The sequence below is a fragment of the Symphalangus syndactylus genome, chromosome 4, assembly GCF_028878055.3.
Source record: "Symphalangus syndactylus isolate Jambi chromosome 4, NHGRI_mSymSyn1-v2.1_pri, whole genome shotgun sequence".
In the NCBI taxonomy this organism is placed as follows: Eukaryota; Metazoa; Chordata; class Mammalia; order Primates; family Hylobatidae; genus Symphalangus; species Symphalangus syndactylus.
The window spans coordinates 80,736,299-80,880,477 of NC_072426.2; the positions used below are offsets into that span (position 1 = coordinate 80,736,299).

Here is a 144,179-nt window from a genome sequence, read left to right on the forward strand (position 1 = left end):
TATTTTGTAATGAGAAAAGACACATTGTTGAATAAGTTTTTTTTAAAAACTGTATTAAAATTATAAGTTTCATAATTTATAATGAACCTCCACCCATGGACCCATCACCCATTCTCAAAAATTACCAGAACTATGGGCTAATCTTATTCCATCTATGCCACCATCTACTTCTCTCCTGCCCATATTACTATTTTTTAATTAACAGACAATTTTTGAGAGCAGTTTTTGGCTTAAAAAAGTGGAGCAGACACAATGGAGAGTTCCCACATGCTCTCCCCTGATCCCAGTTTCCCTATTACTAACATATTGCATTAATGTGCAACGTTTGTACAGTGGATGAGCCAATACTGATGAATTCTTATTAATTAAAGTCTCTAGGTTACTGTAGGTTTCACTCTTTGTTTTGTATAGTTCCATGAACACAGGTTTTTAGTTTTTTTTATCCCACAACTTATCAAGTGGATTATTCCCAAGACTACAAATGTCTGAACCAACTTAACCATTTGAAGTATCTAAATTGCATTCCAACTACAATCCAGAAACAAGTGAGGTGATGAAGAAGCCCTTTAGAAACATTTGAAAAGCACAAAGTTGAGAACACAGCAGCCACACTGAAATCTCCATCCCTAGTATATGAGTATAAAGCAATGGCAGTGTGGGGTGTGGGGCTGCGCCTGCTGCCTGGGGAAGGTGAGCCTCACTCCTCCGGGAACAGTAACTTTAACTGGAGCACAGTTGTTGAGGCAGTGGGAGTGGGAAGGAGCGTGCAGAATGTTCCCCAAGACTGATTGGAGCCAGAACTTACAAAGGGGATTAAAAAAAATTAAAAAGTAATCCTGGCAGCCTAATGAAACAGAGACTTTCTCAGCAGTGGAATGGGGGAGCAATGCCCAGCCATGATGTCACCACGGCCGGCCAGGCAGCTCTTTCCAGACACCTGCCAGACACTAATTAGTCCAGGCCTCCAGAGCAGGGATCTGGACGGGAGCAGAGGGAGCAGAGGTCATTTTCCCCAGGACATTTGCAACCTGTCAGAGTTTAATGCCCTCTCCCCACAACCAGTCTACAGTAGAGTTTTGGTTTCTATATGCAGAAGGGGACAAAAATTGTCATAGCCAGCTGACTCAGCCCCTAAATTAATCATGCCAGTTGTGGTAGAGACCACATTGACTGTTTGCTCTTCAACAATCTCACTGATAAGCACTTCCTGCATGGGGCCAGGCTTTGGGGAGGCACTGGTGGCAAGACAGGGCAGGCTCTGCAGGGGCACTGACCTCCCACTGCAGGACACCAAGCCCCCAAGGACAGTGGGGACTGCTCTTTATTTGCTTATTTCCAGGGGCCCCACCGGCCTTCACTTTGCCTTGTGTAGTCAAAGGGCCATGTCCATGCACGGACACATGTCATCTGGGTTTCCTGAGAGTGGAGGAGACCAAAACTGAATTCTAAGTTTCCAAGTTTCCAAATATTCAGCCTGTCATGATGGTGTGGGCAAGCCCTCCTGTGTGGATGGAGTTACAGAGAGCCAGACGCTGCTTCCTTCCACCTTCTTTTGGGGCCACAGCTAGACGTCAGTCACTTCTCAGCAGTGGGCTTCACCCCTTCCCAGCCAGGAGCACCAAACTCAACCCAGGACCATTGAGATTCTTAGGCTACTTTAGAGAATCTGTGCAAACCTATATAGAAAAGCAATTAGGAAACTTTAAAAAGAAAACTAGGAGAAGGGACTAGCTCTACACGATTCCAAAATGTGTTTTAGGTTTCCATGGAAAATGGCACCTGGTAAGAATTCCAGATACAACCTCCTCTCCCTTTCCATGAAAAGACCTAGGAAGAAACAGAAACACTTGGATACTAACAGATTCTTACTACAGGTGTATTGCGTACCAGGTATCATGCTGGGTACTTCCAGCAGATCATCAAGGTTGGCAGAGTAACTGACCCCACTTACAGAGGACACCCACCCGCCCAGGCACACACAACCCCACAGACTCAGCCAGCAAGGGGCACAATGGGTGTCATGTCCAGCCCTTCCTGGACCCCAGGGCTGTGCTCCTACTGAGGCCACTCACTTGGTCTTCAGAATCCTGGGGGAGTTTCCACAACATGGGAATCTAAGGGGCTGAACCAAGAATCACGTGCAGAAGCTGGCAGTGTCTGAGCCTGGGACAAATGGGGAGGGACAACGGCTTGGGGCCTGTGGTCATCTCGCCCCTCACAGGCCCAAGTGGTTGGCTCTCAGGCCACTGAGCAGTCTTAGGTCTGAGCTGTGGTTACTTTTTGGAGGTTTCATAGAAAGGCTTTGATAGCTGACCTCAATCATTCTCTCCCAGCCCAAGATGGAGCAAATCCATCAGCCTAGTTCAAAGGCAGTACCTTCCTCTGTCATGGCTCAAAACCCAGGCCACAACCAAGCCCTGCCGTGCCTGGCAAGGGAACGACTCTTGGCATTGACCATAGAACTGCTCCCCGTACTGTTTCCCTGACCTCTTTCCTCCACCCGATTTCCTCATAAATCTTCTCTTTCTAGATCTGTTCAGGGGAGCCAGAGCGTAGCAGAGGAGAGGTAGTAGCGCTATCTCCCAATTCTTCCCTCGCAGTCAGCCCCTGCAATGTCTTCTCTACGTAGTAGCTATGGTGAGACTTTTAAAACATACATTCAGCCCTGCGCCTCCTCTGCTGGTGCTCTCAAATAGCCCCACGGCTTCTAGTGTTGGAAAAGCCTCTCCTCCCTACCCATTCCACTCCTGACTCTGGAGGCCTTGCTCTTCCTGCAAATACCAGGTGAGCTCTGGCCTCAGGGCCTTTGTGTGTGCTGGGCCCCCCTCCTAGGATGCACTTTGGCCAAGTGTGCTCATGCTCTGCTATGTCCACTGTTGGCTTGGACAAGGATGAGTTCTCTTTGTGTTTTACCAAATGAGGACCTCGATTTCTGAAATACTGGTAATGTAAAAAAAGAGTTCTGGCTTGAACTTGAGAAGTTGATTTTGTCTGACCTTATGAAATCTCTTGAGAATACATAAGGGTGATTCAATGAAGGGGAAGTGAACTGATCTTCCCTCTCTTAAGTGATCCACCAAGGAGAGGAAAGGAATCCAGAACTTTCAGGAGCAAAGTCATATGTTGGAAAGGTGTCCATCATATATTCATTCAATAGACACCTACTGAGCACTGAGCTCGTGAGTTAGGAGGTGGGGACCCCACCCCGAATCAGAGAGCAGTCCCTCTGTCAACAAGCTGATGGCTGGCCTGAGGAGACAAATATTAAGTGACTATACAAATAATTATAAAATCTTAAGAATCATCAGTGCAGTGAAGGTGACATGGGCAGTTTTAGGTCTGTCTAGGAGGTCAGGAAGGGCTTCCCGAGAAAATGGACATTCGTTGTAGAATATGAAGGATAAGTTGGAGAGGTGCTGACCAGCACTGCAAGATCCATGGCTTCCACCCTTCAGTGAACACTAGTAACATTTAGTGAGACAGAAAACACCAGGAGACAGGAAGGCCAGGTGTGGGTAGATGGGGAAAAGAGCAAGTTCTGTTTGGGACTTTACCGTGAGGTTCATTTGAGCCAGAGAAGAGCCAATATTAAGTATACAATTGGATATTACTAGATATACCAAGGACAATATGCAGACAAAAGGTTGGAAATGTTAGGAGGGCTCTGGCTCAAGGTACATGTTTGCGAGTCACTACCATGCTGTGCGGTAACCGAAGGCCTGGGTGCACACGAGTTCTTCTGAGGACAGAGTGCAGATGGCACAGAGAAGTGGGCCTGGGGGCCACCTTGAGGAGCTGTAACATTCCAACTGTACATAAAGAAGGATGAGCTTGCCAAGAAAGCAGAGACATTTCCTGATCAGCAGGAGGAAAAGCAGGAGAGTGTGCTTTGAATGAAGTCGAGGGAGGATCCTTTGGACTACTGGTGTGACATTTTTGTAAGTCTAAAATTATTTCAAAACAAACAGTAAAAATCAGTTTATAAGGGCTTATTAGGATGGAGGAGGGCCCAGCTTCTCCATGGTGGATAACTGCTTCCCATCAATAGGGACCTTCCTTGGTAGGGGTCCTCATCTTCTTCCATATCCTCTTCAAAGAGCCACTTTAACTCCTCAAAGCTTCCCCCTCCTTATGCCCCTACACTTATCTCTTCATCTAAACCAGTGTCGTTCTAGGACATAAACTGTGAAAAAGGGATGGATCATTTACTTTCCAACCCTTTATTTTAAAGAAATGCTATTGGCTTTTAAATGTATGCTACATTTTAATATATCCCCACTTATTTATTAAAAAAACATATGCATACATTTAATTGAGGACACTGGAGAAATTACTACCAATTTGTACCAGTCAGGATAGGCCAGGTTTGATGATAACAAAGAAGCCCCAAGTCCTGGGGGCTAAAAGAACAAAGGTTTGCTTCTTGCTCAAGTGCTCCATCTACTGTGGGTTGTGGGAGAGCTTGGCTTGTATTTATCACTCTGAGACCGATCCATCTTGATACTTATTTCCATGATTGCTGCGGTGGGGAAGGCAGGGCTCAGTCAGGCACTGCAGCTGGGTGCTTCAGCCTGGGAGCTACACACGTCATTTCTGCTCACCCTTCATTAGCTGTAGGCAGGCACTGGTTGTGCCTGACTTCAAGGGAATGCGGAAGTATCCTTCCTGTGTACGTGAAATAGAAGAAATCCAGAACCAGTCCATGCAATGTAAGGTTCTACCACAAGCAATAAAAGTCAGTAAAATCACAGCATTGTGGCAGAAATAGCTAATTGCTTAGTCAATGTTCATTCTTCTCTACTTCCTAAGAGCACTCTTGTATGTCAATACCTACTGAAAAGTATCTAACTCTACAGATACCCTAATAGCTAAGTGGGGGACATATGACCCAATTTTGGGTGTTTGGATGGAATCAGAAGTCACTAGGGGTGGGGCTTAAAGCAAAAAAACCTTTTTGGTGATCTGACAATGCTGGCTTGTGCCTTTGGCCTCTGTCCTTCCTCTGCCGTCCATCTTCTTCCTCCCGTCTTGGACCCTGGAAACGGTGGGAGCACAGCAGCCATCCTGTGATCCCAGCACAGGAGCCTCACTCTAAGGATGGAGGGGCAGGACCACTCATGGGGCCTGGTCTTGGTGATGGTGTTGAGCCTCTAGATCAGCCGTGGGCTGCTTCCCCCACATCGCTGCAGACAAATAAGCCAGCACTGTTAGGTTCTCTGTTACTTGAAGACAAACCCAATCTAAATGATGCAAATAAAACATTTTTATTACCATACACCATAAATAATGATGCATTCATACAGTATAATTCTGGGCATTTTAGAAATAGTTACAAAAATTGTCACATTAACATCACCTTTCAGGTAGTTAAATGGCATATAACTTTCTATAACGAATTTAGAACAATTTTTCTACAGGAAAATGGAGGGAAAATAAAATATTATCTACATTTAAGACCCACTTTGGGGAATAAGTTGTATGCTTTGAACTTCTTGTAAAACTAATCAATCTAACCTAGTAATTTAAGACATTAAAGTTAGTTATTCGAACATTGATAGTGATAAATATAGCAGTAGTATCCATTCCTTCTCCAAGTAATCAAGACATTCTGGTTTATTGATGTAAATTATTTTTTAAACATGCAATTCATTTAGCAATACATGTATTGACAGCTGCACCTTCAAAAAAACTTACAAAACCAGGGAACACAACATTAATTCGTTATTAAACTAAAAGAAACTTAGCTGAGATAGTGTTTTGGAAATCATGAGGGACATAGCCTGCTCTTTGAAACGAAAACAAAAGCATTTATTGGGGCATAAAATTAAATTCATTATTTGGCAAATTTCTTGCTCAAATACCATGTCCACATGCATCACTGTCCCAGCAATTCTGTTTTGTCGTGAATTATATAGAACTTATTTTAATGTGTTTGCTTTACTTAAAAAAAAGAATGAATTATAGTAATCTTTTCATCATGCTTTCCTCACCGGAGAGGAGCTCTTAGCAGAGCTGTTCCAGGTATAAGAGCCCCATAGCAATCCTTCCACCTGTCTGAAACGCCCGTGCAGGATCTTGAGGGCCTCTGGCCAGCGCTTTCTTTTCTTTTCTTCTTCTTTTTTTAAATCTCCCCCATTCATTTAAACTTTATTTATATGAATAAAAGAACTTGAGACAATTCAGCTCAATTTTAATGTTTCCCAAGCATTATTTTGACCAGGTACCCAGGTTTAAGTTATGAACATTGACAGTGTCCATTATATAACCACACTTGAAGTTATTAAGGACTTAACCATTTTCTAATATTAACCTATTTTCTACACTGCTTTTCACATATATGCCCACTAAAAATGGAATGTCTGTTACATTTATTGGCTTGTGAGTGTTTCTGGAAAACTGCAGTATGTGTGAAGGCCAATTTCCACGCTGGCATTGCATGCATCCAAATATTAATGCACAGAGGTGCAGAATTAGAGCAACAAGAGGGCATATTCAAACACTAGCACACCCCATTCCCCTTTTTATTGCTTGTTTGCTTAGTACTTCTTAAAACAAAAAGAAAGACTTGAATTCAATGTTCAACTACCAAAGAAGGAGTAACAGCAGGACACATACTCAGAACTCGAATGAAATTGTAAGCACTAGCTGATGCAAAACAGTAGACATTGGTATATATACCTGTATATATACACACACATATATATACCTGTATATATATATATATATATATATATATATAATGTCTCTATATATGTATAGACATTGGTATATATATATCTATATATATGCAACCTTATTATCTAAAACTCTTCTCAACCAGGGCCTTCCCAACAAATTGGTAACAACATGATTTATGTTGAAATATACACAAGAAATAAGAGTGTGTTCTTTGTCTTTGGGAATTTAAGAACTCAGACTATCCAAATTTGAATTCAGGTCTGTAGGAAGTGAGAAGCCTGTACTAAGCAACTGTGCTACATTTCTGCTGCAGTTAGGTTATTTTGGACAATTATACCTAAACAATCCTTGGTTTCATCCAGCAAAATGTATACAGTACAAACAGGAAAGCAGGCCAGCCAGCTAGGGGTTTAATAACGCATGATTTTTATTCTCTTGCTCTGAAAACTTGTATCAAAAAAATTTAAACTACTGAAAATAACTCAAGATTTATGGGCCTCTTATGCTTTAAAAAAGAAAAAAAAGGTACCCACTAATTTGCTCAGATACAGCAGGCTTAATGGTTCTATATTTTGAAAAGTTTTTAAGAACGGTTTCTTTTTTTTTTTTTCTTTTTTTGAGACCGAGTCTCGCTCTGTTGCCCAGGCTGGAGTGCAGTGGCACGATCTCGGCTCACTGTAAGCTCTGCCTCCCGGGTTCACGCCATTCTCCTGCCTCAACCTCTCCGAGTAGCTGGGACTACAGGCGCCCGCCACCACGCTTGGCTAATTTTTTTTATTTTTAGTAGAGACGGGGTTTCACCGTGGTCTCCATCTCCTGACCTCGTGATTCGCCCGCCTCGGCCTCCCAAAGTTAAGAATGGTTTCTAATGTAGCAGAGGGAAAACATCCACTATCCCTTTTCAGAATTTAAATGGAGGGCAGTAAACATTCTTTACACCCAAAACCTATGGCAGCAGTTCAAATTTGACCAAGGTAAATGTAGAATGGGGATGTTCTAAACACAGCTGGGACTCAGCAAGTCTAACACACTAAAATCATGTGATTACATTTTAAAAGAAAATGCACAAAAACCAAATAGAAATTCTGAGATTTTTTTATTTGAAGGTAATCTTAATGCTATTAAATTCACAAATGCTAATTTAAACACCCAATCCTATTTACCTAAAACACACATTGCAAACACACAAATTATCTGTTCTCTCTACATGTCAGCAGCACCCATTCATATCATGGTTTGGAAACGGGGAGAATAGATTCCCCTTAAACTGCAAGTCAGCAGGTGTTTCTTTACAGTTAACTTTAGCAAAATTTATACAAAATAGTAATTAACAATGATCTTCTTTACTTGTAAACTCACAAGGAAACACCTTCAAAACTGCATTTTGTTAAAGTTTCTGTACTAAAATGTAGAAAAACTGAACTACACAAATATTGAAAAGTCAAAAATTCCTTGATTTTTTATTCCTGGTACCACTACCACAATTTACAGGGCAATATACCTGATATAATGAAAAAGAAAAAGACAAAGCTACAACAGATAAAAGACCTGAGGAATGTTCATCTAATTGACACTACATTGCATTAATTGATAGCTGCACTTTTTGCAAACTGTGGCTATGACAGTCCTGAACAAGAAGAGTTTCCTGTTTAAGCTGCAGTAACTTTTCTGATTATGGATCATCATTCCTTCTGTGACAGATTTTTACAGTTCCTCTAATGCATTTGGGACGACTGTCTCAAAGTAACCTGCAGCTTTCCTGACAACTCCTCGCTCTCTCTCCTGCTAAGAACTGTAGCCCTTTTCTGCTGTTTTTAGAACCTTCTGCTGCCATATCCACCACTTCCACCACCAGATCCATAACTACCACCATAGGGACTGCCCAAGGTTCTTCCACCAAAACTGCCCCCTTTCATGGGTCCATAACTTGATTGCTGTTGTCCACTATAATTTCCAAAGTCATTATATTTCCCACCACCACCATAGTTACCACCGTCAACATTTCCTCCTTCATTGTAACCATCATATCCTCCAACACCGCCACCATATCCACCACTTTGGTTTCCATATCCTGGTCCACCACCACCATACCCGCCTCTACTACTATAACAAGGACCACTGCCATAGTTGCCACCATCACCTCCAAATCCATTATATCCACCATCACCTCCTCCATAACTACCTCTGCTGCCACCACCTCCACCACCATAGCCTCCTCTTCCACCAAAGTTTCCACCACGGCCAAAATTACCTCCACCACCTCCAAAGTTTCCTCTGCGACCCATAAAATTGCCAGATCCATCTCCACGACCCCTCTGTGATCCAGCAGACTGCATCACTTGTTTAGCAAAGGCCTTTTTCACTTCACAATTATGCCCATTAATAGTGTGGTATTTCTGAACAACAGTTTTATCAACTGTATCATGATCATCAAAAGTTACAGAAGCAAATCCTCTCTTTTTTCCACTCTGCCTGTCTTCCATAACTTCTATGGTTTCAATCTTGCCATACTTTTCAAAGTAGTGTCTCAAATTATATTCTTCTGTATCTTCTTTAATACCGCCAACAAAAATTTTCTTCACTGTTAGATGGGCACCAGGCTTCACAGAATCCTCTCTAGAAACAGCTCTCTTTGGTTCCACTACACGCCCATCAACCTTGCATGGTCGAGCACACATTGCTGCATCCACCTCTGTAACACAAGAATAAACCACAAAACCAAAGCCCCTGGAACGTTTTGTTTGGGCGTCTCTCATTACCACACAATCTGTGAGTGTGCCCCATTTCTCAAAATGTTCTCTTAAACTATCATCTGTAGTTTCAAAGCTCAGATCACCAATAAACAGTTTTCTCAACTGCTCTGGTTCCTTTGGATCATGGCCCTCCTCCCCCTTGCGGCGATGGCGACGGCCGGAGTCGGGCTGGGGGCCACCAGGCGGCGGTTTTACCTCCATTTTGAGACAGGGCTCACCTCTTCCAACTCGAGATCAATATGGGACCGAGAGGAAGGTGGCCAGCATTTTCATTTAGGCAACTCTGCCTGGATCAGCACACTTTCCCTCTGCAGTTCCAGACTTACTCTGAACTTAATTGATAGCTTGTTGTGACTTCAGGAAAAACCACACTGTCTTGCAGTATCTCAATTGAGCCACTGACATGGACCTGGAAATGGCTTTTTAAATGGTTAGATGAGGCCGGAATGTATTTTTAGATCAAAAGTGAGGTAAGGAGGAGTCAGGAAAGATGAGAGTTGCTGGTAATTTTGATGCTCTAGATGCCCTAGACCTGGGTATGGGGGGATGGTCAGGGATGCTGGTTGGAAAACATTTTTTCCTGAACTGTGGACGACATTTCAATATTTCTCACTCCACATTTCTACCACTTTTGGTTGTTCTTGAACATTTTTTTTGCGTATTTTACTTGCATGCAAATATTCTCCCCAAATCTACTGTTTCAGTGCTAAGCAGCCCAGCTCCAGTCCCGTCTTCTCTGGGAGCTTTCCAAATCTCACCATCTTCCTGTGAGATACCATAGCTTTCTGTCTGTGTTTGACTCTGCCATGTCTTGAGCCTGCCCTCTCACTGGTCTGCCAGCTCTTAGAAGGCTGGCATCATTCTTATTCTTCTCTGACTGTCCCAGGTGTTTGGCACACTGGATGAACCTAGAAGGAGCTTCATGTGTGCTTGAACAGAATGAAACGACAGCTGTGATTTTCTCCTGTGTGGCTGATGCCTTCTCTGTCCCGTCCAGAAGCAGGATTGCATTGAGATCCCTGGAGTTGTCTGTGGCCCTTGTAAAATTAAACACCAAGAGAACCTTGGTTAACAGAAGAAATGGAGAAGGACCAACTTCTAGTTTTCTATGCCAGAGGTCGGGGCATTGCTTCTCTGTGAATTGCTCTGACTTGATGAATTGAAACTTTCTTTACTTTTGGGCAGATAAGAGTAATTTGGGGGCAGATAAGAGTAATTTGGGGGCAGATAAGAGCTTCTGGGAAGTTGTCATTGCAAATGACTTGGCAGTGATGCTGCTACACAATGGTTATACAGGATTCATTTTTTTCCCAGTTTGAGTTACTTAAAAAAAAACCCTAAGAATTATTTGATTTAAAAATAATAGGTCAAGACCTTCTGGCACTACTGAAACTTCTGAGTGGGCCTCAGATGGTAGCTTGAGAATCTATTCAGACAACCCAGCAGTTGGCAGATGTAACACTCATCATGCCTCTGCATTCTTTTGTCATTAGTTGATTACATAACAAATACCAGCGGGCTGGGTGCGGTGGCTCAGGCCTGTAATCCCAGCACTTTGGAAGGCTGAGGTGGGCGGATCACGAGGTCAGGAGATCGAGACCATCCTGGCTAACACGGTGAAACCCCGTCTCTACTAAAAATACAAAAAATTAGCCGGGCGTGGTGGTGGGTGCCTGTAGTCCCAGCTACCCGGGAGGCTGAGGCATGAACCCAGGAGGTGGAGCTTGCAGTGAGCCGAGATCGTGCCACTGCACTCCAGCCTGGGCGACAGAGCGAGACTCCTTCTCAAAAAACAAACAAACAAACAAACAAAAACAAATAGCAAGCATGAAGTTGTGTGCCTGAGTGAAGCCCTAGCAAAGGAATCAAAGAGCAAACTTTTACATGCAGGTCAGCAGTTGTTGGTGTGCTCCACGGGGAATTTACCTTCAGGGCACACTCGGGCCCCCACTGTGCCACCATCACTGCCAACCTCCCTGCCCAGGGGAATCCGCTCCCAGGCGGATTCTCCCTCCTCATGCTGCTTGTCCTTCCTACCTCCCATTTACTTAAGTGCATCAACACAAAGCTGTCCATGGACTCTCTCCTTTGTTCTGGAGATATCATTCTGGGAATAAAAAGGAGAGTGGCTGGGCCATGAACAGTGTGTGGGATGGAAAGTATCAGAAAATTCAGGTGTCTGTGAGGCCAGGGGAAGCCTCCTCTTTGGAGGCGAGGACACTGGCTCAGTCTGGGCTGCGTCCAGCCTCAGGGCCAGCTGGGAGCAGGTGTCATTTGCTCTTCATCCCACTCTGAATGGGCATGTGTGAATGCTGGTACAATAGGCTTTCTCAGGCTATTTTCAATTGTGTGCAGCTGGTGTTTGAAAGAGCATCGCATTTAGGAATAGGGCTACTTTATGCTCGGGGGGTGAGGAAGGACGGAATGAGAAGACTCTGGTCCTGGCCCATCTCAAACCACTGTGCAACACCCTGTCTCTGAGGTTGCCAAGAGTGGAAAGTGCCTGGAGTCCTGCATACCCACTGCTGCTAGTGGCTTATTAGCCATGAACATATTGCTGCCCGATTTCTGAGATAGTACTTGTCACATCCAGAGGAAGAAATAACTATCAGATGTGAGAGATATTGGTGGTGGCAGAGGGTAGAGAGGGGGCTGGGGGAATCCCAAGGGTGAGTGTCGTCTGTGGGGCCCAGGCCCAGGCCCAGGCCTAGGTGAGCAGGCACTGAAATTCTCTAGGATAGAGGATGTAGTGATGCTAAAGGCAGCCATCACTGCATTAATTTTACAATGATTTTACATATGTTTGCACCTGCACTCTGAGGGAGTTTCCAGGCTGGACGTGGTGGGATGTGCCTGTCTTCAAGGACCTGCCCTTCCACCAGGGGAGCCAAGATGTGCACTTACACTAAATTTGTATTTGCCACAGTGAACAGTTCCTATGCTCATGGATGTCACTGACTGTGATTTACCATTGGGGATGTTCCATCCTGAAGAGGGCCTTTCCTCTCCTTTGCAAAAGGATTTAAGAAGCAGAGAGAGACACATGATCCTCCCTAGCCCATGGTCTCCTTGAGCCGCATGGCTGCTGATGCCCGGGCAGCAGGAATAGAGCTCCCAGGAGCTCTCCCACCCAGCGAGATTCAGGCCCCAACCCACAAGGCACGGCCCCGGGAGTGCGCTTACAATTCTAGTCTTTTTCTGAGCATCCTTTCTCTAGATTAGAGAAAATCTGTTTAAAGTAAATTAATGGTCAGATGACCTCTGTGAAACCTCTAAAATGATTTCTCATACCCATTAGGCTCAGCTCCTTATATCAGGCAGACAGGAACTGTATTTTAAATCTCTAATAGCACCTAGTATCATATTCAGCACAATAATTCTGATGAATAAATTTCTTTACCTTTCTTGGTGAAAATTATTCACCCTGAGGGCATCTGTTTGGGTCTTGAAAAAGGCATTAGATATTTTCTTTATATACTGTTTGCTACATGCACACACACACACACACACACGAGTTATGAAATCCAATATAACATGAACATCCATGAACTTACTACTCAAGTTGAGAAGCGATCTCTGTGTTCTTCCAAGATCCCATTCCTCCCTTCCATGAAACCCTGAATTTGGTGTATATTATGGCCATAACTGTCCAGATGTGTATGTATCTCCAATTGTGTTGTTTAGATTCTACAGTTGCTGGCTTTGTTTAGGAGTGTGTACCACAGTGGTTACAAATAGTGGTTTTGGAATCAAACTGATTGTGTTGAAATCTCAGATGAAGCATTTACTAGTTGTGCAACCTTGAATGCATTACTTACCCGCTCTGAACATCAGTTTCTTCACTCCCAAATGGTGGTAATCCTGCCCAGCTCATCCCTCTCCTGGAGTTGCCCAGGGGATTGAATGGAATGAGACCTTGTCCATTTCTTCTTGGCCCATGATCGGCCCTCAGCTAAGGTTGAGGGTAACCCTCTGCCCCAGACATCCCTGGGAACTCCTGTCAAACACATGCACCCTTTACCACTGGCACCTACTCCAAGCCACCAGGCCTTAAAACAGCAGCAAACTAGGAACCCTTGGGATGAGCAAGAGCGCCAGACTTAATTTATAGCCTTTCCTGTGTCCGCACAGAAAGACTAATGTGCCGGGCAGACGACAGCAGATGCCATTACCAGATCATTACTTAGCAAGTTGCTTGGTCTTGGCAGGAAATGGTTCATCATTTTCAGATGAGTAGAGAGCTGCAGAACCTTTTAACTGTCCTCCCTCGTTCTGCACCCCTGTGGCAGATGAAATGGTCCTTGCCAAAGCTTTTTCTCCCATGGTGCTTTATCGAGATAAGTGACTGGGGATGTGGGATGCTGCATGATCCACTGAATGCAAGAGCCCTGAACTCAGAAGGGGGCTGGGGTCAAAGGCTTCCAGGGCTGGAGAGTGAGGCCGGAAACCCCAAAAGATAAATGAGGACTTCTGGAACAAGATGAGAAGATGAATTAAACTGTTTACTTCGAGCATGCACATAATGTTCCAGAAAAATCCACTTTGGTTGCCAAAGTAGCCCTTTTGGAATTTATGAAGACCCTTGCCAGGGCCCTCACACTGGGGCTGAGTGCTCAGGTCTTGCATCTGTCTTTTTTTTTTTTTTTTTGAGACAGAGTTTCGCTCTTATCACCCAGGCTGGAGTGCAATGGCATGATCTCGGCTCATTGCAACCTCTGCCTCCCGGGTTCAAGCAATTCTCTTGCCTCAGCCTCCCGAATAGCTGGGACTACAGGTACCTGCCACCATGCCCTGGTAATTTTTGTATTTTCAGTAGAGACAGGGTCACCATGTTGATCAGACTGGTCTCGAACTCCTGACTTCAGGTGATCCAGCTTCCTCGGCTTCCCAAAATGTTGGGATTACAGGTGTGAGCCACTGCCCCCGGCCGCATGTGCTGTTTTACAGCAATCCAGTGGGGCAAGATCACCAAGCTCACAAAGGAAGAATCTGAGGCTCAGGAAGCAAAAGTTATTTCCCAAATTAAAATACATAGTAAGAAGCTGATTTGATTCCAAACCAACATCTGTTTAACTTCAAAGCTCAGGCTGGCTCTATTTCACCATCCTGTGTCCCTCAGCAGGGTGACAGGTCACCATGAACAGGACAGCCACTGGCCGGCAGTGTCTCAATCACTGATTGTCCACTGTGCTTAAGCACCCACAGGGCCCTTGATGCTGAATAGATGGTGGATTTTTGGCCTTTTTGTCTGTCCCGAATCTTTAGAAGCCTGTTGTCTATGGTAACAGTGATTTCAGGTTGGCTAAGTTTGACAACCAATGAGCAACAATACATCTGTTGTGTGTTTGTTATTCTATGTGCCAGGAAGACAGAGAGAATGTCTCAACCAAATTGTCAAGGCAAGAGTCTTTCAGGAAAAGGATATGGCTAAGAATTCTAAAAGGGGTGGGGGTTGGTTTAACAAGAAGGAGCAGGGAAAGACTCCAATCTCCAATCTAAAAGGTTGGTATAGGCATCAGATGTCAAGAAAATTAGAAGAAAACATTGTGTTGAGCCCTCAAGATTTGCTTGGAGCGGAGGAGACCACACTCCTGCAGCTGGGTGGTCAGGTAACTGGGTTTCTGACCTTACAGGAGCAGCCGTGTGACTGCACACCTGGCTGGGGCTTGAGGCTGGGGGTTGGGGAGACATGGTGACCCAGCGATCTACTACCGTTCAGCTGCTGTTTCCCCAACAGGAACCCTAGGGTTGCAGGGAGGGGCTGTTGGTTTTGTCAGTCTATTGTGCTTGGGGTGAGGAAAATATTTAGGATATATTTTAAGTAATCTTAAATTAAAAATTAAAATTATTGTCACAAAACTGTATGTGATTCTTATTTTTGGATAGAATTAAGAGCTATTCGGCTGGGCGTGGTGGCTCACACCTGTAATCCCAGCACTTTGGAAGGCGGAGGTGGGCGGATTACTTGAGCTCAAGAGTTTGAGACCAGCCTGGCCAACATGGTGAAACTCCATCTCTACTAAAAATACAAAAATTAGCTGGGCATGGTGGCATGCACCTGTAATCCCAGCTACTTGGGAGGCTGAGGCATGAGACGAGAATTGCTTGAACCTGGGAGGCGGAGGTTGCTGTCAGTCGAGATTGCGCCACTGCACTCCAGCCTGGGCGACAGAGTGAGACTCAGTCTCAAAAAAAAAAAAAAAAAAAAAAAAAAAGAACTAATTTATTAGTATCTGTGGAGAGTAGATATAAGCATTTGTCCACAATTTTTTTATTGTTTCACTTATATCTTCCCATCCCTGCTTTAGTTCTCCCTTCCTCCCACTGAATTAGTTAAAAGACAATCCAGATTTTTATACCATTTCAGTCATAAATGTTTAACTATGTGTCTCTAAGTGAAGGAGACTATTTAAAAAAAATAAACATTTTACCATTATCAAACTAGAAATATGAAAAATAATTCCTAAATATCATCTAATATTTGGTCAATACTTAAATTTTCGTGATTCTCTTCAGGTGATTGAAAAAGGAAATAAACAAGTGTACACCTTATATTTGGTGTGTATGTACATATCTATCTATCTCAACCAACAGTTCTCCCTTCTTCTTTTTTCTCCTTGTTATTTATATGTTGAAGAAGCTAAGTCATTTGCCCTGCAGAATTTTCTACACTGTGGATTTGCCTGACTACACCCTGTGGTGCTGTTCCTCTATCTTGTTCTGGGTAAGTTAATAATTAGATCTAGAGGCTTGATCAGATTTGGAAGTTTTTGCAAAACGATTTCCCACTTATTGCTGTGTTCTTCCTCCTGCAGCTCACAGGGGCACTGGGGGGCTGAGGTCTCTCCTTTGGGATGTGTAGATTCATCAGTGGGATCAGGTTTTGTCAGCCTCCTCCATCCTGCAAGAAATTTCTCACCAGCTGTCCCCTAAGGATTTGGCAGCTAATCATGATCATTGCCAGATTCATTATTTTTATTAGGGTTATGAAGTGCTGATATCCTCACACAATAATTATTTCTGCATTTGTTAGCTGAAATAATTCTATGAATAAGAACTTTTGGTCATCAACTAATTAGTTTCCCCTGAAAATAGTTTGTACAAGAAAGTCCAGATAAATGCTCTATTCTTTCCATTTATATATCAGTCTTCAGAATAACAATTTGGTGTTCTAGCAATCTCCAGTGTGACCAATGCTATTATTATGAACTCATGGATTTTAACTTCTTTGATATAGTTTGACTGGTTGCAATCATTGTTCTTTTTGATGCTTAAATTGTGCCATCCTCTGCCAGTGAGAATCCGTTTGGACTGGACTCTCTGTCTTTCTGACATTTCCCTGATAGTCTTAGTTAGCTTTCTTGCATCTCATACAATTTCCAATGAGACCTGGAATCAGACTTTTTTTTCCCCAGTGGATTCCTAGGACAAATATTTATAAACTAAAGCCTGGATACTACTTGGTTTTCATTGCTTCTGGGTATTTTTTTTTTTGGAAATCAAGGAAATAATATTTTTACTGGGCTAGAAAATATGTATTTATTTTTATTTAAAAATAAAAGTACATCATGATTTTTACTTGCATTTCTTTTTTTTTTTTTTTTTTGAGATAGCGTTTCACTTCTATCACTCAGGCTGGAGTGCAGTGGCACTATCTGGGCTCTGCGACCCTCTCTTCCACCTTCCTGCTCAAATGATCCTCCAGCCTCAGCATGCCTCTCCCTCAATAGCTGGGGACTACAGATGTGTGCCACCACTCCTGGCTAATTTTTGTGTTTTTTAGTAGAGGTAGGGTTTCACCATGTTGCGCAGGCTTGTCTTGAACTCCTGAGTTCAAGCAATCCGCCCACCTCGGCCTCCCAAAGTGCTGGAATTACAGGCGTGAGCCACCACATCCAGCCCTTTACTTGTATTTCTAAGTCACATTTAAAATTACAGGGATCTTAACTTCTTTGAGTTAATGTTAATTTTCTTTTCTTTTACACTAAAAGTTCTTGATTCCTAATAACATTGTGGTGACGTGTGTGTGTGTGTTTGCGTGTGTGTAGTTTCAAATAACATTGTCAACAGCACCACTTGTTATTAATAAAAAATAAGGCTACAGAATACTATTTGAAATATCTCTGTATTCTTTTTGTCCTTAAGATATATTCCTGTAGGGATGAACAGTTCCATATCTGTGTCTTAAACTTACTTAAAGTAATTTTTCTCTTTACTTCCCTCTTATCCGGTCCAATGTCATTAAACACCAACCTAATATATAGCTAGGTTCATTTATTTTGTTTTGATTTGTAATCATTTTTTCCCACTTTGGCTGAATTTTATTTTGTAACGATGTAATACATCCACCAGGTTCCAAAGTCAGAACTCTAAAGCAGGTGCCCTCTGAGCAATCGAGCTCTGTTCCTGTTTCCTGCTTCCTATTTTCTCCTTCTCTCACAGGTAACCATTTTTTAAAAATTGAGTTTTGTTTTCTTCATTTCATTTAAAAACAAAACAGGCACTCAAATATTTATACTCACTTCTGTCTTAGACAAAAGATATCACGCTACACTTGCTATTCGGCGCCTTGCCTTTTTTCTTTAATATATGCGGACCTTTCTTGCTTCTTTTCACAGCAGCACAGTGCTCGACTGTGTGGGTGTATCACAGTTTATTCACATTGTCCCCCATGATGGACACTGGGGTTATTTCTGCCTTTTTCTATTACAAATAGTGTTGTAGTAGGCAGCTCTGTGCCTGTATTGTTTGCATTTTTTGGTAACGAGTTGAATGAGCTTAGAAGTCATCTTAGTTATAATCTTCCAGGGGTTAGGTAAGTAGAATTATTCATTTAACATATAGGTATTTATTGATGTTTATTATGTGACAAAACCTGTGCTAGTTTTGGTGAAAGAGGGCTGGACAGAGTGACGAACAATACAGGCATGGCCCTGCCCTTGTGGGGCTTACAACATAGTAGGGAAAGCGTGTGAGTAATGGTAGAAAAAAATGTATAACTAAATGTGTGATGAACGACATGGAAGGAATGAAAAGAGTGAGCTAAGAAGGCTGAGATGGTGGTGAGCGGCCAGAGAAAGCCTCCAGAAGGAATGGCCATTAGGTGGGTGTCTGGAGGAAGAGGAAGAACAGACCAGGCAGAGATGCAAAGCAACGTCTGCCGGGCCAAGCCAGCACAATGGAAAAAGTTCACAGGCAGGAGAAGGCTGATGTTTCAAGCAGGAAAGGGCAGTGGGTCTACATCATGAGCAAGGAGAAGGGTGGCAAGGGATATGGTGTAAGGGCGTGCAGGGCAGGTGGCAAGGATCTAGGGGGACTGGGAATCCATCCTAAGTTACAGGAAGCCACCGGAGACTTTACACTAGTGGTGTGATCCAGTTCATTCTGTAAAATGCCATTCCGACTTCCGTGTCCAGAGGGACTGGGGAGGGATGGGAGCGGAGGCACAAAGACCAGGAGGGGATGGTTGCAGGGGTCCAGGAAACTGATGACGACAGCTTGGCTTAGGGTAGTGGGGTCAGGGTGGAGAAAAGGGAATGGGTTGAGCTCTTTTAGAGGAAGGGTAGATCAGAATTATTGGATGGAACTATTGGACTGAATGAGAGGGAAGGAGGTGTCCACAATAACTCCTTGGTCTTGAGCACATGAACTGGCTTATCGAGCTGGATGACTTTGAAAGAGGACTGGGTTGGGGTGGGGTGGGAGAGGCCATAAATTTGGGACATTTTAATTTGAGATCTGCAAGAAATCCAAATGGAGACACAGGGAAAGTCTCTGAGTACGTCTGTTGGTACCTTTGAAGTTGTCATCTGGAGGTTGCACGCATTCGGGATGGGAGGAGACTGCCCAGAGGAAGGGCAGTGAGTGCGAAAAGAGGGTCCAGGGCTTGATCCAAGAAATTCCAACATTGAGGAGCTTGGAGAAAATGAGGCACTGGTTGAGAAGATTGGATCATTGTTAGCAACAGTGGGAGTGAAAATTATTTTTTTCTTAATGATTTACGTTTACAACATTATAGAACAACAGCGATTCTGGAGATACGTAGTCTGACTCCCCCATTTAATTGAAAAGGAGTTGGAGAATTCTGAAGTTGCTGTCTGTTGCTTGCCAGCTAGCACAGCCTGCCCTGTATAGATAGTTTGACTCCAGGAGGAACAGTGACCCCAGTTAGCTTGCAAATGCAGAAAAAAAAAAAAAAAAGAAAAGTTAAAACCACAAAGTGGCTCCCCTGGAGCGTCATCATACCCTTCTCCTGGGGTATAGCTCTCTGGGTATCCTCGTAGGGGCTCTCTGGCCTGGGACTGGTGGCTGGGCATGGCCATCATTCATGCCGTTTGTTATAGTTTCTTCTTTTCCCTCCCTCTCGGTGCATGGCAGGACTGTACTTCTCAGTCCCCTCGTGGTTGGTTATAGCCTTGTGGCTATTTCTGGAGAGTAAGTTATGGGTCGAAACGACTCTTCACCTCCAGACCAGAGCTTTTAATTGCCAGGGTGGGATTCTCTACAGTGTTTTGCCTTCTGGCACAGTGACTGAAATCTTGTATATATTGACGGCCCCATCAGGCTGGATTCAGTGAGGAACAGAGCCCCTCTGACAGCCTGAAATGAACATGCAGCATGAGCAAGATAGAAATCTTTTTTGTCTTAAGCCACTGACATTTAGAGGTTGTTTGTTGCTACAGCATAACTTAGTCTATGCTGACTGATACCCTGGATGTTCTACTGTCTGCTTTTCAGAGGATAAATGGACAGTCTGTGTATTTAGTTCTTCAAGGACGAATAGATACTCTCATTTTCCCTGATTCCAGACTTTGTATAGTTTGCCAAATTAGGTTTTAACGTTGGAGATGCTGACACCCAAAGTCTTAACCAGAGGAGCTGAGGTTGCTTCTTCCAGACTTTTATTCTCAAATGAATTTCATGCACTAAGGAGGGAGTATTGGGATACATCATGTTGGGCATTTCTCCCAGTAACATGGAGACCAGGAGACAGGCCTTCCTGAAGGAGGTGGTCTGAGGGAGATGGCTCAAAGAGTAAACAAACAAACAAGGAAGCAAACAACACAAGCATTTGCCATCAGGAATAGATGAGGAGAGAGGAAGTGATCAGGCCCCAAGGGGACGTTCCCGAAATGATGGTTAAATTTCCATGAGGTCCAGGTAACTGTTTCTTGTTACTTCATGCCTTTTTCCCCGAAAGGAACTGGAAAAACAACAATTTCCTCCTCATCCAGTAAGAGAAAGAACAGATCTAACAAAAGCAAAAGGAAGCAACTCAACTCAAATTGGAGACACATAAAAAGAGGACTGCAGGGGCTTTCTCATACAGAGAGGTGCCTAGAACTTCACCATCAGGACTGTGAGGAATCAGGAGTTCAGGCAGCCTGCCCATGTCTGGCCTCTGCGATTTCTAAGAGAAAACCCAGAAGTAAATTGTGTAATTTGCCAAAATAGGTTTTAATAGATTTTAATGTTGGAGAGGAATGCTTATACCCGAAGTCTTAACCAGAGGAGCTGAGGTGGCTTGAAGGATGCCCTTCTCCCACAGGCCCCCCTCCCCAGTCCCTTCTTAGCCCTGTCAGGAGCTTTAAGTATGTCTGCCAGCCACTTACTGCCAGCCTGCAAATCCTTTGCTGTTTCTACGGGGAACTCAGCCACTAAGCACACTTAATGGATTCAGTTTTGGAGTGGCCAGGATTTTGCTGTGTGGCCAGATATCTATAAAGAAATGCATCTCCGAAGAGAGTGACAGATGTTCCATCTTTGTTATATATGAGTTTGTGAGAATAAAACCTTAATGAGGGTGATTCTTAACTGCTTGGACTCTGGGAGGCAGCTTAGCTTTTTCACACAAGCTGTTGAAATCTTTCTTAAATGTTGAGATACCACACATCTTTCCTGCCATGGTGGCTGGGTCTTTTTTATGCCAACAGGCAGGGGTCCCAGGCAGGGAGAGCTGGGGGAGGGCTGCCCAAAACTTTGCTACTCTGCTAGAGGTATAACCACAGACAATTGATGGGCAGAGTTCACCATCATCACCTGACCTCTTCCTGTAGTTTCCAGGACACACTTCCTGGTTCCTTCCTCTTAGCCACTGGTGGGGCTTACCTTATAAATGGCCAATAACAGAAAATACATATAACATTTGGGATAAGACAGGAATAGTTCTCAGTTCTCCACTCAATTTTCCCTGTCCTGCATACCCATCAGGTTGTGAGGCCAACAGAGACACTGGAGGTGGGAACACCGTGTACAGTGGGAACCCATGTTCCTTTGTCATTACTGCTGCTGGTGGTGGCTGCAGTTTAGCTAGGAGAGCTAAAAGGCAGAACACCTAAGACAGTGGAAAGAGCCATACCCAAACCTCACAGTTACATAATTACAGTTATATAATAGATGCAGAGGAGACCTGTGCCATTCCCCTGCCTGCTCCCTCTGCCTCCCATAGTCCTACTTTTGTTAATCCTTCCTGAGACACCAACCCCCAGCTCATGACACAGTGGGGCAAAAGGCGGCATGAGGGCTGTGCTGTCTCAGATTTCAGAGCCCCTTCAAAATGGGTTGATGAGTGATAATCAGGATTGAATTCCGTGGTTGTCAGTTACAAGCTGTGTGGCCTCTGCTAAGGGACTAAATCTTTTTGAGCTGTTTTCCCCTCTATCATATAAGATGGGGTTGATAATCATAGCACTTATCTGTATAGAGTGGCCATAATAGTTAAATGGAATAATGCATATAGGGTCCCTAGCCTGCTGCTTTGCATATAGCAATATATGCTTATTATTTTTGTTTTGAAAAAGAGAAAGTGAGAGAAGAAAAGATGGGTGTGTTAGTCCATTCTGGCTGCTATGACAAAATACCACAGACTGTGTGGCTTATAAACAGTAGACATTTATTTCTTACAGTTGTGGAGGCCAAGAAGTCCGATGTGATATTTGGTGAGGGCCCATTCCCTGGGGCATAGGTGGTGCCTTCTGGCTGTGCCCTCACATGGAGCAAGGGGCCGGCAGCTCTCAGGGGTCCCAATCAGGACCCACACTCAGGACCTAGTCACATCCCAAAGGCCCCACTCCTAACACCATCACATTAGCTTCCAGCATGTGAATTTTTGGAGAGCACGAACATTCAGACTACAGTGGTGGGAGTGGCACATGATGTGATGGGTAGATTTTGTTCCTCATGAACCTTCAAAAGGTCCACAGAATGCATCTGACTCTCTAATCTCAGAAACTGGTGGTCCAAGGGGGACGTCACTGTCTTTAGGATCTGTGACCCAGCTCCACCTAAGTAGTGACTGCTTTGAAGGGGAACTTCTGCTAAGAGCTGGATTTATCAGCCCCTCAGACAGTCCTTGGACGGTGCAGGTTTTGGGGGGCTTTTGACCTCCCCGAGGGGAGGAAGTGGGTATTGGTCCAGGACAATCCTCCCTCTGTGTCTGCTGGCAGATGCCAGGCTTGCATATACTTTTTTCCTTTTTCAAATATGAGCAAACATTAAAAAGAAGTTCCCATGAAATAGCTCTGTAGTTCAGAGAAAATAACATGTTATCTGGAGGATGGAGGACTTAGAGAAAGAGCAGATCTCTAAAACGTTTTTCTGCAGGAAACAGAAGAATGTTTTATAAAACATCTGCCTGGTGTCCTCAAAAAGGCAAGAAGACTGGAATTCCATGAAATGAGAGCAAAATGCCACAGAGAAAACATATGGATTCTAGGGAGGGTGGAGCCAAACGTGAACCCCTATGACAGAGTTCAGGGCTCTCCCTGCCGTGCTCACCGTTGCCTTTGTGGGAGAGCTGTCTATAGGAACCACATGTAGGGGCAGGGGTGAGCTGCTCCTACAAGGCCACCTGGTCACAGAGCCGTGACAGGCACTGCCCCAGAAACACAGGACGTAAACCACTCAGCACTGAGCTGGAACCTCCTGTCACCTCTACCTCTAGTTCTAAATTTATCCCCTTTTAAATTTTAATAAATTATCCAAATTTATTAATATAAATATTTATTTATATATATATTTATATATATATAAATAAAAAATAAAAAAAAATCACCCTGCACCTGACACATGTTCCTCGAGGAAGCAGGTTGATTCCAAGAGAAAGGGGAAATCATTTGAAAATTTGGACTTGGATTCTCAATAAAATGTAAGATGTAAGTTTATGAAAGAGAACAATCTTTGACAAGCGGTCCATGGACTTAAAATGAAAAACACAGTTGCCAAAAATAAAAATGGCACAGAAGACACAATCAGCAGATTGGGTGATGCAGAAACATGCCTGAGCAAAAGATTGGCTGGTCATTGCCATGTGGCTGTTAAAGCACAGCATAGAAGTCCTCCCACAGGAAAAGAAGAATTATAGAGGCACATAGAGGATGTACATGAAGATGAGGCGCCAAGGTTCGATCCAAGAAGTGCAGATACTCCCAGTGAAGATCACAGAAAGGGGCACACAGCCGACTGCGGCAATGCACAAAGCTACAGAACCGCAGACGTGGGTCCCGCGCAATGTTTGAGAGTTTCTCAAATGGAACAAAACCAGAAACAAATGGCAAAAGGGTAAGCAGGCACACCTTGAAAACCCCAGAATACTTAAAAAAAAAAAAACAAACTCCTGATATCACAGAGAAAATCAGCACTGCAATTACAGACTATTTAGAGAATAATAACCAAAATTTAAGAGTATGTGGCTGAAACTTAAGGAACATATTTATTTTATTGAAACTTTTCCAGAAACTGTTGCAGAAAGGAATAAAGTTTCCTAATCTCCTTAACAGAGATGGCCTAAACCTGATAAAAACATAATAAAAATAACATTTAAAACATAAAACTATACCACAATCTCCAGGATTAGTGCATTCAGTGTTATAAAGATGTCAGCTCTTTCCACTGATGTGCAAACTTAGTATAACTCTAGTCAATAGCCTAACTTAATTTCTTTTCAGAACTTAGCCAAGGGATTCTAAAGTTTATCGGGAAATGAAACATGCAAGGAAAGCCAAGAAAATTCTGGAAAAGACAACAATTGTCTGGTAATTGCTGTAGCTATTAAAGAGTATCACCATGTTTCAATGATCAGAATAGCCTTGAGCCAACCCCAGGGGAGACTGATCAATGAGGAGAGGCAGAGCAGAAACATGCATCCAGAAACAGATGCATATATGCAGGAAGATTCCTAAAATTAATAAAAATGGTGTTTAAGTCAGCATAACCAGGGTTTATTACTCAGTATGATACATTAGCCCAGCTCATTACTTATTTGGCAAAACACTGGCAACAAAAATTACAACAGTAATAAGTATAAATCTTTATCAGATTGATTATATGTAAAACAAAAAAGCCATAAAAACATTAGAAGGAATTGCAGGATAATAATTTTGTAATTTTAGGCTGGGGTAGGCTTCTCAAACCAAGATTTTAGAGTCAGAAACCTTAAAGGAAAATGTGATAGAATTGACTCAAATTAATGAAAAAAACTCTTCGGAATGGAAAATATTATAATAAAAATTTCAAATAAAGCTGAATTGGGAAAAATAAGACAGAAGATGAATATTATCAACATGCACAGAGCTTTGCAAACCGATATGAAAACTACCAACACTCTAATTGTGGTGGGTGCTGTGGTCCATACCTACAACCCTCCTTCAGGACTGAATTCCTATTCCCCAGCTGCCAAGAGGTTGGCAGCTAAAGGCTCACAGTGAGTCCTTTCCCAGAAATTGACCTCTGCTGAAGAAAGCTGCCTCCTATAGGGTTGAAGGCCCCCCTAAGGAGTAGTCTGCCTCCAGTGTGACCCACCTCTACAAGGCTGTCCCAGCTACAGGGCACCCCTGCTGTGGGCTCTGTGCCTCTGCCTCCACCCTGCCTCCACCCTGCCTCTGCCCTGCTGCCCTCCTTTCCTCCAGGCATTGCTCTGAGAGCCCCAGACAGCCTGCATGCACATCTCTGTTTCAGAATCTCTTTCCTAGACAACCTGACCTGAGAAACCAACTAGATAAAAATGGAAAAGCGACGTAAGCACAGATCACATACACAAAAAGGAAAGAAAAATCCTAAACAAGATGGTCAATTAGCATTGAACATGTGCAACAATGCCCAGGTGGAGTGAAGCAACATGAGAAGCAGGGCTGTTTGGGAAGGCAATGAACACAGCATTTCTGAATGGAAATTGGGCAGTATGTGTGAAAATCTAGAAGGTTTTTCTTGGGAAATCTCTTATGAATTTATCCTAAGGAGATAACTGTACAAACAGATGTATTAGCCAGGATTCTCCAGAAAAACAGAAGTGTGTGTGTGTTTGTGTGTGTGTATGTGTGTATAAAGAGTTTTGTATTTTGAGACAGGGTTCCACTCTGTTGCCCAGGCTGGAGTGCAGTGGCATGATCATAGCTCACTGCAACTTTGAACTCCTGAGCTCAAGCTCTTCCTCCCTTAGCCTCCCAAGCAGCAGGGAGTACAGGCCTGCATGACCATGTCCAGCTAATGAACTTTTTTTTTTTTTTGGTAGAGACGAGATTTTGCTATGTTGCCCAGGCTGGTCTTGAACTCCTGGCCTCAAGCGTTCTTCCCTCTTTAGCCACCCAAAGTGCTGGGATTATAGGTGTTAGCAACCATGCACAGCTTTATATAAAGAGATTTATTATAAGGAATGGGCTTACATCATATGGAGGCTGAAAAGTCCCTAGGTATGCAGTTGGCAAGCTGGAGAGCCAGCAAGAGAGCCCTCGGTGTAGTTCCAGAGTCTGAGTCTGAAGGCAGGAAAAGACCGAGGTCCCAGCTCAAGGTAGTCAGATAAGAGGCGTTTCTTATTCAGCCTTTGTGTTCTATTCAGGATTTCAATGGATTGAATGAGGCCCAGCCATGCCGGAGAGGGCAATCTGCTTTACTCACTTTACCAACTTGGATGTGAATCTCATGGAGAAGCTCCCCCACAGACACACCCAGAATACTATTTGACCAAATGTCTGGATATCCTGTGGCTCAGTCAAGTTGTTACATAAAATTAACCATTCCAACAGGTATGCACAGAAACATTAGTTGGAGCACGGCAGTTTGTGTTCATTCACAGCACCCTGGGTACATAAATAAATCCACAGCCAAACAAAGGAGTGCGCCGAGGCTGCAGCAAAGCAAGCAGGAGGGCGTGGCCCAGGAGATGTGAGCTCTCATACTGCTCGCAGCACTGAGACCCAGCATCCCCCTCAGCAACAGCCCAGAATACGCAGGGCATCGAGAGCCCTGCCCTGCAAAGGGAGGGCAAACCTCCCATTCCTGGTGCTTTAAGTGGACCCAATCCCCGGCTGGAACTTGAAGGCGGGCCACAAAAACAGACTGTTTCCAGCCCTTTACTTCTCGTACTTGTCTCAGCCCACCTGCTCACAGCTTACCCTTCGGGTTCCTAACCCCACTATCTGTACCTATCTGTACCCAGGTCTTATATTAGCATTTTCCCCCTGGCCACTCAATTTGATGCATGCTTAGATTCACTTTTGGGGCTTCATGAAGTTCCGACTTTCTTTGGGCACTGGACACTGCATCGTGGTATTCCTACGTTCTTTGCAAAAACTTCCTTACTCCAACCCACGTCTCAAGGACCTCCCACCCATGACTATGCAGAGTTGGGGATTTGACCTAACCCAGCAGGCTGGCTTCTCCTGCAGATGCGCCAGGCATCCCGTCACATAGTCAGCGTGCCTGCTTCCGGAGAGGGACCACTCGCGGTGTTGGGCTTCCTTCTGAGCTCAGCCCTAAGATGGTCCTAGGAGTTTCTATCCCCACATTCCACCTGGAACTCTCATGGTCCTTGACAGCCACAGGTTTCCAGTGGCAGCCCATGAGGCTCCAGATAGGTGGCAGGGACCGAAATACTTCAGAGCTTTTCCAAGGACAAAGATCAGCAATTTGTTTTTAAAATAAAAGTCAATGTTAAAGTGAAGTTGGCATCAGGTAATTGAGATGCTATCAGGATCCTGAGTGGGGACTGAACACATGCAACCACACTGGGTAGTATTTTTAGGCAATTGCTGCCTCATTTGAGAAAACACAGTGGGTAAAACTGTTTCTCTTGTGACCGTTGGACTTTCTGCATTTTCAGAGGTTTTCTGTATTTTCATAGGAGTTCCATTTCCTTTTAAGAACCAGATCACCAGCGCCCCATTAGTTAGCTTTCCACCCCAACAGGCTGCTCGCCCTTTTGCGTTTCCCTCCCCTTCTCTTTTAAACCAATTAATTTAAAAGCTTTACAAAAACAATACATGCTAATGTGAAAAATTAAAGCAGTACAGAAAACCGCAACACAAAAAGGAAAAGCTCCTCTGCCCTCAGCTCTTACACTCCTCAGAGGTGGCCACCATGAACACTGGCTTATTTCTAGAACTTTCCCTGCATAGACACTCAGAGAAACATAGATTGATAGACTGATTTATGCAAAGATGGCTGAATAATGATGTTTAATGCTCTGTTACTTGCTTTTTCATACTTAATTTATGCTAGACATGATTTCACAGCAGTTGTCAAGGAGGTCTATCACCCTTTTCAACATTTGCATTTTGTCAATTATAAATAAAAAATTAATTAATTAAGAAACACTTGCATTTGGTTCTACTGTAGAAGTGTACCATCATTTGTTTAACCAATATTCCACAGATTGACTTGTAGATGACTTCAGAGGTCTTAATATTAAATGTTCCAGTAAATATCCTTAGGCATGTGTTTTTAAAGAACAGGGCTAGTGTATCAACAGGAGATTGTTTTATAGGTGTTTATAAAATTAAACTGTTTTCACTGATATAAAAATTTAATAATTGTCAAATAAAATGTTGCTCTTTTAAAGTTTCTTCTCATTATCAAATGACACTTTTTTTTTTGTCTCGGTCTTCTATAAACCTGCCCTTAAGCTGTGACAAAATTAATTAAAAAAATCGATGTTGGTCCATGGGATCCATAAATTCTTTTTATAGATCGTTTAACACAATTCTGTGTCGTGGGCGAGGCTCCAGGCTGGTGCGCAGCAGTGCGCTCCTGGGTCTGTGAGTGGGCATTCCTCAGAATCCCCGCAGCCTGACCTGCTGCCCTTTGCTGGTTTCACTTGAAGCTATTATTCCAATTGACTCACTCTTGGCTGACATCTGGATGCGTTTTATAACAGACTGTTTTCATAATTCCACAAAAAGTTTCTCAGGATTAATACTTGTTTATTTTCATTTTCCACTGGACCTTAAATTAGATAGCAGCCAATACTGGCACAACTCCTTACTGGAAGCCATTTTACCTAAGTGGAGGGGATGGCAAATCCATCCAACCTTGGGTTTTCTGTTGCTTTAAAACCTCTTGCCAACCAACTACTCCAGAGTGGCTGTCAAATCAACCAATAGCAAAATATTTGGGGGTATTTGTCGGTTAGCTGGGGTAGAGGCAGCCAGATGTGTGGATAGGTCATGCGGTTACCTTCCCCGTGTAAGTAGGGGCCGGGGTACCCATGGACATGTGCGCATGTACAACATAGGTGCATGTACAGCCAAGCATACAGGTGCCAAGATATTTTATTGGGATATTATGTGTTTTCTTCTCTCTGTTGTAGGTATTTTTTTTCCTCTGAAGATTTTTTCTTTGCTTTTTGAGATTGTACTTTAAAAGACATTCAAGACATCCAGATTTTAAATTCAGGGTGTTAATCCAGGGTTTTGTTTTTGAAGACCTGGGATCATTGAAGGGATTAAGTTAGATTTTCCTAGAGGAAAGAGGCAAGTGACTGCCTTTGAATTTAAGGATTGTGTGTATACGTGTGTGTGTCTGTGTGGTGGGGAAGGGGGTTGTTTGTCCTTTAACATTTGTTCTTTTAAGGTTTCTTCTCATTATCAAGTGACACTCTTTTTTTTTGTTCTATAAACTTACCACTGAGCTGTGATAAAACTGATTATTTAAAAAAATCTGTGTTGATCTGTTATGATCTATAAATTATTTTCTTAAGATTATCATGGGCACAGCTCAAGGCTAGTGGTAGAAGAGCACCCCTTCCCAGCAAATTAAAAAGCCTGTTATTTTTGCAAAAGCATTAGAAGCTTTCAACAATGTTGTCAAGAGCCTTTCTTAACTCTTTGGTGACTGGTCTGAGTCAGTCACAGGTGGAAGGTGTGATGTGATCAGACAGGCCCTGACATTTCTTGTGAACTCATGAAATCCTGCATCTTTTCAAAATGTGCAATTTTGTTTTGCAATTAATTTTTATTATCTTCACACTGTGTTGGATGATAAGAGGATTATAATTATGCCCTGCCCCAGGGGAGAGTATTGCAAAGGTACATAGGGCATGAACGTGGGGATGGCAGGAAGTGTGCCCAAAGCATGCTATAGCACAGTGTGTGTTCCACTCCTCATACAGCAATGAACTGGTGAAGGAGTTAAAATCTTATTGATTTCCAAATGATCAACAGTTTTTAAAAACATAAATATGCAGCATGAGAGCCTACATTTGTACAAGTGTATGGTTGTGTGTGTGTGTGTGTGTGTGTGTATGAACATGCTTGCATGTATGTGCTCACAAATGGGGAGAAAGCACAAGAGACAAAAGGCAATGGTTTGTTTCCTTTTCGAATTTAGGGAGTATGTTCAAGACAAGGAATTTCTTTTTCTGTCTTCATCAGACTACTGGAAAATGGAATAAAAATACAAACCATAAACTTTAGGCACTCAAGTTTCTGAGTTAAACGTAGCATTCAAATGTTATTCCAAACCTCTATGGTCATAAGATTTCTATATTTTAAATTGGGTGGTACAATACTAGCTCTAAGTAGGCGGTAAAAGTTAAGGAAATGTATTGTAATTTCTAGAACAATCACTTCAAATGTAATGCAATGAGGTATTGCTAAAAAGCCAACAGAAATATTAAGGTGGAATTCCAAACACTTCAAATAAACAGCAAGGAAAGCTGAGGATAATTCATTTAAAGTGTCTAGGGGCAGATAACAGGCCTTAAATGAATGGTTAAAGAAAAGTCAGCAGAAGAAAAAAGCAAAACAAAAACAAAAAGAAAGCACTCTGTATTTCCTCTCCTAAACATTTTTTAAAAAGTAGCTTGCAGGATATGGAGAAAATTCTTTTGGAAGAACACTTGCCTAAGTAAGGTACCTAAATATCTTACCTAAATAAGATATTTTCAAACAACAAATACTCATACTTTTAAAGAAATACAACCACAAGTTATGCAACTTAGAGATCAAAAAATGAGAGGCAAGGAGAATTGATACATGGAGAGGAACAAGTATAGCACCTCAGGACTACTGAGTTTATTAGAACTGATGTTGTCAAAAATGGAACTGTCATATGGATGAGATTTTAGAAATTATACAGTATGCAAAGGATGGAGGGGGATTTGAATACTATGTAAGTACAAGCAACAGGCAAATGTGTTCCAGTGCATTACTGATGCACTTCAAATGGAGAAAAGAGCACTTTGGAACAAAAAAATTATAGTTAGAAAGGATTTTAAAAATAGTTTTAAAAAACTTTCCGGAAATGACAAAAGATCTGAATTGTTAGATAAGAGTGCTTATCATGTCTTAGGAAAAAGAAAGTAACCATTCACCAAGACATGTTCCATGGAAGCGACTATACTTCAAAAATGAATATAAATCCTGTCAGCACCAGAAAGAAGAAAATCATTTATAAGGGGAAAAAGATCATTCTTGCTCCAAATTATCCCAACAATATTTGGGGAGGAAAGACAAAAGGGAGTGAGAGAAAAAGATTGTGATCCAAGAATTCTGTATATTTGGGTTGCTAGTCATCTGAAAAAACAATGAAATAATTTTCAAACAAACAAGAAAAAAATTAATCCTTCGTAATATACTCGTGACCTTTCTTGCCATGCTAATATGGAAAGCTTTGGATAAGCGTAGTGTATTAGTCAGGGTTCTCTAGGGGACAGAACTAATGGAATAAATATAAAATTCAGCTTGTTTGGTTTCTCTGAACAATGCTGTAATAAGCATTGGTGCCTCATTTTATGGGCCCTAGAGGATACCTACATGTGATGATTAATACTGAGTGTCAGCTTGATTGGATTGAATGATACAAAGTATTGATCCTGGGTGTGTCTGCCAGGGTGTTGCCAAAGGAAAGGGGAGTTTATTAAGTATTAACTCACACGATCGCAAGGTCCCACAATAGGCCGTCTGCAGGCTGAGGAGCAAGGAGAGCCAGTCCGAGTTCCAAAACTGAAGAAATTGGAATCTGATGTTTGAGGGCAGGAAGCATCCAGCACGAGAGAAAGGTGTAGGCTGGGAGGCTAGGCCAGTCTCTTGTTTTCACATTTTTTTCTGCTTGCTTATATTCTAGCCTCGCTGGCAGGTGATTAGATGGTGCCCACCCAGATTATGGGTGGGTCTGCCTTTCCCAGCCCACTGACTCAAATGTTAATCTCCTTTGGCAACACCCTCACAGACACACCTAAGATCAATACTTTGTATCGTTCAATCCAATCAAATTGACACTTAGTATTAACCATCACATGTAGGTATCCTCTAGGGCCTGTAAAATGAGGCACCATGGATAAGGATCTTTGGACAAAAATGCTTATTACAGCATTTTCAGAGAAACTAAACAAACTGAACAATTTTCACTAAGGGAACTGTTAAATACGTTCTGTTCATCCATAGCATAAACTATAATGCAGTGGATAAAAAGAGGAGAGAGAGAGAGAGAGAAGTAGCAGGATTTCCATCTGATATTGTTGAGTGGGAAAAGTAAAATGAAGAAAGCACATACAACATACCTACCATCCACTCATAAGTCTTACATATTGTGTATATGTACATACACATATACAAAGATGAATGGCCATTTGTAGATGATTTTGAGAGCAGGGGGCAATATGGAAATCAGCACAATTGGTTATTAGCATGGATGGCTGGAGTGTGGGGAGGTGGTATTAGAGGGTGATGTGGGTGCAGGGAGGAAGGATGAAACAAAAGGGAGAGAAAAGGAAATAGGAGAAAAAAAGGACTGCAAAGAGAAATAAACAGTATGTTTTATGTATTCATGTAAAGATATATATGCATGCCTGTAAGAAGACATGAATAAGACATTACATATATTTTTCATTGAAATATATAGAGAGATTTTTCCATTAACTTTTAGCATGTTAATATTTTGCCAATTTGCTTCAGAGTTTTTAAGAACAATAATGTCAAGCTCAAAAGGCCTTACTCCTTCATTCCTGCCTGCTCCTCAGCAGCACTGCTTTTCCTTAAGCTGGTATAATTCATTAACATTATTATTGTATAATTTTACTACATTTGGATATATCCGTATACAAATGGAATCATATTTCACATATATTTTGCTTCTTGATTTTTACATTTGGCCTTGTGTTTTTGATATTTATCCCTGTAGATACATATAGATGTAATTTATGTATTCTGTTGCATGATATTCCATTGTATGAATAAACTACAACTTACACATGCATTCCCTGACTGACAGCTATGTTGTGTACATTTTTTTCTTGTTAGAAACAATGGCACAAATCAATGTCTTTGTACATGTTACTGTATATATATGTGTGTGGGAATTTCTCCAGGGTACAGGCACACATGCATGTTTGCATATGCCCATGTACATTATATGTTATGCTATGCATATGCACATTTGTATGTGCACAGTATAAGCATGTGCAGATGTACATGTATATGCTGCATACACATATGCATTCATATGTGTACATGTATACATGTGTGTTTCACAGGTACACATCATGTAACATGGACTAATTGAAGATGCATATATCTTGTGAAACAGCACTTGCCATCATAGGAATAGAATGTATGTATCACACCCACATGCACACACACCTGCCTAGGAGGGCAATTGCTGCGTGATACGAGACATACATCTTCAACTTTGCTGGTGGCTGTTGCCACGTGACTCTTTTATTGCTTGTACCACTTGCTGCACCCACAAGCAGTGTGTACCCTGCTATACCCTGCATGACACTGGTATTTTTGGACTTAACGAAAAATTTCTAAGCAATCCAATGGATAATAAAACTTGTATAAATATCTGCTGTACATGTTAAAATATATTAAAAATATCTAAAAGTAGTATTCTTGACTCGAAGGCTATGTGCACTTCCAATTTTGACTGAAAAATTGATATTTTGTAGGTCAAAAAGGATGAAATATTGACAATGACATGGAATTCAACCTATTGCCAAGTGGTGCTCCCATTGTGCGGCTGTGGTCATTTTCTTTTTCACAGCTTTGCTGATTCTGAACATTTGGTTTCATGTGCTAAGTTTGCTTATACTTTCTTATATTTTACATTAGTTTGATCATTATCTTTATCTTCTTATTTTCTTAACTACTTGAAAAAAATTCTTTGTGCATTGTGAATACTTATTCATTGTCATGTGTCTTGTTAGTATATTCTCCCAGCTTTTATATTGTTGTTTGATTTTGATGATGTGGTTTTGCAGAACTATGCATATCTTACATAGTAAAATGTGTTCATCACTTCCTTGATGATTAATTAATTCTGGGCATGTGTAGAAAGCCTTTATTTATCCCAATATTATAAAAATACATTATCTACTGGTACTTTTGTGACTTCTTTTATTATGTTTAAATATTTGCCACAACTGCCAAAAAATTTGGTATAAGGACTTAGGTAGGAGACTACATTCCTTCTCCTTCCCCTGCCCTGCCCTCCAATTGAGCCTTTTTTTTTTTTTTTTGGCATTGCTTGCTTATGGCTCTGAAATGTTACATTTATAAAATCCAATACTTCCATTTATCCTTGGTTGTGTTTCTGGATTCTGTCCTGTTCTATTTCTTTGACTATTTCTGCACTGGAATCACTGGATTTTAATCATTCTAGCCTTTAACATCTGACTGAGCCAAACTTGCTACCTTACACCCCTATTTATTTTTCTGATATATAAAAAAATCACTAAGTTTCTAAAAAGGAACATGTTTGGAATGTTTTGTGATTGCATTAAATTATTTATCACTACATGACATATTCTGAGAGTTCCTCTTCCAGACAAAAGTACATCTTTCACTTTACTTCAGTCTTCTTGTTTGTCTCTCAAGAGAGTGGGTGAGTCCTTGCTAAACAAAACAAAACAAGACCCAGAAACTATAAGGGAAAAGACTCATGCATATGAGTACATAAAAATAAAACTAAAATTCACCAATGAAAAATACGGCAGAAGTTAAATTTAAAAAAAGGTCAAACTGGAAAAATACGTGCCAAACACGTCAGAAAAAGAACATGTCACTAATGTAAAGCCAGGGATTACAAATCTGTCACCAAAATGCCACATTCAGTGGAAAAATTGACAACACACATGGCAGTCCATAGAGAAAGAAAAGACTAAATAATAAAGAAACAGCATAGGATTGCTCACCACTGAGCCTGGAGAAAGGTAAACTATCTCATATTAGCCGGTGTGGCAAGGTAGGGGGAGGGCCTCTGATGCTTTGGGAGAGCAACTTTGTGCAATGGCAAGTGTGTGGTATTACCTGTAAAGGCAAAAGACGGAACGCACCTAAATGCCAATCTAGAGGGACTTGGGAAAATGCATGATCATTCTTCCCTAAAAGAAAATACAACCCAGTTTTGAAAGAGAATGGGTGAGTCTGAATGTGCTGAAATGTATTGTCATAGCAAAGAAACTTGGATTCAGAAGAGTAGGCACTGACTGCTCTAATTTGACATGAAAAGGATATGAATGCAATGAACACAAGTGAATACATGGGCTTATATATGTGTAAGATGTCTGGAGGCCCAGAAAAACTATTCATGATGGTTACCTCTAGCAAGGAATCTGGGGGTCTGGTTGTGAGGGAGATTTGCTATCATTTTTAAATATTTAGATTTTTTTTAACACATGCTTGCCTTACTTTCAATAAGGAAATAAAAGAGGATTGGATGACACCTTGAGAATGCATCTGATGTATGAAACATCCATGTTTGTTAAACAAATATGATAGGACATCTCTCTTGGAAATCAATTATGATTTGCAAAGTTGGTCCCCTAAGTTCCTAAGTTTTGTAAAAATTTGAATTCAATCCCATTATACTTTTTTTTTTTTTTTTTATTTCACCAATTAACTTTATTATGGAACACAAACCATCTATGCGTGCATGTGTCAGTCCCAGCATACACATTTGATGCTAGATGATAAATGTTGCAATTTGCAGGGTAAAGTTAGTATTTGCATTACTACGTTGTCTCTTAATTTTAAACAGAATTGGCACCTCTTCCTGGAAGACATCCTGTCCTTTCCTGTGCCATTTCAAGGGTTGTTAACTTTTTCTGACTGCTGTAGTTCTTTTTTTTTTTTTTTTTTTTTTTTTTTAATTATACTTTAGGGTTTTAGGGTACATGTGCACAATGTGCAGGTTTGTTACATATGTATCCATGTGCCATGTTGATTTCCTGCACCCATTAATTCGTCATTTAGCCTTAGGTGTATCTCCTAATGCTGTCCCTCCCCCCTCCCCCCACCCCACAACAGTCCCCGGAGCGTGAAGTTCCCCTTCCTGTGTCCATGAGTTCTCATTGTTCAATTCCCACCTATGAGTGAGAACATGCGGTGTTTGGTTTTTTGTCCTTGCGATAGTTTACTGAGAATGATGTTTTCCAGTTTCATCCATGTCCCTACAAAGGACACGAACTCATCATTTTTTATGGCTGCATAGTATTCCATGGTGTATATGTGCCACATTTTCTTAATCCAGTCTATCGTTGTTGGACATTTGGGTTGGTTCCAACTCTTTGCTATTGTGAATAGTGCCGCAATAAACATACGTGTGCATGTGTCTTTATAGCAGCATGATTTATAGTCCTTTGGGTATATACCCAGTAATGGGATGGCTGGGTCAAATGGTATTTCTAGTTCGAGATCCCTGAGGAATCGCCACACTGACTTCCACAATGGTTGAACTAGTTTACAGTCCCACCAACAGTGTAAAAGTGTTCCTATTTCTCCACATCCTCTCCAGCACCTGTTGTTTCCTGATTTTTTAATGATGGCCATTCTAACTGGTGTGAGATGGTATCTCACTGTGGTTTTGATTTGCATTTCTCTGATGGCCAGTGATGAGGAGCATTTCTTCATGTGTTTTTTGGCTGCATAAATGTCTTCTTTTGAGAAGTGTCTGTTCATGTCCTCTGCCCACTTTTTGATGGGGTTGTTTGTTTTTTTCTTGTAAATTTGTTTGAGTTCATTGTAGATTCTGGATATTAGCCCTTTGTCAGATGAGTAGGTTGCAAAAATTTTCTCCCATTGTGTAGGTTGCCTGTTCACTCTGATGATAGTTTCTTTTGCTGTGCAGAAGCCATTATACTTTTAAATTTGGGAAGCAGGTGGTTAGCAATCCAGATGTGAGAGGAACTGCATGCCAGCAGTCACTTTCAGTTTTAAGGAGAGAGGCTGACTAACCTCGGTGAGAGGGCCCTTAACAGAGAATGGCAGATGTGGCCGGGAAGAGAAAGCCGCAGACACCACTTACAGCTTTTCCTGTCACACAGGGACACTTGCTCAGCCTCTGCTCCTTTTCCTTCGGCCTCTTAGGGATGCACATTTTTGAATGATTCTCTGCTACTCTTCTGCACTGAGAATGACTTTTGTTTCTAACCTCTTTGGTATAAGATTTTTAATTATTTCTTCCACCCTTCGTCTGACCGAGGTTGGAGTCTATTTCTTCTTCCTAGATCTTCCCACAGTTTTGGCTGTGAGGCCGTTGTGGGAGTTCCACAGAAACAGATTGCAGCCTAGTCACTGAGCAATTGCTCATATATCCTTTGTGAGTTCCGAGAGTGCTGAGAGCTTTCCAGAGTAGTCTGGAGATAACACCCTGGACCTGTCCACGCTCACTTTTGAAACAAAGCAGATGTGCCATAATTAGTGGTGGGTTCCATATTTTTTGGAAGACGTAATTTTTTTTTCCTGAAAGAATGCACAGAACAGATGCATTCCACTGCAGCAGGCTGAGTGCTGTAACAGGAACATGCACAGAAGTTTATGGGAATGGAGGTGAAGGAGACTGGGAAGGGTGCAAAGGAGGAGGATGAATTCTCCAAGTGGAAAGTAGTCCCAGAACAGAATTAGAGAAGGCAGAGGTATGAGAGAGTGGAAAACAGCCTCTAATGGAACAGGTCGACTAGGTTAAAAACATACACGTAAGAAGCTCCCAGGGGCCTCTGCACTAACAAGGGATCTTGAGGATATGAGAGTGATGGGGATGTTTTCCACTCCTTCCCTTCTGCTAAGTCACTCCCTTTGGGCACAGAGAGATCTCGCTCTAAAGTACAGTTCCTACACTCACCAGGTGTGTGTCAATATGGAAATCTCTCCCTTTCTAGAGACTCCACTTCCTCATCAGCAAAATGTAAATATTTAGCACGAGTTTCACAAAATCTTGTTCCTGGCACGTAGTAGTTGCTCAATAAATATAAACTATTGCCTCTAGAGGAGGTGAGTATGGTTCTGGGTCCCTGGCTGCTTGGGGCAGGGACCACTGAGGATGAGATCCAGATGTTCCTTGTCACCAATGCTGTAGGAATTAAAGAGTCTTTACAGCCCCTTAGTCCCGACATGTCCATCTCCTTGAGCTGAAAATAATCAAATTGAGGCTGACAGGGGAGTCTCCCCAGGTTGTGCAGTTCCTGTGGGCGAGCCTCCTCCATCTGGGGGAAACCTGCACACCTGCAAAGTGCTCTGACCTGGGGACGGTGACAGTGTTGCAGTGAGAGGGATCTAGACCTGCCCTTCGAGAGCCTGCCTTCTGTCTGAGGGTCAGGTAGATGGCTTGCTGGGGAGGGCCACCATCCTGGGTGCGGACAGGGTGGAGGGTCAGGAGAGGTCTCACAGGGAAGACTTATGCTACAGAGGGGTTATTTTCCTCAGGACTTAATAGGAATAAAACACCTAAGCTAAGTTTTAAAGTAAGGCCGGCTGCAGTGGCTCACGCCTGTAATCCCAGAACTTTGGGAGGCTGAGGTGGGAGGATCACTTGAGCCCAGGAGTTCGAGACCAGCCTGGGCAACACGGCGAGATCCTGAAAGTTAGGAAAGTTAGGCTGAGAGGGTCGAAGCCCAGCCTGCCTGGTGCTCAGGCCACGCCTGAGCCCTGGATGGGGCTGCCCGGGTCCAGGGGGAGGGTCTGGAGTGAGCGGCAGTAGACGAGCTGGGGCCAAGGTGAGCCCAGGCCTTCTTGGGTGCCTCTCTCTGGACCTGGCCCCCCTATGGCAGTGATTTCCGGTGGCTAGAGGGGCAGGGCTGGAAGCACAGAGAGGTGCGGTGGGGGACCGCGTCCCTTGTCGGGCCAGGTGTGGAGTGCAGGAGGCCTTTGCAAAAGGCCCCTCGCAATGCACTGACAATTTCACAGCGTTTATGATTTATAGCCGGAGAAAGTCAGTCGGAGTGGTCACCAAAGAGTAGATTAATGATTCCATTATCACACATCTTAGGTTTTTAGCTTTCTGGAAACGAATGTTCTTTCCTTTAAAACATGACGGCTGGCCTTCTCTGTGAACGGTGGGCCTCCGAGCGTTTCCTCTGGAGCTGGTTTCTGGTGCTGGTGCGCCTGTGAGATGGGCAGAGGGGCTCTGCGGCTGATCTGGAACTTCCAGAAGCAGCCCTGTGTGTTTTTCCATTGGATGTGACATTCCATAACTAAGGGATTAGTGGACCCTTTATTATTCTCAGTCTTCCTAAAATGATGAGAGGAATTCCTCCCAGACTCTAGAAGATGCTTTGGAATGAGCTAGAGAGATTTTAAAAAATAATCTTGATGAGGCTTTACAAAAAGAAAGATCGACGGCCAGGGCTTATGTGCCATGTAAATTGACACTTGAGACAAGCTAGCTGACAGCCATACTCATTCAAAGATGAATAAAGAGAAAAAGAAAATACACTGTGTGTCCTGGGAAGAGCTTCTGGGGCTTAATGGAAATTAGGAATTACCCTGATAACTAGGGGAAGGTTCACTGATAAGATTAGAAGAGAAAATTTCAGAGTAAAAAAAATTAACATCTTTGGAAAAACACAAGAAACCGTGAATAAAATGCATTAAAAAATCCTATAAGTACTGTGGCACTAAAATTTTAGTTAGAAAATTGGCAGAGCAGTGTGCTGGTAAAAAAAAAAATTAATTAGTGATTAATTACATACTTCTAACTTAATCTAAATTTAATTTCTAATTAAAATTAGGAAAAAAATGCCCACAAATATATCAAGCTAATTTTAGCCTCCTGTCTGCCAGAGAGCATGCACAGGGCTTTGAAGTAAACAAATTCTGCTTGCAGCCAACTTATCGTGTAAATTTGAATTCAAGAAAATAATATTTACATGCACGCAGGTGCCTGGGTAGTTTTTTGTCTCCAAGCCCTCCCTGGAACTTTCATAACTATCTGATGAATGCATCAAGGAAATGTCAGAGAAGCCGTGGTGAAGGTTCAGTGATGTAAGTGAATAATCGGAGTGTCCCCGAGCCTCCTCTCAGCCGCCCTCTCCTAAATCTACTAATTTACCTCCTCCAAGGCTCTCATGCCACCTCCACCCCCTCTCCGACCCCAAATCCAAGCTACAACCTGCTAGATTTTTGAGACTTCTGACTAGTCTCCAAGGTCTTTCTTGGACTTCAGTTGGGGAAGAGAAAAGTAACACACAGGCGTGAACACATCACTCCAGCCTGGAATGTCTCTGGGGCTCCCCTTCCAGCCCTGGGGTGGGGGCTCCCCTTCCAGCCCTGGGGTGGGGGCTCCCCTTCCAGCCCTGGGGTGGGGGCTCCCCTCCAGGTCTTGTTTATCCTTGGTGCTTCTGCCATCTCCAGTGCTTTCCCTGACCCCTGTCCCCTCCCTCCACAGTAGCCATTTCCCTGGGGAAACCTCTGCCCATGCGCAGCCCACGCCAGTCTCCACTCTTCCAGCAGCTGGCACTGGGCCAAGTGGTCGTGCATCTAAACCATGGCCATCTTCCTCATTTGTCCCCGGGCATGGGGAGTAGTCTGCTCATCATCCTAGCCTTAATGTAGCCCTTGGCCAGTATGTAGCACCTGTTCAGTGGTGTTTGTTGAAGGAATGAATGAATCCTGCAGTGCTGTGTTGCAGTTGTCCACAGGCTTCCCAGGACTCCACCCCACTGGGCCTGCGTTTTGCTGTTCCTTGAGTTCTCTGCATGGATTGAGTGTGCACCGATGCTGTGGGACACGCCAGCCACACTGAGGTCTGGCGAGCAGTTTGGGGATGAGCAGGTCCCATCTTGACCTCATCCTTCAGTTGGAGGGCCACCAGCCGCATGAAGTTTTCTGTAAAATCCTGGGGTTGGGGTGGGGAAGGTCCGATTTCTTTCCTGCTCCCTTGGAGCTTTGTGCAAAGCCTCAGTATAATACTGCTCACTGAATTGTATATATTTTAATGTTAGTTTGTGCCTCATTTTACTGCCCCCTGCTTTGCACCTCCCTTCACAGACATGTGCAGACACCGAGGGGATGCCGAGAGGGCTGCAGCGGCCTTTCTGGAGAGATGGCAGCTGAGGCTGAGGGCTGGCCGGGGCAGCAGAGTGGGGCTCTAACCTGTCTCTGCAGAGTCACCCCATTTTCAGCCTGCAGGGCAGGGAGGCTGCAGAACATCCTTTTCTAGGATGGAGGCAGGTTTATTGACCTTCAGGTTCCTGGAACTCTGTGATAGATCCCACAGGCTGGAAAGTGTGGTGACTTGCCCTCAGGGGGCTTCCAACTTAGAATGGGAAGGAGGAAAGGATTCCTTGTGCTCTAGAAGGCTGTTAAAATTTCTGTCAAATCCTCTGGTAGAGGCAGTTTCAGAGGTCCAGGAGCACAGAGAGGAGGAATATTTTACCTCTCACTATAAGGGCTGGAGCTGGGGAGGCTTGTTGTGGAAGACATGGCATAAGGCCAAGAAAGAGAGAAGATGAGAACAGATAAAGGCCCCAGCAAAGGTAGAAGAGCCAGGGAGTAGTCCTATGTTGGGAGCACAGTGTCCCACAGAGTGGCAGGAGGTGACTTCGGGTTGTAGCAGATAAGTTGGGGCCTTCAGTGCTGGCCTAAGGAGGCTGAACTTTCTCCTGTGAGTAAAAGAGGAACAGGTGAAGATATTCTACCTGACGGTGGAGTAATGGCTGCATCAAAGAGAGGAGACCTGCGGAGAACCATGATGAGTTCACGTGCGAGGGTGGTTGAGGGCAGGACCCTAGGGCAGGAAAGAGCTTTGGGGAGCAGAGCGAAGGCTCCCCCTCACTCCAGAGTGAATGACTTGGGAGGAGGAGGAGGCTATGCTGAGCAGATGCTGCAGTCTGAGCTCAGCCCCTCCCCGTGCCAAAAGACAAATGAAACTTCTATGACTTCATCTTACTCAGAGACCGAATCTTTCAGGAGTAGTAGACACAAATTTTCCCCTGTCTGTCCCTGTGCCTTTTGTACAGATGCAAAAACATGAATCCAACTCATGCTCGAGAAAGGTTTGTTCAAGGAGCAGACAGAGCCTATAACTTGCAAAATTGAGGAGTTTGGGCTAACATCACTGGGTTGCTGCTCTGAGAGTTCTAGAAATGCTATAAAAAGACAGCTTAGAAAAGTGGTGGAAACATAGGCTCTGGAGCCAGCCTTGACTAAGTTCAATTCCCAGCTCTACCACTTAGCAACTTGTGACCTTGGGCAGTTACTCAGCCTCTGAGTGCTTCAGCTCTTTCGTGTGTACAGAGCAACGTAATAGTATCTGTCTCCTACAGTTGATTCAGTGATTAGAGCTGGGCCTAATCAGCACTGTGTATAGAAGTTGGTTTTTACTTTCGTTTGCTATTGCTGCAGAATTCAAATGGTTCAATGTTGATAAAACCAAGGTAACAAAGGGGAGTTGAAAAGAAAATAATTTAATCATAAATCCAGGCAAAAAGCTTGTATATAAAATTAAACATGAAAAAAAGTCTGGGCTAGTAAAAACAGAGTTTCTGGCAGAAGCATTATTTTCCATTGTAAATACCACTGTTATTAAGTCCTTGTGTGATTTTTTGGCATGTTTTCATTTTTGGAGGATATTTTTAATAGTTTTGTTTCCTTCTGACTACCCTTACATGACTTCACAGTGCTATGTAGGGGAAATTATGGGAGTAGAGAGGCCTTAATATAGAATATTAAATGCATGGACTCAGAGTGTTTTAACAATGTTGTCACTGGAGTACTCAGAATGCTGTTTCTAGTGAGTTTTTGCCACACTTACAAGTTGTGACATTTTCCAAGAAAAATATTACATTTTAGAAAGTCATACGGAAGGAGTCATGATTTGGATTATATTTTACATTATATTATATGTGTCTTTTGTTTTTATAACTTTATTTACTAACTGACTTTTATAAAAAAGAAATTTTAGCACACAGTAAGAATATCTGGCATATTTGGAAGGCTGCATTTGGTAAGCCATTTTGGACTACTTAGAGCAGGGGTCCGCAACCTACGGGCTGATACTGGTCTGTGGCCTGTTAGGAACTGGGATGCACAGCACGAGGTGAGTCATGAGTGAGCATTGCCACACGAGCTCTGCTTCCTGTCAGATCAGTAGTGGCATTAGATTTTCATAGGAGCACGAACCCTATTGTGAACTGCGCATATGAGGGATCTAGGCTGCACGTTCTTTATAAGAATCTAACCAATGCCTGATGATCTGAGGTGGAACTGTTTCATCCTGACCCATACACCCTGCCTGTGGAAAAATTGTCTTTCATGAAACTGGTCCCTGGTGCCAAAAAGGTTGGGGACTGCCGGCTTAGTGTAATTGTGACATAAACAGAGAACATTATTCCTATGATTTTATTTAAAATGTCTGGCTCTCAGATCACTGTGAATATGGTCTATTCAAACTATGAAAGAGTTAAGATTAACAAGAGATTGAAAATTTACTTCATTATAAAATTTGGCTATGTTTACCTGCTTTCTATGAAAAAACTCAAATTAACCAGATATATGATTCCAAATATCTAGGCAATGCCCTTAGGTATGCAAAAGTGGATTTTCGTAATTGCCTTACTCTTGGTTGGAACTGTATAGACACGTCTTTGCCTTGTCTACAGTCCCACCCAGCAGCAATGTTATTTATTTTATTTTATTTTTGAGACAGAGTCTCACTGTCATCCAGGCTGCAGTGCAGTGGCAGGATCTTGGCTCACTGCAACCTCTGCCTCCCAGGTTCAAGCAATTCTCATGCCTCAGCCTCCAAGTAGCTGGGATTACAGGTGAGCGCCACCATGCCCGGCTACTCTTTGTATTTTTGGTAGTGGTGGGTTTTCACTATGTTGCCCAGGCTGGTCTCAAACTCCTGGACTCAAGTGATTTGCCCGCCTCAGCCTCCCAAAGTGCTGGGATTACAGTTGTGAGCCATGGTGCCTGGTCCCACTGTCAGTTTTAAAGGGCTGTAAGTCCTCTCGGGCAAGCACTATGCTGAAAGTTTTGTTCCAAATGCTGTTGTTAATCTATTTTTCACCAAGCTGATCTGCTCCATTAGCTTCAAAAGACACCTTTTCATATGTTTGGGTTTGCCTTTGATGGCCTTCTGCCTGCCACAAGCAATCCTCTAGAATATGGGCCTGTGCTTGGCTTTTCTACACAAACATGAACAACCTTAAATTACTGGGTGACATTCATCGCCTCTTGCCAGCTAGAGACAGAGGCCCGTCCTGGTGAGAGTGGGACCTTGAGCTCCTCTCGGCCTTGCTTGGGCCTTGGTCCAGGAGGTTATGGGAAGAAACTGGTTTAGAAGCTGACCTCATGGGTTCACTATTCTTATGTAACACTTAGGAAGAGCAGAGACCCACGCGGTTCAGTCCCAGAGCAATGCTGTGGTCAAGAGAACACAGTCCAGCTACCAATAGTTATTTCAAAATAATTCAAGCTCTTTGTTTATATTTCTTTAAAAAAAAAAGAAAAAAGTCAAAAAAAGGAAGGGGTGGCCGAGCTGGAAACCTGGCTTTAAGTCCCCTCTGTTTCCCCTCAGGGGGCCCCTCAGGTGGGCACCTGCTTGGAAACCTCTCCACCCTTCCAAACACCCCCCTTTTAAAAAAATTTTATTATTATTGTACTTTAAGTTTTAGGGTACATGTGCACAATGTGCAGGTTTGTTACATATGTATACGTGTGCCATGTTGGTGTGCTGCACCCATTAACTCGTCATTTAGCGTTAGGTATATCTCCTAATGCTATCCCTCCCCCTCCCCCGCCCCACAACAGTCCCCAGAGTGTGATGTTCCCCTTCCTGTGTCCATGAGTTCTCATTGTTTAATTCCCACCTATGAGTGAGAACATGTGATGTTTGGTTTTTTGTCCTTGCGATAGTTTGCTGAGAATGATGGTTTCCAGTTTCATCCCTGTCCCTACAAAGGACATGAACTCATCATTTTTTATGGCTGCATAGTATTCCATGGTGTATATGTGCCACATTTTCTTAATCCAGTCTATCGTTGTTGGACATTTGGGTTGGTTCCAAGTCTTTGCTATTGTGAATACTGCTGCAATAAACATACATGTGCATGTGTCTTTATAGCAGCATGATTTATAGTCCTTTGGGTATATACCCAGTAATGGGATGGCTGGGTCAAATGGTATTTCTAGTTCTAGATCCTTGAGGAATAGCCACACTGACTTCCATAATGGTTGAACTAGTTTACAGTCCCACCAACAGTGTCAAAGTGTTCCTATTTCTCCACATCCTCTCCAGCACCTGTTGTTTCCTGACTTTTTAATGATCGCCATTCTAACTGGTGTGAGATGGTATCTCATTGTGGTTTTGATTTGCATTTCTCTGATGGCCAGTGATGATGAACATTTTTTCATTTGTTTTTTGGCTGCATAAATATCTTCTTTTGAGAAGTGTCTGTTCACGTCCTTTGCCCACTTTTTGATGGGGTTGTTTGTTTTTTTCTTGTAAATTTGTTTGAGTTCATTGTAGATTCTGGGTATTAGCCCTTTGTCAGATGAGTAGGTTGCAAAAATTTTCTCCCATTGTGTAGGTTGCCTGTTCACTCTGATGGTAGTTTCTTTTGCTGTGCAGAAGCTCTTTAGTTTAATTAGATCCCATTTGTCAATTTTGGCTTTTGTTGCCATTGCTTTTGGTGTTTTAGACATGAAGTCCTTGCCCATGCCTATGTCCTGAATGGTATTGCCTAGGTTTTCTTCTAGGGTTTTTATGGTTTTAGGTCTAACATTTCAGTCTTTAATCCATCTTGAATTAATTTTTGTATAAGGTGTAAGGAAGGGATCCAGTTTCAGCTTTCTCCATATGGCTAGCCAGTTTTCCCAGCACCATTTATTAGATAGGGAATCCTTTCCCCATTGCTTGTTTTTGTCAGGTTTGTCAAAGATCAGATAGTTGTAGATATGCGGCATTATTTCTGAGGGCTCTGTTCTGTTCCATTGGTCTATATCTCTGTTTTGGTACCAGTACTATGCTATTTTGGTTACTGTAGCCTTGTAGTGTAGTTTGAAGTCAGGTAGCTGATGTCTCCAGCTTTGTTCTTTTGGCTTAGGATTGACTTGGCAATAAGGTCTCTTTTTTGGTTCTATATGAACTTTAAAGTAGTTTTTTCCAATTCTGTGAAGAAAGTCATTGGTAGCTTGACGGGGATGGCATTGAATCTATAAATTACCTTGGGCAGTATGGCCATTTTCACGATATTGATTCTTCCTACCCATGAGCGTGGAATGTTCTTCCATTTGTTTGTATCCTCTTTTATTTCATTGAGCAGTGGTTTGTAGTTCTCCTTGAAGAGGTCCTTCACATCCCTTGTAAGTTGGATTCCTAGGTATTTTATTCTCTTTGAAGCAATTATGAATGGGAGTTCACTCATGATTTGGCTCTCTGTTTGTCTGTTATTGGTGTGTAAGAATGCTTGTGATTTTTGTACATTGATTTTATATCCTGAGACTTTGCTGAAGTTGCTTATCAGCTTGAGGAGATTTTGGGCTGAGATTATGGAGTTTTCTAGATATACAATCATGTCATCTGCAAACAGGGACAATTTGACTTCCTCTTTTCCTAATTGAATACCCTTTATTTCCTTCTCCTGCTTGATTGCCCTGGCCAGAACTTCCAACACTATGTTGAATAGAAGTGGTGAGAGAGGGCATCCCTGTCTTGTGCCCGTTTTCAAAGGGAATGCTTCCAGTTTTTGCCCATACAGTATGATATTGGCTGTGGGTTTGTCATAGTTAGCTCTTATTGTTTTGAGATACGTCCCATCAATACCTAATTTATTGAGAATTTTTAGCATGAAGGGTAGTTGAATTTTGTCAGAGGCCTTTTCTGCATCTATTGAGATAATCATGTGGTTTTTGTCTTTGGTTCTGTTTATATGCTGGATTACATTTATTGATTTGCATATGTTGAACCAGCCTTGCATCCCATGGATGAAGCCCACTTGATCATGATGAATAAGCTTTTTGATGTGCTGCTGGATTCAGTTTGCCAGTATTTTATTGGGGATTTTTGCATCAATGTTCATCAAGGATATTGGTCTAAAATTCTCTTTTTTGGTTGTGTCTCTGCCTGGCTTTGGTATCAGGATGCTGCTGGCCTCATAAAATGAGTTAGGGAGGATTCCCTCTTTTTCTATTGATTGGAATAGTTTCAGAAGGAATGGTACCAGCTCCTGTTTGTACCTCTGGTAGAATTCGGCTGTGAATCCATCTGGTCCTGGACTTTTTTTGGTTGGTAAGCTATTGATTATTTCCTCAATTTCAGAGCCTGTTATTGGTCTATTCAGAGATTCAACTTCTTCCTGGTTTAGTCTTGGGAGAGTGTATGTGTCCAGGAATTTATCCATTTCTTCTAGGTTTTCTAGTTTATTTGTGTAGAGGTTTTTGTAGTATTCTCTGATGGTAGTTTGCATTTCTGTGGGATCGGTGGTGATATCCCCTTCATCATTTTTTATTGCATCTATTTGATTCTTCCCTCTTTTCTTCTTTATTAGTCTTGCTAGCAGTCTATCAATTTTGTTGATCGTTTCAAAAAACCAGCGCCTGGATTCATTGATTTTTTGAAGGGTTTTTTGTGTCTCTAGTTCCTTCAGTTCTTCTCTGATCTTAGTTATTTCTTGCCTTCTGCTAGCTCTTGAATGTGTTTGCTCTTGCTTTTCTAGTTCTTTTAATTGTGATGTTAGGGTGTCGATTTTAGATCTTTCCTGCTTTCTCTCGTGGGCATTTAGTGCTATAAATTTCCCTCTACACACTGCTTTGAATGTGTCCCAGAGCAGAGCGGGCGCGCGAACCTGCAGTGAGCAGGGAGGGCAGGCTGGGGACGTTGGCCACCTTGAGCGCCTCTGCTCCTGGCAGCCCTGAGACTCCAGGCTCCCCTGTTCTTCCCTCCCAGAGACCCTGCGGGTCTTCCCCATGGGGCACCCTCGCAGCTCGGGGAAAGGGCGGGCTGCGTCCTCAGGACCTTTCTCAGCAGACGCAGCAGCGCATCCCAGCACCTCCTCCAGGAGCCCCGCCACCTCCTGCCACTCGGACTTCCCCACGCTCAGCGTCCCCTTGTCCCCTCAGGGCTGGAACAGTGGTACCCGCAGACAGTGCAAAAGGGAAGTCCCTGTTGCCTTTCCATGCAAGCTGTAGGGCGCTTAGAGCTGCTGGGGGAGGAAAAGAAAGAAGAAGAAGAAATACAGTTAAGTGTGATATGGGTACAAAGAAACCCACATAGAGCTTCCGTGGGCCTAGACAGGAGCCCCGGGACACGTGCACTGGGCCTGCGTCATCGCCTGCCTTCAGCGGTCTCCAGACCCTCCAGAGCCCCCTGTCACCACCCGTGGCCCTCCGGAGGCTCCCCTCACCCCCACCCACTCCCGAGGCCCTCCCGAGGCCCCCGGGCTCGCGTTTCTCTGAGTTGCCTGAGGCTGAGTCCAGGTGCGGCCTGGGACTAGTGTCCGGGGGGTCGTTCCCAACTAAGGGGAAGAAGGCTTTTCGTGAGCATCTAAGGAGTACATCCTCATTTTGTCTTCTCACTCTGTTCACCCAGCGCCTGTGACCTGGACCCAGCCCTCGGCGCACAGACCCCGGCTCTGGGCACCCCTGGTGAGGGCCTTCTGCCCCAGAGCTCCACACGGCACCAGCCTGGGCGCTCCCCCAGCTTCAGGTCATTTGCTGCTGTCCTGACAGGTCAGTCGCCTGAGCATCCATGCTGCCAGGTGACAAACCCAGGCACGCAGAGATGTACATCCTTTACCCAGGGTGACACGATGTGGAGCTGAATCCAAGTTCGGGAGTCTGGTGACCGTGTCTGGGTTCTGACCGCCCAGCCGTCTCACAGTGAAACAAATTGGGAACTGGCCTTGTCCTGAGTGGCCTTAGGACAGTTCAGTGGCCTGCAGCCTCCTGTCCAGTTCCCACCATTGACAAGTGCATCGATGTCCCACAGCTGTGCCACTAGAAGCTGTTTGACTGTGGTAGTTTCACATGTATCTGCTTAGTCCTCTTTTGCCAGACTTTATGCTTTGTGTGCCAGTTCCAATTTAGGTAAAAATTCTGGAAATTCTCGGTTATCCTACGTGGAGGAAGGACTTAGCAAACTCACATCCAACACCCTGACCAGGGCCTGAGAGCAGCAGCCTCTCCGTGGGCAACTCTGTTACTAGGACTCTGGGCATGAGGGGAAGGGGAGGGGGCAGCTCTGTTACTAAGAGTTAGGGACCCTAGCGGAGCTCCACTGTAAGTGAATGTCTAGTTCGACTATATTTTCTTGTAGAATCATTAACTCCAAAAGAATTGAATTGAATGATGTACAATTCACAAACACACGACTTTACCATCTCACCAGAAACACTCTTACCACAAGGACACTAAGTTGATTCTGTAACATGTGGGAAATACGATGCACCTCGCAGCCTTGCAGGCTCCTGTTCTTCTTTCCTTTTCTCTTTTTTAGGATTAGAATGAGTACATGTAAAGTGCTTAGTGTAGGAGCTGGAAGAGAGGGTAGACACTCAATAAATAACAGCAGTCGTAAGTGTACAAAGCGGGTCATGTGCCTGGCATTGCCCCTCACCCCTGCCTTCCATTCTAAGCAGCCTGTTGAGCACTTGGTAATTCCTCACTTGAAAGAGATTATAAAGAGGTTTTTTTCTGGTTTATATTTTAAAAGATTTTTTTTATTGTGGTAAGATGTACATAATGTAAAATTTGTACATTCACATTGTTGTACAACCTCATCACCATCTATCTCCAGAACTTTTCCATCATCTCAGACAGAAACTCTGTCTCTATTAAACACAGACTCCCCATTCTCTCCCATCCCTAGCCCCTGGTAACCACCAATTATACTTTCTGTCTCTCTGGGTTTGAGTACTCTAGGTATAGGCTATAAAGAGTTTTGATCAACATAAACCATAATAAACCTTAAACCTATAGAATTTAAGTAAAGCGTTGGTTTCTCCCTTCACAAAAGTTTCTAAATCAAAGAAAGAAAGTAGGGACTCCTCGTCTTGGGTCTGCAAGACTTTCCCAGCTGTGAGATCGCTCACCAGCCCACCTTGAGACTCTTAGCTTCAGATCTTCCACTGCTCCACTGTCTCCTCCCAGCTCTTGCTGCTCGTCCAGATGCTGCAGGATCAGCCATGTCCCAAACTTGGTCCCACTGGGAAAAGGTGCTCAGTTTTTCCCAGCATTGCTACCATTTGCTTTTTCTGTTATTCCTCCCACAGGACATAAGCATGTACTCTCTGGGTAACAGAATGTTCTTTCACATTGTCCTCAGTTAAACCCTGGTCAACCAGTGCTTCCCTGGAAGTGATCAATTAATTCATCCAAGGACCAACTATCAGAAATAGACTTGCTGGAAATCATCATTTATGATTCAGTTTCCAAGCAAATCAGGAATTGTGGATCAAGAGTGTGTCCAAAGGTCCAAACCCTTTCCTTAAATTCTATAGGTGTTGAATTGTTACATTCAGGTCAGACCTCTCATCCGATGCCTGATGTAATATTATTCCTAGTATTTGCCTGAGAATGGAAGCTTTCCACTTAGTCACAGGAGTCAGACTTCCACCTCCCCCTGTACTTTGTAGCAGAGGCAGAAAGAAAGAAGGAGGAAGAAAGGAAGAAGGAAAAGAAGGAAGGAAGAGAAAAAGATGCCTTATGGCAAAATCCAGTGATGAGATTTCCATTTTTGGCAAGAGCCAGAAAAACCAAACCAGTGTAGAACATCTAACAATGCTAGATAGAATATTTAAAATAAATCTTTAAAAGTGAGTGGCTAGTCATATGTGAAAATAAAGAATGTCCCAAAAGCCTGGAAGTGATAAAGAGGTTCAAAGCTGGAAACAGTAAGTGAAACTGGAAAGATAAGAAATTGTCATCCAGTTTTTGTCCTGGGAGTAGGGTGGAGGACAGGCAATTAATATCCTCTTTAGAGGGAGGGATCTGGAGCTGGGCTTTTTACAGGTTCTAGAATCTAGAGCTGGGATGTGCAAACTACAGCCTGTAAGCCAAATGCAGCCTACTACCTGATTTTGTAAAGTTTCATTGAAACACAGCCATGCCTTTCCTTATCATATTATCTGTAGTTGTTTTTGCAAAACAAGGGCAGAGTTGAATAGTTGCAGCCATATGGACCACAGAAGAGAAAAAATTTATTATCTGGCCCTCTATAGAAAAAGTTGACTGTGATTCTTGAGTAACAGAGTAGGGAAAGACACTTGCCTGATGTGGTTTTGTATTTAAGTGGAGGGAGGGAATAAAGGGAAAAAACAATCAATCCTTAGAATCAAAGAATTTAATAAAACTGAGGGAAGACATTACAAACAAACCAAACCAATGCCAAAAATGAAAGAGGGCACAATTACAAATAGAATTGAGATTCAAAAGGTAATAAAATAGAATATATTGAACAACTTTATGACAATCAATCTGGAATCAGGTGAAGTAGAAATATTTACAGGAAATATAAATTACCAAAACTGACTCCAGAAGAAATAGTAAGCCTGAATCATCCTATGTTTATGAAAAACATGAATCCTTAGTTAAAAAAATCTGTCCTTAAGGAAAACACCAGGCTCAGTTAGTTTTATATGCCAGTTTGGATACTCAGAGCTGAAAATTCCAATCTTACATAAAGTCTTTGAGAGTTTCACAGTAAGACTAGAGAACCAATTCATATAACAAAATCAACTCAAAATGGATGAAAAATCTAAATGTAAGACCTGAAAGAGTAACACTTCTATTTAAATTTAACTTTAAATGGTCACAAATTTAAATAGTTAGTGGCTACCATACTGGAAAATCCCACTCCGAAATCTAGAGGAAATGGGAAAAGGTTCTTGCCATTGGTATTTTGTTGCCATTGCTTCTTGTTATGACCTCAAAAGCACAGGCAACAAAAGCAAAAATAAACAATGGGATTATCAAGCTAAAAAGCTTCTGCACACAAAAGGCAACAATCAACAGAGTGAGGAAACAACCTGCAGAATGGGGGAAAATATCTGTGAACCATACATCTGATAAGGAGTTAATATAAAAATATATAAGGAACTGAAAAAACTCAATAGCAAGAAAACAAGTAATCCAATTTTAAAAATTGGGTGAAGGACCTGAAAAGACATTTCTCAAAAGATGGCATACAAATGGTCAATGGGTCTATTAAAAAAATGCTCAACATCATTGATCATCAGGGAATGCAAATTAAAGCCAGGATGAGACATTACCTCACATCTGTTTGGATGGCTATTATAAAAAATATAAGAGATTAAAAAGTGTTTTTGAGGATGTGTGGAAAAGAAAACCATTGTAAACTGTTGGTGGGAATTTAAATTCATACTGTCATTTTGGGAAACAGTATGGAGGTTTCTCAAAAAGTTAAAAACAGATCCGGGTGTGGTGGCTCATGCCTGTAATCCCAGCACTTTGGGAGGCCGAGGCGGGTGGATCACAAGGTGAGGAGTTCGAGACTAGCCTGGCCAATATGGTGAAACCCGATCTCTACTAAAAATACAAAAATTAGCTGGGCATGGTAGTTCTAGCTGCTCGGGAGGCTGAGGCAGGAGAATCGCTTGAACCCGGGAGGCAGAGGGTGCAGTGAGCCGAGACTGCCCCACACTCCAGCCTGGGTGACAGAGCAAGACTCCATCTCAAAAGAAAAGAAAAATTAAAAACAGAACTACCATATGGTCGAGCCATTATGATCGTAGATATATAGCCAAAGGAAATGAAATACTTATGTTGAAGAGGTATCTGCACTCCCATGTTCACTGCAGCATTATTATCCATAGCTAAGATATGAAAACAGTCTAACTGTCCATCAACAAATAAATGAATAAGAAAAATATAGTATATATACACAACAAAATACTATTCAGCCTTTAAAAAGAAAGAAATCCTGTCATTTGCAACAAGGATAAACCTGGATAACATTATGCTAAGTGAAACAAACCAGGCATAGAAAGACAAATACTACAAGGTCTCACTTATATGTGGAATCTAAAAGAGTTGAACTCACAGAAGCAGAGAGGTGGTTACCAGGGGCTGGAGAGTAGGAAACAGGGAAGATATTGGTTAAAGAATGTAGAATTTCAGTTAGGATGAATAAGTGGGAATTCTATTGTGCAACATGGTGATTATAGGAAACAACAATGTATTATATGCTTGAAAATTGCTCAGAGAGTAGATTTTAAATTTTCTCACCATCAAAAAAGATGTATGAGGTTAATTAGCTTGATTTAGTCATTTCACAATATATACATATATTAAAACATCATGTTATACACCTTAAATAAATATACAATTTTGTCAATTATAAAAAGTAAAAAAGAGAAATGATTGGAGTGAAATAATTAGAAATATAATTACTCATAGATACATTATTGTCTGTATGCTAAATGCCACAGAATGTACAATGGAATCATTAAATTGATAAAATATGTGTCTGTTGTTTCCTGACTTTTTAATGATCGCCATTCCAACTGGCATGAGATGGTATCTCACTGTGGTTTTGATTTGCATTTCTCTAATGACCAGTGATGATGAGCTTTTTTTCATATGTTTGTTGGTCACATAAATGTCTTATTTTGAGAAGTGTCTGTTCATATCCTTTGCCCATTTTTTGATGGCGTTGTTTTTTTCTTGTAAATTTTTTTAAGTTCTTTGTAGATTCTGGATATTAACCATTTGTCAGATGGATAGATTATAAAAATTTTCTCCCATTCTGTAGGTTGCCTGTTCACTCTGATGATAGTTTCTTTTGCTGTGCAGAAGCTCTTTAGTTTAATTAGATCCGATTTGTCAATTTTGGCTTTTGTTGCCATTGCTTTTGGTAGTTTAGTCATGAAGTCTTTGCCTATTCCTATGTCCTGAATGGTATTGCCTAGGTTTTCTTCTAGGGTTTTTATGGTTTTAGGCCTTATGTTTAAGTCTTTAACCCATCTTGAGTTAATTTTTGTACAAGATGTAAGGAAGGGGTCCAGTTTCAGTTTTCTGCATATGGCTAGCTAGTTTTCCCAGCACCACTTATGAAATAGGGAATCCTGTCCCCATTGCTTGTTTTTGTCAGGTTTGTCAAAGATCAGATGGTTGTAGATGTGTGGCATTTTTTCTGAGGCCTCTGTTCTGTTCCATTGGTTTATATATCTGTTTTGGTACCAGTACCATGCTGTTTTGGTTACTGTAGCCTTGTAGTATAGTTTGAAGTCAGGTATGTGGTGCCTCCAGCTTTGTTCTTTTTGCTTAGGATTGTCTTGGCTATGCGGACTCTTTTTTGGTTCCATATGAAATTTAAAGTAGTTTTTTCTAATTCTGTGAAGAAAATCCATGGTAGCTTGATGGGGATAGCATTGAATCTACAAATTACTTTGGCAGTATGGCCATTTTCACAATATTGATTCTTCCTATCCATGAGCGTGGAATGTTTTTCCATTTGTTTGTGTACTCTCTTATTTATTTGACCAGTGGTTTGTAGTTCTCCTTGAAGAGGTCCTTCACATCCATTGTAAGTTGTATTCCTAGGTATTTTATTCTCTTTGTAGCAATTGTGAATGGAAGTTCACTCATGATTTGGCTCTGTGTTTGTGTATATTATTATTAATGTACTATTACATTATTAGTGTATAGGAATGTTTGTGATTTTTGCACGTTGATTTTGTATCCTGAGACTTTGCTGAGGTTGCTTATCAGCTTAAGGAGATTTTGGGCTGAGATGATGGGATTTTCTAAATAAACAATCATGTAATCTGCAAACAGAGACAATTTGACTTCCTCTCTTCCTATTTGAATACCTTTATTTCTTTCTCTTGACTGATTGCCCTGGCCAGAAGTTCCAATACTATGTTGCGTAAGAGTGGTGAGAAAGGGCATCCTTGTCTTGTGCCAGTTTTCAAAGGGAATGCTTCCAGCTTTTGTCCATTCAGTGTGATACTGGCTGTGGGTTTGTCATAAATAGCTCTTACTATTTTGAGATACATTCCATCAATACCTAGTTTATTGAGAGTTTTTAGCATGAAGGGGAGTTGAATTTTATTGAAGGACTTTTCTGCATTTATTGAGATAATCATGTGGTTTTTGTCATTGGCTCTGTTTATGTGATGGATTACGTTTATTGATTACATTATGTGGAACCAGCCTTGCATCCCAGGGATGAAGCTGACTTGATCGTGGTGGATAAGCTTTTTCATGTGCTGCTGGATTCAGTTTGCCAGTATTGTATTGAGGATTTTCACACTGATGTTCATCAGGGATATTGGCCTGAAATTTTCTTTTTTTGTTGTGTCTCTGCCAGGTTTTGGTATCAGGATGATGCTGGTCTCATAAAATGAGTTAGGGAGGAGTTCCTCTTTTTCTCTTGTTTGGAATAGTTTCAGAAGGAATGGTACCAGCTCCTCTTTTTACTGCTGGTAGAATTCGTCTATGAATCTGTCTGATCCTGAGCTTTTTTGGGTTGGTAGGCTATTAATTACTGCCTCAATTTCAGAACTTGTTATTGGTTTATTCAGGGATTCAACTTCTTCCTGGTTTAGTCTTGGGAGAGTGTAGGTGTCCAGGAGTTTATCCATTTCTTCTAGATTTTCTAGTTTATTTGTGTAGAGGTGTTTATAGTGTTCTCTGATGGTAGTTTGTATTTCTGTGGGATCAGTGGTGATCTCTCCTTTATCATTTTTTATTGTGTCTATTTGATTCTTCTCTGTTTTCTTCTGTATTAGCCTGGCTAGCAGTCTATCTATTTTGTTAATCTTTTCAAAAAACCAGCTCCTGGATTTACTGATTTTTTTGAAGGGTTTTTTGTGTCTCTATCTCCTTCAGTTCTGCTTTCATCTTAGTTAATTCTTGCCTTCTGTTAGCTTTTGAATTTGTTTGCTCTTACTTCTCCAGTTCTTTTAATTGTGATGTTAGGGTGTCGATTTTAGATCTTTCCTGCTTTCTTCTGTGGGTATTTAGTGCTATAAATGTCCCTGTAAACATTGCTTTAGCTATGTCCCAGAGATTCTGGTACGTTGTGTGTTTATTCTCATTGTTTCAAATAACTTACTTGTTTCTGCCTTAATTTCGTTATTTACCCGGTAGTCATTCAGGAGCAGGTTGTTCAGTTTCCGTGTAAATGTGTGGTTTTGAGTGAGTTTCTTAATCCTGAGTTCTAATTTGATTGCACTGTGGTCTGAGACACTGTTTGTTATGATTTCCTTTCTTTTGCATTTGCTGAGGAGGGTTTTACTTCCAATTATACGGTCAATTTTAGAATAAGTGCTATGTGGTGCTGAGAAGAATGTATATTCTGTTGATTTTGGGGTGGAGAGTTCTGTAGATGTCTATTAGGTCCACTTGGTCAAGAGCTGAGTTCAAGTCCTGAATAGCCTTGTTAATTTTCTGTCTCATTGCTCTGTCTAATATTGACAGTGGGGTGTTAAAGTCTCCCACTATTATTTTGTGGGAGTCTAAGTCTCTTTGTAGCCCTCTAAGAACTTGCTTTATGAATCTGGGTGCTCCTGTATTGGGTGCATATATATTTAGGATAGTTAGCTCTTCTTGTTGCATTGATCCCTTTACCATTATGTAATGCCCTTCTTTGTCTTTTTTGATCTTTGTTGGTTTAAAGTCTGTTTTATCAGAGACTAGGATTGCAACCCATGCTTTTTTTTTTATTTTTGCTTTCCATTTGCTTGGTAAATATTCATCCATCCCTTTATTTTGAGCCTATGTGTATATTTGTATGTGAGATGGGTCTTCTGAATACAGCACACCAATGAGTCTTGACACTTTATCCACTTTGCCAGTCTGTGTCTTTTAATTGCAGCATTTAGCCCATTTACATTTAAGGTTAATATTGTTATGTGTGAATTGAATCCTGTCATTATGATGCTAGCTGGTTATTTTGCCTGTTAGTTGATGCAGTTTCTTTATAGTGTCAGTGGTCTTTACAATTTGTTTTTGCAGTGGTTGGTACCAGTTGTTCCTTTACATGTTTAGTGCTTCCTTCAGGAGCTCTTGTAAGGCAGGCCTGGTGGTTGCAAAATCTCTCAACATTTGTTTGTCTGTAAAGGATTTTATTTCTCCTTCACTTTTGAAGCTTAGTTTGGCTGGATATAAAATTCTGGGTTGAAAATTCTTTTCTTTAAGAATGTTGAATGTTGGCCCCTGCTCTCTTCTGGCTTGTGGAGTTTCTGACGAAAGATCTGCTGTTAGTCTGATTGGTTTCCCTTTGTGAGTAACTCCACCTTTCTCTCTGGCTGCCCATAACATATTTTCCTTCATTTCAACCTTGGTTAATCTGACAATTATGTGTCTTGGGGTTGCCCTTCACGAGTAGTATCTTTGTGGCGTTCTCTGTATTTCCTGATTTGAATGTTGGCCTGCCTTGCTAGGTTGGGGAAGTTCTCCTGGATAATATCCTGAAGAGTGTTTTCCAACTTGATTCCATTCTTCCTGTCACTTTCAGGTACACCAATCAAACCTAGGTTTGGTCTTTTCACATAGTCCCATATTTCTTGGAGGCTTTGTTCATTCCTTCCCTTTCTTTTATTTCTAATCTTGTCTTCAAGCTTTATTTCATTAAGTTGGTCTTCAATCTCTGATATCCTTTCTTCCACTTAATCCATTCTACTATTGATACTTGTGTATGCTTCACGAAGTTCTCGTGCTATGTTTTTCAGCTCCATCAGGTCATTTATGTTCTTCTCTAAACTGATTTTTCTAGTTAGCAATTTCTCTAATCTTTTTTTCAAGTTTCTTAGCTTCCTTGCATTGGTTTAGAACATATTCCTTTAGCTCAGAGGAAGCCTACTTCTGTCAATTTGTCAAACTCATTCTCTATCCAGTTTTGTTCTCGTGCTGGTGAAGAGTTATGATAGGAGTTCTGGTTTTTGGAATTTTCAGACCTTTTGTGCTGGTTTTTCCTCATCTTTGTGTATTTATCTACCTTTGTTCTTTGACGTTGGTGACCTTTGGATGGGGTTTTTGTGTGGATGTCCTTTTTGTTGATGTTGATGCTATTCCTTTCTGTTTGTTAGTTTTCCTTTGTTAGAAGGAAAAATGTCAGGCCCCTCTGCTTTAGGTGTGCTGGAGTTTGCTGGAGGTCCACTCCAGACTCTGCATGGGTATCACCAGCAGAGGCTACAGAAAAGCAAATATTGCTTCCTGTTCCTTCTTCTGGAAGATTTATCCCAGAGGGGCACCCACTAGATGCCAGCTGGAGCTCTCCTGTATGAGGTATCTATTGACCCCTGCTGGGAGGTGTCTCTCAGTCAGGAAGCACGGGTTAGGTACTCACTTGAGGAGGCAGTCTGTCCCTTAGCAGAGCTCAAGTGCTGTGCTGGGAGATTCGCTGCTCTCTTCAGAGCTGGCAGGCAGGAACGTTTAAGTCTGCTGAAGCTGTGCTCACAGCTGTCCCTTCCTCCAGGTGCTCTGTTCCAGGGAGATGGAATTTTATTGATAAGCCCCTGACTGGGACTGCTGCCTTCCTCTCAGAGATGCCCTGCCCAGAGAGGAGGAATCTGGAGAGGCAATCTGGTTGCAGTGGCTTTGCAGAGCTGTTGTGAGCTCTGCGCAATTTGAACTTCCCTGTGGCTTTGTGAGAGGAAAACTGCCTACTCAAGCCTCAGTAATGGTGAACGCCCCTTCCCCCACCAAGCTCAAGCATCCCAGGTAACTTCAGACTGCTGTGCTGGCAGCGAGAATTTCAAGCCAGTGGATCTTAGCTTGCTGGGCTCTGTGGGGGTGGGATTTGCTGAGCTAGACCACTTGGCTCCCTGGCTTCAGTCCCCTTTCCAGGATAGTGAGCAGTTCTGTCTCACTGGCATTCCAGGTGCCACTGGAGTATGAGAAAAAACTCCTGCAGCTAGCTCAGTGTCTGCCCAAATGGCCACCAGGTTTTGTGCTTGAAACCCAGGGCCCCTGAGGGAATCTCCTGGTCTGCAGGTTGCGAAGACTGGGAAAAGCATAGTGCACCATTCCTCACAGCACAATCCCTCGTGGCTTCCCATGGCTATGGGAGGGAGCACCCCTTGTGCTTCCTGGATGTGGCAATGCCCCACCCTGCTTTGGCTTTCTCTCCGTGGGCTGCACCCAGTGTCTAACCAGTCCCAATGAGATGAGCCAGATTCCTCAGTTGGAAATGCAGAAATCACCCGCCTTCTCTGTTGATCTCTCTGGGAGCTGCAGACCAGAACTGTTACTATTTGGCCATCTTGCCAGCCACCTCCATAATCATATTTTTCTAATTAATAATATAAAATATGCAATTATATATATATTTGGCTGGCCATATATATGTGTGTGTGTGTGTGTGTGTGTATATATGTGTGTGTGTGTATATGTGTGTGTGTGTATATATATATATATATACACACACACACAGAGAGATGGATCTATTTCTCTATGGCCAGTCAAATACGAATACTTTTTTTTAGCCTATATTTCAGTTAATACTGGTAATTTATCTTTTCCCAGGAAACAATTTTGATTTTATTCAAGTTTTTCTTATTACCAGATGGTCAAACATAATAGTCCCTTACAATTGCTTTAGTGCCCTTTGTGTTTGGAATGAATTTTCCTTTCTGATTTCTAATTTGGGGATTGTTTTCCCATTTTGTTATTTATTCATTGACTCATTCCATAAATAAGTATTGAATGCTTAACATATAGTTATTATTGTAGGTCTTTGGAATTGTGTGGGATTTATTGTTTAGTTGAGGAGAGATAGACAATGACCAAGTGCCTTAGTCCATTTTGCATTGCTGTAAAAAAATACTTGAGACTGGGCAATTTATAATGAACATAAATCTATTGGCTCACAGTTCTGGAGGCTAAGTCCAATATCAAGGCACTGGCATCTGTTGAGGGCCTTCTTGCTGTATCATCCCATGGTGGAAGGTGAATGGGAGAGAGAAAGAGAGAGAGAGAGAAAGTGGACAAAGTCACCCTTTTATAAGGAATTCACTCCATAAATAAGGGCATTAATCTGTTCATGAAGGCAGAACCCTCATGGCTTAATCTTTGAAGTTAAACATCTTAATACCATTGCAATTAAAATTTCATCATGAGTTTTGGAGGGGACATATGTTTAAACCATAGAATTCTGTTCCTGGTCTCCCAAAATTCATGTTGTTCTCACATGCAAAAGACATTCATTCTATCTCAGTAGCCCCCAAAGTCTTAACTCATTCCTGTATCAACTCAAAATTCTAAATCCAGAGTCTCATCAAAATTAGACATGAGCAAGACTCAAGGCATGATTCATCCTGAGGCAAATTCCTCTCCATCTGTAAGCCTATGAAATTAAACAAGTACATGCTTCCAAAATACAATGGTGGAACAGGTATAGGATAGACATTCCCATTCCAAAAGGGAGTAACAGGAAAGAAGAAAGGGGTAACTGGTCTCAAAGAAGTTCAAAACCCAACAGAGTGAACAGCATTAAATCTAAGATTTCAGAATAATCTTTGACTTCATATGCCATCTTTTGGACACACTGTGATGGGGATTGGGCACCCAAGGCTTTGAGGAGCTCCAGCCCTATGACTTTACTGGACTCAGCCCCAAAAGCAGCTCTCTCGGGTTGTAATCTTTTACCTGCAGTTCGCCTAGGCTGGTGTTGCATGCTGGTGGCTCTACATTTCTGGGGTTTTGGAGGTGACCTTGCCTCCATGGCTCCATTAGGCCTAGTGGGGACTCTGCAGCAGCTCTGTCCTCACACTTCTCCTAGGCATGGACCGAGTGGAGGCTGTCTGCAATGACTTCACTCCTGTGTTAAGTCTCTGCCTGTGACATCCTTTGAAATCTATGTGGAGGCACCCATGCCTTCTCAGCTCTTGCATCATGTGCACTTGCAGAATCAGCATCACATGGATGCTGCTAGGGTTTATAGCATGTACCTTCTGAAGCAGCGGGCCAAGCTGTACCTGGTCTATTTGAGCCATGGCTGGGGCAGCTGAGGAGCACTATACTGGAATTGGGAAGCAGAGACTTGAGGCAGCCCTGGGCAGTGCAGCCCAAAGTCTGGAGGGTGCCCTAGGCCTCTCTTTTGACATATGTCCGTCCCCAGGAAGGATCTGGCACTCTGGACCTGTGATGGGAGGGATGTCACCAATAATGTCTGAAGTGCCTTGGGGGTCATTGACGAACAGCCTCTGGCTTCCTTCTATCCACATGAATCTCCTTATCAAATGGTGTGTTGGCTGCACCATTGGTTTCCTCTCCTGAAAATGCTCTTTCATCCTCTATCACATGGCCAGGCTGAGAATCCTTCAAATCCCTAAACTGTGTTTTTCTTTTAATTATACAATTTTGTCTTTAAATAATTTTTCTCTTCTCAAAATTTAGTATACGTAGTTACGAGAAGCTCCACAGCATCCTGAATACTTTGTTGCTTAGATATTTCTTTGACCAGGTATTCTAGTTCATTTCTCTTATATTCTGCCTTTCACAAAGCACTTGGGGGGGACACAATTTAGCTAAGATCTTTGTCACTTTGTAACAAGGTGGGCTTTACTTTAGTGTTGGGTACCTTTTCTCTCATTTCAACTTGAGACCTCATCAGAATTGCCTTGACTGTCCTTATTTCTACCAACATTCTGATCATGACCACTTAGGAATCTCTAGGAAGATTCAGACTTTCCCTACAGCCCCTTTCTTCCTCTGACTCCTCCCCAGAATTGCTCTTAATGCTCCTTTCATGCCAATACAAGCTATTTCCAGTCAGCTTCTCCAAACTCTTCCAGCCTCTACCCATTGCCCAGTTTCAAAGCTGTTTCTATGTTTTCAGGTGTTTGTTATGGCACAACCTCCACTTCTTGTTAGCAATTTTCTGTCTAAGTCCATTTGTGCTACTATAACAAAATACTTGAGACTGAGTGATTTATAATGAACAGAGATTCACTGGCTCACAGTTATGGAGGCTGAGAAGTCCAATATCAGGTGTCAGCATCTTTCAAGGGCCAGTCTTCTTGCTGTATTATTCCAAGGCAGAAGGGAGATGGTAAGAAGGTGAGAGAGGGTGAGAGAAAGAGCGAGAAGAGAGGGTAAACACACTCCTTTCTTTTTTTTGAAACTTTTGTTTTTGGTTCAGGGGAACATGTGAAGATTTGTTACATAGGTATACTCACATCACAGTCTCTTTTTAATTCTCTGTGGTGAAACATTAGCACAATCATGAAATTCTTTTTAGGGGCTCTGGTGTGTGAGGGAGGGGCTGCAGAGCCTCCTGCTCAGAGCACACTTTCTGGAGGCATTTATCTTATTTACATACGTTTTTATGGCAGACGTACTTGTTCTTACTTTCATCCTCTTATGCTCCATTTTATATTTCTTCCAGTGGTTATTTGTATTTTCCACATTTTGCTAAATGGTCTATAGTTTCTTTGCATTTTCTTTTTTGTCCTAGTAATATGGTAGGCACACAGTCTCTCTCTCTCTCTCTTTTTTGAGCCAGAGTCTCGCTCTGTTGCCCAGGCTGGAGCACTGTGGCACAATCTCAGCTCACTGCCACCTCTGCCTCCAAAGCTCAAGTAACTCCCCTGCCTCAGCCTCTCGAGTAGCTGGGATTACAGGAATGTGCCACCACGCCTGGCTAATTTTTGTATTTTTAGTAGAGACAGTTTCACCACATTGACTAGGCTGGTCTTGAACTCCTGACCTCAAGAGATCCACGTGCCTCAGCCTCCCAAAGTGCTGGGAATTACAGGCGTGAACCACTGCGCCTGGCCACACTGTCTCTTTTTAGTTCTATGTGAGGCAATGTTACGACAATTATGAAATCCCTTTTGGGGGCTCTGGCATGTGAGGGAGGGGCTGCAGAGCCTCCTGTTCAGAGCACACTTTCTGGAGGCTGTGCACTTCACAGGCTGGTCAGAGAGGTGGACAACAGGCTGCTCAATGACCTGTAACAGGACTGTTGACAGGTCAGACAGAGACCCCAAGCCTGGGAACATACCACTTTAGTGTCCAGCAGTGAGCTCCCAGCCCATCCAGCTTCAGCTTGATTGAGCTGCACAGGGGTGAAGGTGTTTCTCTCTAATCCCCCACTGAAGCATCCAGAACATGCGAATCTCTTAATGGAGGCTGCCGTGGCTGAGCCCCCCCTGGTGAGGGATGCTTTGGACTAAGAAGACAGCTATACCCATGGGTACCACCTGAAACCTTTGAACCACCACTGCTGGTGAGCTCACAATGCCAGACCTTGGACTCCAGGTAGTGAGGACTGTTCCACGTGTTTTCCAGTGTCCCAGTGTGCCCCCACCCTGCCTAATGTGGGACTGTAACAGCTTTGCATGTGCAGCGCAGTCAGGGAGGATCTTGGGAAACAGGCACTGCCTTGCCACTGCTGTCTTCAGTGCAAACCAGGATATTCCCAGGAGCACAGACTGCATGTGACTATGCCCCTTTTACCGAGCACACTGGCCCATGGCAGGAGGACTTGCTGCCAAATAATGGCTTGGAGTCCAGGGGGCTATGATCTAGGCCACAGTGGGAGGTGAAGAGGGTGTGAGCTGAGGTGCCAGGTAGGAGGGAGATGGTGCACTGGGGGGCTCCCTGGGGGGTCAGGGGATGGGCAGTGGGGCTGGAGGAGTAGGAGGGGCTGGATCTGACCTGAGAAATGCACTTTTGAGAACCCAGATTGGAGAGACAGCATCTGTCATGAGGGGACCATTGTAATACAAGAGGAAAAATGTTGGAATAAATGAAGGCTGTGGAAATGGGGAAGAAGGGGCATGTTTTAGAACTCTGAAAGCAAGGAACATGAAAGGATCAGGAAATGGATTGATGGCCAGGCTGTGGGTGGAAATGCCAGGGAACCTGGGAGCTGGTGGTGCCGTTTGCTGCAGAAGGAAGCACGGGGGTTGGGCAGTGCATCTAGAGGGAGGAGTCTGGAGCCAGAGCGGCCTCATGCGAAGGATCAGGATAGGGCATGTGGGAGCCACAGACCTTGCCACCACTGGGTTCTGGGGCTGCCCCGTGAGTGGTTCCCCGCATATAGTGTGAGAACCGGGGAGGGCGAGAGCCCCAGAGCTGCCAGGGCCTGTCCTCATGGAAAGCGGCTGTGCCAGTGGCTGCCAAGGCCAGAACTGCTTCCAGGAGACACAGCTGAGGAAGACGAACAGAAAGAATGAATTAGTGAAAGAAAAAAAGGAAGAGCAGCAGGAATGAATGGAGGAAAGAAGGAAGGAGGAAGAGGAAGGGACTTGGACTGCTTCCTATGGGCTGGGGGAGCTGTTTGTATTATATGTCCCTCACATTATCTTATTTACTCCTTGGGGTTTTGCCTTCATTTTAAAGATGAGGAAACAGAAGCCTCATGGGGGTAAGCAATGGCTGGGCCAGAATCAAATCCTGGCAATGGGACTTGTGTCTCTTAGCTCCACTGCCTCTAAATGGAGGAATGAATGAAACATGGGGGATAGATGGACAGCATGCTCCCTTACCGACTGCACGTATCATAACCAGGTGATTGTGTTCTCAGTGGTCCTTCCTGGATTGATCTGTGCTGTTAGAAGTCAGGACAGGGGCTACTCCTGGAAGATGTGGGGGCCAGGCACACAGAAGGCTTCTGTGGCGTGAGTCACACGTGTCTCAAGCTGGGTGCTGGGGGCCGGGCCTGTGGTAGGGGAAGTTTCTATAATGTAAATCTGGAGTCTTACTGTCACGGCATCTTTGGGTAATTGAGACAAGGGCTGATGCAATCAGTAGAATAATAGAATGTGTCACTGAGTTAATGGACACAGTGTGCCTGGAATGCACATCGCCCTAAACCGGGGGATAGATCCACTGCCATGGGAGTGGAATCTGTTAGAATCCTCCAAGTTCCATGGGGCTCGAGACTCCAGTGCCACAGTGGGATGGGTTTGTGGCTTCAGCTCTCTGAGACACAGCTGCCAGCCTCCCCTTGTCCAGCTGGCTTCTTGAAGGTTGGGATCAGAGGCTCATCCATGCACAAGAGCTTCTGGACAGAGATTCTTTGGCTCCAGTCTTTGGTTCAAACAAAAGGCGTTTTCATAAGCCTCTGTCTTCTTGCCCAGCTTTGAGTAAGTTCAGTTCAAATTCTGAGTTGCTTTTGGCTCTGGTCAAATTCTGCTGTTCTTGGAGGTTTGCTTTGTTTCTGTTTGATGCTCTACAAGTCAACAATTGCAACATACACCAAGGAGAGAACATGTGGTGAAGACAATGAAAAACAGATCCGGGCCTGCCAAAGAAAGAGGTGGATAGACAGAACCTGTCAGTTCCATACGTCCTGCAGCTCCGGGTGCTCCACTCCAGAGCAAATGTGCTGGCCTGTGGGTGGAATTCTTCCAGAGTGAGCCCTGCTTTTTAGATCTGGGTTCAATAAAGATAATTCTCTTCATCCAGTGTAATCTTCAAGTGTTCCATGACTTTTTTCCCTCAAGATCTTTCACCTACTTCTTATAAAAGCAACTGAATGTTGATTTAGGGTTGGGCTGGCAATAATGATGAAAAGTTGGTGACTTGGGGCTCTATGTTCAAAAACCATCTGCATCTCACCATTGCGAGGTAGACTTGTGAATTCCTTTTTTAGTCACAAAAAACTCACAGAATTCCACGAAGGGAAGGAGCCAAGGGGCCCACCTCTCACAGAGGCTGCTGTACCAGGCGGGTAGATGATGACATTCTCAAGGGTTTGTGAGTGCTGCCAGTCTGTGAGGCTGAAGGGTGTCCACAGGAGGAGGGGGCCCTGTGTCTGCAGGCTTGTAGTCTCCAGTGAAGCAACTCAGGGAGATCCTGCTCCACATCAGAACAAAGGCTAGAAACAGGAATTTCTGACTTCTCAAAATCCGGATTATAATTATAGTGGAGCGATTGAGAATACCAAGAAGTGATTGATTCTCAGGAGGTGGAGGATACACTTTCACAGTTAATACAGCATGACAAAACAAAGCAAAACAAAAACTAACAACCTTGCTCTGTGGGGTGGAAACAACAGAATTTTCCTTCCTAACATCCTTAATTTTAAATTATATCTCCACATGTATACATATTAGCCCTTTTTTTTTTTCTCCAGAAGATTGTTGGTTCTGTGAGGGTGAGGCTTCTTTTTCTTTTCCCCCCACTTCTGTTTTCCAGCCATTAGTACAGTTCCTGGAAGATTGTATCTTGACAATTTATGCAGTCATTTATTTATCTGAGTACTATTTATTGAAGGCCTTCTATCCAGTGAACACTGTTCGGAAGAATATCACGGTGAACAGAAGGGACAAGAATTCCTTCCTCCCAAGGCTTACATTTGAAAGGCATGGGAAAAACAAAACAAAAAAAACCCTAACCAACCAATCAACCAAACAAACCCAAACCAAAAACCACCAGGATTATTCTAGTGTATGTATTTTCAGTGGAGCAGGTAATGGTGGTAGTGGCAGAATTTAGAAGTTAGAAGGGGTGGTCTAGAAGAGAACGGCCTCATTGAGAAGGTGCCACTTGTGTAAGGGTCAAGGGGGTGTGGATTTTCTGGGGAAAAACATTCCAGCCCCAGGAACCTGCAAGTGGGCAAGGCTTGAGATAGAAGCATCCCCCACTCCAAAGACCAGCGCAGAGGCCCAAGTGCCAGAGCACAAAGAGAAGGGGGTGGTAAGAGATGAGGGAAGAGAGGACGTGGGAGCGGATCACGTGGGGTCCTGGGGCCATTTGATATCATTGTCAAGTTGCCATTTATTAAATTGTCCCTCTTTCCCCCACTGATTTATACTACCATCTTTATTGTAGTTTCAATTCCCATAAATGTGTGGGCCTCTTTCCAGTTTCCCTATTTTGTTTGTCTCAACTATTTTGTGCCTTTACTCTTTTTTATTTATATTATTTATTTTTATTTATTTATTATTTTGAGACAGAGTCTTGCTCTGTCACCAGGCTGGAGTGCAGTGGCACATTCTCGGCTCACTTGCAACCTCTGCCTCCCGGGTTCAAGCGATTCTCCTGACTCAGCCTCCTGAGTAGCTGGGACTAGAGGCATGCGCCACCAAGCCTGGCTAATTTTGTATTTTTAGTAGAGATGTGGTTTCACCACATTGGCCAGGATGGTCTCGATCTCTTGACCTCGTGATTCACCCGCCTCAGCCTCCCAAAGTGCTGGGATTACAGGCGTGAGCCACTGTGTGCGGCTGCCTTTACTCTTTCAAATAACCTTTAGGATGACCCCAACAAGCTCCATGGAAATGCTGCTTGGAATTTTGATGGGAATTTCACTGCACTTGTGAATTATTTGGAGGAAAAGTCACATCTATATAATAAGTCTTTACAACCATGGTGTCCAATACAGTTTTTCAGATCTTTCTTTCTCTCTTTCTTTTTCTTTCTTTCTCCTTTCTTCCTTTCTTTCTTTCTTTCTTTCTTTCTTTCTTTCTTTCTTTCTTTCTTTCTTTCTTTCTTTCTTTCTTCTTTCTTTCTCTTTCTTTCTTTCTTTCTTTCTTTCTTTCTTTCTTTCTTTCTCTTTCTTTCTTTCTTTCTTCTTTCTTTCCTTCCTTCTTTCCTTTCCTTTCCTTTCCTTTCCTTTCCTTTCCTTTCCTTTCCTTTCCTTTCCTTTCCTTTCCTTCTTTCTTTCTTTCTTTCTTTCTTTCTTTCTTTCTTTCTTTCTTTCTTTCTTTCTCTCTTTCTTCTTTCTTTCTTTCTTGAGATGGAGTCTTGCTCTGTTGCCCAGGCTGGAATGCAACGGCCTGATCTCAGCTCACTGCAGCCTCTGCCTCCCAGGTTGAAGTGATTCTCCTGCCTCAGCCTCCCAAGTAGCTGGGATTACAGGTGTGTGCCACCACACCTGGCTAATTTTGTATTTTTAGCAGAGACAGAGTTTCACTATGTTGGCCAGGCTGGTCTTGAACTCCTGACCTCTTATATGTCTTTCAAAAAAAGTCAAAAAATTTCTCCAAAATGGTTCCGTGCTGCTTCCATAGGATTTTTCATCAGATATATAGACTCTTGTTATAGTAAATGCAATCTCTTTCTTAAATTACATTTTCTAATCAGCTGTTCATTGTGAATTTTTTTTTTATGTTGGTCTTATGTCTAACAACTTTTCTCTATTATTGGTCCTAATAATTTGCCAAAAGCACTCTTGCATTTGGGAGAATTGCCCTTGCATCTTGACATGATCTCTTCATCCCTAGGCCCTTTGCATTTGTTGTTTCTTTTGTTTATAAATCTCTTCTCACCTTACCTCCCTCCCCCAGCGCATGTCCCCTTGCCTTGCCTTGGCTCTTGAAGCTCAACATTTGTTTTGATGAGAAACATTTCCTGACCTTCAGGGTACAGCCACTTTCATTAGCACTGGAAAGATTATCACTCAGGCTTGAAGAAAATGTGTTAGTATAAACGAGATGGATAGACCAGTCCCAACCCAAACCAAAAACAACCATGACAAAACACAACACTTAATAATATGATGTCTTTAAACAACAGAGCAATGGCAATCATCTCAGGAAATATTTTAGAATGGATTTTTTAGAAATGATAGTTTGTAAACCACAACAAAATAAAGCTGTAATCACCAGTTGCTTTGGGGGTCCCATGAGACTCTAAGACTGGGTTATTTTAAATGAATTGGTTTATTTGATGGGAATATTAGTCTGGGAGAGTTGGATTTTGTTTGGATGTTAGTGGTTCAAGATGTCAGAAAGGACTCTTCCTGTTTCTGTTCACTGCTACCTGTCCCATTCACCTTCATGATAACCAATATCTAGCACACATTTTACACTAATTGCCTCAGGTTGAATGATAAGCTAGAAGAAAGGTTTGTGTGCATTTGGGCAAGTGAACGTAACCAAGGATTTATGTCAAGTGGAAGGGACATTTTCCAGACGTGTTTTAGGAGACAGTTGTTGGCTGCTGGCCTTAATGTGGGGTTGATACAAAATTGACAGAAATGGAGACTGTGTTGGATCACAGTTCAGGACTGTAAAAGAATGTTTGTGGCTGTGTGATGTGGAAAAGATGTACCATATCTTGTCCAAATGGAGGCCAAGATGTATTAATAGAAGGAAGACCTGATTATTAGAACTGACATAACGCAGGTATGTTGCTTTGTAAAGTAGTGCATCCACAGTGGGTATTCAAGACATTGAATAGCATTGAAAAGCATTGTTTTGTAGGTAAGATGACATTTAATGTCTTTTAAGCCATCCAGTTCCCTTTATAAAGAAATTATTCCAAAGAAACCCACATGGAATAAGCCTTGCCCATCTCCAGCTCTGTTTTCACCCACACAGAAATTGCTTGTGATTCTCTTGCCCACTGTGTAACAGATACCCTCCTAGTGAAAGTTATAAATTCACTCTATAGTAAGCAAATTTGTTCATAAAATGGAAAAATAATGAAATTAAAAGCAACAAAACCTGGCCGCCAATTCTGTTACCCTGGGTGAGTTAATCCTTAGTTTCCATGTGTGTAAGAAATGAACAATAAAAACAACCACCCTTTGCATGATGAAGAGAATATAATGAATAACATGCCAGATCTACAGTGATAACAGTTACAACGGCAGGGAGATGCCAGAAGTGTTCTCATTGGCTTTTTTATTTGATAGTTAATAATGATTCGTTTCACGTTTTCAGAACTCACAACAGCTACACAGATACAAAAATTATCAAAGCTTATAGCTTTACAACAGACAATTTAAAAGACAGGATCGATGTCTCTTAAGTAGTCTGTGTGGCAAGGAGAAGAGATCCAATGTTTCCAGAACTCTACTCCACACAAAAAATTAAAGAGCTATAGAAAGGGAGACGATGACCTATTAGCAGCCCTGCTGAGTCATTAAGGAGTCCCGAAATTCTCAAATCTTTCTGTTGTTCCCTAAGTTTTAGAGTAGCTCCCTCCACAGGGGCAACAGGTGTCCCCCAGTCCTGAGCCCTGCAGCTGTCCAGGTGACCCTGTCTTTATACATGAGCAGACGCTGCTCCAGCCGATGCTTCTGTGTAACTGGAGGCCCTGTGTGTGCTGAGGTGACTGAAAATGGTCATGACAGTCACCAGCTGAGAAGAAGGGCAGAAACATCTGGTCTGTTTGTAGCCCCCTTAACACACACCACAGGCCCTCGAGAAGACAGTTGGAGCATCAGCAGCCACTCTCACAACATGCTCATTTCAGGGCTCTGGAGCCCATCATCTGAGCCACTCTTCTGTTTCCAGAATTGAAATGAGAAACTTCAAGTTTCAATGAAGTCCAACAGGAAAGCATTACATTGTCTATATGCATTCTATATGCTTGTCTATATGCATTGTCTATGTGCTGAACTTGAGATGTAAATACAGGATTTCTACCAACCAGAATCTGGAGGAGAGAGGATTTCTACCCCTCAGAATCTGATGGCATCGTGTGCACGCACACACACACACGTGCACACATGTGTGCACACACATAGTGAGACAGCTCTGGAAGTCAAGGCCAGTGTGGGAGCCGGTGAGGACCCAGGCAAAAGGTGCTGGGGTGGAGGGAGGCAGATATGCATTATAATTATGCCATGTGCATAATCGCACTCAACCATAGTTACAGGGCTACTTGAGGAGAAGTAAAAGAAGGCACGTGAAAGCAGTGAGCCTCTGAGTGGGCCGTGTCGGGGCAAGGAGTGGGGTGTGGTCTTGGACTAGGACTTGGATCATCTCCTTGGTGTTCACAATGGCTGCCAGCCCCTGAAGGCGGCCTCTGAAGATCCAGGAGTCACTCCTGGTGGGCACAGTCTCCACCCGCCATCTACCCTGAGTGCCCCCACCTGTCTGCCAGGTGAGAACAGAGAGGGCTGGGGTGGGGCTGTCAGCTATGGAAACACAGGAATGTGCTGAGAAACGGGCACCGAGGGCAGAGGGCAGATCCACCAGTGCCGGGTGTGACCAGGGAAAAAATGTTGCCCCTCAAATTGTTTTCTACCAGGGAATTTAGTTGTAGAAGAAAAAATGTTCAGAGAACACGGATCCTTCCAGTTGAGAAAGAAAAAGAAATCAGAGAGAATGGGCAGGTGCAGAGGGAGCCACCCAAATCAAGGACACCATGTAGGAAGCCCAGGATGTGGGCCAGGGTGGCTGTGCCTAGAGTCACGGTGGCAGAGAGGTCACATTTGGTCTTCACCCTTTTTTTCTTCATGGCTAGCACAGGGGCTGGCACCTTCTGGGTGGTTGTTGAGGGAGAAACTATAGGAGTGCAGTCTAGCAGTCAGCCCTCTCTGAGTCTCAGCTCTTGGGGGTGGGAGTTGGTGTGGAGAGGGTCAATGCCCAACTCTAATCCTCACACTTCTCCAAGGTCAGCATCTATTCCTCTGTCCTCCAAATCCAACTGGGAACATCCATGTCTCCTTGACTTGGCTTCCACTCAATTGGTGGAACCACTCCATTGGTTCTGCTCAATCTGTTGGCCTCCTTGCTGAGATCCTGAATGCCCAGGGGCTTCTCACCTAGTCTGCCTGGCCTCTTCCCAAGGTTCTCAGCAGTGGCTGAGTCAATATTAAAACTCACCTCTGCTAACCCAGACATCTCTGCTTTTTCCTTTGGGCCCCATCATCTTCCTGGAGCAGGAAAAAAGGTGCATTTGAGCCACGGTCATACTAACTGCAGCAGAAAATGTGGTTGCACACACCCAGACCATTGATCCACCTTCTTGTCTCCTTGGAGCCCAAGACCAAGACCACCTCTGAATATATCGGCTAAATCCCAGTGAGGTGGAGGCCATGGGTTGCCCTGGAGAGTCCCCGAGTGTTTTATCCTGCCACAGCTCCAGGATGGGCTCAGCATTCCCACTGCTGATTACTTCATCTCACCACCTCTCCTGGTGAGATGGCTGGAACGCTGGCAGGTGGGAGCTGATTTATAACATGTTCTTACCCCACCTCAGTGTTCTGTACACCACCTCCTTGAAATAGTAAAGCTGTGTGTGTTTAGTGGTTTATAGTCTTTGTTTTAAGTTTATGTAGTTTCTGCTGTTCACCTTCAAAGGAGAATTGGCAAGCTGGACCTTATGGAGGATCCACAGCCCAGGAGATATTCTTGTTTTTTTTTTTTTTTTTTTAAATTTTGGAAGCAGAGGCTTCAGTTGGGGCAGGTCAGTGTAAGTGGCCCTGGGCCCTTGGCAGGCCACGGTGGGCAGAGCCTTCCCCCAGCTCTGTGCACGTGGGTGCTCCAGGATGGAATAGAGCCTACCCTACACTTCACCAGTGCCTGGGTCACCCCCTGACTCATCACTAAGTTACCTTGAATTAACCTGCTGACCAGGCACTGGGGCCAGGGTTTAGTTTGCCTCCTCAGGGTCAGCCCAACCAAAGAAATATTCCTTGCCCAACCATGGGCTCCTGTGTGGGGAGGGGCTGGGTTGAGATCCAGTGGGTTCACTGTGTGGGCCAGGTGCAGAGGAGGGTGAGGCTGTGTCGAGGGTGCTGCTCTCTGCTCTGTGGCCAGCTGACTCAGCAGCAGGGGACTCTGGCTGGACTGAGCACAGGGAGGATGGACTGCTCCTGCAGTGCCACATAGGAAACTGTTTTGGACTCTGGAATAGTTGATCAGCATCTGGGCGTGGGTTCTGGAACTCTTTACCTTGCTTACCACCCCCATAAGACCATGTGACTCTTTCCCCATGCACCCAGAGGGCACCTTGGAGGGGGCTGGGAATAAAAGAGGTGGGTCAGTCACCCTCAGCAGGCTGGGCGTGCCCTGTAGGGAGGCTGGCACTGTGGGGTGGAAGACACAGGCACATTCAGACTGCAGAAGCAGAGTTTCACTTCCAGGCCCTCTACACTTCATATTGTACTCACGTATTTTATGTTTGTCTTCTCTAACATTTTGAGAGAACAGGAAAGGACAAACTCAATGCCAGTTATTGGAAACTTTCTAGAAGCCTCTTTTGGCTGATCCCCATTGGTGTCCTGTCTTCCCCATGCTTCCCAGCGGAGGAGGAGATAGTCCACACTCTGGGCAGGTGGTCAGCATCGTGAAGTGTCTCACCTGATCACTTTCTCTGCTGTGTCTGGCTGGAGTCTGGCATTCCTGGGGCTGGGCAAGGGTAAGTGGGAGGGAGGGATGGGGGTAAGCTGAGGAGGCCCCTTGGAGCTGGGATTGGACCTTCTTACCCAGCACCGATGCAGGTCCTGCAAAGGGGATGGGTAACAAAAAGTGCAGCTGCCCTGAAGTACTGTTACTTTCCCTGTCTGAAGTACTGTTACTTTCCGTATCTGAAGTACTGTTACTTGCCCCATCTGAAGTACTGTTACCTTCCCCATCTGAAGTACTGTTACCTTCCCTATTTGAAGTACTGTTACTTTCACTGTCTGAAGTACTGTTATTTTCCCCATCATCTGAAGTTCTGTTACTTTCCCCATCTGAAGTACTGTTACTTTCCCCATTATCTAAAGCACTGCTACTTTCCCTGTCTGAAGTACAGTTACTTTCTCCATCTGAAGTACTGTTACTTTCCCCATCTGAATTACTATTACCTTTCCCATCTGAAGTACTGTTACTTTCCTCATCTGAAGTACTGTTATTTTCCCCATCTGAAGTACTGTTACTTTCCTCATCTGAAGTAGTGTTACTTTCCCCATCTGAAGTACTCTTACTTTCCCTATCTGACTTGTCCTTTGGGTGTGTTCCTCTCTCACAGCAGCCTCACAGGATGGTGGCTGTGATTTGGGCAGGGTCTGCGTGTTCCTGGCTGTCATCCAATGGGACCCTAAATTGCACCTCCACTTCTAAAGTGAGATCTGCCATCCTCTTCCCACCTGCTGGCATGTGCAGCAGCTTCTTCTGGCTGCACAGAACTCAGCGCTTGGACCCTGGAGCTGGGGCTCTCTCTCCTGGCCTGTGACCTGGGGCAGGCCACTGATTCAGTTTCCCTCATCTTAACTGTTAGCTATTATTATTATTTTGGTGATAGGGACAAGTAACAGGTGAAGAAACCAAATAACTAGAAAGGATTGTGGTGTAAAACCTAAATCATAACCAAGGGAGGGGCATGCAGGTTATGTTTTAGTTGGCATGGTGGTTACTTAGTTTCTGAGGTCATTAAGTGGCTTGTGGTCTGAGACAGGTGCGATGTGAGAAATCCAGAGAATCATGAGGGAGTGGGGCAGGCTTAGAAAAGGGAGAATCTGCTGCCAGAGAGGCCAGATGCCATGAGCCCGAAGGAATCATCCCCCTCCCAGCATACAAGCCTGGAGCCAGCCTGCTCCTCTGGCCAAAGCATTCCACCCCCTGGACCTCTTCTCCAGGTACTTCCTGTCCAGACGGGCAGTGGCCCCAGAGCCTGGGAAACCTGCCCCACAGGTGAGGGCAAGGGATGTGTTTGAAGTGGGTGAGAGGCTGGTATGAGCCTTGGTTGCTGCTCTGGAAACAGGAAGAAGACATGTGGAAGAAGAGATGTGGGTATGGTGGATTCTGACCCTTGGCTCCCCAAAGTTCCACAGGTATGTGCAGTTTATCTGTCTCATTGATTATTAAGTTCTGTGGGGGAATGGCTCTGTCAACATAGTCCCAGAGACATCTGTTGATGCCTTAGTGTTCCCTGCAGTCAAGGTGCCTGCAGTCAAGCGGAGGAGACTAATGCAGAAAATCAGAACTGCATTATCTTAGTGCCCAAAACAGAAGTGGGCATTTTGACATTGCAGTGGCAAAAGGAGGACATGGTCAACTACAGGTGGCTAGCTTAGTTTATTAATAGCAAAATATTAAAAAATATTTGAAAAATTATATTTGCCTCCCAGTGGAGGGTCTTGGGTAGTTGGGCAGCCCAGTGCTAAAGATAGGACTGGGACTTTCATCATAAACCTTTTATACATTTGTGTTGTTTTGACATTTAAAAATCAGAATATTTTCAACTTAAAAAAAAAAACTATAATAAGCTTCCATAGTTCTTAGAACTGGGACTGTCCACATCAGGAATACGTGATTTGCAATGCCAAGAAAGATGTGCTGAATTTATTCGGCAAAGTAAAGAGAAAATAAAATTTCTTTGAGTATTTAAAAAAACCCAGGAATGAGTGCTATGCATGCCACACACTAGCATGCCAGATAAAACAGATGTGGAGTCAGAAACTGAATGATATGCCTCTTGACCTTTGATTTGACCTCTTGTGCCTTTGATTTTGTCATGTGTATATATTACTTATTTAAGAATTATTCATGTAATTGTAGAAGTGGATGAGGAAATGATGTAAAAACAGCTACTCCTTGTGGAAGGTTGGCCTTTGTGCTAAGTGCTGTGTGTTCCACCTCATTCCTAGAGCGGGGAGCATTTGCAGAGGCTTGGGAGGGAGTGGACGCGTCCCTGATGCTAAGGGCAGAGGAGGAGCAGGGCCCTCGGGCAGCTGGAAGGGCATCCTGAAGAGACGCCTGCCTGCCGCCGTTCTCCTGGCAGCAGGGCACGCTGGGAAGCACCTGGCAGGAAGTGAAGAATTTCCGATTGTCAGCGGAGGGATGGGGCGTCACCAAGTCTGAGGCAAGCACACCAAGAACCAGCTAAGTCCAAGGCTCACCTGCATGGCAAATGGTGAAGGCAAAGTCCAGCTGCCAGCCAAAAGTAGAGCCCTTTTACAGCAAGCTGTTCTCAAATCATCTCCAAAATCCAAAGTTGGTGTAGCTGCAGTCAGGGAAGTTCAACAGGACATGGGCCAGGGGTAAGACAGAAGCATGTCTTTACCTGGTTCTCCAGCTGGGAGATGAGCATCCCGAGGGAGAAGGACCAGACATCTCAGTAAGGACTGGTGCTCAGTGTGTCGGGGCGTGGGGGGCGTGGGGGCTGGGTGGGTGGTGGTGAGGAAGCAGGAGGGGCCAGATGGAGAAATTTGAATTGTTCCTTTTGCTGCAGACAATAGGAGCACGATAAATTTTTCAGCAGGGGAGCCATGTGATCACATTTCTGCTTTAGAAACAAAGGGAAGAGCTCAAAATCCTGGAATGATGATATCTGAGCCGGAAGCCCTCATTGAGTTCTGACCCTCTCCTTGTGAAGCAAGCAACTTGCCAACATCATCAAACCCTTCATTTAAACTCAGAAGAAAAACAAAACAAAGCAAAACAATGCAATCCCCAAACCCTTCCTGTCATTGACCCTGGGTCACTGTCCTATTTCTAACATGCACATTTTAATTACTGGCAACTCATTTTCTTGATTGGGTCTCTACAGCAGGCTGGAGTCTTTACTCTCGAAGATGCCCTCCAGGTCTGTACTCTGGTATCCCACTTTTTTCTTTGTTTCTTAAACTGGACCAACCCAAGGCAAAATTGTGATGTTGGTAGCACTTATTTTTTACTTCCTTACTCATACTACAAGAACATCTGAATTAAATCTGAATTAAATTATATACGTTATTTACTTTATTTAGTTATACAATAAAGTTTGGTAAAAACAAATTATAAAAATGCATACACAGGATGAAAGACTTAGGGTTACATATGACTGGCCTCATCTCTTAAATTAAAATACTCTCTCCCAAAAGACCTAGAGAGATTACATGATCCTAAACAACTAGCTGGTAGCAGAGTTAAGGCTAGAACACCTAGCTCCCAGTGTTCCTTCTGTTCTACTGTGTATACTGGCCTATTTTTCATTACATCTTTATTTTGGTATTTATTAGAGAGTATTTCTTCAGCTATTGCTGCCTAGAAAACTATGTAGAAACTTAGTGGTTTAATAAGAATTTATTATCTCCCATTGTTCTGTGGTTGGCTAGGTGGTCACAGTCATATGTTGGCTGGGGCTGTATTCATCTGAAGGCTCAGCTGGCCTAGGCACCCTGGATGGCTTGCTCGCCTGGCTGCAGGTTGATGCTGGAACTCAAGCATAGACTTAGACGTAGACTCTTCATGTGGCACGGGTTCCTCACACCATGGCAACTGGATTCCAATAATGAGACTGCCAAGAGACCCATGCAGAAGCTGCAAGGCTCCTTATGACATGGCTTCAGAAGTCCAGTAGTTCCCTTCTGCCACATTCTATTGGCCACACAAATCCCCAGGACCAGCCCAGATTCAAGGGGAAGGAAATCAGAGCCCACTTCTCAATGGGAGACAGGACAAAGGAGACCATCTTTAATTTGCTACAAGGAAAGTGGAGAGAGTAGGAAAAGCAGAGGCTGCACTGAACAGGTAAATTTGAGAATCATTGCAGTAACAGTTTAGGGCAACATAGAATGAATTAAATTAAGTCAGCAGAAAGCTGGATGGCATACTTTTAGGCACTAGGTAGACAGGAATCAGTAGGACACCCTCTGTCTTTCAGCATTCATGTTCTATTAAGACACAGATATTAAGCAGACAGTCATTCAGATTTTAAGTTTTAAAACAGAAGTGCCTATTAGTTCATGAATCCATCCATCCATCCATCCATCCATCCATCCATCCACCCACCCACCCATCCATCCATTCACCAGCCTATTCATCTATCCACCCATCCATTCATTCATCTATCCATACATTATTTATATATTTATTGAGGTCCTGGGGCTAAGATCTTAGATCATTGAGCTTACATTCTAATGGGGGGACAGATAGACCCATTGCAGGCAGTGATATGAAGAAAATAAGATGAGGAGGAGCAGTAAAGTATGGGGTGGGAAGGAGCTGCATTCCAGTTAGGGTGATGGGGGAAGTTTTCTCAGAGGACAAGAGAGATAGGATGACACTTGTGGGATGAACAGGATCCTGCCAGGTACAGATTTGGCGCAGATACTCTCAGGAAAATGCAAAGGTTCCTGGGGCCCAATGAGCTTGGGGTGTTCAAGGACCAAAGGAGGGCAGTGTGGCTGGAGCTCTGTGCCTGGGGAGCACAGAGGTGTGAGAGGTCAGGGAGGCCTGAAGCAGTGTTGGGAGTGCAGAGAGTCCAGGGCTTGCCCTTCCTGGGGCCACTGCTCTGTACAGAGCAGGTGATATGAGAGGTAGGTCCTCAGGGATAAAGGCTGCACTTGGCTTGAGTGAGTTTATAATGAGGGAGGGGTCATAGGAGGCTCAGGTTGGAGACAGAGGAGGATACTAATAAAGATAACGAATATTTAGTTATCCCTAGTCGTGTTCTTCTCACAGTCCCATTTAAGCTTTATAATCCCTATGCAAAGTGGGTGCTCTTATTATCCTAAATGGAGGGTCAGTGATCAGCAGTCACTTTCCGGGCTTGCTGACTTTGAGGTCCCCTTAGGAGGCATCTAGGTGGACATGTGTAAATAAACCATTGAGATTACACCTTGCTCATATTTGGCACTCAGTAAATAAGTGTTGCATGTAATAGGGAATGAGATATAAAATTCAAAGTAGCTCCTCCATGGTGCTGAACTTGAGCGGCCAGAGGAGTGTCTATGTTACAGCTTGGTGGCACTGAAATAGGTTGCTGAAATGTGAATTCAAATCCACTCTAATTTCCAATAAGGGCTTTTTGTGTTCATGTAGTGGTCACGTGTTTCTTTTTTGGGTGATGAGTCTCTGAACTCCATTCCTGTGTTTAGGCAGGGCCTTTCCCACCTTTATTTTGCAGAGCCCAGCACCCACTGAAGGCATAGGACCCAGATCCTGAGAACCAGATGCACCAGCCTGAGCTTTCATCAGAAGCAAGGACACACAGAACCTGTCTTAGAGGCATCATTAGAGGACTGGACATGGTGGCCAGAGGCCGCAGGGACAGAAGCCCCAAGTCCATGTCCAGGAACTGGGCTCAGGGGACCTCCTGGTGCCACCAGCATATCTCAGCCCATGGAGTTCCTCTGGTCTATTCAGTTCTCTCATTTTCACTTAATTTTGTTTTTGTTGGCTTTCTTAAAAAATTGCCCAGTTCATTTACGTGATCACATTTATTGTGCAGAGTTGAGTGTGGTTCTCTCATAATTATTTAGTCTCCACTGGGTCTGTGGTTATATATCCTTTCTTATTGCTAATGCTGTTTGTGTTTGATTTTCTTCTTTTTTTCTTGGCCTGACTTAAAGAGGTTTGTCTGTTTTATCTTTATTTTAAAAATAACCAACTGTTTATTTTTACTTCTCCACTGTGATTTCCCCCTTTATTTCTTTAATGTTTGAGTTTATATTTTTTCCTATTTATTTTGGCTTAAATTTTATTATCATTTTGCTATAGCCTTGTGTCAAGTGCTTAATTCAATTATTTCGTTATTTTGACTTCTATAAAATCAGTTAATTCTATAAATTTTCCTCTATGTACTACATTGAGCAAACTCCACAGGTTTCTGTAGGGGGCATACTAATTGTAATTCAATTTCAATTTTGTTTTCCATGTGTAGGTCCAGATTTATGTGAATGTCCAAATACTTAGAGTTGTTGGCTCTTCTTTTGTTATTAAAGTCTGCTTTTATTACATTGTGGTTAGAGAAAATAATATGAAGGATTTTAATTTTAGATAAAGCATTAATATTTTTTATCCTCAAACATGATCAATTTTTGACAGTGTTCCAAAAATATACTATGAAATATATATTATCTGTTGGAATAGAGTAATATATATACACACACTGCCATGTGCATATGTTTATATATCATATTTAGTCAATGGTAGTTATGTTAGCCAAGTCCTGGAGTCATCTCGATTCAAGTTTGTTGAGGCAGAATTGTCCATTTTATCCTCAGCTCAGCTTCAACTACTTAACAGAACCTGATTCATATAGGAATTATGTAAATATTTGTTGAATGAAATTCAGTGTCCCCAACCTTTTTGGCACCAGGGACTGGTTTTGTGGAAGACAGTTTTTCCATGGATGATGGTAGGGGATGGTTTCAGGATGATTCAAGTGTATTACATTTATTGTGCACTCTATTTCTATTATTATTACACTGTGATTAATGAAATGATGGTAAAACTCACAATAATGTAGAAATCAGTGGGAGCTCTGAGCTTGTTTTCCTATAACCAGATGGTCCTGTCTGGGGGTGATGGGAGACAGTGACAGATCACCAGGCATTACATTCTCATAAGGAGTGTGCAACCTAATATAGATTCCTCGCATGCACAGACCACAATACAGTTCGTGCTTCTAGGAGACTCTAATGCCACCACTGATCTGACAGGGGGTGGAGCTCAGGTGGTAATGTGAGCCAGGAGGAGTGGCTGTAAATACAAATGACACTTTGCTCACTCACTTGCCACTCACCTCCTTCTGTGTGGCCTGGTTCCTAACGGGCCACGGACTGGTACTGGTTCATGTAGTTTCGCTAAATTTTTCTGCATTTAAAATATATTTTATTAAGATATTTCTGGAACTTTTGGGTGCCTAGATTTGTGATGTTATACAGTGGTGATCATTTTAGGAATACTTATTAAACGCTTTTGGTGTGATGGGCACTGTGCTAAGCACTAGAAATACAATGGCAGATAAAAGAATCTAGCGGCCTCCTGCACTTTATGATTCATACATTATAGCTACAAAACAAACAATAAACAAGCAGATAAATAAGTATTAATTTAAAAGAATCCCGGTTGGTGCTATGATGGAAAAAAGTGAGCAGCCTTTTCAAGGTATGGAGGGGATGGACTGTTTGTGGGACGGTCAGGAAGGTCTCCCTGGGGAGGGCACACTGAAGTCAAGGCCAGAGGACAGGTGGCCAGCCCCATGAAAAGCTGGGACCGGCTTCCAGGCAAAGAGACCATGCCTTTTGTTAATGTGGCATCCCCTTCTCTCATTTAATGTGTTAACTTGAGTTCTGTGTTGGAAATACTGCTTCTGTGTTCTTTTTGTTAGTGCTTACATGATCCATATTTATCTACACAATTATACAATCCATACAATTAGGTATTATGACGGTTAATTTTATGTGTCAATGTGGTGTGCCTAAGGATGCCCAGATGGCTGTGTTATATCTGATATGTCCGTATGGGTGTTTTCGAAGAGGCTGGCATTTGAATCGTGGACTGAATAAGAAGACCCATCCTCACCAGCGCAGGCAGGCATTGTCCAATCCATTGAGGGCCTGAATAGAACAAAAAGGTGGAGGAAAAGTGGATCTACCCTCTCCTGCTTGAGTGGAGACATCCATCCTCTCCTGCCCTTGAGCATTGGTACTCCTGGTTCTCAGGTTTCCCTACCCAAACCGGGACTTAGGCCCTCAGCCACTGCCTTCCCCATTTCTCAAGCCTTAGGACTCAGGCTGCATGTCACCACCGGCTTCCCTGCTTCCCAGCTGACAGATGGCAGATTGCAGGAAATCTCAGCCTCCACAACCATGTGAGCCACTTCCCTGAATAAGTCTCCTCTTCATACAGTCCTCCCTTGGTGTGGGTGGGGATTGGTTCCAGGACCCCTGAGTATATCAAACTCCATGCATACTCAAGTCCCACTGTCAGCCCTGCAGAGTTCGTGTGTAAGGAAAGGCAGGCCTCTGCATAAGCAGCCTTCACTTGCTGGGAATACTGTGTTTTCCAACAGAGTTTGGTTGGAAAATCTGAGTATAAGTGGATCCATGCATTCAAACCTGTGTTGTTCAAGGGACAAGCATGGAGGATAGGCACAGGCTACTGGAGACAAATATGGGAATGTGGCTATGGGCAAGACAGTGCTGCTGGGGCAGGCACCACTCCAACAAGTGGACAACAGCAGGGATCAGTGAGTTGCCAGGGGTCTGAGTATGAGTGCTGAACAAGTTGAAAGCCTTCCTTGGAGCCAGCCTCAGGCTGGGAGAGGATCGTGGGGCCTGAGCAGCTCCAGCCTGGATGGGTCCAGTCAGGAACCCTGCAAGAGGAGCTCACCTGTGCACACGGGGATGCACACTGGGAGAGAGGAGAAGCCAGGGTCAGAGGCTCTGGCCCTCTTGCACTTCAAGGGGGGAGCTGCAACTCAGGGAGGCTGCTGGGCAATGGTCAGTGCCAACAGAGTGGGTGCATCACAGCCATGAAGCTGTGGCCATGCAGAGCACAGCACGACAGCCTCTGGCTGAGTTGTCTGACTGGGGTTGTGGATGGAGTTGATGGGCACATGGAAGAGAGGAGGAGGGGCTTGCTTAGCGGAAAAGATACCGAGTTGAGTTGGGGGCATGTGGAATTTGAGGTGCCTGTGGGAGCCCCATTTGAGATGTCCAATAGACAAGTGGGGGCACCCGGTTGAGCACTGGAAATGGGGATCTGGACCCTTGAAGAGAAGCCAGCAGTTGGGTCATTGCATGAGAGGTGGTTGTGGTGATGATGGGAACTGGTAAGATTGCTCAGGTTAAAACAAAGAAAACAAGCCAAGGAAAAACCATGGTCAAGGCAAGCACAGTAAGGATCGACGGCATCCTTGAAGTCCTTCTTTGTCTACCAAGAGCATTCATTCTATTTCATGGGCAATGAGAATTCTAGCATTTTAGCACTGTTTAAAATTAATGACTCAGAGGGAATTCCGGCCCCACACAAGCGCCTGCTAGATGGGTAAGCCTCGCTGCCTGCCTTTCTGAATTGCTTGTCGCACAATTGGGCCATTCACTGTGTTCCGGGCCCTCTGTGTGTTTCCTCTTTTCCAGCTTAGACCTGTTTGTTAGGGAAAACAATTTGTTAGGGAAAACCTTCTCAGGTTTTCAGCTTTATGTACTGTTGAACTATTACTTTATTTCTCTAATCTCTTTCCCACAGTCAACAGTTTTTACTACCTGGAACTGAAAACAGCCTACAGGATACCAAGGCATGAGTTTATTTAGAACAAAGAAGACCCTCTGATTCCAGTGAGGTCAGGGAGGAGGCCAAACAGTCAACCCACTTGCTTAGGACATGTGGCTTAAACAGTAATTTGACTTTGCATTCACTTTTCAACTAGTCGCGTTGGACTTATGGTTTTTATTAAACTGTAAATCTCTTTACCACATTGAAAATTGTGGAACGCATTTCTTCTTCTCGAGTCTGTGCATCTGAAGGCCATAGGTGGACAAGTGCACAGCGCCAGTGGAAAATGGCTTTTCTGGAATATCAGGTTCGGTCCTCAGAGACTAAGAGCACTCCATGTGGTGGGCAATAAATCTGAACTCTGCTGCGTTTAATTAAGGTAATTTTCCTACTTAGCTCCACATGTGGAGATGAGATTCAATTTTATTGTGCCTAAAAGAACATGTCCTTTCAAACGTGTCACCAGAATGGAATGCGACCACAGATTGGCATGTGACGAGCCTCTGTTGCCTCAAGGGAGAAGAACTGTGGCAGGAATGCAATCTGTCCCCTTCTCCCACTCCTGTGGGCTTTTCCATTGCATGGATATGGGTTGTGAGGGAATGGAGTCCCTCTACAGAGATATCAGATGCAGGTGGAGGGCAGAGCAGGGTGAGAAGTTGAGCCAGAGGAGGAGACAGATTGTTGGATAATGTTTTCTTGCTAGGTACAGTGTCAGTGAATAAAGATTTTGATCATCAGAAAGACCAAGGATCCATATTCCTGACTCTTTTGCAGAATAATTAATAAACATTATGGGAATCACCTAGTATCTCCATATCATCCATACGGTGAGGGTTGATTTTATGTGTTGACTTGATCAGGTTAAGGATGCAGACAGCTGGTCAGACATTATTTCTTGGTGTGCCCGTTGAGTGTGCTTCCAGAAGAGATGAGTGTTTGAATCAGTGGACTGAGTAAGGTCTGCCCTCACCCATGTGATTAGGCACCATGCAATCTGTTGAGGGCCCAAAAAGAACTGAAAGGCAGAAGGGAAAATTCTCTTTTTCTCTCCTTGGGCTGGGTTGCCGCTTTTCTCCTGCCTGCAGACACCAGCACTCCTGCAGACTCAGACTTGAACCTACACTGTTGGCTTTCTTGATTCTCAGGCCTTCAGGTTTGGGCTGAATCACACCACTGGCTTTCCTGGGCTCCAGGGTGTCGATGGCAGATCGTGGGGTCTCTTAGCCTCCACAGTCCCATGAGCCAATTCCCATAATCAATCTATTTTTATCTATATCTATATATAGATCTCTCTCTCTCTCTATCTTATTATTCTGTTTCTCTGGAGAATGCTAATACAGAGTTCTTGAAAAGACTCTGAAAACAGCCACATCACCACCAAGGGAACATGGAGACTCCTGGGTCACGACAGGCCTGAGAGGCATGGGGGACGTGCCTGAGTTTCCTCCACAGGGTTCTTGTTAAGAGGTGGCCCAATCCATGCTTGGCCACGTTGAGAAAAAGGAAATGCATCCTCCCAAAGGAAGGCCTATTCCACTGCTGGAGAATTCAGGCTACTGAAAGCTTCTTGCTTATATGATTTTGCCCAATTCCGTTTCTGAGTCTATCCCTTTTGTTCTAGTCCCTTCTTTTAGAGGAACATGGAGCAATAACAATGACTCTTACCAAGGCCAATTCTCTGTCAGGCTCCAGGCAGCCAAAGTGACAAAGGATGTGCATCTTCGTCCTTCAGAAGGTGATAGCTGAGAGGAGCGTGGGAGAAAACTACAAGCCCCCCAAAGTTAGGGTCACATCTATTCATCTGTATTTTGGTGACTAGTAGAGCACCTGGCAAAAAGTAGACTCTTCAGATCGCTTTGAGAGGCCCGGGAAACACAAGAACTACATTACCCTTCTCTAGTTACTCAAACTTGTCCTCACCAGTGAAAACCCACCTCACCTTGGTGGCAACTCCAGCTAAGCTCCTGCTTCCTGCCCTCGCAGCTGGCTTACAGCATCAAGCCCCATGAGATGAGTGCTCCATCCCGACTGCCATGTCTACACTGTGTCTGCGCAGTGTCTGTGAGGCCCCATCTGTCATGACCCGATGCCGGCCAGCCTGGCCTGGGCAGAGCTCTGAGGAGCATGTGAGTACTTGAACACATGTACAACGCAACCCCCACCACGGAGTCCGCGCTTCTTGGATGCTCACTCCACGAGGTGAGGGGCATGGGGAAGCGGTCTCTGCTCTGTGTGAACTCAGTCTGGCCTGGCAGATAACACAGACATGCAAGGAACTGCAAGGCTACTGTGGTAAGTGACAGAGAAGCTGCCAGTTGGCCCTGGAGTTGAGAGAAAGAGTAATGTGCAGTGTCAGCGTGCTGTCCAAGGAGTTCTTGGCATGGCTGGAGGCACTTCACACCTGAAGATGGCTGGTCGGACCACTGGAACATCCCTCATTAGGCACCATGTGTCAGAAGCTTTGTTAGTGTATCAAGGAATGCTCAGGCTTCCTGGAGGATTCATCCATTCACAGTTGCTAATAGGAAGCCTACCATGTGCTAGATGGGGCTGCCCCAGTGCCCTGGGCCAGATCCCTGCTGTTTAATTGGGTGGGATGAAATATATAAACATGAAATAAATGAAAATTTAGGGTGTTCAAGACAGGGCTGGCAGGGAAGGGCTCATGTAGCAGGGACATCTGAGCGAGACTGTCTGGCGGCAAGGGGATGGCCACAGTTTTAGGTCAGGTGAGCAGGAGTGACAGGTGGACTCCATGTGGGAAGGGAAAGGGCACTAGGAGAAGTGGGGGAGCAGCAGGGACCAGGCCCTCCACCTTTGTGACCTTGTCCTGCTGTTTAAGGAGTCCAGTGTATTCTGCATTGGCGATCACCTAGTTAGGGTGACCAGAGTGAGCAAATAAAATACAAGATGCCCAGTTAAATTTGAGTTTTAGATAAACAGTAAATTTTTCAGTTGTACTACACAAAGGAACATATTAAAATTCTCTGCTGTGGAGGCAAATATAAAACTAGGTAGAAGAGGCAAGGTGTGGTGGCTCATGCTTGTAATCCCAACATTTGGGAGGTCGAGGTGGGAGGATTGTTTGAGTCCAGGAGTTTGAGAGCAGCCTTGGCAACATAGACCCCATATCTCCAAAAAAAATTAGCTGGAGTGGTGGCATGCCCCTGTAGTCCCAGCTACTCAAGAGGCTGAGTCAGGAGGATTGTTTGAGCCCAGGAGGTGGAGGCTGCAGTGCGCTGTGATCATGCCACTGCACTCTAGCCTATGTGGCAAAGCAAGACCATGTCTCAAAAAAAAAAAAAAAAAAAAAAAAATGAAAAAGAATAAGAAAATAGGATGTAAGAAAGAAGAGAGAGAGAAGTCACAGTTACCACTACTAGTGGGAGGTGACAAGGTAGAAAACTCCAGGTTGGCTAACCTCCTCTCAGCTTTGCCAAGAGACCAGTCTATGCCATGGCCAGTGATGGACCCAGCCCAAGGTGCAGACAGGTGATTGGGTTGCGGAGAGTGTGGAAGACCAAGTCTGGTTCTCCTTTCCTTCAGAACCCACTACAGAAATGAACAGTGGGGGACTCCAGTTCTCAGCCTGGAGCCAAGATGGCAAGGTGACAGCATGTCATAACAGCTGTTCAGAGCTAGGACCCAGGGATCAAGCTGAGCTGCACACCAACTGGGGTGCTGTGGGCAAGCAATCCCTTATTATATCTAAGGCAGATAAGAGAAGGAGTTAACCCTTAAGGATGTTGTAAGGATTAAATTAGTTAATGTAGGGAAAGGTGTTAGTTAAATTCCTGGTCCGTAGTATCTATTTTATTTTAATTCCTAAGAAAATATAGTATCTGGGTGTCTGCTTCGTTGACCAGACTGTACTGCAGATGGCTTAAGACCAGGCAGCAAATTTGAGGTGGAGCCATGGTTATCAGAATGGCTGCCTAGACCACAAAGCTGATTTATCTCAATCATAACAGCAGCAAATTCCTGTTATTGTAATGAATCACAGCATGTAAGCGCACAGATGCAGGCGCCGGGGTTCAGAGGGCTGGGTTGTGTGGGGAGGGTAACGAAAAACAGACATTTGCAGGGCCCTAACAATGTGTGTAGCAACTGAACCTGCAGCCTGCTTACACAAAACAGGCCTTAATGAAATCCAGTTTCAAAATGGAATAGTTTTCCTAAATGATAAGGTATTGCATATGGTTCTTTTCTCATTGTGTAGTAATTCCTTCTAAAGCAAACATTTTAAAGATTTTAACTGAGGTTGGAAAACTAAAACTTGCCTCAGTATAAAAACGTTGAAGCCATCTGCTAGAAAATCACAGCTCTGTGATATAAAACACCCAGAACTGTGTTGCTCAAACTAATTTAATCACAAAATACCATTTCCTTGATCCGAAGGGAAACATTTCTACTTGGCCACTAGAGCTTTCTGGAGAAAGGCACTTATATTTGCAGTATGGTATATTAGTAACTTTGAATTTCAAAGAGAAAACAGAGCAGGGATTTTGGAAAACAAATGTTGAAAGGGTAATTTCAATTCTTTGCAGATGAGAAAAGTTTTTGTTAAAACAACTGACAGACACTGAGAAACATGGCCATCAGTTTGAAGGAAAGTAATTGAGTTGTGCAGTTTGCATTTTATTTCGCACACATTTAATGATTAAAAGCTTTTCTGTACTATGAGAACAAAACCCCCCAAACACCAATGCAACGGCAGAAAGTTGGGAGTCAAATCAGGCAGCACACACACGAACACTGCGTTCACGTGATGAGGACCACATTTTTGAGACATTTTCTGAAAAGAACCTGTATATGTGTGTGTATGTATGTATATATTTTTTCCTGCCAGAATCTTTTGTTGAATGATCATCAAGTTAGTTCTGGAAAATAGGTTCCAATATTGCTCCATTCATTGGCATAGGTTGACTTTATCTTATTCCAATATTAATTGGCAGCTGTTTTCTTAGATAGTTTTGCATAAAATGGTGCTCGGCGAACAAGTAGAGTTTTAAACATGACACAGTCCTGTATTTGAGAATGTTTATGTTATATATGTGCTTGTTAATTTAGTAGTTATGAGTTTAATAATAACTTTGAGTTCTTTAGACATGGATCCTCATATATATTAACAAAATCAGCTGTGTGCCTTAACCAACAGTGAGCATATTTTTTAAAATGGGCCTCTGAATTGAAATTAAAAAAACTCTTCAGCATCCTATTAGGATTGATTAACCCATAGGAGGGTAATCCTGGTAAGCAAATGTAACCAAGATTCTCCTTCCCCAGTGATTCCAAGTGCAGCCTGGCTCTCCTGGTCAGCAGCTTCCTTTACTCAAATATTTCCTGATCTGTTCCTAGATCCTAATACCACCCTCTGCGTCAACCTGTGAATGCATCCTCAGTACCAGGGCTCAGGACTTGGAGCCAGGATTTTGCTGACATGGTCTTTTCTCTGGTTGTCACCTTCCATTTCTTCTTTGGTTTGCCTTTCATTTTAATGCCAGATTTTCTAAGTGTAAGAAAGGAGGGTGGAGAGTGGGCAGAAGTCATTGTTCCCATCATGAAAGTCAACATCAGTATTTCCTGTCCTGCGGACAAACCAGTGCCTCATGTTTCTGGAAACGCTGCAGCATTTAACTTCAATTTTAATCTGGATAACGCCAAAGCTTTTCTTCAAATTCGCCCCTGGAGTCAGCTCATAGACGCTCTGATTTTGTCTACCATTGCTCCTCCTTAATATCTCTCACACAGATGCCATTGACCTTTAGACGGGCTGTACAGTTGGGGTTCGGTGCCATGGATCTGCTTCTCCAGGGACCAGGATCTTGAGATCTTCAGGCTGGGTTTCCATGGAGGCATGGAACTGCTTTTCCTCCTTCATAACTGCACTCAAAACAGCCCTGTTGCTCTAGAATGGAGACTTGGGCAACTCCTTCTGGCACAGATTTGTTCACCTCAGGGGAAATTCAAATAGAAGCAAGCTGCAGGCAGTTTCACCTCTAAGTCCATGGGTTCTCAACTGGTAATGTCCTCTTATGGATGTTAGCCCACGAGGTCAATCCTATAGCAATCTAAGGCTTGAGAAAAATTAATCTTCTGGAAAATTCCAAGAATACATCTTAGGGAAACTGGCTCTACCTTTATGACTTGGATCACACAAGGATATGCTTTTCATTTTGGACTAGAACTCAGCGTATTGGCCAATGGATGTGTTTTCTAAAACTATCCGAGTGTGTTCACTATACAGATGAAGATTCTGAGATTCAAGACTCAAGACTGAAGAAGATCATTATTTTTATTATTTTAGTCTTATGCACAAAATGTTATCTACTGAATAAGCAGGTTTTTAATAGTTGTCTTATATATGTTAGCAAAAATAAACACTTTGTCTTTTAGATCTATTTCAGTTTTTCAGTAGCTGTAGACTTAAGTGCTAACTTTTAGCCCATAGGATAAGAAGAAACCAAGTCCTAAAAGTAGGCCAGCACCAGGATTCAGGCCTCTGACTTCAAGCCAAGGGCTCATCATCTTGAATTGCGCACGAATTTTTACACAGCGCCAAAGGAAACTGCCTGTACTTACTGTTGTAGGTAAGACAAACCTTTGCTTATTTTTACTTCTCATGAATAAATAGTTGCAAGAAGAACTGCTGAAACAAAGGGCATTAATGAGCTTTTGCTACCTATAAATAGGGAGTGTGAACCAGCAGTGTGGTGGAAGAACAGTTTCCCCTCAGCCATGGCCAGACTATGCGATGTTCTCCAATGAGTTCATCTTGTCAATAATGTGTAGACCTTGATGTGCTTTTTAATTATGTGCTGATTTTATTACAAGTGAACCTGTCCTCTTGTTTGTTCCCTTATACATATTTACTGTCTTTATACCTTTCCTTTCCTTCCACGAACTGTCTGCTCATATCTTTTGCCCTTTCAGAGGGAATAGTCTAATTTTTCTTATAGGCTTATGAGATTTTAAATGTAATGATGTTAAGATTTTTTTGACACGTACTTTATATTTTCCCAGTTCATTATGCATATTTAAATGCTTCACTAATATTTTAAAATGTACATCTTTTCTTAAATTTTCCATGGTTTTATCTCTTAGCTATTATCCTTTTGCTTTCTGTGGTATATTCCTGGGGAGTCTCTTACTGAGACCCTTCAGTTTCTCTAAGTTGGTAACTTTGTCTCCCGTGATGAGAAAGCTTTTCAAAGGGAGAGTGTGACCATTTCCATATAAAGTATAGTGTTGTTTTGGGGTTTAAGATTCTATTCCCGGGTGTCTTCACTTCTTTTTAAATTTAACTTTGTCATGGAAAATCTTAAGCATATGTAGAAGTAGAACAAATAGCCTAATGAAACCTCACTTGTTCATAACCTAGCTTCAATAATGATCAGCGCTTAGCACTTAGCTATTCTTACTTCATCTACCCCTTTACTCTGTGTTTTATTTTTCCTGGAGTATTTTGAAGCAAATTCTAGAAGTGTATATCTATATCTATATCTATATCTATATCTGTATCTATATATATATCTCAATACCAATATGGTATATATATACACACATACTGTATTGGTATTGAGATATATATATATATATATATATATATATATATATATATATACACACCATAAAATATGGATATATTTTACAACATAAAAAATGGTGTGTGTGTATATTATATATATAATGTGTATAATACACACACACACACACACACACACACACACACCCTGGAATACTACTCAGCTATAAAAAAGAATGAAATCATTTCTTTGGCAGAAACATGTCTAGAACTAGAGGCCATTATCTCAAATGAAACAACCCAGAAACAGAAAGTCAAATACTGTGTGTTCTCATTTACAAGTGGGAGCTAAACAATGTGTACACATGGACATAGAGTGTGGAATAACAGACGCTGGAGACTTAGAAAGGGGGGAGGTTGGGAGGGCAATGGGGGATGAGAAATTACCTAACAGGTACATTGTATACTAATCAAGTGATGATTACACCAAAAGCCCAGGCCTCACGACTATGAAATCTATCCATGTAACAAAACTGCACTTGTACACCCTAAATCTATAAAAATAAAAAGCGGAAAAAGGTATAGAATGGAATAGTATACTGCAGTCATAATAAATGAATCTCAGCTAAATATAAAAATCATTGTCCTTTTGCAGGTGCTTTGCTGGATTCAGGATGCAGACAAGGTCCACGCACTGTGGTTGGGTGAGGTGTCTTTTAGGACTCTTTTAATCTGTAATACTTCTCCCTCTCTTTTAAAAATGCATTTATTTGTTGAAAAAACTTGGTCATGGGTCATTTTTCTGTAGAGTGGATTATGCTCTGGATTTAGCTAAATGACCTCTTGTTGAAGATTTATCTTCCATGCTTCCTTCAGGTGGTTATATCCAATGCTTGATTAAACTCACATTTTTTTTTTTTTTTGGCAAAGCCACTTTATATGAATGCTGTGCATTTCCTGTTGTACCTTCATCACATCAGGAAGCAACAATATCTGGCCTTCTTGCTTTTAATGTTGTTAAGACTGGTGAGTTCAGGCGTCATGGACCTAGGAGTCACCAATCCTCTACATCTCTATTGACAATTTTCTCCAGAATTCAGAGTCGGTGGTGAGCATAATGGTTGGGAGTGCTGGGTTGGAGTCAGACACTCTTCAGTTTGAGTAATAGTTCTGAAAGTCACTTGTCATGCCTGAGCTAGCTTGCTCAACCCCTCAGACCTTTCAGGGCTGACTCAGCTTTAGGAGCGGATACTCCATTTTGTGTGTGGGACTGTTGTTTGAGTGGGGTGAGTTGTGTGAGCTGGACTTTGGCCCAGTCTTGGAAGAGTGGTAGTTGTGATTTAGTGGCATTGGTTTCAAGCAGATGGAATTTGTTTAGACCTAAAGGTCTTTCCAAATCTGATGTACTAGGATAATTATCAGATGGCTCCTATAGTTGGGTTACCACATATTAAGGGTAAATCTGGGGGTAGGAGAGCTCATCATTCAGTTGTAACAGTTCAATAGAGATGACAATTCTGCCAGATTTGGATCCTGTGGGCAGAGCTGAGAGGTCTGTAAATTCACATTCACTCTTCATGTCCTGGTTTATAGCAGCCAGCCAAGTGTGTCACTAAGATGAAGATAGATTATAATGACTACATTTTGGTAATTCATTTACTTTACTGAAATCAGTGCTCAGTCATGTTACAGGCACGACTCCATCTGGTTCCCATCAATGACAGAGGGAGCATCATGTTTGGACAGAGGGACTGCATCTGTGTCTGTGCAGGGAAAGCTGCATGGATTATCCAGCAAATCATGGTATAGACCACCAGCTGGGCCAGTCCAGGTCCAAGCCAGCTGGGTGACTCTATCTTGCTGTTCATTCACTTCTACATTCGACAAGTGCTGTGGACACCTGCTGTGTGCCAGGCACTGCTCGAGGTGCTAGGGGGAGATCAGGGAGCAAGAAAAAGGTTCTCTGCCCTCCTAGAGCTGATGCGTATTCCAACTGAGAGGTGGGGGTGTAGCCAACGAACAATGGACATAATCCCCAAATCATACAGCAAGACATGGGTGATACAAATCATAGCAAAGAAAGCATTGTGCAGACTGAGGGGTTTCTTATTTCCTGAGAAGGATGTGGATTGCAATTTAAGGTGGGATGGGGGTTGGTCTGATATGTGAGCCTGGCTAACAAGATCGGGCAGGAAATAATGTCTCCTTCAGACCCCACCTGCCCAGTAGACCACCCGCTTGGCACTGATCTGGGCCTTCATGTAATCGCCGAGCACAAGAGGGCCATTGCTGCTTGGCATCACTGCCCTGGATGCTGGGATCACGGTGCTGCCCATCCCTCTGCTGCCTCCTCTCTGTGTCCCGTCAGTGGTCCTGAGCTCCATTCCCTCCAGGGTCGTCTTTAGGCCATGATTTGCATGTTGGCTCTCTTTGGGGCCTACGGTACTTCATTTATTTCCAAAGTTGCCTTCTCCTCCCTATTCTGATAGAGACTGAAAGGACTCCTGATCCCATTGCTTTGCCACGACAATATTGCTTCCCAGGGAAGACTCTGCTGGCACATTTTAGGCATTTCTGGAAGAACACCATATCATCATCATCACCATCATCAGATCTTCCCCAAGTCCCATCTGGGAGGGTCTCATGGGAGCCACATGTGGACTTGGTTAGGGAGCTCTCCCGAGCCTGGACTGATGGCTGGCCCAGCCCAGGCTTTTGTTTGCCACAGGAAGAGAGCTTTGTGCAAACCGTTGTTTAAACTGGCCTTCCCTCTTTAGAAAGAGAATGTTCACCAGATGAATCATGCCTAACGTGCTCACTGGAGCCAGAGGACTTTGGCTCCCAGGCTGTTTACTGCAGCTCAGACTTTGTCCTGTAAGTGTTCTTAGGAAATGACAATGGACAGAAAATTGTCATTGTTTTTGCTGAAAAAAAAAAAATAGCTTGAATAGTTTCCCTGGCCCAAGCTGGCTGGTGGCAACCCTTGCCCCAGCATGCTCCTCAGCCATCTGCTCTCCCCATCAGGGCCAGTGTGCCCTTGCCTGTCCACACTGCTCTGCGACCAGGTGCCCTGCTGTGCCCTTGCTCAGGGACTGGCTGTGCACAACGTGACGCGTGGTATGTGTTGATGTCTGATGGGCTCACATGGGCAGGGCTGTGCTGTGGCTGTGCTGGGGGCCCTCACCTGGTCTCTCTGCTGACTTCCTCCCACCACTGCCTGCCTTGGGTGGGAGGACACCCGGCCTTCCTGGTCATAGGCAGGGTGGACTTAGAGAGGCAGAGCATGCTGCAGGCAGGGTCTGTGTTTGGGTTTTGGCAGCCTGGATGAAATCCCGGCTCTGCCACCTGCCAGCTGTGTGTGAGTGGCCAGGTCCCTTGACCCATCCTGAGTTACAGTGCCCACTTGGCTCTGTTTCTGGACCTCAGATACGGCTCTTTTGGTCTCTCTTCCCTTTGTGACATTAGAGGCCATCTCTAAGGCATCATGGAGTTGCCATTGAGCTTGCCTTCCCGCCTGCACAAGCAGGTCCTGAGGCAGCTTCCTGCAGCCTTGCACACCCTGCAGCATCTTCAGGGCTTGGAGGCCTCTGTGTCTGACTCTGGCTCAAATGTAATTGCAGCTCTAGAGGAAGCGACCCACACCACAGGGAAGCGAGGAGGCTGGGGGTTGTGTCTGGGTGTGCCCACAGCAGGGGCCAGGAGAGCCACCATGGCAGCAGTGACAGAGCCAGGGAAAAATGCCATCCTATGATATGCAATCCTGTCTTTAACCCAAATGATGTGTCTGCAGAAACTGTTTGCATTTGCTACTTTGACGGATGGACAATGTTTCAGTTCTTAATTAGCATGTTGGGTAATTACTGCCATTAATCTTGTTCTTTTTTCCACGTTCATTGGCCATTTTGACTTCTCTATACCCATCTCCCTTACTGAAAAACACGATAGGAAACTTTTAGTTATTAGCTAAATTATGAAGACCTAATAATGCATGGCATTATATCCTTGAAATTTGCTAATAGAATAGATTACAAGTATTCTTATAAAAATGTGGTGATGGATATGGTGATTAGCTTGTTCCTGGTAATTTCACATTGCATATATCAAAACATGACCTTGTACACTTTAAATACTCAATTTTTATTTGTTAGTTACACTTCAATAAAGCTCGGAAAACACACACACACATATTCACACACATAAAGAGTAGCAGCCGAAACAGATAACTGAAGAATTCCCTTGACAGCCTGCACTGAGCCCTGGAGCTGTTCTTGCTCCCAGCCCTCTTTCCATCCTCACATAGTGTGGTCCTGAGCTGCTTCCCCTCTGCCCTCCTCCTCTGTCTCCATCCCTTTCCATTTGGCTCCTACTCCTACACACGAGTGGAAACTGTGCCCTCCAAACCCAGGGGACTGCAGGAACCTTGCCCTGCATCTCCCCCCAAACCCACGGTGGGAGCAGTCTCTCCACCCTTCTCTGCAGGGGCTCCTTTCCTCGTCCATCCTTTTCTCCGTCTCTCCTGGTCACTCCTGCTGTCCATGTCATTTCCTCCTGGGCTCTGTGTTTCCACAGCCCCTCTGTGCATTCTGCACATGTCCTCTGAGTGAACTCTGCAGTCCCTGCTGGCGCCACACCCACTTGCCCTGTGTCCTGAGCACAGGTCTGCAGGTAACAGTGACTGACAGGTGTCTCCACATTGTGACATTCTACTGGAACCTGAAACAGCTGCCCTTGACAACAGCTCAGCACAGAATCCCTGGCCATCCAGCTATGACAGGGACATGGATCCTGCTTCTTCTTCCTGCCAGTCTCGTAGTTGTCTGTGCCTTCACCCTGAAGTGGCCCATTCAGCCACTAAGTTCAGCTGCTCTCCTTTCCGTATCTGTGGAGTCACCCCTTAATTCAGTTCCCGCGAGCTCAGTGGCCATGATTTGATCATTCCTGTCAATTCCTGGACTGCTCCAGCCTTATCCTACACTGCCTTATTTCTTACAAGATGGCAGTATAAACACAGAGAATGGAATTCCTAGCTTTGTTTCTCTCCTTTCAAGCCACCATGATCTTCCCTGAGCACAGCTCCAATCCTACTTCTCACATATTAACATTTCCTCACTCACCCCAATTGTTTTCACATGCAACCCAATGTCCCTACAGTCTGTCGCCTATTGACTTTTCAGCATTTTCGGGATGATCTCAGTGCAGCCCTTGGAGTTCTCTTGTTGTCTCTCTTTTCCAGGGTCTCAGCAGCTTTTGTCATTGCTAACAGTTTCTTCCTCCTGACACACAATCTTGGCCTCCAGGCCCCATTGTCTCCTGGTTCCCCTGCGCACTGCACATGGCTATTGTCTATGGGGGGCAATTGTGGCTCGGTCCTAGCTGTCACTCTTTCTCATGCGGAACTCTCCTCTGGCCACCTCATTCAGGAGCTTGGCTTCGTGAGCTCCTGTGTGCAGCTGACATAGAAATCTCCTTCTAGAACTTTCTTCACAACTCCAGAAACACACAGCCAACCACCTTCCTGAAGCTCCCATGGAGATGGCACCTGGGTCTTGACATAATAAAAACAGAACCTGAATCTGGAGCTCTAAGTCACACCTTGTTCCCGTGCTCCTCCTATTAGGATATTGCCTTGGAGACAGCAAACTCTCATCTACCCCAAATGCAATCTGTCCCTGCTGATTCTGCCTGTCAGTGGTCTCAGACACATTCACCTTTATCCACAGCCAGCATCTCAGTTGGAGCTGCAGCAGCTCTCTCGAGACTGCATGGTGGAAATGGTCAGGATGCCTCTCTGTGCTGGTCCTGTAAGTTGCAAGCCTATCCCTGCACTGCATCTGGCTGGCGTGGCCTTTTTCAAAGCTTCACTGTGCCGCTGTCCTGCCTAAAATCCTTCAAGGGCTCTACATGCTTCACTCGCCTTTTTTTTTTTTCATTTTTTTCCGGAACAATGACTAGAACTTTACCTGGTCCACAGCCCTCCCCAGTCTGGCTGCAACCTCTCATGAGGCTGAGCTCACCATGAACCCCTGCTCTAGATGTCTCCATAGTGCTGTTTGTCCCCCTGGCTGTCCACCCCTTCTTTGGCCTGTTGGCGTGTGCTTATCCTCCAGACCTCAGACCAAAGGTGAACTCCTCACAGAAGCTTTGCCGGCGTCCCCAGGGGCTGGGGCCAGGGCAGGGGCAGGGGCAGGGGCAGGGGCGTGTTCTCTCCTTTGAGGCACCTCCCACAGTGTTCATTTGCATGACTTTTGTGATTATTTGGTGGATGAAAGTTTTCGAAGTGCTTGTGGGGGTCATGCCTCTTTCTGCTGAACCACTAGTTGGGAGAATACACTTCCCTTCTTCCAGCACAGCTTTGACATCGCATAGGCACCGTTTGGTTGTCTTCACAAGTCACTGGGCTTTGATAAACACCCTTCACCATGAGGAAAATGAGAGTCGGATGACTTAAGGATCACCCCAAATCAGGCATAAAATCTGGATTCTTCTGGTCACAGGCCAGCAGGTCTTGGTGCCTTCAGATCCTTAGAGTGTCCTAATTTGGCTTCAGTTTTCTGTCTGCAGAAAGGCCCCCAAAGGGAAGGCGCCAGGCTGGAGCGAGAGTGACTCATCCTGGGCTCTCATCGTGCCTGATTCACCCAGAGGAAGCCTTATGTGGACACGGCTTCCCTCTGGAGAGATTTCAGGCCTTTGGGAACAGAGTAGGGTTCCTGCCTTTGTAACGAGCAAGTTCTCGGCTCCCTTATTCCCTGTTTGCCACCTTCCCTCTGTTTCTGTGGCTTCCTTATTTGCCAGTTCCTGTGCTTGGTGGACCCCGCCATGACTTCTTTTTGTGAGTCTGTTCTGTCCTGCATCTCTACCACAGCTGTACCTGGCCCCAGACTCCTTCCTTCTAGCTGGCAGGTGGGAGGGCAGGGTCCCTCCCCTAATCCATCAGGGCCTCATCTCTGGAGGCAATTACTGCCTGGCCCGTGAAAATATATAAGGAGACTTGAAGAGGTATCATGTTACATCCTTCATATTTTGCTAGCAATAAATCCAGCTCTTTCCTCTTGGGTGGACTCTCAACTCTATAAATTAAGAGTCTATTTCTAAGGAGGAAGATTTCGTAGGCCCCGAAGTTCTATATGACCTGCTCACATCTCAAGGGTTGACCTAAAAGCTGGAGGCTTTCAGAATTGCAGGAAGTCATGCCCAGAGATCTGTGGCTTTAGGATCCATGTCCCACTCACAGCCCTCCTGCCTCTCCTGTACTTCCCGCCAGCTCGGACCTCAGGACCTCTCTGGTTTCCAGCCTGTGCTCTGGCCTTGGCTGTCCGACCTCACCCATCCCTGGATTCTGCTTTTCTCTTCATCAAGTCTTCCATAATCTTTCCTGGGAACACACCGCAGGCCTAGCAGGGCTTGCTGAGGGAGCAGCTTCCTCGGCTGCCTTGAAATCTGCATTTTTATCTCTTCCTGGTGAGTCTTATGCCCAGTAAGATTCAAAAACGTTGTTCTACCTGCTAAGTTTTGGGGATCTGAGCTCCATTCCCCAAAGCCCTGGCTTTAGCTTGCTTCTTATTTCAAACTCTATCCTTATGGGTGGTTCCCCATTACCTATCTGCAAAATAGTCCTAAATGCAGCCAGGGAGTGGCCCGCCCTGCCCTTCTGCCACAAGCCCCCTCCCAGGTACCCCTGCTGGCCTGGCCTGGAGAGTCCTGCCTTGCTGGCCACCCCTTGGTGGCTTGGTGTTGCTGGAGAGGAATTTTTTAGGTAGCTCATAAAAAGAGATGTTGTCTGGAGTGTGCCTAAAGTCCTAATGAGAAGACAGAGACAGCATATGGCTGACATGGAGCTGTGGGGGAGGCGTCAGAGGTAGACGTCCAACAGAGGGAAGAGGCAGTGGGCCGAGGTGGGTGGCTCAGAGCAGACAGGGCAGGCTGGCAAGTGTGGTTGGTGTGGAGCATGGTCCTTGTCCCAGAGTCAGGGCCGGACACCTAGGCAAGGCGGCACCTTAGGGCCCTGTCTGGCCAGAGTTGACCTGTCCACACCTGCCCCCGCCCGGCCTCCTCCATGGCTTCAGGCTAGAAGGAAGCAGAGTTACATCTCAGGCGCTGGAGGGGCTGTCTGGCCGGACTGAGACAGGTAGGCTGTAGGGGTGGACGCTCAGCGGCATTCCTCCCTGTTCTGTTCATCGAGTCAGGGGACCTGCAGCTGAGGATGCCCTTAGGTAGGCCAGGCAGAGACTCCAGTCCCTGACCAGCCATTTTTGTGCCTCTCCTTGGACGTTACCCAGCTCAGAGCCCTGGGTCTGAGGGGAGGTCTCCTGGGAGCTTGTTCTCCTGGGAGGAGGTACCATTGTGAGCCTCTCTCCTCATGGACCACAGAGCCTGGGTGGTGGCTCTGGTGGGGAGTACCAATTCAAGGGGCCAGGAAGCAGCATGTGTTGGGGCCTTCCCATTTGAGGACACAGACTCACCCTATTTTGTTTTTTTCATGGATGGAGTGTCCAGAGACCCAGCATTTCAGAGCACAGGGCACAGACCTCTCCTTGAGTCAGGTGGAGCCCAGGACAGCGCTCCTGGGATGACAGGTGGAGAGCGCAGAAGCCCACCCCGGCCCACAGTGGCTGAGGAAACTGGGTTTTGTACAGGCACAGCTCCAGAATGGATCTCTTGTGTGTGTGGGAGGAGGAGTGTGATCACCAAGGGCCTTGTCCTTACAGAGAGTAGAAGGTGGCTGAGCAAGCAAGCAATTGATGGCAGTGCTCCTTGCCTGTGTCACAGTAATACCAGCCAGGAGCCAGCTGAGCCTCCTGCAGAGGTGAGCCAAAGAGGGTGGGGGGCTCACTTTGGCTCACCTCTGCAGGAGGCTCAGCTGGCCCCTGGCTGGTATTACTGTGACACAGGCAAGGAGCCCTGCCATCAATTGCTGTGCTTGCTCAGCCACTTTCTACTCTCTGTAAGGACAAGGCCCTTGGTGATCACACTCGGATGGGCATCAGACTCACCCAGGAGCTCTGAGAAATCCCCAGGCCCAGGTCCCACCCACTTCAAGGAACCTGGGGGTGTGTGGTCCTTATGATCCTCCCAGGTGACTTGGACACATCAAAGTCTAAGAACCACTGGCTGGATGACACAGAGTGTGTGGGGACAGGATGGTTCCCTGTGTGGATAGAATTGCTATCAGGCTCGCTGGAGGAGCCATGGACTCTAGTCGCTGTAAGGCCTGACCCAGAATTTTCCATCCCGGCTGCCTGTTAAAATCAGCTGAGGAGTTCAAAGAATAAAGATGCCCGACCCCTCCCCAGATATTCTGCTTTCATTGGTCTGTGGTGGCGCCAGGCCTCAGTACTGCTGAAGCTCCCTAGGTCTTTTTAATGCGCCGTCCTGGATCATGAAAACTCTCAACCCACATGGACACTCATTTTTATGTTGGTTTTAGACTCTGTCTTTGCTCACAGGGGATGCTTGGAAAGGCTACTCCATAGATTGCTAAGCCCACATTTTGAGACTGAGAACCAGAAATCTTGGGGATGGTAACCATGCTCCACCCACGTGCATTGGAGGAAGGGTCTGTCATGGTTGGAATAGGATGTTTCTTACCTATTGGATTTTACTTTCAGGTCAATGCCATTGTATACACACACACAGACACACACACACACACACACACACACCAGACAGGGAGGCCGATTTGCATAAAGGGACTAACTTCTACAGAACCTTGTCAAATGGCTGAGAACATGCACCTGCCTCAGGGGGAAAGTGGTGGGTGGGGTGGCTTGACTCATTTTGTTTTTGTCGCCCTCTTACTTGAGGGCTGACTGCCTCCCCAGGCCTATGCCTGGGGAAGATGCAGTTGGGAGCCATGGTCACAGAGAGCTGCTGTTGTCAGAAACAATCCTCAGGCCTCTGCAACCTGTTATTGTGCATGTTCATTCCCAAGGGCTCAGCCTCGGAGGAGTTGTAGGAGAACAAAGGCAGCAGTGCTTGCCATGTGAGGCAAACGTGCTTCTAGACCACAGAGGATGGGCGCTCCCCGGGGGATTGCCTGGAGCTGCCAACTGCCCGGCCCCACTGGAGACTCGGAGCTCTGCACATGCGGCTGACCTGCCCTGACCTGCCCCTGGGGCCACGCCCTCAGCATTTCCACTGAAGTGGACTCCCTTCCTTTACTGGCCTCAGAGTTGAAAGGAGAGTGCAAGGCTGACCGGAGAGCAGGAGGACAACATCCCAAGGTCACCTAGTGCCAGGGAGGGCTGTGCCACAGGGCAGGGTGGACACGGAGCCCTACATCGGCTGAGCCGGCAGAGGGGTGCCCATGGGCGAAGTTCTTCTCATATGGCCTTATCTTTTCACACACAGATCCTGTGGGGACATCGCGATTTCCATAAATGACAGCTCAGGAGGATGGGAGAGTAGAGTTTGACTTTGACTTAGCTTAAAATAATTAAATAAACCAAACACACCAAATACACACAAAAAACGTGCACTTGCCCCAAACTGTCCCCATTTCTGAGATGTTGTTGGATGGTGCAGGCTGCCTGGCAGAATATGACACGGTGACAAGGGATGCTCTGGGGAAATCCAAGCCATACCAGCTTTCCACCTGGACCCTGTCTCAGCATTCACCGCCCCCAGGACAGTGGCTGGAGTACAGGGGCAGCGGCCAGGGCACCTGACTTCCCTGGGCTCTGCTGCCTCCACATTTGCAGCCTCAGAGCAGAGAACTGCCTGCCTTCCACCCCACCCTGCCAGGAGGGCTGCAGCTGAGACAGCTGCTGAGCATCACCATGTGCTCCCTTCCCAGGCCACCAATGGGGAGAGCTTTTTTTTTTTAATGATACCATTTATTTTTCTTAAAGCAAGAAACCATGTCATTATAACAATCTGCTACTGAGAATAGTTCTCACAAAGGTATCATCCAGTAAATACTTTCTCCTGAAACAAGAATATGTATTGAATAAATATAGAATGAAGTTTAATTTATGTTAGATTTTTGTAAAGTTTATATCTCTTGAAATCCACATGTGGCCATGATATTACTATAGAATCTCAAATCATTAAGAAAAAATTACAAACCCCATTTATGTAAGCAGATTCTAATGCAGTCCAACTTGTTTTGTTAAAGTCACATTTGATACAGAAGGAAGGCTATTTTCAGGGTTCATCACCCACCTACTCTTTAAAGACAAATGTTACTCAAATATTAATGTTCTCCACCAGGTAGACTTAAGAAGAACACAAATGCAGAGTCTTTAATTTCAATATTCAATATCAATTATCTTATTTTGTGAATTTAAATCAGTAATGGTTTAATTTAAGCATTCTTTTTTTGCTATTTTAGTATAAACATGACCATTGTTGCTTCGGAACATTTCTTGGCCAGAGAATGAATCCCTTTGTTTCTCGACTTCCAGCTCTCCCAAGCTGCTATATTCCAAATTAAAAGGGAAGGATTTTAAAACAGGATTCCAAAGAAACTCTATGCTCTTTTAAAAATTTGAGTAATTGCTAATAAGATTAGAAGAGTCAATGGTTAGACCTGAGACGAAACTGGACTGAGGCTGATTTGAGCTCAATCTGGATATTTTAGGCTCACACACGGCATCCCCAGCCTGGTGAGGGGTGAACTGCCCTTTCCCACAAACGCATCCTCAGAGGTAGAGGCTATAATCAGGTCACTCAGCAAATGCCCAGCACCTCCTTGGTGTCAGGCACACTCTCTGGGTCCTGGGGCTGTGGCCTTGAAGGAGAGTACTGGCTCCCTGGCATCTTGGTGCCTGGAGAACCGCACAGGAGGCAGAGAGTGCAAACACGGAGTGGGTGAGTCATGGTAGGGCAGGTGAGGGTGTAAAGGAAGCAAGCAGTGTGCAGCCACAGAGGAGGAGACAAGCACTTGTTTAGACAGGGCCATCAAAAAGATCTGGTTGAGGATGTGGGCCTGGAACCAGTCATAACTATAAATCCTGAGTATGAAATCCCAGAGCTGAAAGTAGCCTCAGAAGTCATAGGGTATAACTATGCTGTGGTCACAGATGCAGAGATGTTCAGGACCAGAACAGAACTTCCTGTGGGTAGAGGCAGAACCATGGCCAGGACCCAGGAGACTGGGCTCCCAGTGCCATCCTGCCTTTTTCAGGGGGACTCGCATATGGGTTCTACTGTATAAGGTGGATTCTGAGACCTACGGGCCTTTCTAGTTCCTAGATAGTAAAATTCAGAAACCGAGAGGGAGGGGGCACTTGCCACACATGGCTGTTGAGGCAGAAAAGTCAAATTCACCAGGTCACAAATCCTGTTGTAGACTGAGTTTTCTGAATTGACAAATTACATTGACTCCAAGTCAGATGGATATCAAACCATCTTGACTTTCCACTGCATTGACTCAACCAAGAAATTAGCTCACCTCCTGAGAAGTGGGAAGAGGCCTGCCAGAGGTTTATAGAAACCTTCTAAGGAGCCGCTTTGCTAAGGGTGAGCTTGGTACTCCTTGCCTCGCCAGAACCTTCCCTCTGAAGAGCGCATTCCTGGAGAGAAGCCCTTGCTTTTGGTTCTCAGCCTCAAGAGTAGGTGCTTTCCTCTGAGCCTGGAGTCTTATCTTTGCCAATAAGGCCACTCACGGAGGCTTGGAGGTTGTGTGGATGAGGCCGGGAGAGGAAGATCTGGCTGGAGCAGCTGGGGCAGAGAGAGCTCCCACCATCCAGGAGCCCCAGCCCCAGGAATGGTAGAGTGAAGGGTGAGGGGCAGCGAAAGGACCCCAGTCATCTTAGCTGAACTGCGCCGAGGCTTCCTGCAGAACCGGGCTCCTCTTGCTAACCTTGGGCTCCTTTCCATGTGTTCAAGGCTCTCCCTGGAGTCACATTGTCCAATTATGTGGCACTTACAGGGCTGAGCTCAGATCTGGAGTCTGCAGAGTTCAGGAGGCCCTCACATGGGGTAGAGTCTGGACATGGCATGGGGGACAGCTCACACACAAGGCACATTTGACCTGGAGAAGAGACCACCTAGAGAGGAGGAGGCTGGTCCAGTGCTGGGAGGACAGTCCGATGGAGCATCAGGAAATTCAGCAGATGAGTTTTACATCTGTTTTTTCCAACTACAGTTCAGTCCCGGAGCAGACACAGTCCTGTTTGCAGGGAGCCAACATTCTAATTGACAGTGCCTGGTGGGAAACAGTGAACCGAGGGAAAGAGTGCCAATGTCAGAGAGCCACAGTGCAGTGAAGAAGAGAAGGCAAGAGGATGTGATGCAAAATCACAGGACCTGGCTTCCAGACCATTCTGCTTCCATGAGAACATTTCGGTTGAGAATCGGATGGCATGAAAGTAAGCCAGAAGACACCAGGCAGGGACAGACTGGTCCCCAGGTGTGAATGAGGTTGGAGCATTTGGGACTGCAAAGAATGTGGAGCGTGGTGAATGAGATGGCCCATTGTATCAGATGCAGGCATGAGTGGCTGGGGTCATGTGTGTGCTTCAGTAGAGGGTATCACGGGCACACTAAGAAAGCTGGGTTTCTTTCTGAGGGCCTGGGAAGCCACCAGAAAGCACTGAGCAGGGAGTGGTGGATTGATTTATGTGTTTATGAAATCGTGCTGGATGCTGGGTGGTGAATGTTAACCGGGGCAGAGGGCAAGGTTGGAATTGCGGAGACCACAGCTAAGAGCCAGTTGCAGAGCCAGGCTCATTGTGATTTAACCTGGGAGGCACTGGGGATGAAGGAGATGAGGCCAGTGAAGGATGTATTTCTACATATAATATGGATTAGGTAGATGGGTTTATGTGTAATGTAGACTAGACTCAGAAATCAAACTGGAGCCAATGGCGGACACGATGGAAGGTGTACTTCAATTTCTTCCATTCCATAGAAAAGCAATACAGTGGAAAGAGTATGGGATTTGGTGTCTCTCAGACAGGATTCCACTTGCAAGCCATGTGATATGGGGCAGCTTGCCAGATCCTGGACCTCCATAAACCCCTCTGCAACTTGGAGAGAATCAGATTTCCCCACAGAGGCTCCATGAAGGGCCCCAGAGTGCACTCCCCCATTAGCCACTGATGCATTCATGAGGAAGAGAAAGAGTTAAATGCTCCTTTTGAGGAAGTGGTGGTGGCCGAGTGCTGTGGGCACTGTGAGATCAGAGCTGACAGCCCAGACTGAATCGCAGCCCTCACAAGGCCATCGTGTGTTGCAGGGAGCTCTTCCCAAGTGCCCACTTTTCCTAAATTACAAAAAATACCTAACAAGATAGTTTCTTTGTGTTTTAAAAATCAATGACCAATTCTTGTTTTGTTTTGTTTTTAAAATAGTGTTTTCAGAGATAAGAGTATTACATTGAAAACCTGTTGTGACACAGAAAATTAGATGAGCCTGTAGTTGATTAAAACAGTCAAGTTGACCTACGTGTCATCTCAGTGCACAGTAACGAAGCGTCTTCAGCTTAGAAAATTGCTGGCATGAACACAAACAAATCTAGTTCTTTGAAACGAGAATTTTCAGATTTTGGATTTATGGTCAGAAATAGCTGAGTCCCAGGGCCAGGAGCGGTAGCTCATGCCTGTAATCCCAGCACTTTGGGAAGCCAAGGAGGGTGGATCGCCTGAGATCAGGAGTTCGAGACCAGCCTGGCTAACATGGTGAAACCCTGTCTGTACTAAAAATACAAACTTTAGCTGAGCGAGGTGGCAAACACCTGTAATCCCAGCTACTTGGGAGGCTGAGGCAGGAGAATCAACTGAACCCAGGAGATGGAGGTTGCAGTGAGCTGAGATCACACCATTGTACTCCAACCTGGGCAACAAGAGTGAAACTCTGTCTCAAAAAAAAAAAGAAAAGAAAAAAGAAGAAACTGCTGAGTCCTGAAATACTGATAAAATGACCAGCCCTGTTCACGTTCAAAACCTGACACTTTTAGTGTCAGGGTGACCAGGAATTGTGGCTGTAAAGGAAGCCTGAGACTTCTCTGGTTCTGGCATGAAAGAATTTCCCAAAACTATATAGACGCTGGGGCCCTAGAAGTTTGATATTAGTGTAAACAAATGTATTCTCAACAAGAATATAGATGAGTTTGCACTGAATTTCAGAATACTTAACTCCAGGCTTATAAGAGATTAAATAATTCTTTAAAATGGATTCTCAGGCACTTTATTTATGCTACTCATGGGAGCTACATTGGCAAGGGAGGTCACAGTTTCTGACGTGCCTTTTTTCTAAACTTCTGACTTTGTTTGTACACATGCAGAACATGTATTTAACTATTGGGATCCCAATCCTCTATATTGGGGGATTTTTCTTTATATTTTTTACCTTTTGATAAAGTAGATCTTTAGAAATCAGAATTCCTGAGGTTCCAGCACTGTCAAATTTGGGTTCTTGGGAATGCTGAGGTTTAACCTTGACCCTTTCAAATGAATGCTGGTGAACTTGTCTAAACTCCTGTTCCTGTCATTCAGTTTCTCCCTCTGTGAAGCGGAGGCAATGGCACTCCCTTCTTTTAAAATCCTTAAGGTTTGGGAAAGATTTTCAGAGTAGTCAAATAATTTAATACCCTTAGGTAAAATGTGCTCTCAAATTGTATTTCTACTCATGGAAATGAAGATTAGTCTCTTCATTTTTTTTCTTAGAATGGCCACTGAGAGATTCTGCTAAAATAAAAGATTTTTTTTAAATAGTGCTGTTCGGTGTTCGGATTCGATTGCCTTTTTTCTAACTCAAGGGTGAGTTTCAGAGACTCTGGTTCACACAAGATGGGGCAACTTCCGTCGTGTCCTTCTCAGAGGAGGCATCTCACACTCGTCTTGTCTTGTGAATAACTGCACAATTGGTCATGAGGAATGCTATGGTGTGGCCTGTCACGGAAGCCCACCTCGCACACATTTAAGGCCAATACATGTCTGGAGCTTTGACAGGGCTGTGTTTATGTCTGCATTTCACAGAAATTGGTATTCCTCTCATCTTTTATTTCAGCAGTTACACTTAAACTACGCCTTGATGAACTATGCGTGTGTATTCTCCCCAGTTCCCGGCCCACCTCCCTCAGCAACCCTTCCACAAACTTAAATGGAAGCCGGGCTGTGAAACATGAAACGGGTTGTTATAAAACTGTATTTTATAGTTGTAGCATGTTACAGTTGAAGGCGTGTTTATGTAGCTGGGGAGACAGAAACACCAGTCTTCCCACTCCAGAGTTTACCTAACTTCCTTCAGGACTAAGGGTAGAGCTGTAGATCACAGTGTATCCCTTGGGGAGCTAAAGAGGAAGAGAAAGAGTTAAACACTCCTTTAGATGAAGTCCACATGCTAAGAAACAAAATGAATGGCACAAACAAACACTTCTGGATTTTTTTTTTTTGAAATGGGGTCTTGCTCTGTTGCCAGGCTGGAGTGCAGTGGCATGATCTCGTCTCACTGCAACCTGTGCCTCCCAGGTTCAAGCGATTCTCCTACCTCAGCCTCCCGAGTAGCTGGGATTACAGGCACAGGCCACCACACCTGGCTAATTTTTGTACTTTTAGTAGAGATGGGGTTTTACCATGTTAGCCAGGATGTTCTCGATCTCCTAACCTCATGATCTGCCCGCCTTGGCCTCCCAAAGTGCTGAGATTACAGGCATGAGTCACCGCGCCCGGCCCCGCTTCTGGTTGTTAAATGCAGTGAGCAAACATTTCCAAGTCATTGCCATGCTGTGGTTCTTCCATTTTAGGGACTCAGCAGCAAGAAGGCCCCTGTGACTGAGGCCTTGATGGAGGGAGCATGGGACATCCTTGGTGACTTCGCTATCCTCTCTTCTCGACTCCTTTGCTTCAGGCCGCCTCCTGCTGTCACCCCTTCGGTTCCAGCCCTGCCGGGTGCTGAAGTGCCCTGGCTTGGAGATTTGTGGCTGGGTGGGTGAAGCTCTTCTGCTTCGTGTCTGCCTGTTTGCTGGTTTCCCCTTCCTGCCTCTCCCTTTCTCCCCTTCCTCCATTCCCTCCTTCTCCTTCACCATTTCTCTTTCTCCTTCACCAGTTGGTGAGTGCCAGTCATGTGCTAGGCCCCACTTAGATCCTGAGGGTCTTGAGATAACCCCCCTCCTTCCAGGAGAACCTCACATCACGACACTCCTTAGAGTGAGGCTGACTCAGCTTGGACTATGCAGAAGTTACGACACATGGAGAAATCCGGCTGTGGTGGGTTCATCTGTCTGCGTTTTGGTAGGCCCTTCCTTTCAGGTATAAGGCTGGGTGGTGAAGGGGCCCAGTGAAGCCCAGGGCCACGTGTTCCTTCAAGTTGCACATGCACATCTGCAACATTTAGTGGTATTCCTGATAACGCACTGTGTAAGGCTGTTTTGTGCTTGCGGCAGGATTTCTCCTCCGGTTTCCTACGTAAGAATATCATCTTGCCCAGTGCAGGAGCAGGAACGGAGAGACGAGAAGCCAGGGTGGGTCTGAGGCTGTTCTCCAGTCACTTCAGGCTTGGCTTACAGCCCGACTTCCTGCCCCGCAGCCTCCTGCCCCTGTCGCCAGAATGGCTGAGCCTGCTGATGACAAAGCCACAGCTCACAGGCTGACAATTTTGTCTGGACTTCTATCAAGGCCGGGAGTGCAGTCAATAGCACATGCAGGAAATTTTAAAAGATCAAGAGCAGCTAACAACAAAATCCACTCTGGGATGTTTTTAAGCAAACAATCAAGGATTCAGTGCTTTCCGGGGGTGAGGACCAAAATGGAGCAGGACTGGCGGCCAGCATCACCTCTTCCATCTTCCGTCTGTCCTGAACCACGAAGGACGGCCTAAAAATAGTGCCTGGACCTTACACCATGGGTGCTTTTGTTATTTACCCTCTTTGGTCTTTTGAAAAACATCTTTATCTGGGCCGAGAGTCTCCCATCATTTGTGCTTATAGAGTCCTTTCTTCTGAAGTCATGAACGTGCCTATTCTCATGTCTGGGAAGTCAGTGACAGGACTTCTGTGAGGGGAAAGTGGCTTCAGCTGGGTGACGGAGGGAGGTGGTGGAAGAGTGAGGTGAGAGCACCAGGGCTTCTGGGGACAGAACATGTGCTGTCTCAGTGGCTCTCTGATTGTTCCTAAGAAAGAATAGTGCCCTCCTTGCCCTTCTCTACGCAAAGCCCTCCCCAGGCTTCCCTCTGAACCATGCTTTTCCTATGAGGCCCTCTGGGAAGCTGATCCAGACCCACAGTGCCTCTGGCCCCTCCTTCAAGTTACATTCCCAGGTGCCTGCCTCTGGCACATCTCAGGAGGGCAGGGGCCTAGCCTCTGCTCCATTTTGAATGCCCGCAGACCCTGGTTGACAGTGAGTCCTTCATCACAGCTAGCAAACTTGAGTAGAGGGTGCGCCTAGTCTCCAGCACTAAATGGCGATTCAGACCTAAATCCCAAACGAGACGGCCGCCTAGGGCAGCTGACCTGCAGCCCCGGCAGACTGCAGTCTGCTGCTTTCAAGGCTGGCTTTCCCTTTCTCAGCTTCCCCGTAGGCTCTGGCAAGTGTTGTCCTTTTGCCACGCTTCAGTTAATTCATCTGAATTGCCGTAAGATATTGCACAGGGAATTGTGAGTGGTGACAAAGAGACCCAGAGAAGTCATCTCCCAAAACTGGAAGTTCCATGGACGTGGGATAACCGTGCTGTGCCCATCTTCCTTGTAGGAGCAACTGAGTGAAAAGCCACAGCTGAGTGGGGTCACCACTGAGTGGGATTTGCCCACCACTGGTACTGGCTTCAGAACACTGACCACAGCCAGGGGAGGGTGGCCAGCCCGGGAGGGCACACACTGCAGCTTTCCTTCAGGAAAAGCCCGTGGCCCCGTGGGTATAAATCAAATATAATTGGATGGATCACCTGAAGCAGAGGATCCACTCTCACTCCCGCCCCACAGCCAGCGGGGAGTCTTCACTTCCTGGTGCTGGACACCCGCAGAGCCCCAGGCACCCCTAGCAGATGGTGAGTGTGTCCAGCTGTGCAGGCTGCAGCCGGGTGACTTGGGTATCTGTGATCTGGTCTCATGTTCTGAGCTGATCCCCACACTCAGACCTCTGCCCCATGGCTGTGCATTCTGCTCGCTGAGGTCTCTTCCCCAGTGGTCTCAAGGAAAACACGAAAGGCAAGGATGGTGAGCATGACGAACATTTCCTGTGGGAGACACAGTTGCAGGCATTCTCAGAAAAGGAGGGCACTTTGGAACGGGCTGGAGATGAAGGTGCATCACAGTGGGAAGGAAAGCCAGTCTCCACGGAGATGCGGGAGGGAGGTCAGCATGAAAGGGAGAACGGACCAGGCCCGCTCCCAACACCACAGGTTGCCAAGAGCCCAGACACAGAGCAGGATAAGGAAACACTCATGTGGGTGTCCGGGTTTGTCCTCATTTGCTTCATGCTGCTGCTCCCCGGCTTAATTGCTTCATAAATCTTGAACAATTTATGAACCTCCCTGAGCCCCAGTTTTGTCATCCGTAATATGGCTGTTAAATTACATACCTCTCCAGCAATAAGCAGATTTAATGAGAAAAAGCATATAAAGAATAACAACAAATATCATAAAACACCTTGGAGTATTTTTAAGGAAAATCAGTGTGATTGCAATCAAGAAAATTACAAAACTTTATTGGCATATAAAATGTACACAAAAAATAACATACACATTTGAACAGTATCATATTCCTGAATAAGAAAATGACTGTTGTGAAAATATCAATTGTTCCTAGATTAATGCACACATTTAGTGTAGGTCATTCAATATCCTCCTGGCTATTTTAGAAACAGAACAAATTCTGAAGTTACTGTGAAAATAATAATGTGAATGTTCAACATAAATCTTTGAATAAAAAGATTGGTTTTTATAATTATTAATTATAAATAATTATTAATAATTATCAAGATACAATGCTCAAAATAATTTGGTCATTGTTGATGAATAGACAAATCAATGAAACAGAATAAATAATTCAAAGACCTTGGCTCATCACTGAATAAGCTATATGGTTCATAAAGCAATACAAATACTCATAAATAAAAATGTTTTCCACAAATCACATGATAATAACCTGCTTGCAGTTGGGGATAAAGAGTAATTTAGTCCTAAACAAAAAGCAAATTTCAGATTAATTTCAAAGTTAAAATACAGAGCAACCAAAGGCAGATGAAAGAAAAAAATGTCATCAAGTGTTTTGAGGATGGATCTGCCCTTCATTCTGTGGCTCAGAAACTCAATTTTTTTTAGCCATCCCAGGGTTGAGTGAACCCCTGTACACTGATTTGAGCTGTCCAAATTCATAAAACCAATGTATAAAATATAGTGCCTAATTAATTGACAAGGAGACATGGATCTGCCTGGGGGTCCTCTTCCCACGCCCACAGGGTGCTATGGTGAGTGTGGCATCAGAGCGGGGAAAGGCTGCACCTGGGGCTGTGCGGGACCTGCAGGCTGCTGCACCCATCTGTCAAGCCTGAATTGCTGCACACACTCAGATCCAGCCAATGGCACTGCATTCTTTTATTTTCTCAGATGTCACAAAATCTCCTTGAGCACACTGCCCCAGTGTTGGTGGGCAGGCAGAGGTCTTCACTGCAAGGTCAGCTCACCGTTAGGGTGGTTAGGGTGGTGTGCGAAGTCCAGAAAGCATTTGGTGAGCCTCCCTCTCTCCAGGAGGAGGGCTCTGGTCCTTCAGTTCATGCGTGTTATAGCCGCAGGGCAGCGCTGGGCCCCAGCAGGCAAGGAGAGGCTTTGGGGTGACCCTTCCCCTGATGTGGTGGTCAGAGTCCCCCCACCGGCTCCTGGGGTGCAGTGCCATGCTTTTCTCTGCAGCTTCCTTCTCGGTTGTACCTCTGGAGGCCCTGTCCCACTGGAGCACATGTGTCCAGGCAGGCTTGGCACCCAGCCTCCTGGGGCCAGTAACCATCACCTCTCTCTCGGATGTAACTTGTCCTCTTCCAACTCTTTTGTGCAAAATAGGGTGTATCCATCTGGTCCCTCTGGAAGACAGAGGCCTGCCCATTGCCAAGTCATCCATAGGAGAGGACTGTGTCATTTGTTTTCTGAAATAAGACAGTTTTGAGAGTGAGATGGGGAGGGAGTTGTTACTGATGATACTGAGAAAATAGGAGTAAACCTGGGCTACCCAGCCTCCCCCCAATACTCTAACTGATATGAACACTTTTTCTGGGCTCCTCAGGCCAGCCCACCCTCTTCTGATGGTCACATTCTTCAGCTACTTTGGTGCCTTCAACATTGTTTCATTTTTGGCTGCCTCTACCCCTTCAGGGTAACTTCTCAAATTGCTATACTCACTGATTATGGGTTGGCTGTTACAGCAGAACTCCCAAAGGAAATCTGATTTCCAAGTTCCTGACGGCATCTTAGGATGGTTGTCCACTCACTTCCTCTCCCCTGCCCCTTACTCCCCTACCCGTTGGGGAAATTTATCTTAACAAAACAATCTGAAATTGTACTATTATTTAAAATAATGCAGAAATAAAGCCCCAAGAGCAATGCAAATATTCAACAATAAGGAACTGTCCAAGTAAAGCTGACACTGGCGATGATTGGTTCATGTTTAGCAAGGTGATGATTTTGGAGAATTTGGCAACATGGAAATTGTATATGCTGTAATGGTTAATGAAAAATTAGAAAGGAGGCTACACAGTTGTAACACTTTGACCATAATTATATAAAAATAATAACAAATACATTAAGATGTCGGGGTGAAAACAATTGCCAGCATGGTAACAATAACTTTGCTTCAATTATGGGATTAGGGCTGATTTTTTTTCTCTCTCTTTTACTATTCTCCAATTTTTCTGGAATGTGGTTCACATAATGGAAACAATGCTCTTTCCCTCCCCTTCTGCAGGAATTAAATGAGGTAATGATTATAAAGTGCTTTTTCCTTTGTTTCTCTCCTCTCCATAACCCCATTGTGTCCTGACGACCTTGTCCTGAAAAAGAGGGAGAATGGGGCTTGGTTGGATTCTCTTGTTCCCAGGGCAAGGCTTTCTCTAGTTTTCTTCCTTGTCCTCGAGCTGTGTCAACTTTGGGCCACAAATGAAATGCCCTTGACAACCCAGTGGACTTATCTTGGGGATCTCTTGCACCTGCAAAGTGAAGGCCTCTGTATCCCTTCCACAAAAACTTCAACCCTGTCAAAAACAGCTTTGTTATGTGAAGTTTTATTGGGAAAGGAAGTGTCCCAAGAATTTCCTATAGCTGAGCCTGTTACAAAAGTTCACTCCGCCTCTCCAACACTCGCTCAGGTTTCTAGCCGCCTTGGTGGTCCCCACTCTCTCTCTCTGCGTGTTGAGCTGTGATTCCCTGTTCAGGTCTGAAGTGATTCTGGATTTCGCCTCATCTTGACATGTGTTTTCTACTTCTTCAATTTTACTTTCTTTTTTCTAGACCACTTGTGAAGAGGAAAGTTATTCCTCCTAAAGATGAAATATCTTTCCACCCTAACTAATGAAGGCATCCCAGTACGACATTTCCCAGGAGAGTCCTGGAGAAATGAATGGCCCCCGACACGACAGTGCTGGGCACGGGTCTGAGCTGGGGAGGGGCCAGCATTCTGCTCCCGAGGGAATCCTGAACACGACTCTCATATTTTCTTCCACGAGCCAACTCAACCCAGAACATTGCCCTTAAAAACATTTCCTGTGTCTTAGGTAAACCCTGCATTCGGTATTCTAAAGAGACTTGGAAATACATCACCGATATTTATTTCAGCATCACTTGTAATATTGGACTATTGGACATGTTCTGATGTCCATTAAGAGGGATCTGGTTTAATAAAGTATGGTCCATCTAACAAGGCCCAGAGCAGTGTGTGCAGTAAGGTCTCATTTGTATTAAAATATATTTATATATGTAGGTAACTAGACATTAGAATATTTCTGCAAAGATAGAGAAGAAAACAGTAACATTCTCCTCTGGGGAAGACAACGAGAGGGGCTGAAAGGCAGAGTGGAGAAGACCAATTATTTTATTTTATTTTGTATTTCTTTGGTCCCTTTGAGTTTTATATTAATTTAGATATATATGTATATTTATATTTACTAGAAAAAAGTTGAAATGTATAACTAGTGGGCATGCTAAGAGACCTTTCCATTTGGGTGCATTACCTCTTAGGATTACAATTTTCTCATTTTCATCTATCTGCATTAAAAAGGGAAATAATTTCCATGCCTGTATCTTTGGCAAGCCCTCTCACCCTACTTTACAAAATTGCTTCAGGCTGCTGCAAACATATTCAAGGTTTGCTTTCTTTATTTTTCAGCTCCTCACCCTCTTGGGAGCCACTTTAAAAATTTTCTGGCCAAGAACTCACCCCACCCCTCCTGGTCCCACCTCCAAGGGGTGGCAAAAAATCTAAAACATAAATACTGGAAAACTGATTTTTGATAAGATCCTAAGACATAATATTTATATAAACTTTAACTCTTGCAAGAGGTGCCTCGAGTATGCTGGGTGTTAGAATGATAAGGAGGGTGCAGCTTTCAGCAGCCAAGTTAAGGTGATCTAAAATCGCTCACGTGGATGGAGGAATTAAAAAGTGGAGGGTGTAAGTTACGAGTCGCTCCTCCACACTCAGATGCAAGAAGCATCACATTTCTTTATTTTTCCAAATCAAATGACACCTGGCTCTCAGCATCTGCTCCCTAGGGTTAAGAAGAAACATGATGCTGGCTGTTTTCAGGGTTCCTTCCTCTTCAACTAGATCATACAGGGATCCTGGAGCCCAAGAGCCCTGGAAACAGGCAGGAGCTGCTCCTCAGCCTATGACCAGCATCACAGCTACTGCTGTGTCCTTTTGGCTTCATGATTCCTTCATCTTCAGGGCTCTGTGGCTCAGGGGCCACAGAAATGCCACTCATACCACATTGTTCTTGGCCTGAAGGAGGGTTTCCCGCTTGGCTCAGAAGCAGCAGAGGATAATTTCCAGCTTCCATGCAGCTGTGAAGGACTGGCTCCCCACTCTCCAAAGCCCTAGCTACCCCCAGCCCTTGGTTTGGATGGGGACAGGTTCCCAGGGCTCACCTGCTCTTGCTGCCTGCCTGGGGCATCTTCCCAGTCTTGAAAACACCATTCTCCCTCTTCTGCTTGTACACAAACACAGAGACTTCTCTGGATGCCTTAGCTTTCCAGAGCAAAAGCTTGAGTCTTTAGGGCTGTGGTCCACCTCCTGAAATTTGGGAATTGGCTGTTCAGGGTCTCAGGAAAACAGTGCCTGCTTCTCTGAGCAGCACATTGAAGCTTTCCCTGGTGAGCCGAGGGCAGCAGCACTGACTGCATAAATGGCCATGCTGTGTTCTCCCTGACCCACTTCCATACACTCACCTCTCTAAACATAAAGACAGTGACTTCGGTTCTCTGCTCTCACCAGGAGAGGGTAAAATGGGCAGTCTCCAGCCTACATTCTTTCCCTCATCTCCCTCTGCTGGGACTCCAAGCTCAGCCATCCTGAACCTTGTGGTGACCATGGCTCCTGAGCCTCCGCGCTTGCAGCCCAGCCTGCAAACAGCAGGCTTGATGCCTCGCCCTTGGGACAGCAGCTCCCCTTAACCGGGCTGGTTCCTTCTGCCCCAGAGACCATAGATGCAGGAGGACACTTTGGAAGCTTTCATTCAGCACTTTGGAATATATGATTCCACCTGAGGTTCGCAGAGTCTATAGAAAAGTGATTCTCAAACATTGATTGTGTTAAAAAAATCCTCTACCTGGGCTCCTTCAAAACCACACTGTCTGAGAGACTGAGACAGTTGGCTGCCTGAAAGAATTTGACTGGACTCACAGTGGATTCTAACATAGCTGGTCCCCTGAGTTGTCATTGAGAAATAATCCTTCCAAAATGACAAGTCCACCTGAGATTTACCCTGTCACCTGAAATCCACACTCACTTTTCCAATGGTATATTGATTACCAAACAGGAGAAAGCAGGGCCTTGCTGTGCACTAATTAGCTCCAATACCCTAGGCTGTCACCAGGTGGTGGGGCGCCTGTTTGCTGCTGTCTACCTTGCTACCTGTGGGATCACCAGCAACTCCTCAGGAGGTTCTGAGTCCCCAGCTCCTTGCAGAGAGAATGGGCAGAGACACTAAATGCTTGGTTGATGGCTGGGAGTGTGGGCTGAGGGCAGGTGGATGCATAGATAAAGGAATAACTGTAAGTTTAACTGAATATTGGAAAAACAAAAGGACAATAGAGTTCTGAAGTATTCTGAAGAAAACTTTAAAGATCGTTGGCCTAGGTAGTTGTAATTTGCTTTCAAATTTTAAATTTTTTTAGATGACAAAGAGTGATACATATTCAAAGTATTAATTTATGCAATAGAGAAATATATACATAAAAAATCATGTTCACCTCTCCATACTACTCAAAGCAATATACAGATTCAATGCAATCCTATAAAAATTTTAATGACATTTTTCATAGAAATCGAAAAAATTCTTAAAATTTTTATGCAATGATAAAAGACCTTGACTAACCAAAACTATCTTGAGAAAGAAAAACAAAGTTGGAGGCATTACACTTCTGGGTTGCAAATTGTATTACAAAGCAGTAATAATCACACGGTATGGTATTGGTATAAAAACACTCATACTGTATATACCAATGGAACAGAACAAAGAGTCCAGAAATAAGCCCAAGTATACATGGTCATCTAATCTTTGACAAGGCCACCCGGAAGACAAGATGGGGAAAAGATAATATCTTCAATAAATGATGTTGGGAAAATTGGATGTCCACATGCAAAAGAATGAAACTGGATCTTTATCTTACACCCTTCACGAAAATCAACTCAAAATTGATTAAAGACCTAAATGTAAGATGTGAAACGATAAAATTCCTGGAAAAAAACACAGGGGAAAAGCTCCTTGATATTGTCCTTGGCAATTATTTTTTAAAAAAATATAACTCCAAAAAGCACAGGCAACAAAAGCAAAAACAAACAAGTAAAGACTACATCAAACTAAAAGTCTTCTGCACAGCAAAGGAAACAATTAACAAACTGAAAAGGGAACCAACGGAGTGGGAGAAAATATTTGCGAGCCACATGTCAGATAAGGGCTAAAATCCCTATGGAGTTCATACAACTCAACAGCAAAAAACAAAACAAAACAAAACAAACAAACAAACAAACAAAACAAATAACCTAATTTAAAAATGGGCAAATGGCCTGAAAAGATATTCCTCCAAAGAAGACAAAAAAAAAAAAATGGCCAACGGGTATAAGAAAAGGTACTCAACATCACCGATCATTGGGGAAATGCAAATTAAAACCACAATGAAGTATCATCCTACATCTATTAGGATGGCTATTGTAAAAATGACAAGAGATAACCAGGGTTGATGAAGGCAGAGAGAAAAGGGAATCCTTGTACCCTGTTGGTGGGCATGTAGATTTGTGCAGCCATTATGGAAAACAGTATGGAGGTTCCTGAAGAAAATAAAAACAGAACTTCCATACGACCCAGAAATCCCACTTTTGGGTATATACTCAAATGAAATCACCACGTTGTAAAGATATCTGTACTACCATGTTCATTGCACTATTACTCACAATAGTCAAGATATGGAAACAAGCCCTGTCAATCAACGGATAACTGGATAAAGAAAATGTGGTAGATATACACAATGGAATGTTATTCAGCCTTTAAAAAGAAGAAAATCTTGCCATGTATGATAACATGGATGAAACTAGAGGACATTATGCTAAATGAAATAAGCCAGACAGAGAAAGAAAAATATGACACGATCTCACTTAGATATGGAGTCTAAAAAAGAAAAACCATGAATAAATAGAAACAGAGTAGAAAGGTGGTTACCAGAGGTGGAAGCAGGCGTGGGGGAAGTGGGGAGATATGGGTCAAAGGGTATAAACTTGCGGTTATGTGGAATGGTAAGTCTAGAGACCTAATGTACAGCAAGTGGACTAGAGTTAAATCTGTTGTATTGTATATTGAAAATGTGCTGGAGTAGATTTTAGGTGCTCTTGTCACATACATACACACAAAAGAAAATGTAACTATGTGAGATGATTGGTGGATATGTTAACCTACTTGGCTGTGGTAACCATTTCACTATAAATACATAATATCAAAGCATCATGCTGTATTCCTTAAATACATACAGTTTAAAAAATAAGGAAAAAACATAATGCCCACATCCCCAAACCCACAGAACAGAGTTAACCGTTGGTATGTATCCCTCTACATTTTTCTTAGCTGTCATAAAACTTATATGAGCGAATGTAAAGGATGTTTTCTTTCCTTAAAAAAAAAAAAAAAAACACCAAAACAAAATTAAAGACTTATTTCATTTGTTTTGCAGTTTGCCTCTGTCCCCCCAAATAAATCCTGGACATCTCTGTAGGTCAATTCAAATAGATCTAGTATATTCTTTTAAAATTATTTCATAATATTCAATGATATGAGTATTCTGTAACTTAGTCTTCCTGAGCCTCTTTCTTTCCTTCTTTCTCTTTTCCTTCTTCCTCTTCCTCTACTTCTTCCTTTTTTCCCCTTTATTCTCCTTTTCCTTCCTTTCTCTTCTCCTCCTCTTTCTTCTGGTCTATACAATAACCGTGTAACAAAATCCCTGCATTATTTGAGCACCACTGCTAGTCCAAACGGTGACAGTTAGAAAAAGGCATCCCCCAAGACATTTTACTGCCAGAAAACTGTTATAAAATATATACAAATCCATGATGACTAACAGGAAAATGATGCACCTTAGAGTTCATGGTTGCAAAATTTTATGCAGCAGTCCTCACATACTAAGGCCATTATTTATATAAGATCAGATTCCCGGTCAATGCAGATACATACTTTAACTTTTAGTAGCTTCTGCCAAATCATATTCCAAAAAAGTTGCAATACTACAGTGTATGCAATACACTGCCCACACCCTCAATAACATGAATTTCTATCTGAAGATAAAAACTTTCAAAAATAGCTTTATTGTTTATTGTGTAATGAAATAAGCTCATTGCCAAACATCCCCAGAGTCCTAATAGCCTAAGATGGCCATTGTTAACTCTCAGATTAGCATTTTTTCCAGGTATTTCTTTATGCCTCTTGAAATAGATGTCAATACTTTTTCCTGATTGGCATTGGACTAAAACAACTGTTCTTCGACCTACTCTTTAAGCTTAACGCTATTGGGAGCCCCTTTGTGGGCCAACAAATGGAGATGTGCACCATCATTTTCTGGGGAACATGCATTGTTTTCCATTCTCACATTCTGGGTGTAGATACACCATTACATAGCCTCACTTTGGGGGGTTTATGCATTTGGAACCCATCTTCACTTTCTTGGATTCTTGAAATATGTTGTGATGTGTGATCTGCTTCCAGATATTACTAATTTGTGTCTTCTCTTTTTTTTTTCCTAATCAGTCTGAATGGGGGTTTATAAATTTAATTGGTCTTCTGAAAGATCCCACTTTTGACTTTATTAATTTCCTATATTTTTTCTTTTTTCTGTTTTATTGACATCCACTCTGATCTTTATTATTATTCCTTGTCTTCTGCTTATTTGGATTTTCTTTTAAAAATAACAATACTAAAAATATTGTCTTTAATATTTTTTCTAATTTATTTATCTTTTAAACGTTGACAAAAATTGTATATGTTTATTGTATGCAACATGTATTTTGAAATATTTTTACTAGTTTCTTAAAGCGGAAGCTAAGGTTATTGATTTGAGACCTTTCTTTTCTAATACAGGCATTTAGTGCTATAAAATTATACTTTAGCTGTATATCACAAATTTTAATATGTTGCATTTTCATTTATAATTACTTCAAAATACTTTCTAATTTGTTTTAATTCCTTCTTTGATCCCTGAGTTATTTAGAAGTGTGTTACTTATTTTTTCTACATAATTGGGGATTTTTAAAGATACCCTTATTTTACTGATTTCTAAAGTAGTTCCATGTGGTCAGAGAACATGCTTTGTATGACTTGTATGGTTTTACATTCACTGAGACTTTATGGCTAAGAGTATGCCTTGGCAAATGTTCGAGTACGCCTGAAAAGGATGTGCATGCTTGTCAGGTAGAGTGTTCTATCAGTGTCAACTAGGTTAAAGCTGATTGATAGTTTTGTTCAAATCTATATCCTTACTGATTTTCTTTCTACTTGTTCTATTAGTTATTGAGACAGGGATTTGCAAATCTTAGATTCTAATTGTGACTTTCTCTATTTCTCTTTACAGTTCTATTAACAGTTTTTGCTTCATGCGTCTTGAAGCTATGTTATTAGTTGGTGGTTCATCCACATTTGGATGACTTACCTATTTTAGAATGTATTTCTATTGCCGTAGACACATGACAGCTGTGAGTAATAGAGCTCTTGAGTCCTACTTTTCTCAAATCTCAATTGTTTCATTGCATTCCAGTAAGAAGAAAATGCTGAGGAGTGTATGATAGTCGGCTAATAGTTTTCCTTTTAGGATACTGGCTTTTACTTTCTCAAAAGTATTTGTGGTTATTTTTTGGACAAATCTTGGTGTATTTCATCCTATATTCTTTTTATCAGGGTACAGTAAACCTTTGAATTATATTTATTTTTTCTTTCACTGTAGAAAAGATCCTAGTTGAATTTTATGTCTTACAATTTTTTCTAGTCTCTTCTTTAGGTATATAATTATTTTTATGTTAAATTTCCAGTTTTCTGTTTGTCTCTGTTATTTTCACCCTTGTCACTTTTATTTCTTTATTTATGTTCCTTTCTTCTTGTCATTATTTTCTTCTTTGTTTTCCTGGAGTCAGTCTCCTACAGTGTTCACTTCAACTATCTTTTGCATCTTGCATGCTTTTCTGCCCTCCTTTCTATTTCTCTTTCTCCTCTCCTACTCATCCTCTATTTCCTTCTCTTCTCTCTACTCTTCTTCCTTCTTTAGTTCAAATTTCACTTAATATTGAATGATGTGATTTTAAATATATTTTTGACCCTTGAACAAAATAGGTTTGAACTACAGGGGTCCACTTATACGTGGATTTGTTTTTCAACCAAAGGCAGAACTTAAAATACAATATTTGCAGAATGTGAAACTTGATTTCATGGAGGGCTGACTTTTCCTAGAAGCAGGTTCTGCAGGGCTGATGGTGGAGACCTGAGTCTGTGCTGATTTTTGTATATATGGCAGGTCCTGGAACCAATTCTCCCCCACTGTGTACACTGAGGAATGACTGTATTTACCTTTGAATAGGGTCAGTTCTGTTTGAATTTGGTAACCAAAATAATGTGGGTAGAATTTTCTTGATTCTCCACCTTTTTTACTTAACCATCATTTTGAGTGTCTCCTTAGGATATGAGTTAAATGAATGTGTTAGACCTTGTGTTTGGGCATAGAGCATGCTGAGCAAGGGAGGGAACTTAGAGCCTTGATTCTACTTCAGGTGAGAACAAGGGAGGCAACCACAAAGATGCTAGCTGAATGTTTGCTGACTGAGTGGGCAAACCACTGAATGCCTGCCTGACCTGTCTCACAGAGAAGTGCAAGGTTAGGTGAGAAGACTAAAGCCACTTCAAGACATGGAATCAACCCTGGTGCCCATCAAGGGTTGATTGGATGAAGAAAATGTGGTACACATACACCATGGAATACTATAGCCATAAAATAGAAAGAGATCATGTTTTCTGCAGCAACCTGGGTGCAGCCAGAGGCTATTATCCTAAGTGAATTAATGCAGAGGCAGAAAACCAAATACCAACCAAAAACCAAGTGCATTTCTCACTCATAATTGGGAACTAAACATTGGCTACACATGGACATGAAGATGGGAGCAATAAACACTGGGAATTCCAAAAGCAGGGAAGGTTGAAAAACTACCTATCGGGTACTATGTTCACTTGGGTGGCAGGTTCATTAGAAGCCCAAATCTCAGCATCATGCAATATACCCATGTAACAAAACTGCACAGGTACCTCTGAATCCAACATAAAATAAAATTAAAAATCCAAATTAACAACAATAAAAAAGCCGCTTTGAGCATTACCAACTACTACACACACACTGAGCTGAGGTTCTTAGAGTTAGTGAAGGTGATCACTGCAGGACAGTGCTTTCTGGTAAAACATCCCACTTTCTCTGAGATGTCACACTTTTTATCCAAAAGAAATCATGCCATGTGCACTTGGGCTCTGTTGCATGGCTACAGAACAATGACAGTTATTACAAATTAGAAGTCTGTGGTTGTGACCAAATTCCTGGGATGGGTGACTCCATGGCCCAGACAGACAATGTCTGCCCTTCAGAGTGCAGACTGGGGAGGGAAGTCCCCAGGCAGCGCTGCCACTGATGCAATTCATCTGTGCTGGGCACTCAGTAAAAAGCCTTCCTTTCCCAAACATTTTCTACACTGCTGTGTGGGAGTAGATCCCATGAGGTACATTAAACAGTGCTCTGCTGAGAGGCCCATGCCTCCCAGCAGCTTCCAGAGATGGGCAGTGTGTAATTTGGGGAGGTCACCGGGTCTGCTATCACTCTTATTCCCTCTGCACTGTGACATTTCATGGAGAATTCACACTCAGGCATGTCAGAGCTAAATGGCGACAGGCTGATCTGGTGTCACTGAGAATGCTCTGGATTCTTTCCTGCTGCAGACTTTCACATGTGAGAGACAGCTCAGACTCCCAGGCTCCCAGCTTGGTCCTTTTCTGTGCTGGACCGCAGACAGCAACCCCTTCTTTTCAGCCGCTCCTTTTGGAGCAAAGTCTTTGCCTTCATCCTGTTTTCTTGTAACTGTTCTCGGAGCTTGGCTGACCCTCCAGTGTTAATACTCATTTGCTACTTGATCTGGCCCATGATCCTGTGTTTCTGAAGACTAAATACATCAACAGAAAAGGGACCCACACATTATTTGCGTGTAATAGATGTGAAATTTGCATCACTGAAATTGGGCTTGAATTGGCTAAGCAAGCTTCAATAAAAACTTAAGACTTCCGGGATGTGCAGAATACAGAAAGTGGGGCATTATCCAGCTCACAACTCCTGTAGAGTGTGAGTGGTGCTCAGCCACTCCACTCCAGGCCATGGCTGATTGGTTCTAGGGAGAGGAGCCTGAGCCAAGCTCAGCCAATCACATTCTCACTCTCAGGACCATGAAAACCTGAGATTGAAGCACAGTCATCTTAGGGTGGATCCCCAGACCTAAGGCCCCCTGGTCTCTCTACACTTGATGTTCTCAGCCTCTCCTCCAAGGTCCTCTCATTTCTGCTATAGCCCTTCACTCTTGCCCCTTAACATCTAGGCCTCCAGACTCAAGAGCCCAAAGACTGTTGTAACCACGCCCTTGCTGCTGGCCACACTAGTTGGACATGTCCTCACATCTTGTCTATGACACAGCTCAGCCAACATGCCCAGAATCCAGGCCTCTAAACTCATTGTCTCAGGATACTCAGGCTCTATTTTCACCCTTTTTGTAGGCTACAAAACTCAAGTTACGGAAACAAAGTGAAGATGAATATATATGGGATATCTGCATTTTTGAAGTCCAACAAATTTGAGCATAGAAACCTCTGGTCTGGTGGGCTCAAAAATATGTCTAAAGACTTTAGGATTATTATCCAGACCCAAGATGCATGCACTCAGTTGATCAATTTAATAATGATTATAATTTCAAGTTAATGTTTGGTTTTATGATGGGAAGTAAACAAAATACAGAAATTGATTCAGTCTCAAGGAGTTTAAAGTAGACAACACTGATTGACTTATTCATTGATGGAGTAATTCTTTAATTTATTTAACGGCCATCTATTCATTCAACAAAAGTTTATTGAAAATAAGCTCATGGCAGGGCATGTTTTGGGGGAGTTCAGGGATAAGGAGTCAATCCTAAAGACACATGTCAATATATATTGATAAACATGAGAAAAGGCTTGGCATGAGCCTGAAGAAGTACTTAAATTTAATATAGGCATTGCATTAGTTAGGGTTCTCTACGGGGACACAACTAATAGGATAGATGTATATATGAAGGGTAGTTTATTAGGAGAATTGACTCACAGGATCACAAGGTGAAGTCCCACAATGGCCATCTGCAAGCTGTGGAGCAAGGAAGCCAGTCCTCAAAAGTCGGGAAGCTGACAGTGCAGCCTTCAGTCTGTGGCCAAAGGCCCAAGAGCTCCTGGCAAATCACTGATGTAAGTCAAAGAATCCGAAGGCTAAAGAACTTGGAGTCTGATGTTTGAGGGCAGAAAGCATCCAGCACGGGAGAAAGATGGAGGCTGGAAGACTCAGCAAGTCAGTTTCTTCCATCTTCTTCTCCCTGCTATGTTCTAGCCACGTTGGCAGCTGATCAGACGGTGCCCACCCAGATTGAGGGTGGGTCTGCCTCTCCTAGTCCACTGACTCAAATGTTAATCTCCTTTGGCAACACCCTCACAGACACCACCCCCCTACCCAGCTGCTGCAGGGAACAATGCTTTGCATCCCTCAATCCAATCAAATTGATGCCCAATATTAACCATCACAGCCATGTATGAAGGCAAGGAGACTAACTAGAAGTTTCTTGCAGTCAGGCAGGTAGATGATAATGATCTAGATTACAGAAATGGTAGTGAGTATGAACAGAAGATTAGTTTCCAAAGATATTTAAGAAGTAAGTGACTGGAAGGTATGGCGATAGAGGGGGAGGTGAGGGAGAGTCAAAGGTGAGGTCATGTTGCTGACTTGTAGGGCTTGTTAGATGCTGATAGAGATAGAGAAGTAGTTTATGTGGGAAGATCGTTCTGTTTTCTGATATGGGTTTGTTAGATGTGAATGAAAATGTTGAGTGAGTCTGAGTTTTGGAGAGACATCTATGTTGAGCATCTAACTGGAGAATCATTTTCTTCCTTTTTGTTTTCGTTCTCCAGCTTTATTGAAGTACCAGAGAATCATTTTCTTAAGAGATGGTAATAGAATCCATGCAATTGAAATAAATCAACAGAAAAAAAATGATTCAGAAGAGAGGGGACTAGCCTAACGACCACTGTGATATTGTGAAATATATATGGGTCTTCATCCTGTGTCTTGGCATACCTAAAACCCTTGGAATATCTAAAGGCATGGTTTTCATGTGCAAATGATTGACTGATGTCTTCAGGATGGAGCTAATCACCAGAAATATCAAAGCATAATTAGAGTGTTGGGACTTTCAGCCATACCCCACACCCCTGACTTTTGGGGAGGAGAGACGGGCAGCAAGTTAAGTCCATCACCAGTGGCCAGTGATGTAATCAGTCATGCCTATGTAATGAAGCTTCCATAAAAATCCCAAAGGACTGGGTCTGGAGAGCTTCTGGATATCGGAGCACATGAAGGTTCCTGGAGGGTGGTGCCTGGGGCAGGCATGGAAGCATCTCATCCCTTCCCTCATGCCTTGCCCTATGCATCTCTTCATCTGTATCCTTTAAAATATCTTTTGTAATAAACTGCTAAGCATAAGTGTGTTCCTGAGTTCTGCGAGCCATCTTAGCAAATTAACTAAACTGAGGAGGGAATCATGGGAAATCCAATTTATAGCCAGTCCGTCAGAAGCACAGGTAAAATAACCTGGGGCTTGTAATCACCATCAGAAGTGGGGGGCAATCTTGTGGGTCTGAGCCCTCTCCCTGTGGGATCTGATGCTACCACTAGGGAGAGAGTGTCAGAATCGAATTGGAGGACACACAGCTGGTGTCCACTGCTGCAAGACTAGTTACTTGCCTGGTGTGCTGGAAAAATCCCCTACAGAACCTGGTGTCAGAAGTACTCTGCTTTGTAAGAGTATAGGAGAAACTAAGTTTGTTTTTTCCCTCAATATTATTACATTCAAAATATAAAAGAAAGCATAAGCAGAGGGATAAGGGAGATAATTGAAAGGGTGTCAAAGGGGCAGAATAAAAATTAGTGGGGGATGGGGTTAAGGGAGCCAAAGACAGTCTTTGGATTAGAAGAAAGGAATCATCACTGAATGATACTGAAACGTGAAGGAAGACATCTACCAGGTTCTCAGTTGATGACTTCTATTTGCTCTGAGCAGCAGGAGAGAAAGTTTTCTGAGAATGCATTTCAGAGATTGGAGGGCAGGGCTTCTGGGAAGCTTTCCAGCAGGATGCAGGGAACAGAACGAGATAATCATATGTAATGCACTTTGAATAATTTCTGGCGACGATTACACTCTCAATAGATGTGGCGAGCTATTATAATGGCTCCAAATTGTTCAGCTTTGTGGTTTTTCTCTAACAGTGATTAGCACCTGGGATGTAAGCACAAAACAGTTGGCAGATGATATGGTTTGGCTGTGTCCCCACCCAAATCTCAACTTGAATTATATCTCCCAGAATTCTCACATGTTGTGAGAGGGACCCAGGGGGAGGTAATTGAGTCATGGAGGCTGGTCTTTCCTGTGCTATTCTCATGATAGTGAATAAGTCTCATGAGATCTGATGGGTTTACTAGGGGTTTCCACTTTTGCTTCTTCCCCACTTTTTCTTGCCACTGCCATGTAGGAAGTGCCTTTTGCCTCCATTCTGAGGCCTCACCAGCCATGTGGAACTGTAGGTCCAATTAAACCTCTTTTTCTTCCCAGTCTCGAGTATGTCTTTATCAGCAGTGTGAAAATGGACTAAAGTAGCAGTTGTATTAATTCTGAGGGGATTTTGTCAAGAAATGAGATAGGAGAATAAGGGGATTGGGAAATTGGCAAGCGTGACAGAAATATTGTTCTCTGGAATCCTAACTGGGTTAAAAAAGCCAACAAATAAAAGACAAGAGGAGGCCACTAGATAACAAGAAAGGAGATGGTTCCCAAGCCAGAAAGTGTTAGTGATGCTAAGCCATCGGTGCAGAAGGACTGATTGAAAGGACCGAGGGAAGGTTGAGGAAGAGAGAGGGATGTCTACATTTGGACTCATGAATACGGCAGTCACGGGCGATGACAGTGTTCTAGGAAGCACCAGCGGCAAGCTGATAAAGTGGAATTGAGGTGAAGGCACTGGAAATGAGCTGATAGAGGGACTGAGAACTCAAGGTATAGGACTTGAACGTCAAATTCAGTGGTAGTTAGGAACGGGTAACATGACTTGGCCTGATCCAGTAGTCAGGTTCTCCAGAGAAACACAAGCAACTAGGAGATATATGTACACATATAGGTAAAGTTATTATGAGAACTAGCTCACGTGACTGTGGAGGCTGAGAAGTCCGTTGATCTGCCATCTGCATGCGAAAGAGTCAGGAAAGCCGATGGTGCAATTCAGTCTGGGCCCAGAGGGCCAGGAGCCAGGAGCACTGATGTCTGAGGGTGGGAGAGGGTCGGAGTCCTGGCTAGAACAGTAGGTAAATGCCCTTCCTCCTCATTTCTATCCCATTTGGGCCCTCAACAGCGTGGCTGGCTGGTGCCTGACCACGCTGGCAAAGTGGCTCTGCTTACTCAGACCACCAATTCAAACACTAATCTTCTCCAGTCACAGCCTCACAGGCACCCCCAGAAATAACGTGTTACCAGCTACCTGGGCATCCCTTAGTCCAGTCAAGTTGACACCTAAAATTAAATGACTACACCTGGTTTCCCCAGAAAGCACGGCCGGAAACGGAGGCAGGAGTGAAAGTGCTGTCCTGGAGCACGGTGTCCAGGGCACAGGAGCAAGGCGGGGGTGTGAAACAGGGAAAGAAAAAGAGCTGTGCAAAGTCTGTCATTGTGTCAGTCACTGCTGCAGGCAACTGTGTGCTTGATCCCAGGGACAGCGAAGGAGCTACATGACAGGGGTCTCGGGGATTTTTCTATAGAAGAGAAAGACGGAAATGTTTACACACCAGCTCCCATCCCCCACTGGTCAAAGAGCCCCACATAGGGTGTGATCCCCCTAAACTCTGTGTTGTGCACTTATGGGCACTAAGCAGGTTCACAGGGAAACCCTGGGGCAGAACACCAGAGGCACACAGCATGGAGTTGAGGGTGGCAGTCTCCAGGTTGTGTCTGCGTGGAGGTGCTGGTTCCTATAGGGCATAGCTGGAATGAGTGGCAGGTGCAGCTGAGGGCATTTGATGGGGTGCCCCAGAGACGCTCCATGCAGTCCACCCAGGGACAGTCACACCCGCTCATGTTATCTGTTAAGTCCAATCTGCCACAGCATCAGTTTCAAGGCAGTGACTGGCTATAACCTCTGCAAACATTTAACTTAAAAGTATCAGTGAAACAAGCTCCTGTCTCCACTAGTGCAGCTGGCTGTGTGGCAATAACCGGTGTTTGCAGACTTCTCCTCCACCTCCGGGTCTGAATGTCCCCCACCCTAGCCAGTGCTTGGGCTGATCTGGGTACCTTCTGGGTTTGGGACTTTTGACCTTCTTACCCAGAATATCCAAGGCCTTGGTTTTCTTGCCCTTGTCAGGGGGCAGGGGCTGCAGTTGCCTGTTCACCATCCTCACTGGATGTGGAGGCCACAAGGGGTACCCCAGGAAATCACTGCACTCCATATAAGACTCCTCCTTGAATCCATTAGGCAGTGGAAACTCTAGCTCCTCACAACCATTGGGATCCAGGCCCTTCACCAGTTCCCTCTTGCCTGCTGGTTCACTGGCATCTGTGGCCCAAAGGTGACTGGGTGAGAGTCACGAATTTAAGCTGAGTAGACGCCCTGTTGTGCTCACTTAGTGGAAGCTTTTCCCTTGACAGCCACCTCCACCCCCTCTGCCACCCCTAACCCAGGGCCTCTGATCAGCCCAAACCTAAGGTTGCTGTGGCAGGAAGTGCACATTCCCCAGGGGTCATGGGGGTGGCCAGCCCCACCTCTTGGCTCCTCCAGGAGTCTGTGTGGGTACACACCTCAGGTGCCTTCTCCATACAGATTGGTCAACTTCCAGTGTGGCCACAGCTCTGCCAACAGGGAGGAATTTCCTTCACTTTCGTCCTCCAGGGATTCGTGAGTGGCAGGCGTGGACAGTCTACTTTTGCTGGATGGTGCTGACACACAGGGCTGCCCTATGTGGCCCAGGCCCAGCTCCGTCCCAAGGCAGCTAATTGCAGGGAAGCCCTGGAGTTGGCTGATGCCAGCTGAGAGCAAGGTATCAGTGCAGCAGGCAGGGGCGCGGGAGCCTGGGCCATCTGTGCACATCATTTTCTCTTCCCCTGGGTCTGCTCGGGCTGGATCTTGAGCATCACAGTTCCTGTGTGCAAAGGATTGCTGTCGTGCCCACCCAAACTTATGGCACAGGGGGCATCTGACTGCATGCAGCCCTGCCTAGGAGCTCCTGTGGAGCCCAGTGTTGTGCCTGGAGTTGCTCTTCAAATGTGAGTAGTTCCTGCCACAGAAGAGGCAGCCCTGCCCAGATCCCCAGGGGCCCATGCTGCAGCTCTGCTACTGGGGCTTTCCAGAGACTGGAGCAGAGGCGTGCTCCATCGGATGCTGTGTGGCCTAGGGGCAAACTGCACACAGCCGGGGCCTGCATTACAGCCTTTTCTGGCTCTGAGCCCCATGCAGGGTTGGCAGCTGATTAGGTCATGTGATAAATAGATCAGATCAGTACTTCCAGGTGTGATTTATATGGCATCAGAAATCCACGAGGGCTGGCAAAAGCCAGATGCCCTCTTAGTGGTAGGGAGTACAAGGTGCAACAGCATGTCTTTCACCCCAGAAGAAACGTCCCAGCATCACCCAGGCCACCGGACCTATGAACTTTGCAACGGGCAAAACTGCTTTGGGATCTGCTTCCACCTTCTGGGCCACATGTGCTGTGAATACCAGTAGAGTATGTCATGCTTCCAAGTCAGAGGACTTGGGTTGCACTGGGTGCCTCTGAAAGGTCAATTGAGTTGTGATTTCCAGCATTAGGGTTCTCAAGGCACAATGCATTTATTTCTATCTGAAGAATGGGACTATTAATGTCTTCCCTACAATCCTCCTAGTGTTATTATGTGGGTCAAAAGAGGAAATACACAGGAAGCATTTTGTCAACTGTGAAGCATTGCTCAAATATTAAATGATTGATTTTATTATTCTGTTCTAGATGTCTTATTGCTTTTTTTTTTTTTTTTTTGGTGGGATTGGAGGCTTGAAGGAGGGGAAAGGCATGAGTTATAGTTGCCACTAACAGAGCTCAGGGCCAGAAAAATCCTGAAAATGAAGCGAACAGGGCAAACAGGGGCATGCTCCCATCCAGGTGAGCCTGTCCTCAAGCTTCCTCTACATTTCAGCTGGTGCCCTGGGATGGACAATTGAAGGGTGAAATGGAGCATTTCTAAGCCCTAATTATTTGACTGGTAGTTCTCTTAGGTGGAACTATACCTACTCAAGCTGTAACCAAACTCACCCTGAATGGAAAGATGACCAAGCACTTCCTAAGCTCCATGTACTGCATGTGTGGCCTGCTCACTCCACGAAGCGGGCTGCCAGGTCAAGGCCCTTGGAGCAGACTCCTGAGGAGAAGGCAAGATGTCGTCTAGACGCTCAGCAGCAGCGCACTATTTTGGGCTGGGAGCTTGGTCTGGGATGGATCGGATTTTCCTGAGGTCTCATTTTTCCTTGAGTAGAAGGTGTGCCCCAGAGCAAGCAATTTGACTTGGGCACAGATGACCAAGTGCCTGGATTTCTGGGAATGACAACTGGAGCATCACAACAGGTTAATGAGAATGACACAGGAAGAGGCTCCAGGAGCAAACCTTGCGGGGGGCGGGGTTTGGCTTCAGGAGTGAGTTCTGTCTGGCCTCCCCCACCCTGTTGCAGGGCTGCACCAGAGTTGAAGATGGTTGGGGGCCAAGCTGCTCCCCTGTGCACTGGCTTTCTGGGAGCAAAAGTATGCTGGAAATCCAAGCCTTCCTCTTGGCAGTGATTGAAGGAAATCACTAGAAATACAGCAGTATCCCTGGACACCGAACAAGCATGACTTACGGGATGAAATCTCAAAGCAACTTTTATTGTCAGTGTGCTGATTTTTATTTTTTCCTGGTCCTGGACAAAAACTCAGCAGTACTTAAGTTTTATTAAAAAGAAAATTTAGAAATTAGAAATTAGAAAAATATAGAAGCACAATACTAGGATAATGTGAGATTATGAAAGCACACAGGGACACTCATGCAGAAGCTGAATAGTGAGGAAGGACTGAGAGCAAAAGTGGAAACATTCTTCTTTCCAGGGCTGAGCCTCATGGTTTTGTGCAGCTGACATTAGGCCTGGCCTGAGTAAAAAAAGTAAGTCTTCATGGGTGTTTAGGTGTCTGCAACTTTAGTGTGGCATATCTACCTATTTTCCCCAAAATCAATTTGCAGACTTTTGCAAATAATAATGATAAAATGAAAATAGCAAGGAAAAATACACTTGTAAAAGATTAGGAACAAATTTGATGGCATATTACTGCCTTTTAAAATTAATGACAATTCTAAAGCTGGTATAAAATGGACTTTATTTAAATAAACCCGATCACATTGTAAATATCTTAAGAAGAAACAGTTTTCTTTGTATCATACTGTAATGTTAGTTTGCACGAAAAGCTCTGTGGTGCAATGGCAAACAGGGCTAAGGATATTTGCTGATGTCACAATGGAAATATTAGGTATTGCATTGTAAGTAAAACATACACAGTAAAAGGAGAACTTCACATGTCTGTAAACTATCCCGATATTATTCTAAATTTCATGGATTTTCAGTCTGAACTAGAAATCCACAGGAATCCTATCACTTGTAAACCTGGAGCTCGCTCCTGTCTTCACCCTGTCTGGCTGGTGTTTCATCTCAGAGAGTGATGTGGCTTTAAGGCAGAGGGCTCCAAGCAGATGGGCTGGCTGAGATGTCCAGTTTATTTGCTTTTGACCATGGAAAGTTATATCCCCTTTCTAAACTTATATCTTCACCTGTAAAATAAGGATAAAAAATAGAACCTATTTCAAAGAGCAACTGTAAGAGAGAAATGAAATAATACACGTGATGTTCTTATTTGCATTGAGCCTAAAACTGAGGAGAGTTGATAAATGACACCTGTTTCTATTTTTCCTCTTATAAGAGACTTTCATCAGAGGCTGAGTGAGCTGACTCAAACGACATTATAAAGCACCTGCTTTGTGCAAGACATGTGGGGGTTTGGACCATCACAAGGACTTTAAAAAAAAACAAAAAAACAGAGAAATGGTAGAGGAGCAGCCGTTGGCACTTTAGGAGTGTGAAAAGCACAGCACACACATACAACGCATGCATCCGCAGCCCATAAACATCCACACCCCCTCCCACGTGAATGCCAGAGCAGAGCACTTGGCTCATCCACATTCCCTGTGCTCCCCCAATTTTCCAGCCTCCCTCACAGTCAGGTCAGATGTTCCACCCAGTGGCCTGTGGGCGGCTGTGAGAAGGGTCACCTCCAGGCTGAGCAGGTGGGAGCCCATAAGCTTCCTTTGTCTTTGCTGCTTGGACCTGGGAGGCCATGGACCTGGGTCACATAGAGCAAGGTGAAGGAGGCTGCCTGACCCAAATCGAATATTATGTGAGAAATAAACTTTTGTGTATTGCGGCAGTGATACGGGGGTTGGTTTTAAGAGCTAGTTGAGTGTCAGTCATTCTGCGATGTTCATCAATTACCTAAAAGGTCTCAGCTCTTGAATGACCACTGAGTGAGAGAACAATATCCAACAGCTGCAAAAGCAGACAGCTCAGATAGGGTTTCAATAAACGATGCACCCATTAAGAGGCACCGCTGGAAAGACCATCCTGACAGTGAGCTCTTACAGCATCTGCCCAGCCTGTATTTGGAGAAACCATCTTTTCCTTCCCACAGTGGCTTATGCCATGTGGGAGACCCTCGGAAACTGGATTCTTCCCTTATCGCCTCCTGGCCCTCCTGATGATTGAGCCTCATGATCCCCAAATCCAGACGTCCAGAACATCGGATGTGGCTTCTTGGCAGGAGGTAGTGAGGGATGTGCGAAAGATTCAGATGAGTCCCAGCCACAGGTAGAGGCTGTGACAAGGCAGCTGGGGATGGGCAGGACTGTCGCCAGACCATCTACACAAGCCCATTGGAAAATAGCAACTTGTGGGAAATAGGCTGTGAACAGGATCAAAGGGGGTCAAAGTCTCCTAATGGCGACTGGGAACAGGGAAGAGCTAAGAGGCTGGCAATTACAACATGGGCAAAGTGCAGGTCCACTCAAAACAGTAGCCAGCAGGTAGCCATGTCTGCTATGTGCTAAGTATCTTACCTACATGATCTGTTTTGATCATCCTGATAACCTTATGAAGTAGGATTGATTACATGTTAATGATGAAAAAACATTGAGGTTCAAAGATGGTAAGCAATTTGCCCAATAATTACAGAATTATTAAATCTTGGAGCCAAGATTCAAGATGAAAATTCTTCAGACTCAAAAGCACTTACTCTCTTCACTTTAGCTCATTGCATCCCAAGAAGGAAAAGACATGAAACAAAATGGATGGCTTAAGAAGCCGGCACGGCCATTACCTGTGTGACTTGGCAGGACATCATGCTGAGACTTCAGAAGGAGGCCAGGAGGAAGAGGAAGCTGGAAATAGATGTGGCAGAAGCAGCAGGATCCAGGCCAGGGTCGCTTTCGAAGGTGAAATCTATTCCACTAGTCTGGGCAATGGTAGCAGTTTCCAGTACCTGCAGGTGGACTACGAGGCAATGACATTCTTGTTCCGCCTGATCTGTTTATCACCTTGCTGGATGTGTAGGCCAGAGTCTCACCTCCTGAGAAGGGGTCTGAGCAGGACTGCACAGGGCATCATGCCTTCCACCTGGACCTCTGGGCAGGGCTCCAGGCCCTGCGGGTGGACTGGATGCAATTCGGAACATGGAGACAGACATGTTGCATTCCGACTAGGGAGACCTGGCAGAGCTTAGGGGACCCTGACAGTGCAGAGACTGTGAGGGAGTCCAGGCTTGTCTTGGGCTGCGTGGCCCCCCTGAGCAGCAGCAGGAACTGCTCTCCGGATGGCAGGGCTAAGCCTGCAGATTCTGGGGCTGCTGAGTGCCCTAGGGTTGTGGAGAAAGTAGCACCTGACACCGGTTCAGAGGAGACAACCTGCCACTCTCTGAGTTACAGGCTGCATTTCACTTCACTTTAAGGTCCGATTCCAGATGGAATTTAGGGCCATTAGAGGCGAGGAGTGAGGGTCAGTAAGGCTGGAAGGTTGGTTGGAAAGTCAGTGATGTGGCTGTTGACGTGCATGAAGATGAAGATGATGAACCAGGTACCTGACATCTGGCAGTTTATAGACAGCAGATCCCTAAAAGGGTGGGGCAGAAGGCAAGGTAGCTGTCCCTCAATACCTACCAGCTGTGACCAGAGTCCCCAGGACCCTTCCCTCTCTTAGGAACCACAAGCTGATGACTCTTGGGCTCCCACTGGTTTTGCTTGGCTTGCACAGGGTTAAAAGCCGAATTTAAATGTCCTGGGTGGGGCCCGTGTTTTCCAGGCCCACCAGTCCCATCTGATACCCAGACAGCTTTACTCGGGTGCTCCACCTGCCTGGGCTGTGGGTGTCAGGGAACTGTTGCGGGAGCGCCACCAGCCCGGTTTTGTTGTCCCATGCAGAGGCGATGGTCCAGCCTTAGACTCTTAGCTGCAGGACTGACAGTGCAGTGAGAGCAGGCCTTGCCCTTCCCTGCCTCCCCTCTGCAAACTCTTTCCCCAGGACAGGACCCAGAAATGCCCCCCAGCAGCCCCACCACCATCCTGCTCAATCTGGAAAGGGAGAGCAGAGAGGAAAAGAGGAGAGAGTTTGTGGAGAAACAGGGTGAGACAATGATTGGAAGTGTGCAGGGAAGACCAAGGGAAAGATATGGCCTTCTCCTGGGAGTCCAGAAGTGATTCTGTTATGTCTGGGAGCTCCCGTACATGTATTTTCCAGGTCCTAGGATTTTAGTCATAAAGTTCTGCAGGGCCTGTGAGTGAGGTGGGCTGGTAGCACAGGGCTAGGAGTGATGGTTCACACACAATTCTTCAAGGGGCTGGTAGAGGGGCGCCTCTGAGACGGGGAGCTTCAGGGCCAGGGAAATACACAGACCTGAGCAGAGCTGAATGAGTTAGAACAGGGGGAGGTTGTTCTTCTTCACTGCCCAGCCTGCCCCCGTCCCAGCTGCTGGCACACGAGCTACTGAGACCCAGGCGTGTGGCCAATCCACAGGAGGTGGGCTGTGAGTGTGAAATGCATGGCAGACACACACGAGCTCAAAGACCTGGCCTGAAGAGAAGAAAGCAACCGATCCCATTAATAAGTTATGTGAAGGTTACATGCTGAACTGATAATATTTTGGATGTATTAAGTTAAATAAATTATATTAAATGATTTTACTAGTTTCTTTTTACTCTTTTTTTGTGTGTGTGTGGGTCCTAGAACACTTGAAATCATGTATATGCTTTGTATCACACTCTGTTGGACAATACTAATCTAGGCTCTTCTTAAAGCTCCAGGAGCAAAATACATGAACACAGAAGAAAACACACATGTGCAAGTGGACACACACACACACACACACACACACACACACTCTAGAGGGTTTCAGGCAGCTCCAGCAGCTGGAAGATAAGACTGCTCGAGATAAGTCTCTTGAAACTGTGATAAATTAAAAAATAACGCAGACCACCCCCAGCCCTTGGGGAGCTCCTGCTAGTTCTAAGTCCCCATTGCGCCAGCGCCTGACTCCTCTTTTCCTGCCCTCGCCTCCAGCCCAGTTCAGGACGCTTCCCACTTTCTGAACGCCACCACAGACTCAGGGTGTCAGATGTGCTGGGGGAAAACAAGCACTTACATTTTGGAAATAAGAAATCTTTTCCTCAGGCTTCGGGGTTAATGGTATGAGGGTTTCTGCATTCCAGCTGCCACGCTGGATCTCTGGCAGGCCAGCTGTTCTCTCCTCTAATGGAAACCATAACTAAGTAGTCATTTCAGTGTGTAAAAAGTTCAGCAGAATTTTTGGAGCTATCACCATAAATCAGCAATGACTTTCTTTAGGGACTCGATTGCCACTTGATTTAGCATTTCCTGGCAACTTGCCTATCATAGAATGAAGCCGTGATTGCTTCCTATACAGAATGTTATCTGTAAAACATCTCACCAGAAGCCCACAGAATGCTGACCAGCCTGCAAGTTTTGATCATCTATGGCTGGCCTTGGTATTGAGAGTGAATTTGACAATGGGACCCATTGTTAAATTAGACAATATATTTCATGGAACAGCTTCCAAATGAAAATGGGGTTCATACAGCTTTTTACATATCATTTGTTCCAGAAAAAGGAAAAATGGACTCTTTTCAAGGGAGAAAATTCAGCAAAATATTCATACTGTGAAATCTGAGAAATTATCCTAAGCAAACTACATGCTGACATGCTTTGTTACTGTATGAACGGGGAAATGTGAATCGGCTGAGGGAAGGGTAGGGTGACATCCACATGATGGAAATGTCAAGAGTTCCCTTAGCTTAGTTCCTTACATGTAAAGGAGGAACACTGTAGTTGGGAAGGATCACGGGGAAGGTCTAGAAGACTCTCTCCAATGCCCCTTAGCTTTTCCTGGTATGTGCGCTGTCCGGAAGAGAGGCCCAGAGGGGAAGAGGGAGGCTGTAGGATTTGTAGGTAGAAATTCTGCCTTTCACAAAGCCAGGGAGGCACTAACACCAGCTGATACTTGTCATGGGCTGTGAGCCATGAACAGGCCAAGAACAGGAGTGACCCTCGCCGGCGTTCAGCAGAGAACAAGGGCACTTCCAGGAAACTCCTGATGCCTTCCAAACTGAGAAAAGAACCAAGAGCAGAGAGGCTCCGTGCAGGCCGTCTCAGAATGGCTTGCTTCCTGGCTTCTGGGGCTGCTGAATCAGCATAGAGAACTGAGAACTCGGTCTTCTTCCCTGCCCCTTCCCTTGGGTCGGAATAACTCAGATTGGGATCTCAACTAATGGTTCTGGACAAACATTACACTCCCTCTGTAATGTCGAGCACACAGATGAAAATCACCAGGAGAATGAGAAGATAGCACAGTTCAAAAGGAGGAAGCACTCAGGAATCAGGGAAAATATTTTCCTATAAAAGATAGTTTCTGAAAGAGATGGGAAAATTTTGAGAACACTTCTGATTTATGTTTCCAATAAACTCAAATGAGCATTTCTTCTATGAAATTCGAGTAGAGAACCATAAAGAAAAAAAAACCAAACAGGGTAGCGAAGGCTGTGAGAAGATTTAAAAAATGTTCATTTCAGAAATAGAAACGGGGAAGGGGAGAGCAAAACGGACCTTTCAGTAAAAAAGGTTTTATAAGAGAGAAGTCGAATTTGACATCATAGAAGTCAGAGGAAGAGGATAAGAGACTGTTAATTAGAGAAACTATAGGAAAAGCATGGGCTGAGATATATTTAATTTATAGATATTAGGCATTCCAGAGAAAGAACTTCCAAAAGTGGAGCTATCATTAAAGAACTATTTGGTGGAAATTTTCCCGAGCTAAAGAAAGACTTTTCAGAAATCTAGACAAAATAATGAAGGGCTTTTGTTGCCTAGACTTACCCCGATAATTTATTTTAATTTCAAGAATAAAAAAAAATTCAGTGAGGGTCAAGTCAATAACACTTGGTTCCTGTTTCTTTGTAACACGAAGACAATGATCATCAGTTGCAGAAATGTGACCAAGAAAAGTATGGTGACCCACATGGGATTTCCAGATAAAATGCAGGATGCCCAGGCAATATTGGGGGCATTCTTATACCAGAAGCGTTATTTCATGTTTATCTGAAATTTAAATTGAAGTGTCTGTCCTGCATTCTCCCATTCTGGCTCCCCTAGCTGCCATGCGGACATTGAGATCCCAGCGCAGAAGAGCTGCGTCCTCTTGTGAACTTGAGAAATTCAGACCCCACGTGAGGGTCTGGACAGACAACAGCCACAAAAAAATGCAAACGAGAAACATCTTAGTGAGTCATTTTTAAGCCAATTGAGTGAGGAATCAAAATATCAAATCCAAAAATGGAGAATTCATGATATAAAATACTAATAAAAATAAATAAATAACCTCTTCCCCCAAAACAAACATAAACTATAGAACAAAATTAATGTAATTCTCAATAGGACATTAAAACACAACGAGAATGCCAAAAATAATTTCCAAAAGAGGACACATGGTTAAAAATGTTAATTAAGTAATAGTTATCTAGTTCAAATTACCTACTGTATCACTAAAAATTGGGAATTGAATGGCCAGAAAAGATGTAAAAGTGGAGTATATTCCTCATATCACACAGAGAAGGATCAATTTATATTGTCTTTTTTTTTTTTTCCCGGAAGAGGGGTCTTGCTCTGTTGCCCAAACTGAAGTGCAGTGGTGCAATCACAGCTTACTGTAACTTTGAACTCCTGGGCTCAAGTGATCCTCCTGCCTCAGCCTCCCAAAGCACTGGGATTGCAGGTGTGAGCCACTATGCCAGGCCTATTTTTGATAATGAAAATTAGAGAAAGTAGATTCCAGTGCATACTTATTAAATGTCATTACTAACAGAAAGAAAATAGTAAATGTGAGTTCCAAATCACAAGGGAAAAGTCAGGTTAAAAAAGTAACCTCAATATAAAAGATGTATTAAAAACGACCGTAAAACAAAATAGCAGAAATAAAATTAAGCATATAAATCATGTTAATAAAATGATGAGGATGAACTCTTATTCTGAATCACAGACTCACATTTGGTTAAGAGTAAAATCTAAATACTGCATTAGTGTACCCAGTTAATCCAAAAATATTTAAAATAAGGCAATGGGCAATGATATAGTGAATGAATCCAAACAAAAAGAGACAGGAGTGTGAATATGAACAGGAGACAAGGTGGAACTCAAGGCCAAAACAGCTAAAAGAAAAAATCCACAATGAAAGAATGACAATTTTGCACACTTCTATGGTGATTAAAAAAAGCATCAAATGTAATTAACAAAAGTTTTAGCAATAAAAAAGAAAATAAGGGAAGCACCGTTGTTGTAGTAATGTTAACAAACTTGTATTGCAACAAATCATGTGGACAACAACCAATAAGCGAGTAGAGGATTCAAACCATGTCACGTATTTGTATTGCACAAATGGATAATGTATTTTTCCAAATATACTTAGAACATTGATCTACGAATTGATCATAAAAACATCTTAACACATTTCCCAACTACCAGTTAAAATTTGCACTAGTGCCTAGTTTTTGGTTGTGCTGTAAAACACCCAGTGCTGTTGGGGGATCCTCACAAGGATGGCTATTGTTATCATAAAATACTGACTGAGAGCCTGCAATGCACATGTGCCACTGCAGGGTGGCATAGACAGGGAGCCCGGGGAGGCCACTGACATGCATTCAAGAGAAAAGAAAAGAAGCCAGGCTTTGGTCAGTTGTGAATATACCATCTCCTGACTCCCAAGCATTGGTTCATCATCCAGCTGGCAATTGTTGAACCTCAGCCAATGGTGGAACCAAAATCTAGTGTCTCTGGAGTAATTTCCATTTCCAAAAGAAGGAGGGTGACTTTCACTGACTCTTACTCTCCATTTGGATTTCAGGCATAAGTGCTTCATGGTGGAAAGAGAATGGCTCGCCCTGGAAGGGTCATGTTTTAGAAGGAGTGATCTTCATTGTGAAGTCTAAACTGTTCTGGAAATGCAAGCTTTGAAACCCAAGCAGGCAGGTTTCATTTTAAGCAACATTGCAGGATCACAGGATAATTATTGGTTTATAAGGTGATTCTTCACTGTACAAAGGATCTTAAATACTAAACATGCTGGTGTGTTGCAAATTTGATTAGGTTTTCACATGACTTCTCTAGAATGCATTTATGTGTACCTATGAGGAAAAATTATTGACTCTCTTACCAAGGCTGCCAACAGGGTCTAAAATGAGACCACACGGCTCTCCTTGACAGGAGTGGTGTGCTTAAAGACAAAGTCACCTGCAAGGTTAGTAAATTGTTTTTAATAAGTAGATAATGGAGAAAAAGCATGAAAATGTTTCCTTCAATATGTGGCATGGGCTCCATTCTAATCTGATTCGGCAGTGACTTTGTATTTTTAAGGAGCTGAACTCCTTGGCTATCCTCATCCAGGTTTGCAGAATCTGATGAAGAATGGTGTTGAACAGCTCCTCAGCCATAAGGCCTCTGAAGTTGTCAGAGCCCCACTTGTCCTGTCCTGGATCACCCTGCCTGTCAGAGAATGGAGTCCAGTTCACATACTCCCCGTCTATACCTAGTTCCATACATATACAATCTTATCGTGAGCTCCTTTTAATTTAAACACTTACATCAGTTATTTACAGCTGCATGATTTCATTCCACATGGTGGTGATATTTTTTTCTCCAAATATGGACTCATTGGATGATCATAAATAAAGCAATCTGGGCATAGGAAATGGAGTATCCTTCCCCCGGGGTCATTCCAGGGGAGGCAGGGAAGGAAGCAGAGCCTCGCTATTTCGGGAAAGCTGATGGACGCTTCGGCTCCGAGGCTGGCTGGGAGGGCCCGTAGCTAGGCGGCAGCTGCCCTCAATCTCACAGCTTTAAAGAAGGAGGGCTGCCGGATTTACATTGTTTAAACACTTAACGAAATTAGCTATGAAAAGAAGGATGGGAGGAGCCCTGGGTAGTGGGGGAATTTAGGCCTTCTGTCTTCACACACTTTACACACACACACACACACACACACTTTACACACACACACACACACACACACACAGTGATTTTCCCAAGAGGCTGCCAGGAGGAACTGGCAAGAAATTATGTGCCTCTTTACAGCAAGATTAAAAGCAACAACAGTGACAAAAACGCCTGCTTTGGAAAGCTGTGCCTGGCAGGGGCTGGTCAGGACTTTGGCGCTCCAGGCCCATGGGCTGGGCTGATTTGGAGCTGGCTCTGGATCATCAGGACCCGCTGGCCTAGGGCGGTGGATCTGAAACCTAAGGATGAGATCCCAGGGGCTTCAGTGCCGGGAATGGAAACACTGGGATGGAGGTGGGAGCTTGCAGGCCCAGCCTTCTGAGGCTCTTTCAAATTATTCCGGGTCTACTAGATTTTTAGTTTAGCTCTAGTTGGTTAGAACAGAATTATGTCTAAGAATGTTAAACATTGGCTGTTTCTCAAGCTGGGGTGATCTCTAGTGGATGGCCACAGAGCTCTGTCATTGAACCTATTCTCTTCAACATTTTAATCAATGGGTTGAATGGCATCATGGAAGACATACTTACCTAACATTCCAGTAACAAATATAAAAGTGCATATAAAATAGAAAACAAAATCATGAGTGGAAATAAATGTGAAAAAATGGTAAATTGAGCTGAGATCAACAAGGTGAAGCTTGCAGGAGTAAATGGAAGATTCTAAAATTAGATTCCAGAAATCTGTTTCATAAGCACAATATAGGAGAACCCTAGCTGGGTGGATAGGACACAACAGAAAACCCTCTGTGGTTCTAGTTAAGTGAGGAAAAATCATTGACTCTCCTATCAGGGCTGCCAACAGGGTATAAAATGAAGAGACCACATCTCTCCTTGACAGAAGTGGTGTGCTTAAAGACAAAGTCATCTGCAAGGTTAGTAGATTACTTTTAATAAGTAGATAATGGAGAAAAAGCATGAAAATATTTCCCTCAATATGTGACATGGGCTCCACTCTAATCTGACTCCGTGGTGACTTTGCAATTTTAAGGAACTAAGCTCAAGGCAAGCCCCACAGAGCCAGGACTTGCTCCCTTAAAAAGCCCCAGTGGATCTGGATTGCCTTTGAGGGGAGAGACACCCCAGGCCATTGCAACAGCACTGCTAGTGCCGTGGCTTTCTGAAGTAACAGGTGGACACTGTTTAGTCCTCTTTAAGAAACAGGATTGACTCTTTCCCCTAAATGATGTCATGAAGCATCTTTAATGAACAGGATTTATTTCTCACAGTTCTGGGGGCTGAGAAGTCCCAGACCAAGGCACCAGCAGCTTAGTGTCTGGTGAGAGCCTGCTTCCGTGTTCATAGACAGCACCTTCTCACTGTGGCCTCATATGGCAGGAAAAGCATGAGAGAGCTCTCTGGGATCTCTCAGGGCACTCATCTCATCATGGGTTGCCACTGTCATAATCTCATCTAAACCTAATTACTTCCCAAAGATCCCATCTGCAAATACCATCACACTGGGGGTTAGGATTCAACATATGGATTGTGGGGGGACAAACAGTCCATGACACTGTCCTGTAGCCCCTGAGTCAGCACCTTCTGCCCTGGGTGTTTCTCCTCCAAGGTCCACATCACCTGGCACACTTTACCACCATGAGCCTACCCTGTGTTTCCTGAGGATCCGCCACCTCCTTCACTGCCCCTCCCTGTCATTCTCCTCTGCTGGCTGTTTCAGAACTCAGAGGCCCATTATTACCATGGGGCTATAGTTACATCTTCCTGGCTGGTCTCTCCTCTTTCCCAGCATCTCCTGCTTTTCCCTCTGCTGGAATAATGACTTTGGTGGGTATGAATTTAATCACCCCAGTCCCACTTAGCATCTTTGGCTGACTCCCAGCTGCCTAAGGTTGCAGCCCAGGTTCTGACCCTGGCCTTTGCCCACTTTTCCTGCCCTGACCCCATCTCTCTCTCTGTGCTCACCCTCCCAGCCCTCATTGCTTCCCCAGTACTGGTTCCTGCAAGCTGCTTGCTCGATGCTCCAGTTCCTCCTTTTTCTTCCTCTCTGCCTGGGGAACCTCTCGAATCTTTCAAGGTCAGGATGAGAGGCTCTGCCTCAATATGTCGCAGTACTTCTGCCTCCTTGAAAATTAATTGCTTTTTCTTGGGATTCTAAAGATTTCTTGGCCATTTCTCTATAGAAACAAATCCTGAATTTGAGTTCCAATTCTGTCCCATACTTGCTGGTGACTCTGGGCAAGTCCTGACAGGCCCTGGGCAACTTGGCCTGTCAGAATCCCAGTGTCTTTGTGTAGAAAGTCAGAATAGTAGTGGTTACCTCTGTGCTGTGGATGGAATTGTGTTCCCCCAATTCATATGTGAAGTTCTTACCCCTAGTGTGATAGTATTTGGAGATGAGGCCTTTGGGGAGGTGATTAGAGTTAGATGAAGGACTTGAGGGTGGATCCTCATGATGGGGTTAGTGTTCTTATATGAAAAGACACCAGAGAGCTTACTCACTCTGCCATGTGAAGACATAGCACATAGGCAGCTGTCTACAAGCTGAGGAGAGAAGTCTTACTGGGAACCAACCCTGCTGGAACCTTGATTTTAGACTTTCAGTCTACAGAACCATGAGAAAACAAATCACCCTTGTTGAAGCAACCCAGTCTGTGGTATTTTGTTATGGCAGCCTGAGCTGCTAAGACACTTTGCAATTGTCATGAGGTTTAAATATGATTCCATAATATTTAAGTTCAGGCCCTTCCCTGCCGTGTGCCATAAATCAGTGCCCGAAGGGACAGGAAGCAGAGGAGCCCATGAGGGTGGCACAGTGTGCAGGATTGTCACATATGTATACATGTGCCATGTTGGTTTGGTGCACCCATTAACTCATCATTTACGTTAGGTATTTCTCCTAATGCTATCCCTCTCTCATACCCCACCCCATGAGAGGCCCCTGTGTGTGATGTTCTCCGCCCTGTGTCCAAGTGTTCTCATTGTTCAATTGTACTCTGTGGGACGACCCTGGCAATCCATAACCCACACACCAATGGAACTGGCACATACTGGGGGTCTCAAGTTATTACTGCTGTTATTCTCATTATTATTTTAGGTAATTGCACAAATCTATTTTCTCTCCTGTCTTGCTAGCTCTTTGAAGATAGGACCTAGTCTTATCCATTTTTCTATAACCCAGAACTAGTCTAGAGTTTGGCACATAATAGTTGCCTAATGAGTATCTGCTACATGAATAAACTTATATTTTAATATAATCTGCTGTTCATTACAGAAAGGCCATCAACGTAATGAAGTAGCTTACAGGTAATAAAAATAACGAGCAATAATTAATTATGTGCTTTGGGCCACTCTTCATGCAGTACTGAATTCTCACAGGAAGTCTCAGATGAAGACACTGCTAACTCCACTTTCAGAGAGAAACACTGAGGCTCAGAGCTAAACTAACTCACCTCAGAGCCCACATCCTGGACTTAAGCCTCAGGGAGTCACACTCCAAAGCCTGTCCTTTTCACCCCAGCTTCCTGGGCATTGGAGCGGATCCACAGTGTCAGATATGCAGTGGGAATGGCCCCCATTCCAAGCCACTTCCTGACCTGATGGCAGCACCCTGCTAGTCCTCACATGAAGCCCTGGAGAAGCGCGGTTCCTTAACCCAGATTTGAATCAATAGCCTCACACCTGGTATGCACATCCAGGCCAAGTGTGGCAGAATGGGGAGCATCTGTTCTGGAGACGGCCACCCTCATGGGCTCCTCTGCTTCCTGTCCCTTCGGGCACTGATTTATGGCACACAGCAGGGAAGGGCCTGAACTTAAGCCTTGACCATCGTTACCATCACCATCCTCGTTCCAGTTCAGTGAAGAACATTCTGAAGGTAGAGATGAAGGTCTTCTTTCTGAGTGAAGCTCCTTGCATGATTCAAGGATCTTCTCTTGAAGGCACCAATCGTTTTGACTTTAATGCATGCACTCTGACTTACCTGTGGTGATCTCTCCTGGAAATACATTGAAAAATGAAAAATAGGCTAACTGGGAAGATTTCTTAAATGCCAGTTTGTATGGCTGTGTTAACCTGAATGATTAAATATAGAATTGTTTTTTAGGTTACACATTGTGGGTTTGTGTTTTCCTCATTAATATCAATTGGTTCATTTATTTCTGCTTCCTCTGAAGCCACAGAGTTCAACAGAACTGCCTGTGTGTTTGCTGCATCTACTAAACTGCCATGATCTTACTGAATATATTTCTTAATATCTTTTTTTATGTATGTCATTTTTGTTAAGTTCTTGAACCAGAACTGAAAAAAAGATTAAAACGTCATCTATTTACAAAACTTTTTTTGATGTTTTGGTAGCAAAACAATTTTGCACTTAAAGCTCCCACTTCAGATGTTACTCTTTCTATTTTTTTATTTTTTATTATAGTTCTAGGGCACATGTGCACAGTGTGCAGGATTGTTACATATGTATACATGTGCCATGTTGGTTTGGTGCACCCATTAACTCATCATTTACGTTAGGTATTTCTCCTAATGCTATCCTTCTCCCATACCCCACCCCATGAGAGGTCCCTGTGTGTGATGTTCTCCGCCCTGTGTGCAAGTGTTCTCATTGTTCAATTCCCACCTATGAGTGAGAACATACAGTGTTTGGTTTTC

At 44.1% G+C, this 144,179-nt stretch overlaps 1 protein-coding gene and 3 long non-coding RNA genes across 7 annotated transcripts; 2 read left to right on the plus strand and 2 right to left on the minus strand.

The window, feature by feature from the left end:
• Positions 1 to 8,264: 8,264 nt before the first annotated feature.
• LOC129480263 (heterogeneous nuclear ribonucleoprotein A3-like) lies at positions 8,265 to 9,632 on the minus strand. 2 transcript variants are annotated; one of them, XM_055273998.2, is made up of 2 exons: positions 8,813 to 9,632; positions 8,265 to 8,683 (listed from the first exon to the last, which is right to left on the minus strand). In XM_055273998.2, exons 1-2 carry the CDS (start codon positions 9,630 to 9,632, stop codon positions 8,493 to 8,495), a joined length of 1,011 nt encoding a protein of 336 aa, XP_055129973.1. In that variant the 3' UTR covers positions 8,265 to 8,492. The 2 variants fall into 2 exon arrangements, with proteins under 2 accessions (XP_055129973.1, XP_055129972.1); XM_055273997.2 differs by having other exon boundaries at positions 8,265 to 9,632.
• Positions 9,633 to 16,072: 6,440 nt separating this feature from the next.
• Positions 16,073 to 103,148, plus strand: LOC129480264 (uncharacterized). Of its 2 annotated transcripts, XR_010120406.1 has the most exons (4): positions 16,073 to 16,155; positions 88,876 to 89,021; positions 90,612 to 90,660; positions 103,044 to 103,131. It is a non-coding gene; the product is annotated as an uncharacterized lncRNA (long non-coding RNA). The 2 variants fall into 2 exon arrangements; XR_008656961.2 differs by lacking the exon at positions 16,073 to 16,155 and having other exon boundaries at positions 88,735 to 89,021; positions 103,044 to 103,148.
• Positions 73,976 to 79,283, plus strand: LOC129480265 (uncharacterized). Its single transcript, XR_008656962.1, has 3 exons — positions 73,976 to 74,078; positions 74,204 to 74,273; positions 78,332 to 79,283. It is a non-coding gene; the product is annotated as an uncharacterized lncRNA (long non-coding RNA).
• A 27,128-nt stretch (positions 103,149 to 130,276) lies between the features above and the next one.
• On the minus strand, positions 130,277 to 141,588 carry LOC129480854 (uncharacterized). 2 transcript variants are annotated; one of them, XR_008657171.2, is made up of 3 exons: positions 141,169 to 141,588; positions 132,338 to 133,053; positions 130,277 to 130,739 (listed from the first exon to the last, which is right to left on the minus strand). It is a non-coding gene; the product is annotated as an uncharacterized lncRNA (long non-coding RNA). The 2 variants fall into 2 exon arrangements; XR_008657170.2 differs by having other exon boundaries at positions 132,338 to 133,125.
• Positions 141,589 to 144,179: the final 2,591 nt, after the last annotated feature.

Coding starts and splice junctions, on each gene's coding strand:
- LOC129480263 (XM_055273997.2), bottom strand. CDS start 9,632: ATGGAGGTAAAACCGCCGCCTGGTGGCCCCCAGCCCGACTCCGGCCGT.